Here is a 121,896-nt window from a genome sequence, read left to right as displayed (position 1 = left end):
TAATGGAGATCCTTTATCGTTATTATTCCTCTTCTCAGCACATGCGGATTAAGAATTGTGTTCAGTCATAATTGACTTCAAATCAATTCTTCTGACATCTCTCTTTCCTCTTCCATTGGAAATATATGCAAATTCGTTTTTATCTTATGGTCTAGGGTGAGGAAAATAATGAACACTGCTCCACTTACCTGTGCCTTTAGAGTAAAAAGAAAATGGCTGACGTGTGGCACTTTTGATGGTGCTGAGGATACAAGAGAGTGTCTCAGCAGAACTGCTTGCTGTGCAGCAAACAAGGACCGCTGTACAAAACATAGCAATGATGAAGTGAAGAGAAAAAAGGATTGGAACAAGGTAAGTGGCCACATGTAAGGTTAAAATGGTGATTTGCGCTCTCCACTGAAATATCTCACTTGGCGCCGAAATATCTCACTCCCTGCTGAAATGTCAAGGTGGACAGATGGACACACTTGCTTATAACAAACAGGGGTTAATACAAATAACAGGTTCACGCAATGATACGAGACAGACATGTTAAGCACCCAACGAGGACAAAGCACAAAAGGCAAACATTTATACATGCTGGAAGTGCTGCTCACGATCAGGGTAATTGGGAAAACAAGGAAACACGGAGCAGGAGTGCCCCCTCCGGAGTCAGTTCCTGACAATCTCACGCTCTGCTGAAATATCCCGCTCTCGCTGCACTGAATAGATAGATGTCAGGACTCATTCCCATCCTGAAGCCATGAAAATATATAAAAGAATAATAAACTTCAGTGATTATTATATGCAATACATGTGTATAAGTGATAAAAAGATTAAAAAAAAAAAAACACATTATTCCAAATAGTGCAACTACACCCTTCTTTGTGGTCAACAAAAAAAATGAAAAGGCAACATTTTCTACGGAGATTGTGGCAGAGGCTTTTTTATATTTAATATAAATCTTGAGTCTTCAGAGTTGCCACTCTTTGACTGTTCCGCAGAATATTGTCATACCAAAATAATGAAAAAAAAGTAGGCGTGTCACAAACCTTGCCTTAAATGCATCTTACCTGAAGTTGTATCTTAAATTATCCAGTTTACTAATCTTGAAGTATACATTGCATGACAGTGGTTGCAAAATCATTAACAGCGTATTTCGAAATGTGTTCATTTAATGGAACAAGGGCTGGCCTTGATATGCTGTTGAGCAGAAGGTGACAGTTTCCAAATATTCTGAGTCCGGCATCAATATAAAGCCCATAGGGTATTAATTATTCCTCCGTTGCACTTTGGTGGGGGGATGGAGTTTTGTGTGATGTCCTCAGCAAAGATCAGGCTCAGTGAGATGTGCTCACATTGCTGCTTGCGATTGTATTTTTAGAGTTGTCATTGCCAGAGGTGGCGAAGGACTTTGAATTTGGTTGCGCGTGCTCTCATTCCTTCCCTTTCTTCCTTTCTTTCTCAGCTATAACACACCCAACAGTTTCAATTAAGGAATAAGAAGTCGCATTAGGCAAGAAACACTGGGGATAATGGACTTTCTCTGTTGCTCGGAGAAATGGGCTTGTCCCCGGAGACCCGCACATTTCCATTATTAAACCGAAGGCTGAAGCAGCCAAGCTGTTTTCAGTCCTGCGGACTCGGACTGGAATTACCTGAGCTGGGGGAATTTCAGCATGTACGAGAAGTGAACACTCGAGTGAGCACTGCTCCCGTGGCCCTGTAATTGCTGTCAGCTATCTGGGCGCTTTAGTATGCTTTTGGAAATGCCTCATTTAAAAGTATTCCAAATGAGACATGCTTCGGCCGGGCCGAGCTGTGAATTGCTGCGGAGGTGGGAAGACAACAGTTGTCCGTTTAGATTAAATGCTTTTTAAAGTCAGAAGGTGCAGCAGATTGGTGTTCCCAGGCTACTAAGACATGGCAAGGGACATTTGATATGATTTTAATTTTCAGTTAGTTGCACCAGCTAAAAGAAAAGAGAGCCCTTAGTCTGAGGACAGAGAGGCAATGAGCTGCAGAAATCAATGGGGGACTGGAGCAGGCAAATGGAGCTTGGCTTTTAATATTCCACTGCACTAAAGATGAGGGAACAGGTTCCTTTGTGTTGACATGACCCCACGTTTAGACAGCTTGACATCTAGTTATGCAGACATCTGTATCGAAACAATGCTCTCTTAAGGTGATCCATGGCAACTGCATTTTGTATTCAGGCCACATCGTTGTACTGTAGCGACTCGTCTACAGAAACTCCATCGAGGCGGATGTGCTGGGTTGGACTCCATCTCAATCAGTGTCCAGCCAGGCCTGGGACCAATTGATCGAGAATGTGGGGGGGTTGGAGACACAATGGGATACACCGCCCCACAAAAACGGATCGCCAATACCCATCAGTTCACTCTCCCCCTCCGGGAGATTGAGCAACATGTTTTCTTTTCCCCAGTCGCCCTGTTCATTAGCCTTTGAGAGGGAAACAGAACGGAGGGAAAGAAGGAAGGAAGTAAGGGAGTAAGGAAGCGGGAAGTGGGTTCCGGGAAGGGGGGGGTGTAGGGGCAGGGTGGATACCATGCTGGTCTCACAACAGCACAGCATTCCACCTGCTAATGGCTGTTTTCTTGTTGATTCATTGGTTTAATGTCCAGTAGAGAGAACGCCTGGTTTGTTAAGGACCAGGGAAGGTGAGATGAGTGAGACTAACAAGAGACAAAAGCAGCAAGTTTTTTGTTAATCATTTTTGCAATTATGTTCCCACACGGATATGAAAGGCCAGGGTAATTATTTCACATGAAACTCATACAGTTGCACAGGACCCTGCATTTACAAATTAGCTGCTGGGAAGGTTTAATTAAGGGGGTAGGTACTATCAATGAATTGGGTAATATGCAATTTCTTACATAGAGCTGAGAAAAAATAATCATAGCTTCTCTCTCCGCAAATTGAAATGGATAAATCTTTGGAATAAAGTGATGTACGAGTGGACTTGTGTTCTCCTGTTTGTTTTGGGGCATTGGTTCCCTCCCACAAGCCAAAGACATAAAGTTGAGTTGAATCAGGAAACAGCGATGCCTGCAAATCTGTAAGAGTGTTCACCCTTTGATAAACTGCCGCCCTTGCTCCTGTCAAGGGCCTGACAAATACTGGGCAACCATCCAGCTGCCCTGTGACCCTGACCTGGAGGTTTAGGAGGAGGATGGATAAAAGACACTTTTTATTTAACTCATCTTTTGATGACAAGTTCAACAAAAATTCACACTGGCTATTTGGGTTAGAAATTGTGTACAATAATGTCCAAGGCAATATTGATCTTAATTATGTCCATTATTATTCAAGGTATTAGTGCCAGTCAGTATAACCATCTGATTATTCAGAACTGTCCAAATAAAAAAATATACAGTACAGGCCAAAAGTTTGGACACACCATCTCATTTAATGTGTTTTCTTTATTTTCATGACCATTTACATTGGTAGATTCTCACTGAAGGCATCAAAACTATGAATGAACACATGTGGAGTTACATACTTAACAAAAAGTGGAGACCTGACCTCCACAGTCACCGGACCTGAACCCAATCGAGATGGTTTGGGGTGAGCTGGACCGCAGAGTGAAGGCAAAGGGGCCAACAAGTGCTAAACACCTCTGGGAACTCCTTCAAGACTGTTGGAAAACCATTTCAGGTGACGACCTCTTGAAGCTCATCGAGAGAATGCCAAGAGTGTGCAAAGCAGTAATCAGAGTAAAAGGGCGGCTATTTTGAAGAAACTAGAATATAAAGCATCTTCAGTTATTTCACCTTTTTTTGTTAAGTACAAAACTCCACATATGATCATTCATAGTTTTGATGCATTCAGTGACAATCTCTCAATGTAAATGGTCATGAAAACACATTGAATATCTAACACCCCCCTAAGTCCCAAAAACCTTACTTAAGTTTTGGAGCATCACTTGGGTTAATGTGTTAATGTGTGACAAATGTATTCAGAGCGCACTAGCAGTATGCTTTTCTGTAGCATTGATTCTTAAAAAACATCTCAATGAGAAATGCACAGACTGACCTGACAGGCTAAATGCTTTAGGATTAACATATTCTTAGTTGGGGCTAGAGAATGAATCAAAATTGGAAACAGCAGAGTTATAACTTAAATGGGCTGAACATGGCTTGCATTTCAGGGGGCACAGATGAATAGGGTAATTGGTTTCAGACATCAGCAACAGATTTTCCTAATTAAAAGCTCCCTTTGAAGGAGGTAGAGGCAGACTCGCACAGAGAACACATTGGGGAATTCTGTTTCAAAGTGGAAGACTAATTTAGGAGCTGCACAAGCATGTTTTCATTAGGAGTAACTTTAATAATTGTGTCCTCGCAAAAAGATCCAACATTCAACGCTTGCCAATTAAGGCTCAAAGACAAAACTCCCATCTTTTGTCCCAAATTTCTTGATGACAATGAAAGACAGAAAGTGAGAAACTATTATTTCAGACCACTCCCAGCTGTTCTAAGTGCAAAATTAGGACTGTTTGGGCACTTTCTAAATTCTTAATTAATTCTGATCATTCTTAAGAATAAAGCTTGCTGTAAGGCATTTTTAAAACTATGTTGGGAAAGAGGCTCAGACAGGGAGTAACATGGAAAGGATTCTGGCAGTTGTTAAAAACGAATCAATCAGCAGACTCTGACAGTAAAACGAAAATACCATTTAGATGAAATTACTTTCATTTTCTCAGTTCAAGTCAAGCAACTTTTGTTTTAAAAATAAAGTGCTGAGTCGGATGATGGGCCTAAAAATGCTGTGTACAGCATGCCACGTGGTACTGAGTGTGTTTAAATATGTTCACTCTCCAGAAAAAAGACACGTCCAGACCAGAAGTGTGTTGCACCCTTGGCAACTGCGTGTCTCCATTTCAAAATAATGTGAATGCGCATGCAAAAGACGCATCATCAGAATCGGCCCAAAAACTCCTTCGCTGTCTGTCTCCATCTTTATGTAGGTATTGCTATGCTAGGATGAATTTTGCATTCGTTTCGTAGGTCAGATTTGTCACATATTTATTAATTAATCAAAGTGATGAATGCATTGATTTTGACAGCCCTATTCAAAATATTTTTTCTCACTCAGCACTACAATTGTGAAAGTGACATGATTGCCATTGTGAAACACTGCAGCACAGCACATGGTGACACGGTGAAATGTGTTGCGCTGCTTTTAACCATCACCCTTGCTGAGCAGTGGGCAGCCATGAAAGGCGCCCGGGAAGCAGCGTGTACTTTGCTCATTGGGTCTGTTTCCTTACCCGTTACCACCACTGCCCATGTGCTGAGAAATACAAAAGGAAGAATGACTTGGGCCACGATTCTCCGCCAGGACAAGGAGGAATATTGTACAAGAGTGGTCATTTACTGCTCAGATGTTCAAAATCTTATTTGCTCATTGAAGTCAGATTGGCCTATGGGGAGGAGAGGAAGGGACTGCACATGGTGGGTAATGGGGAAGGGGAGAGCTTCCCGCATGTGCCGCTTGCCCCTCCCCAAACTGCTCTGAATTTGAGATGCATGCACACGCAGCTGGTCTCGTCTCCCACAATCCCATGGCTGGGCCTGAAGGCACGTCTCTCTGCTGGAGGCACACCGTGGTTGTCTGGCAACCCTGGATCAAAAGGCACTTGTGTATGGTGAACACATTAATGCGCGACGCAGACAAGTGCCATGCAAAGAGTACAAGGCAACAAGTAAACAATGGCTTCTATCTAAATCTGAGGCTTGTTTGTGGCCTGGTTTTCCTCATTCTGTGTCATGACATGCTCACAACTCATCGGGGACTTCAGAGAGAAGGCTCACTTCACTTGGCTGAACTAACATTTAAACATTTCAGAATGTTAGACAGACGGATGTTTCATTAGCATTTTCCAGGACACATCTCCTGATGCGAAGTAAAATTGATTTGATGCAATTAAACATAATTTGCTATCTCAGACCCTGCTGTTTATGCACATGGTCGTCAATACCTCAGTTCAATGATTTTGTGCTAAATACTGCTGGAGACGTCATTTTCATTTTCTGTCCCAGCTTCAAGAAGCAACAGGCAGAGATTTAAATTCTCAATTCCAAATTAAGATATACTTTGATGAAGCTTTTAAAAGCCTATTTGCCATCCATTTAGAGTGACATTCTCGCATGTAGCAATAGTATACTTCAAAAATCAGGTTGCAAAGTAGCGCTTTTATTTAGGGAATCCCAGTCTTACTGGATGAGAAATGACTGACATCTTAAATGCACAGAATTAAACTGAAATTGTTTGATTTTTTAATGCTATAATTTGTAATCAGTGATTATTCCCTTTAGGGCCTAGTGAGATTTGATTTATTTTACAGTAATACACAGCACAATATACACTTTTCTTTCTTTCTTCTTTTCATCTTATTCTTTTATAAGAGCACAATAAAGAAAACAAAGTCTACATACAAACAAGCAGCATTTCCTTCATTTGTAGACAAACCCATCATACCCATCATAACATACATATGTTATATTTTCAATAATATTGTTTTACATAAATACAGCAAGTAGAAATCTGGGTACAGCTAGTTGTCATAACAGCAGAAAGGAGCTTCTTCCTCAGAACGCTGCATTGCACTCCATGTGGTACATTCCATGATGCAGGACAGAGTTATGGCCTGTTTATCAAAATACAGCACCTAAAAAAATATTTTAAGTTTTAAATCACATTTCTTCATAATTTTTTTCATAAATGAATCAAAACATATATAAATAAATAATGCTCATATGTATGTTACAAATTCATACAAAGTATCTTTTGTGCGCTGCAGCACTTTTTTTCTTCTTGTTGTGTGATATAAATCCTACAGCATCCTGTCCAGGGCAACTATGGTTTCAGCAAAACTCACTGGCCATCAGCGTTGAACCAGACGCCCATTGGCACATGAAGCATGCAAGAGTGAACGATCCACCAGGATCCTCCCTAACCTGATTCTCTGCATGTTTCTTGACTGACCGAAGAACTGTCACAAACCATGAGGCGCCCTGTTTTAACCAATCGGCTCAACACCAGAAGGCGCCAAGTCCAGTGTAATTGCGATGGGACGGACCGTCGCACGCCTGAACCTGATCACGCCTGTCAAGGTCAAAGGCTCAGAATTGCGTGTCGGGCAGCACATCACCCCTGACTGCATGCCCAGCTCTACCTCTGCTGGCATTCGTTCCTGCTGCAGGTGGCCTGCCTCTCGATGCGCCATGTTCCCTCCTCGTACGTGCAGTAGCAGATGGTGCACTCGTCAATCTTCACCTCGCGGCCGGCTGGAATCACGGCAGTGTCCGCATAGCAGTTTGGTCCTTAATGAAAAAAAATGAAAGAGGGAGAAAAGGGGAAAAAAAAATTAAAATGGGGTAAAATGGCCACATTCTACATCCTTGCTATTGAAATAAACATGCAGGGTCCTGGAAAACTAATGTCAGAAGGATTTCTTTGAAACCTGGCTGGCAAATTACGTAGAAAGTACACATTCTAAAGAAAATGGGAGTTCAGCCTCCATTCTGTGCCCGTTAGATTGGAAGTTGCGCAGAGACTGGCTGAATAGCCCCATTCAGCCCCAATCTCCTTTCATTCAATCTAAATAAATAAATAAGTAAAACGAGAGCGAAAGAGACAGCAGCAACGTGTGCTGACTGTTCTGTCTCCCCGGTCTATTTCCATCTTGAAAAACACAGCTACCGGCCTCGGATGAAACATTGCTCTAAAAAAGAATACAAGTATAATGTCTGTATGTTGAAGACAGGTGTATGTGACAGAGATAAAGATGGCGAAGGGGCTAAAGAAAGGGTGGGCTGTGCCTCCGCAACGAAGACATTTGTGTCTTCATCAAAGCACAGTCGGCCAGAGACTCTAGAATGCGCAAGAGCTGCAAATGCCTTTTAAGCATTCAACAACATAAACAGCGCTGTCTTCCTAAGGGCCATTTATCAAGGTTCCATTTCAGCAATATACAATACGCAAAAAGCACTCACATGTATTTTTAAAATCTTTTTGTGCAGGACCTTTGTGATATTCTTTAATCATTAATATCCTAAATGATTTACTGGAACCCCATTATAATAAGAGTTCATCAAAACTTCCTTTCCAGTCCAACAAATGGTTTTTAATCAAAGAACAAAGCCTGTGGGAAATGTCAGTAATTAAGATGAAATTTTAATAATGACAGTCTGTTAACATGACATCATTGGATGACCCCGAATGATTGCAACATTTAGACAAAAGACCTGACTCGTGGCAGCAACCGTGTTCTCTCAGTGCCAATATATTTACTATATTCTACTTCAGTCCCAAATTTGGGATTTGCAGAACTTAATCTGCTGTTTTTAGACAAGATTGCCCTGAAATCGTAAGGAACACCAGTTCTGGCACAGAATATTATCAACTAAGAATCTCCTTGGAAGAAAGGGTGACTTCTAATGGATTTTGACAGAATTTACTTAAATTGCATGAAGAGACGTTTCTGTGTGTGTGTGTGTCACACACACACACACACACACACACACACACACACACATATATAAAGCATCATGGAAGTACAGGACACAGTGCTTGCGTGCAGAGCTGAATTGGCCCAGCTGAACACACAGTAAATACACAGTGAATATATAGAGTATATACCATGGGCCAGCTCATGTACTGGTAGGTGAGCATTACATGAAATTATTTCAAGTAGTTCTACCATTCAGAATTATTTTTAGCCCTACTGCAGCAAAAAAGGTCTGTGTAAATACAGTTTACTCTACTTTTAGAAATCATTAATTCAATCAAAACAAAAGCAATGGTACAGTTTTATGCTACAATAAGAATACTTCAGCAAAAACATGTAATTTTTTTCCCCTAATATTTTAAAATTGGACCAGGCCATGATTATGGGATCAGCTGACCATTTTCATGTTGATTTCTTGTTGTCCCATTGTAAAATACAACAATAGCGATTTACAATCAGTAGTTACAAGGTTAAGTGTCTTGCTCAGGTACACAGTGTGTAGGCCTACACAACCTTTATATTTCTTAATGACCTCTATTATACATGCTATTCTTTTATATGCTGAAACCAACTTTAATTTTGTGCTTTATTACCGTATCATTACTACATTATTACGTTTTGGAAAAAAATATGTTTTACCTTAGAACACAGTTCCAGTTAAAGATTGTTACTAGTTAAAGCCATTTTGTGAACTCCTACATTTGAGGGTAACTAATGGAAAACACTTTTTTTCTGATATGCCACTCTTACCATCCTAATGTACATGGAGACAGAACTGCAGTTGTTTGCCATGTTCTGAAATGAGCACGTTCAGTAGCTATTTTTTAAAACCGTTCCTGACTTACAAAGGGCATAAATCATGCGGTTTGTCATTTTATCTTTTCCATGTTGATGGATGACTGAGGGACTTTGTCCTTTGTGTCATCCTATATTTGTACCCCAGTTATTCAGGACATAGATTACATCTTAAAACTCAGACATGTTCAGTGAAAAATAGGAAACCTGCTTCAGTTACATTGTGTTCATTCTGCATGAGTGCTAACCAGGGTGCCATGTTTATGAGGGCACTGTATATTCACCATACAGGGAGTGCAGAATTATTAGGCAAGTTGTATTTTTGAGGAATAATTTTATTATTGAACAACAACCATGTTCTCAATGAACCCAAAAAACTCATTAATATCAAAGCTGAATGTTTTTGGAAGTAGTTTTTAGTTTGTTTTTATTTTTAGCTATTTTAGGGGGATATCTGTGTGTGCAGGTGACTATTACTGTGCATAATTATTAGGCAACTTAACAAAAAACAAATATATACCCATTTCAATTATTTATTTTTACCAGTGAAACCAATATAACATCTCCACATTCACAAATATACATTTCTGACATTCAAAAACAAAACAAAAACTCGATAGTTCAAGAGAGACACTAAATGGAAATGATTGAACTTCTCCAAGGCATTCATCATTAGTGATACCAATGAAAACAATTGTCTATCTGCATGCTGAAATCACTCCCACAAGCCCCTGCCGCCTCCAAGGTAGCAAACCTTGGACTCTCATCTGCACTCTAGTAGATGTTTCACACTGATGGCACCGTAAATGACACAGGAATACATACAGGAATATGCCAATAGTGCTGTTTAAAGCCAACATCCTTACTAAAATCATGCTCAGTCTCCACAGAAATCAACATGTAGCGTAAGAGAGGAAATAAACATAGAGAAGGGTATTGCGGAAATTAACTTTTAGTTTAACAGGAATGATTCAAGGATTTTTATCCTAATTTAAATACCCTGCGGATTCACAACAGGGGAATTTATTTGTCAAACAAGATGGCAGGAGAATGAAAATGGCCACCATAACGCTAACCATAAACGTTGCTTCAAACACTGATATTTCATTCATTTGTTCATTTTGAGCTGCAAAACAGACATTATCTTTGAAAGGAAGCTGTACAGACAAGCACTCCAGCACATCAATCAACACAGGAAATTTGGCAGCAGCCGTCAAACCATCGGCACTGGCGCATTCATTACGTTCTGGGCGAGCACTTGAAGGCCCACATGAATATAAACTCCATTCATCAAGAACATCTCTATCCCAGATAATGCTGAAGTTTTCCTGTAAATATGACTGACGTGTCTGCGCTATGCAAATGTGCGCCTGTTTACTGCGTCGTCAAAGAACAGAGAAGATGGAGGCAGGAAAGGGGGCACGTTTAAGATGAATGGGGAAGGGGGCGAAAAGGAGAACTGAGCAGTAAGTGCATAGATCAGAGCATGAGCACATCACACTAGATGCACACAATGCAATGTAGACACCAACAAGCAAGCAGAAGTGGGAAGAAGTCAGATCTTCAAGATCCTTAACGCCTCCAAAATATCAAAGGTTACACAACAAGGGGATATCATAAAAACTCAAGGGTAGAGGTAATTTCGGTTCAGTTGTGATGGAGAATTACGAAACGGAAGGGTCTAAATTTAGGTAAGAGCACAAGCCGTTAGCTCTCATTAGAGCTGCCAGCGAGAGACCTGAGAGCAGAAGCAATGGGCGCAGCACAGCGACTCGCGCCCAGTTAATGCATCATAAATGCTGCAAAACGTTCAGAGCTTTAGTCAAAAACACCAAGTGAGATTGTTTAAATTGAAGATGTTTGAAACTGTGATTTCCAAAAGGCATGAATCTTTCATTTCCCCACGTTTCTGCGTGTGAGCCCAGATGGGTGGACTCATGAGGCAAAATTTGTAGGCTCTATCTTGCCAAATGCATATTTTCATACATTTACTTATGAATGAGATGTCTATCAAACAGATTGAGGTTTCCATTAGTGTGTCTCAAAAAGTCAAAAGCACCATTTAAGAAGCGTGTTTCACGTGACAAGAACCATGTGATGAAAAGAGCAGAAAATTAGAAACAACGACAACATGGATAAATCAATAATGACACAAACAAAGCCAATGTGTGATGAAGGCAGAGACATGGTTTCCTTCTCAAATACCTCATCAACAACGTATTCTCGGTATTTCCTACCCAGATGTAGGGTAATGGTGAAAATGGTGACAAGGCAGCAGGGACTGGGGCCGAATCTGCATGCATCTCTGCTCTCTGGCGCCCAGACGGGCAAATTCTCGTCCCCGCTGATACATATTTATGCTACTGAAGGTAAAGAGTTTAAGGTGCTCAGATGGTGATTTGTACAGCCTCTCCTAAGCTCCCATGAAACTGATTTGCACAAACCCCCGTCCCCCCCCAGCAATGTGGCCCCTGCAGCTGACCTGCCGCGGTTTGAAGGGCTGCTGGCGGTGGATCAGACTGTTTATCGCAACCTCGCCAGATTAGTCGCGACCTCAATGTCTGAGCCTTCAAGAGGTACGCTTGTTTTCTCTTTGCGTTGCTAAGGCGATGGCCAGCTCAAGAGGCGTAAGAAAATGAAACGCTCCAGCAGAGCGGGCGGGTTCGGTAACCTGGTCTCACGTTAGAATACACGCATTTTGTCCGTGTGACGCATAAGGCCCGTACAGGCGCCAAGCCTGAGTTTACGTCTAGAAAAGGTGACCGGGCGAGTCAGGTAGCTGATGCATAAATAAAAAAATGGGTTCCGAGATAACTGGGCCACACGACATGACCGGGGAAGTTGTCAGAATTCGGACATGAGAACTTGGCCCAGTCCGCAATCAACCTGTAACCATTCCGCGGAATAAGTGACACATTCCACGAGGGATTCATATTTATTGACAACTCGGGGGGACAGGCCTGCGGACAGGACCGGAGTTTTCGCTCCCACCGCCCCCGCCTTCTCCCTTCCAATCCGACAAAACGCCACACACAGATGTTCTTTGATATTCATGAACAACTGCCTGTGGTGGATGTTAGCCGTGGCATTCACTTTCATCCCCCCCCCCCCCCCCCTCCCCCGGCACTTCCTCAAGTGTCTCTTGGCACACGGCGCAAACCACGAGTCCCGGCCGCTGCGCTGCATCGCGTCTAATGCTCCACTTCAGGGCAGCAGAATGAAGATATCAGGGGTCTTTATTCTTCTCAACTGATCATGCTGGCCGCTGAATGTTTGTGGCGCAGTCTTATCACAGCGGAAACGTCCCTCAACGCCACATCAGCTTTGTGCAACGAGTCTCTTGCATTACTCGCCGAATGCTAACGATTTCAGAAAGAGCTGCTGGGCGGTTTGAGCTAAGAAGCAAACTTGCCTTTTGTTGATACGTATGTAAATTGTAGTCCTATGATATTTGCAAACCTGCCATTAATTGCTAATTTGCATAATGGTGATAATACAATCCTAAATGTTATTTTCAGTCTAATAACTTTATATGGCACAATGCTTAACTAGCGACAGAGTGAGAAAAAAAATAAACATTCTGAAAAATCACAGATAAAAAAACACTCATTACACTATAAAAATATTCAAATGTGGATACGTGAAAACAGGTTTTCATTAACATATTTGTAGATAATGGGTAGATAATAAAATAGGTAATATTCATGAAAAAATTATATATATATATACACACACACACACAAAGGTACAAAACCATCTCCATCAGTCAACACTGCTAAGTAATTCCACCAGCACTGAGCCGTGCATGAGAAGTCTGTAGCCGGTCTCCTTACTGGGGGAAAGCAGAGACTCCATGCCGATTTCAGCTGAATTAGACACTGCCAAGAGCAATATTGCAAGTCATTAGCCTGCTGTCAAATGACAAACAATAATTAACATAGGTTGCTTGTAGGAGAGTTGTGCAGCGGCGCTCTGTCAGTGGAGAGAAGTGCACCTTATCATTAAATGATACCACAACAGGGCTTTGTGCTGCTTGGCTGCTGCCGTTTATTTTATGTAGGCTTTGCTTGGGTTGCATTACTTAAAAGTATGTTACAGAGCAACCATGGCCAGTGTACTGAAAAAAAAAGAGGTCAATATGATTTGTGTGCTTTTTGACATTTTTGGAACATTATTGCTCTGGAAACCATCAGCTGTATCTGGCAACACTGCAGAGCATGAACAGCTTACCACGGCAAAGTGGTAAAATTGATTATTAAAACATTAATCCTGTTTGATATAAATTACTGAAACAATGTGAAATATAACCTACTGACACACATGGCTATTATTTAAAAATGTTACTGATTGTCAGTGCAGTAAATTACAGTATAGGCAAACTTTTGAAAGAAGACAAAGACAATATAAACCTGTAACTAATTTCCTTTTTAAGATGGAGAAAAGGTGCATTGCATTGACATATGTGCCACATACGACACATAAACCATGTCATAATGTTGCTAACTCTTCCCCTAAATCATTGGTTAACTGGTTCTTCGGAACGCTAACAAACAATTTATGTTTAAACCCTGCTATCTGTATTCTAGTCATTTTCGCGTTTAAATTGTATGGCTACGTCTCATGCAAAGCAACACTCAACACTAGGTTAGAATACAGAAATCAGAGGTTTCCCAGCGAGTTAGAAATGGAGGCAAAATGTAGCTGTTTCTAAATCGATGCAGCCTATTCAATCCTCGTTCCACCACCATTTCACCCACCTAAATGAAGCTGACAGCTCTAATTTCCTCTTTCAGTATCAGATATTATCATTTTCATTGACTCTGTGCCGTGGTTTTCAACCAGAAAGTAGTTAAAAGGTCCCACTTAGAAAAACATGAAGACAAGCTTGAGTCAATTTGATTCTAATGGAACCGTCATTAGCTCAATTAATCTATCACTCTAATGAAACCCTGCCAGGCTGAGGGGATCTCACGTCTACATTACAGGATGGGCACTGCTCTTTCCTATCAAATTTCTTAACTTTGCCTTATGCGTTTTTATTTTTTTTTAAGCCCAACGCAGATGACAATTATTCATCGCAATAAGTTCGAGTGACTTTTGACACTCACTCAAGTCCTGTCTTGGGAGGCAGTGTCGCCAGGAGCGCCTTTGAAGTCTTACTTCACAACCGTCAGATATGCAGAAATCTCAGGAGGTCACAGCATCTGTTGAAGTTTTGCGCGGCATATGCAGCATATCCTTTGTGCCTCAGCCGCTCCGAGCGGCGCGGCACTGAACTCCACCTCCTCTCACTCATTATTGACCGGTGTGAAGCTCGCGCGAAGTGCAAACCAGCAAGACTAATTGCCCTGCTGCTCTTTCTGAGGGAAAACGATCATGGATGGGGGTTCGAACTGTAAAACGGCAGTGAGAAAGTGAAGGAGTCATTTCCCAGGATTGCAGCATTCATTCAAGGATCTGAGCAGACAAGAGGCCACCTGGCAAGGGCTCTGCCTCTGTTCCCTTCGCTTCGCCGCGCCGCTACATTTGGTAAAGCTGAAGCTATGGTAATCGGTGACAGGGAGCCTAGCTTAAATCCTTGCAATCCATCTTAAAACCATAACCCTCTTATGCATGTGTGAACCCATGCATTTGTTGTGCTCTGGGAATATTCGGAAACTGTAATATCAAACTAGGATTTTAAATAATTTATTGCACATTTTGCAATAAGATTATCATGACTAATCTTAAGGCTGAAGCTTGGGAGAAGTTTGGGAGAGACAGGGAGTGACAGGGAGATAAAGTGACTGAAATGATTGTCATTGAGATACACTGCAGCAGAGCACACGGTGACACAACGAAATGTGTCGTCTGCTTTTAACCCTCACCCTTGGTGAGCAGTGGGCAGCCATGACAGGCGCCCGGGGAGCAGTGTGTGGGGTCAGTGGCACCTTGGCGGTTCAGGATTCGAACCGGCAACCTTCTGATTACGGGTCCGCTTCCTTCGCCGCTAGGTCACCACTGTCCACGCCGCAGACTGTGAAAATCCAGAAATGAGGACTGATTCACCTGAGGCTTTCACAACCGCTGTGAACTTTCACCGTCCATCGCCATCTATATGCAGGGATATGAAACACTGATATTTAAGTAAATCTTTTTTAAATGAATCACAGCAATTGGAATGTTCCCCTTGACAGCAACGCAGCTTTCATTTATCTTAATTATTAGATGTTCTTAATTGGCATTTATTATAATAGCCATATTCCCTTGTTTGCTGTCATCAGCGTGTCTCAAGTTAAACTGCCAAGTCTGAGATAAATATCCTCAGTCACCATTCCTTTTTGCTGAAGGAGGCAACGTGGCTGGCAGTGCCATGTTAAATTAGATTCATGCAAAGAAAACAAGGGGGCTGCAGCGTGGGGCGTGCTGTCTGAAGTCATCTGAAAGAGCTCCAGATAATCAGCCGTGATCCAAAGAGCTTCTCCAAAGACAGCGTAATGTGTTCCATCGCTGAGCCCCTCACACGCTAACTAGCGCTGCTGCCACAGCCCTCGGGTGGAATCGAGTGTGCACATGGCAACCGCTGAGAAAAAAAATGTTCCTCTGTGCGGCAAGTGCTACGTACAGAGACTATGGAGCAGAGAACCTTCAGCATTTAGTAAGCACACTGCACTATTTTTGTGAGTGAAATATGGAGTGATTGGATTCGGGGTGTTTGGGGAAGGAACGGAGAGTCTGTGAATTTGAAACCAGTCCACAGCAGGACTGCATAACCAGCATACATGATACACGATGATGCAAAAAAAGGACATTTTCTTTGCTCTATATGAGGTGTGGCGTGTCCCTGTAACTACTGATTGTAAGTCGCTCTGGACAAGGGTGTCTGATAAATGCTGTAATGTAAATGTAAGCAGACCTTTTTTGTTTTTAGCCATTTATTTCTGTAAATCCTGAAGATTTACAGAACTGACATTAGCAAACCCTGTACTACGTCAAAATAGCAAAATCTTGAAAATAATGCAAATAAGTCCAGTGAAACATGAGTGGTATAAGTACACATATACACATATAATAATTCCTTGTGCTAATGAGTAATATACTGTATATTTAATTGCACATATTTATAAAAGTGAATGTTTAAGTAAACATATCATTCGAATTAAATATTAATTTAAATTACACATTTAATCTATGTGTTACCGCTGTTGAAATGTAAATGGATTCATTTTCAGTTTATAAATGTGCAAGTTGTTTGAGCTGTAATTCTTGGCCCGAGCCGGGTCGGGTTTTTGTCATTTTAGTCAAGACTCGGCTCAGGGCGGGTCGAGCTTGCGCGGCAAATGATCAGTCAGCAACCAATAACTTACGGGCTATAGCGATTCAATTCTTTTAAATTTATTTTGGGGATTGGTAAAAGTCTGGACGAATCGCAGCTTGGTTGTGTGTCGTGCGTCGTGCATCGTATAGTGTGCATTATGTACGATCACCAATTCACCCTTCCTGTTTGAAATTTGTGGAATCTCGGCTCGTTCAGATGCGGCAGACACAAGCAAACCTTTTTAATGTGGTCTGGCCTACCTATCATGACTGGAGCCCACTCATGTAGCCATACATGCCGCTGCCTCTTTTTGGATTTTTCTTGGATTGGTCGTGTAACGTGAGCAGTCAGGTCGCCTCGGACTGTACAGTGTGTGCACATAAATCGTGAGCTTTTTCATCTTTTTTTGCATGCTATTTATTACCTCATGACAGGAAACGACCAGGAAAAATCGCAGCTCGTATGTCTAGGGCTCGTAGCTGGCTTTTAAAAAAGCTGTACTTTTCTTTTTGCTCGTGACCACCTAACAAATATCTTTTTCAGATTTCCACCACAAGCACATCTATTTCAGTTTTCGGAAAAAATGTCTATGTGCAAACATAAATGAGACCCCAGGCCTTTTACTGTCAGGAAAAGAGAATGACGTCTGGCCACTCACCACTCTTACAGACTGGGCAGCACTGGTCAGGTTCATATTCCGGGTCTACGCATTCGGTCTGTGGACAGGCGGATACAGAACACAGCACCTCACCACTGGGCTCACAGCGACACTTTTCACACGATGAGACCTACAGAAGCAAAATACACATTCACAGACACTTACACGCAATCTGTACGCATACACACAAGAATAAACAGGTGATAGGTACGGGAGCCAAATCGGCATTGAAACGCCCCTTTGTGTTGCTTCTGTTTCGTGGGGAATTCTCCGCTGTCATAGCTGGTAAAAATGGCAGGAGGCATTTCTGGGTCACTTTTAAGGTTCATGGCATCTGGAAATGTTACAGCCATGCAAGGAGAGGAGGAGGAGGAGGGCAGCTTCTGCTGCTCTGGTGAGTCTGAGCTCTCGCTGTCCCTCCGCAACACGCACATCGTCACACAGACTCACACACACACGCACACACAGACGCCGAACTGCTGATGCGCCCGCGTGGCACAGTGCCGCGACTTAACGCCCCAGAAAACAGATACTGTGGCTTGCTGCTTTGTTTTTACTCTCCAGGCAAGAGGGCACGCGGCCTCGCCGGCAATCCGCATTTGCAAAAGTGCCGCTCCCCTTACCTCCCCAGAGAGCCGAGCAGTCACGCCGAACGGATGCCAACGTGTCATCCTATTTTTTCAGCAACATCTCACACGTCATACGTAATCTCCTTTGGGGGGGGGGGGACCTTCATTTCAACGGTTGTCTGGCCGCTCGCACAACTAATGTCTGCGGCTGCGGATCGGCGTGGTGCGCGTCCCGCACCACGGATCCCCTTGAGAGCTAAGCCCCCAAGACCCAGGGAGATATGCTGAAGTAAGTTCCTTTGAGCGTGCCCTGTGAGATGCTTGGTAGGAACCGCGCCCGTGGCGCCTGCCCGCTGCAGGGAACCGCTGCTAACGTGGCGGCAGCGCAATACAGCAACAGGCCGAGCGAGGGGCTGCTTGAAATGCAGCGGCACAAACAGAGCCTGTGAGAAACCACTGCACCGAGCCTCCTGACAACGTCGTGGGGTGGCGGGCGCGGTGCCGAGAGCATCGTCGCCACACCTGCTGCTCCCAGACATCATTGTCCTCGTGGCAGTAATTGGCCACACCGTGGATCAAGGTGTTTGTGGTAATGATTGGTGCTTTTACAGCAGACGCTGTCCTGGGTCAGAGGGCTGTTGTGAATAATGACGTGTCGGGAATAAGGACGTTCAAAATGCATAGTTACTGTGGTAACCAAGCAAAAATGAAATTAAAAAGACTGTCTCACACAATCGCATGAACAGTATATGTAGTCCAGTTTTAACCAAATTTAAAACCAAATTCACCAAATTTAAAGGATCTGCGCATCAGTGGCGCATCCCCATGTCTCTTCCATGCTTCTCTTGCTGGTATGACTCTATAAAGCCAGTCCCTAATGACTAAAAAAAGTCTAATGTTGGCTCATTAAAGTCAATACCATCATAATCAAAAAATTAAATTTAACTGATGAACGACACTGTCCACCTTCTTCCATCTAGCATGTGAGAATTGTATAGTGAGAGGACATAATTTATATTTTTTGGAACACCTCCAAGCTTAAGTTAATGACAGTTCTAACCTTGAACTCCTCCAGCGATGTGTAGACCTTGCCCCGAAATTCGCAGTAGTTCTTCTTTTCCTTGCACCGTGGGCAGCACTGGCTGGTGTCCACACGCAGGCATCTTGGGTGAACTTTTGGACACTCCGGTTTGGCACACAAGGGTCCATCGTCTGTGCAAACACAGGGGCAGGTGGAGGGGCCAGGGGTGAACTTTTCACCAATGGCGAACACGAAACCAGTCTCATCCATGCAGCCCTTGCCCCGGTAGTCAGGGTATGCGTACTCGTCAATGGCGTCCAAGGAAAGGTCAGGTCCGCTTGTGGGTCCGTCATCTGTCTGCTTCACAGAGTCCTGTTCGCCCCAGGGTTCCTGGCCCTTTCCCTGAGGACTCCAGCTCAGCCGGGCCCTTCCAGCAGTGGTTCGGTTGGAGCCCCGACCTCCCTCCAGGCTGCCAACGTGACTGATCTCCTCCAGGCGCTGTTGAGCACTGGGGCTCAGTGCTCCATCCTTGGCCTGGGTCAGAGCCCTCTCCAGCCGCACCCTTCCGCCACCCTCGGGCAAGGGGACCACAGGATTACCCCAAGTGCCAACCAGCAGGAGCCACATTGCAAAAAGAAGTCCTGTTGTCATGGCAATAGAGTGCAGCATCTCTCTCTCTTTCCCCCGACCACCTGTAAAGGTGGGACGAGACCTGGTCTTACATCTCACATGTCCAACTGCAGCAGAGCCCAGGCTTTCTGCAAAACATGAAAATGCAATCAAGAACTCTTCACCGTGCGAGTGTCCATAATCAAAGCACAATGTCCCTGAAATGCTCGGGGGAAAAGGGCCTGGAGTGATCATCTGCGGTGATGGGGAAATGGTAGGCTGCATATAAACCATTTCAGAACATAATAACAACAACAACAACAACAGTATAATAAAAATCACTGGCAAAAATCTTTATTGAATTAGCTGTTCAAACAGCTATTTTATTTTATATTTCCTATAATATATCAAAGACTCTCACTGGCACCATAAAATGTACAGGACGGAACACATGCAAAAAAAAAAAAACAACGACAAGCCAATGACAGCGCAGTTTCATTATCACAGACTCCTTCACACAACGGCTAAAAACAGTGAAAACATGCATTGCATTCTGCTGCAAAATCAGGCTTTTTAGGCTGCAACAGTCTCCAAAAAAAACAACAGAATTCTGGTAGCGAGTTCTAATAATAATTAAATCAATAATAATCATTCATTTGGGCTATTTATACAAAATTATTAATTTAATTATTATTATTATAATCTAATTTCCCAGACATGTTCTGCACCATCCTTTTTTTTTTTTAAGATCAGAACAGTGGGGAGCCGTCGTTCTGGGACCCTCTTGGTCATATATATTAAAATTCTTTTATGGTACATTTTGGAAGGAAAAAGAAGACTTCATCCTAAATACGCCTTGGCCTCGTTCTATTTCACCCATCTGAAGAGAAGCAAGCTTCACACACTGGAAAGGTGTAAGGATGGGGGGGGGGGGGGGGTTCATGGTGTTATCACACGTCCGGAGAACAGTAGCAACACCAATCTTCCTCCGACACCCGGCCTGCATCACCTCCGCGCGTCAATTTCCACCCAAATCTCTTCACGGTTCCTCAAAGTCCTTCTTTCTTCTCCAGCAATCTGAGGCGCAATCAATACGCTCGATCTAATGGTGTGGACGCTGCGCCCAGGGGTTCATCAGGAGAAAGATGCGGCTGTTGTTCAACCCAGGGCGACAGACGAGCGTTACATAAAGTTTCGAGCTCTGATAATGCTCTATTAAGATTTTATAAAGATATGAATATATATATATATATACCCCCCCCCCATCAGATCCCTCGGGTCTGTAATAAATTGGTGTTGGGACCTCCTGGCATAACTGATGAACGCTGTTGCTGTGATAAACGACACGGGAGCACAACGTGTTACATCACCGACACTTGCACTCGCAGCCCAGCAGCCTAACTGTTGCTTCACCGTCACGCACAGAGACGCGAGATCGCCGGGAATTTCAGAGCTCTTCTTATTATTCCCCCAGTCTGCCGACGGAAAAAACACAAGACGCTCATAATTACAAAGATCACTGGGAATATTATATACATATCAACAAAACAGAGAGAGAGAGAGAGAGAGAGAGAGAGAGAGAGGGGGGTGTTAGTTGTCCGTGTAGTGGACGCATGTGTTATTACATTAGTATTCTAAGTGGGCGTGATTGGACTAAATAAATGTAATACAGCATGCCGAGGCAATGGAGGTTTTACAGAATAAATAGAGACCTGGGCATTGTTTTCCCGAACGTTTTGTACATAACGCGAGGATAAAACACCGATGCCCAGCGAGACGCGTGTTGAGGTGTTCTTACCGCCGCGGATCAGTAGTTGCTCAAGTCCGGGACGCGTGGCGCGTTTCTCTCCGCCGCGACCCAGATTCCTCCCGTTCCTTCTGGTGCGCCCCGACGCCCCGGCATCAGACCATCTCTTCCTCCTCCTCCTCCTCCTCCTCCGGTTTTACACGCAGCGCGGGAGCCGCGCGCCCGCTGCCCGCTCCCGGGGCGCGCGCACACCCCGCGCTGAGGCGACGGCGCGTGACGTCACGCCGGAGTTCGGAGGCCGTGAAGAAAACGGCAAGTCCGTCCACGAGGTGCCACGTTCACCAACAAACTTTTACACGCTCTGCTGTCCTGTTCACACAGTTAGCTGCTGCTGCTGTGTGTGTGTGTGTGTGTGTGTGTGAGAGAGAGAGAGAGAGAGAGAGAGAGAGAGAGAGAGAGAGCGTGTGTATGTGTGTGTGTGTGTGTGAGAGAGAGAGAGAGCGTGTGTGTGTGTGTGTGTGAGAGAGAGAGTGTGTGTGTGTGTGTGTGAGAGAGAGAGAGAGCGTGTGTGTGTGTGTGTGAGAGAGAGAGAGAGAGCGTGTGTGTGCGTGTGTGTGTGTGTGTGATATTCTGCATTGTTTATGGATCTGCTCAGTTGGCACATTGGCAAATGCTGCTTGCCATTTTCTGCCCTTAGCATTGGAAACGCGTGTGTGTGTGTGTGTGTGTGTGTGTGTGAGAGAGAGAGAGAGAGAGTGTGTGTGTGTGTGTGTGTGTGTGTGTGTGTGTGAGAGAGAGAGAGCGAGGGATCACAGTGAAATAGATGTAGAAGTGTGGGCCAACCTGTGTGTTTAGAGGGAGATGGAGGGACGGAAGGAGGGGGACAAAGGGACAGAGGGGAGGCACAGTGTGTATGTGTGTGTCAGAGAGAGAGACAGATTGAGAGATTGTGCGTGTCACAATGTCACACACACTTTCACAAAATATGAGTGCCCTGCCTGGGGCGAGGTGATTACACGCTTTTAAAGAAATGCTCTTCATTTCTGGCGCTCGGCTGCATTAATAAAATTGATTCTTCGGAGCCGGCTGCGGCCATTTCCATCATCTCCCTTTAATGGGGTGGGAGAGGAAATCATTAATTCAACATTAGCTGTAAAGTCAGAGATGCTTATCTCGGCGCTGCATTGTGGGAGCCTGGCCGTGTGGCCGTGAACCGAAAAACTCACCTGCCCACCGCAGTCTTTCACCCGGCACCTTGCACTTCCGCACCTATGAATTATTGATTAAAAAAAAAAAAACCCCGACAGGACCCTCGGCGTTCGGCCAGATACCAGCTCGCCAGCACACTCGTCCACCTGGAGCCTCCTCGTGCGACCTGTGGCCTTCTCTGCCCTTTCCGACGGTCAGCGTGGCGGGCGTGTGGCGTGCCTGGATGCTAATGGCCCCGCCAGCGGGTGAGCCCTGAATGGGCTTGGGGATAAAATCTGCCCGCGCGGCGTCTGTGAAAAGGTGTTTTGTTTTTAAGCAGGGGGCTCTGTGAATGGGGAGAGATTGCCTTGGGCAGGCGCTGCCTCACCTGCGCCTGAAAGTAGTTACGAGTGCAGAAAAGGCATTTCGAAAAAGCCAAAAGGGCCAGGCTTCCGCTCGCCTTTTATCCAGTGTCCTTTCTCGTGCATTTTGTCATTTTGTCAGTATGAACCACACCTACACTTATTATTTCTAGAGTTGTGCCTTGCTAGAATGCATATTAAGAATGAATAAAGTATGCATTGGATCTGAAGTAATTATTTCACATTAATACTCCAATCTCGTTCCGACGAAAGGCGGCTAGTCACGGTGAATTAGATGACCTTAATCCACCGTATTTGTACACCTTGCCAGAGCAAATGAAGCGAGAAATATGAATCGCTCAGTATCGTCATGCACCGACTTTCAAACGGGAGTGGGTACAAAAATAGGATCAGGATCACCGAGAAGTGTATTTACTTCGAATAAACACACAGGGACTTTTGCACCTCATGAAATATGTAAAGAAGAACATCTGATGTGCAAATGCATCTGCTTCCTCAAAAACCCTTCAAACTATATAGAAAGTGAAGATCTAGCATAACTAGATGGCCTGATGCCATTCAAACTGAATAAATTCCATTTCGACAACGTAAACACAACCAAGGAGTGGCGCTGTGCATAGCAACGTGGCCTCATGCCTCCAACGGCTGTGAGTTCGAATCCCGGCATGGATTTCCTTGGGTTTCACAAAAGAATTAAAAAACAAATGAATTTGTTTTATACATTTTATTGATCACAAGCTCACAACACCAACAGTAACAAAGATAAAAAAAAGAGAGAAAAAACCTGGGCTGTATATTATAAGTCTTTGTAAAATACTTGTTGACTTCGGAAATGTTTTGAAGGAACAGACATTTTTCTAGGCATTCAAGGATAGCCTCAAGTCCATAAGAATCCCATACGGTTTTTGGGATAATCCAGTCTGGAGATTAATGTGTAACTGCGTGTGCCGCACTATTAAAGCACACTCAGGCCTGCTACCACAGAGGACAGCCTAGGAAGGGGGGGGGGGAGACGAGAGAAGGGACAGAAGAGCAGAGCATGTCTCATTAAGGGATATTCTACAGTTCAAATCGGCACGGCCTGCAAACTCACAATTCCACAGGCCGCAGATTTGAGAGTTCAAAATAACACTGGTGCTACATGTTTTTATATTTATATTTATATATATATATACATAGTATACATGTACACGGGCAGATCACGACAACTAACGGTATTTATTTGGGTTGTGTATAGAACTGGACAGGGTGTACATATGGCAATGCAAAGTTCTATAATGACTGAGCTAACTGACATGCAGGAAAAGTACACCAAAACAAGAGCTATAACACTTACTATGAGAAACGTGGCAAAAAGCGAAGGATGGTTAAAAGAGAAATGCATCCCATCACTCAGATCGGCCCTGATCTTCTCATTCTACCTTATACTGCATATAGTAATAAAAACGTCAAGTACTTCGGATCCAGGCGCACGCCGTAGGGAGCTAGAGGCTGAGAACGGGCGAGACCATGTTAATAGGGAGCGAACTTCTGCCGCTCGGATTTTTTGATGCCAGCCGTGGTGGGGATCTTTGCGGTGTAAGGGGTGAGGCCTGTCGCCAGGCCAGAGGAGGCTGCGGCGTGCACGGCCAGCAGGGGCACTGTTTTCATGCCAAGCAGGCTCGAGACGGGCACGGCGTAGTGGGCGCTGGGAAGTGCGGAGAGGGTGGAAGGGGAGTGCACGTTAAGGGTGGCGTGGGGGGCAGCCCCGGCTGTGGCAGCCAAGACAGCCATGGAGGCGGGGGTGGAGGCGGGGGAGGCAGACTGGGAGAAGCCCATGTTGAGGTCAACGGGGGCGGAGGCGGCAGAGGAGGAAGCGGCCTGGATGCTGAGTTTAGCCATCTCTAAGCTGCAAACAGACATGGTGGGGGTGGGAACAAAAGAAGGATTTGAGAGATGGAGGGGACGTAAAGGGCAAAATTAAGGGGCAGAGTTAAGGGGGGGGGGTGGCACCCAATCACAAGGAAGGATGGAAAGAAGTGGGAGACATATGGGAGAAGGGTGAGAAAAATGAAAAAAAGTAAATCAACAAGGGAATGTTATGTGTTACAAGGACAAATAATAAAAGGGTTTCACATGCCATGATGAGTATTAATTGGCTGAGGAGTGCAGAAATGGCTGAGAACGATTGTCTAGTATCATTTTCTGCTAATATTGTCACATTGAAGCTTTAACACTGACACCAGAAATGTACTGCCTAATAGGGTCAGGCAGGTAATCGATAATTCATTTGATGAAATTGCTAACTGTGTGTTCACTGGTTCACACAACATTATCCGGTGGGGAAAAAATATATCATGTCATCAGTGATGTAACATCCCCACACTTTAAAAAATGAGCAGTTGTCTGTGGTGTGGTCAGACCAAGGCAGAGACCCCTAACGTTTAACAGTCAGACAATGATCGGAGACCATATTTTGGAAATTATAGTGTGTAATACAGCTTAAATTTCCAGAGGTCTGAGCATGGATCTGTTTTAACAAACTGAATGTTTTTCTAGGGCAAGGTTGGATTTTTCACTCCAGGGTGTTTTGAGATGTTCAGAATTCCTACCTGGCATTGATGAGGTACTGCGCCACGCTGATATTAGCCGGGGACCCAGTAATGGTTACATGGCGCACCGCTGAGCCGTCCGTGGCCCCGGCAATTTTAATCTGTGCACCTGACATCTGGCGAATTTCATTGATTTTGCTTCCTTGTCTGCCAATGATGCAGCCTATGAACTGAAAGCAGAGAAGACAAAGAGGATGGGACAGTAAGTCAGTTTCTGTCTGTGTGGTGTAAGTGAGGGATTTAGTTGTATGTAATGGATGCTGATGGTGATGTAGTCCTGACAAAAAAAACAGATGCTGTATTATGATGGCACAACAGCCGGCACAAAGAAATCACACAGGGGCACACCCACTAATGTCTTCAGCAGCACGCCATCTTCATTTCCACAGATGAAAGCAAGATCTGCTGAGTAGTTATTTCCTCTTCTCTAGTCTACAGCAAACGAGCGCTCAGCCTCTTCGTTTCTAATGTGCAAAAACCCGTTAGACATTAACGTTTGTGCAAAAGTGTAGAAGTGTCCTGTTTTCCCAAACCAGCTGATGCACCGGCTACTCAACTAGTTTGGGAAAAGTCCCGCGTTTTTAGCTGTGCCAACCTTTTAGCTTAAGTGACACGCTCTAAACCAATTGTTGTGAATAATGAAATGCATACATTTACATTTACATTTACATTTACAGCATTTATCAGACGCCCTTATCCAGAGCGACTTACAATCAGTATTTACAGGGACAGTCTCCCTGGAGCAATTTAGGGTTAAGTGTCTTGCTCAGGGACACAATGGTAGTAAGTGGGATTCGAACCCGGGTCTTCTGGTTCATAGGCGAGTGTGTTACCCACTAGGCTACTACCACCCTATTATATTAATTAATGACCATTCCCAGATCCATAGTCATTTACAACATCAACAATGTTGTTTTTGTTGCACAAAATAATGTCCATTTCTTAATTGCCCTAAACGTTTGAAAATTAGTGTACTGTACACTCTTGTGGCATTAGCAAACACAATCCCATTCTTGTATTCATGTATACTACAGCACAGTTAGTTTCAAAATGCAATGTATATAAAGCAATATCTGACTATAATCACATATAAACAGACTGGCACTTAGCATTGTAGCGCAACAGAAGTCCAAGACAGTTTCCTGTGTCTTTGGTGCTATGGTGTCACAGTTGCCATGGTGTCGCAAAATGTACACCTTTCATCAATAATCATACCAACAGCAACAGTCATGGGCTCTATATTTATACATCAACTGAAAGCATGACATTTATTCTGCTACATGATTATCCCAATGGTTGGCTTTTCATGCTTCATCTGACAGAATATTCTCAAAAATTGCTCACATCATTGGGAATTGTCAGCTCATGGGAACTTGTAGCAATGGTGGCTTCAAGACCTACAGAAAGAGACAGAGAGTAGTAATATTACAATAGTAGAGAAAACAGTTCTTTGTGGCATTGTGTATGTGCATACACATGCAACTTCATGAAATGAAAGAAGTCACATATGCATCTGGTCGTGTGACATTGTGCCATTGTCATAGTTCGTTTATAGGGATTCAGGATGGGGGCTGGAAGGTTGAGGGCTGGTGTGGAGGAGGTGACACAACAGGAAGCTGATATTTAACCTCATAAATCTATAGATTTTATTCTACTGACATAGAGTAAAGTTGGACTGGAACAGTCTTTGAAATAGGTAGAAAGTTACATCCTTTTTTTGTGATGAATGTTTTAGCACTCTAAGGATGAATGGATGACCTGGACACAGTAATAAAATATGCTGTCACATCGTTAATAACCAACCATGACACTTTCAGGGCAATACGTGTTCCTAAGTGGAGCTCAGAGGAATTGGTGAGTTGTTTGATGTACAAAGACAGAAAACAAAGAGAGGGCGACAGAGGAGAAAGAGGGACAGAGAAAGAGACGGACATTCCCAGGGAGATTTGGGTACGTACCAGGGAAGGTAGGGTTGTTCTGCCCAAGGGAAGTAAGGGGAATATGCTGCATAGCCAACTGGTGAAGCTTGGTCAACTGCAGGGCAGGAAGGGAGGTTAGAACTAACCAATCATATAGAATTATCCCAGAGGAAACAGACAGCTAGAGAAAAGGCTGATCTTCACCATCAAGTTAGTCCAATTTATGACTGCTCAACCCCTGACAGAAGCTGGCATAGAAACAAAGATCCACATCTGATTCTGTTAACATGGGGTAGGAGGGAGTGTTTAACGTAATGTGAATGCGTGTTAGTTCTTAATTAGATCATGCTTGGAACTGATGGTAGGGGGGCATGTCTTGGCCAACATAAATTGTCTACAAAAAAGCTGTTGTGTTAGATCTAATAAACATGGTTAAGGTCGGGAGACTGGAAATATTATTATGGGTGACAAATCCATGCAGAATGCGGTGGGGAAGTAGTGGTGGCTGTGGTGGATGGGAGTTGGCTGGGTTGGCATTGGGTTGGCAACACTTTTGGAGTGGGATGCCAAGTGCACTAAGAGTGCCACGAGAACTGCACTCACATCTTGGTGGGGAATGGCATACTGCCCAGGAATTGTGAAGGCCTGTGGGGAGAAAAATGGGGTATTTGTTCAGGAAGACTGAGGACTTCATCTGACTGTAATTAACTAAATGCAAATATAATGGTGTGTGCAGTATACACACACACACACACACACACACACACACACACACACACACACACACACACACACACACCTATATTTATGTATATAAAATGCATATACAGTACAGGCCAAAAGTTTAGATACACTTTCTCATTCAATGTGTTTTCTTTATTTTCATGACCATTTACATTGGTAGGTTCTCACTGAAGGTATCAAAACTATGAATGAACACATGTGGAGTTACATACTTAACAAAAAGTGGAGACCTGACCTCCACAGTCACCGGACCTGAACCCAGTCGAGATGGTTTGGGGTGAGCTGGACTGCAGAGTGAAGGCAAAGGGGCCAACAAGTGCTAAACACCTCTGGGAACTCCTTCAAGACTGCTGGAAAACCATTTTAGGTGACGACCTCTTGAAGCTCATCGAGAGAATGCCAAGAGTGTGCAAAGCAGTAATCAGAGCAAAGGGTGGCTTTTTTTGTAAAGTACATAACTCCACATGTGTGCATTCATAGTTTTGATGCCTTCAGTGAGAATCTACCAATGTAAATAGTCATGACAATAAAGAAAACACACTGAATTAGAAGGTGTGTCCAAACTTTTGACCTGTACTGTGTGTGTGTGTGTGTGTGTGTGTACACACACACACACACACACACACACACACACATATATATATATGCCTCTTCTTATCTCTTTGCATAAAAGAGTTAATGGCTCTTCTTCAAGGCTGTCTTTCCCCCTCTGCCTGTCCCACATTAACCTTTGATTCTCCTCAGCTAGTCTAAAGGTCAGAGCTGCCTACTCCTCAACAGCAATACACGGGAGATCCGTCAGACAAAAGAAAGGGCGATGTAAGTTAGGCTACAAAGATAAAGAGGGACTGGTGAGGAGAGGCTTCATGTGCTTCTATTTGCCAAGTCCAATAGCAACAGGGGTAACTCAGAGGCAATTTCACATAGAATCTATGAGTCCAGTAAAGTTACCATAATCTCGGGTACTGTTTTACAATATACCTGCTGTTTCAATACATCTCCATACATAAGACAAGCTGGTCTGACTACTGAAAGTATCTAGGTCTGAATGTGGACTGCGGTGACAAAGACTGCCCTCTTGTGGTGGAACAAACCCTGCCCTGTTGGACCTGCTTGCACGGCATTGGCTGATTTGTGTGTGCATGACCTAGATTCAAGTCATCATAAATAAAAACCTGTTTTAACTTTTTCTAGTCAAGTGAAATATTAAGATTACTGACAATGATGATGATGATGATGATGATGATGAGTATACTTACTGAGGATGCATGTGGCTGTGCTAACACTGTCCCTGCTGTAGAAGGCTTTGGGCGATAAGGGATCGTTGCTCCTTTGGGTGGGGACTAAACAACAACACCACCGATTGTAAATCCCCAAAACAAGCACAGAGTATAACACACATACACACAATGAAGCCATGTCAGGTAAGCTACAGATGCATATTCATAACCAGTGGGCCACCTCCCTCCAATGTATTAGCAACAGTGATGATAAGGTGGGCAGTTATTTCTGTTCGGTGTAAAGAATGTCTAATGCGAGCCTGTTTGCACAGTCGTCCCCCAGGAAAACTTCAAAGCAGCTTTCCTTTCCACTTACCTCCAGCATTACAGTGCAGATATGTCTCACACACTGGGTGATGGCTTGGGGTGTCCCAGATACTGTCACCGCTCTCTCTGTGGAATCTGGCAGCAGATCTCCTGCCACTTGGACCTGAGCGCCAGTCGTCTAAAAACAAAAGCAAGTAACCGTTGGTGCCATGGCTGGACAGGCGGGCACATTAAAGCCTTCGGTACAGTTCCTGGGGATCCCTCAGTGTGGTTTATTGTATTTGAAATATACGGTAAGACTTTAATCACAAAATATGCGACTATGTAGGCCAGCCAATTTAGCTGTATATATTTTGGCCAGTTCATTTTGCTATATATAATGAGGCTCTGGAGGGTCACAATGTCCTGGGCATTCTCTCCAGTCTGGCAACGGATCAAATATTTCTATGATATCCATAAATAAAGAGAACCCACATTATCTCTAAAACACAAGCGCTCAGAAAATCCTTTCAATCATCCACGCTGAATTATTGTTTGCCGTTTGTTTTTGACGTGGAGAGAGCAAATGCATTCACGCCCTGAATGAAATTGAAATTTCTGTTGCTGAGAGAACACGGCTGGCTGCACAGTTCAAGGACAGCGTAGCCATTCAAGGATCTCCCAAAAGGCGGTTATTGGTGAGCTGTGCTGCTCTGTTTTGGCATTAATGAATTGCGTGCTGTAAAAAAGTCTTAGGTCGTCCTCACCTCTCGGATCTCTTTGATCTTGGAGCCCCCCTTTCCAATCAGGGAGCCACACTGGCTGGCTGGGAACACCAAGCGCAGGGTCACTGGGGGTTTGCTGGTCACTGTGCTATTTATCATGCAGGCATTTATGTCCTGAAATAGCCATAATGAGCCTTTGAAAACTGAAGTCATCTTTATTTCATCACTCACTCACTCACTCACTCAATAAATAAATGAGTAAATAAATGCAATTATGGGCACGTTCTATTTAGGCAAATTCTACAGAGACACATCAGGCGTCTAAAAATAGGTGGATGTTTTGCCTGATAGTGTGACACAGAATATGACAAACCTCTTCAAACTTCTCAGCAATCATGGCAAAAGCTTTGAAGATAACCTCTGAGGCACCTGTGATGGTGACAATCCGCTCTGGACTGGAACCATCGGAAATGTTAATCCGAGCTCCACTCTGAGGACCCAGGACACACTTTTTAATCACAAAACTCATTCAGCTCAGTGCACATTTGCGGCAAATTACAGCATATATATTTATTACTAACTTCCATAAAAACATTACACTTCACTGAATGAATTTTATTTTATATAACACTCTTACCTCTTCTCTCATTTTTTTGACAGTTTCTCCTTTCTGAAATGAAAAATACATGATAGAAATGTACATGGCTATAGTTGAACTGTAGCAGAACTGCACCCATAGGCCACCAACTATTTGACACTTGATCCAGGGTTTCATTAAAACTGTAACAGTTATAAAAGGAAATGAAAGTTTCATTACATTCTGCCCACTCCCTATTCTAACAAGGACGTGCAATATTTCATAACTGAGCATATTCACAGAGTCCTCAAACTCTGCAATGTTGGTTAAACAGTGAAATTTTTGGATATTGCTGTGAAAATGTGTTATATGGTCTGTACAAATTTAATCATTCAACAGATCAGGTGATTCATTCTACGGTTTGATTAATACTAACAACAATGAAGCATAGTATTATATTATTTTTTTAGCAATTAAACCCAATACATTCTTTAGATGGCAACCTTTAAAGGTATGAAACCCAAATAAATACATACCTTTCCTATGATGCTGCCAACTTCCTGCAAGTAAACACAGGAAAGGCAGTTTAAGTACAAATATAGTGTTTAGTAAAGTCACTAGAAAAGTTGCTAGTAAACAGACCAATACACAGTATTCATGAAGTTTGCACACTTTGTAAAAAGTTTGCTGAAGACTTATTCATTATTACAACATTTACATAGAGCCCCACTAAACCACATCCATCAAGATGGAGAATGACAGTAAAACATAGATTCATGGTCAAATTCTATTTCTTGCTAATGCTTGGTCCAGCTTGTGCTCACAGAACATGCTCCAAGAGATCTTCCTTCTTGAAGAGCTAAGTTCAAATCCTAATCTAACACGTGATAAGATAATCAGGGTCTTCTCAGGGCATTCATTAGCTTGATCAGGGGGTTTGAGTTAGAGTAAGACTGACACGAGGAAGAGACACTAGGTAGTAACTACAGTAATATGTTAGTTTCACAATTGATTTGAATCAATTGATCGAAACAGTGATGAACACAGGTAACGTTGGCAAGTCCTCACTTACCTTTCCGTGCATTAGAAGCCGTATTGTCAGGGTCACGTTCAGGCCCCCGTCAGAGGTCAAAACCTCCCTTTCATTAATATTCATGATCTCCAGTGGTCAAGGTACTCCTCTCACGGTCTCACAAAGATGCAGACTGAGACACAAACAAAAGCAACACAAACAAAAGAACAGCAACAAACGCAATTATTCAGTTCGTTTGCAGTAGTGTCATTGCCTTTGTTTTTTCGTTATCTATTTTCTACAGTTCCATTGAAAGTATGTGCAAGCAAGCGTCTCTAATGTGACCCACGCTCGTGATCACCCCATTGGTTCTGCTTAAATAGGACTTGTGTGACAACATGTTTTGCGATAAAAACAAAAATAAGCTTTTTCTGTATTGCTTGCGTTTTGGATCAAGTGACACCAATGTGACCATATCTAATCAGAAGCTGTTAAAATAGCACCAAATGCACATCATGTGCTTCCTTTTGGCCAAAGAGGTCTTTGTTAAAGTGAGCTCTGCATTGCATATTCATTAATATTAATGTAAAACGCCACAAAGGCTTATCTTAAAAAAAGACTAATCTTAAACCAGCAGCAATGATATGATGAACAATTCAGTATATACTGATCATAAGATAACTTGTATATCCAGTTTTTGTCTGTGAAATACTTATGGTCATAGAACAATTGAAACAGAGAGGGTGCAAAAAATATAAATAAAACAAAAAAAAGGTATGTGTGTGTGTGTGTGTGTGTGTGTAAAATATAAAACAAAATATTGTGCTAAAATTACAACCCCAAAAATATAAATTGCAAATAACTGTACGTGACTGGGGTGCTCTCCTTAAATTAAGACAAGATGTTTAGTCATATTTGAAACGTTTTTTTTACTTGGATCCATTTAGATACCAGGGCCTCTAGGTTCATGTCCAGCTTACATTGTGCAAGATCAATGAAGGTGTTTTGTAATCAGAAAAAAAGATGAGGGTGCAAGTAGAGAGGGACCATCTCCACTGACAGGCCTTCTCTCTGCGGTGCTATCAGGTAAACGCACCAAACAAACAGCAACTCCATGCCCTAATCCTATAGGCCAGGATTTGTTTGACTAATGCTAAAACCCTTTTGACCCATTTCTGTCTCCCCCAGCATGTCAGCATCCAGTCAGGATTTTAAACAACAGAGCAGCATTATTTTGTTAAAATGAATTTTGATGGGCTGATAAAATAACTGTTTCATTATCATTACGCGGCTCGCTTCAATTAAAGAGCCCAAAATGTGGCAATTTAGGAGGGCAAGTAAAAAAAGAACATTTCTGTCATCAATAGTCATAACAAAGCAAATACTACACTGTGAGAACTGTTTGATGCACACATCCATTGTGCCTTGCTAACAAGGATTCATAATCTATAAATTAATGACTGATAACAATTGATCATGCTGAATGAATGTTATTGTTTGTAATGCATGTGATATTCTACCCTTCCCCCCACATTTAGAACACTTACAAAAAAAAAAAAATGCTTAGACCCTTCAATGAGCATGTAATTATGCTATAATGGACCGACTGACCAGTAAAAACCCGTTTAGTTCTCCCATGTCTACAGATGAGTTATCTCCGATCAATTCGTCTGGGTTCCTTGAGCTCCAGAATAACTCTCTGTTGGTCGACAACCCGATTAAGCCCTTTGGGGGCCTGTAAAGTGTACATGTCGAGAGCTGTTAGTAAAGCGTGGATTCAGTATAACTCACCTGCTGGGCTTGTTCATGTGCCTGCGACAGATTTCTTTTTCTTGTCCCCCTTACAGTGTATGTCCAGTGTCTGTCCGAACGTCCCAGGGAGTGAAGAGTTGTCCCCCTTTGTTGTCAGTTGTGTTCAGAGAATAGACAGATGGCCTTATGCCCGTAGCCCTGCCGGAGTGAGACTGGCTTTACTCTTTTTTTTTTTTTTTTTCTATTCCCTGGCTTAGCCTCTGATAAGCCACACCAGGGGAAGTAAGCTAGCGATCCCTCTGCTCACCTAACTCATACTGCAAAGGAAGAGGTTTCAGCGCTCATTAAGTTTCTTCTTGCAGGATAAGAGCATTTATTTTGCACAAATGACAAGGTCTTGTCATGCTGCTACATTAACCGCCAGCCGTTATCCTACTGTACCCATCTGAATTACATGCTAAAGCAAACCACAAATGTACTGATGTTCGTAGAAATACTCATATAATTCAGACAGCATTAACAAACTATCATGCTGTTGAAAGTAGACCAGTAGGACAAAATGCATTATTTGTCTCATGAGAGTTGAGTCCTCTGCATCTTAAGCTGTGGTGTATCATTATGGTGAAAAGACACAATGTTTCGGTGGACTGCCCCCCCCCCCCCCCCCCCCTCCACTAATGAGGCCACAGCCCCGTGAATCTGTGAATACAATGTAGTCCTTTAACCGAACAAGGGCATTCAGCACGGCACTGAAATTATGGACTAAATGAGTCAGTCGGGCAGAAGTGGCATATTCAATTACAACATGGTGCTGAGGACAGGGACGCACAATGGGCTGTCTGGACCATCCACCGCATAGTCCCAGCAACAAGTGTGGCAGTCATCTCCATGCAGACTGCATGCTTCAAATGTGCATGAATAATACACATTTCCAGAACAGAATCGGTATTCCAAAGGTTACCGTCCGTGCACAAATAAAGTTCTGGAACTGAGCATGAAGGTACTATATAGCCATGATACTACAACCACTCTGAATCAAAGTGTGGAAAATTTCACCAGCTGACATTTCTAGTGTGCATTATTCTGACAGGCCATGTGTCCACTGGCCATATGTCCACTCTGCCCCCCCCCAAAAAGCCATCATTAAGTGGAGGGTGGCTGCTGAGCATTATTTTTGATCAGGTGGTTGTTGAAGATGAATAGAACCCCCATGGAGGACATTTCCTCTGTAATTTCCGTCATAATGTATTTCAGCGCTGTAATATTTGCCATATTTATCATCACTTGGTGCCTAACATCATCAAAACCCATTTGTCATTTGTGCTCAGGTGCAAAAAAATTTATGTATGAAATATGTAGATTGTAGATTTGGCATGCATGCACAGAATGCAAACTTGAATATCTTTTGTTTTTTTTTGGAATTCTGATTTCCGCGTGGAAAATGTGGGGCAACAAAGATTGTATGTGTCACAGTCGCACAGGCAGCTCAATCAAATGTAGTCTAGAATGGTGGCCGTCTTTTCTCAGGGCGGATGAATGATTTAACCAAGAGATGTTGTGCCTTGGTGACAGCTGATTACACAAATAGGAAGTGATCGATGGCCATTCTGCCCCACTGACAAAGCTCCGGTGCTGTAATCATCAAAAGTTTACAAAAGCCACACCTTCACAGGCTTCTTAGGGTTTTAAGGAAGTCTGGATCAATAATTGGTTGATATTTTTACTACACAGTAACAAATGACAAACCAATTTAATGCTGGATGTGTTTTTATTATTTTAGTTATTCTTATTAATCCGCTGAAAACATCAATACCTGCTTTAATAGGTGGATCTTACAGCATGTGGTATAATCCAGTCATTTCACTGACTGATTCCCCATGAATATGGTAAAATAATCTAATCTTTTACAGAATTGGATCACCACTTGACCAACCGAAATCATGACCCGATCACATCTACAAACAGCATAAATGTTGTTCAGTGACTGGCATGTAATCCATCCATCATCACAAGTTCTGTGAGCAAAAGATAGTACATCATCCTGGTCATTCAAGGATCCAAAGGTGAGGTAATGAGGATTAAATCTTCATTTATACCTGCTGTGTATAATTGTTGTGTGCAAATAGTGGAAGACAAGCATTAGATAGTACACAAACGAGTTTTAGTCCTCCTTGAACCATCACCTTATGATCCTAGGAGCTGTGTGGTCTAGAGCCAGGCCTGGGGTTGGGGTGCGTGAGCGAGCGCCTGGTTGCCGGGATTTCGCCAATGGGGCCCGGCCGGGCCCAGTCCAAACCGTATACATCCAAATGGCTCATCCAACTGTGGACCCACCACAGTTGGATGAGGAGGAACATGAAGGGTACGGTGCAATGTGGTTCGGGTGGCAGACCGAGGTGGGAGCTTTGGCGGTCCGATCCCTGGACAAGGAAACTGGCTATTGGGACATGGAACATCACCTCTCTGGTGGGGAAGGAGCTGGAGCTCGTGGAAGAGGTTGAGCGGTACTGGCTAGATATAGTCGGACTCACCTTTGGTTTGGTGGCAGGAGAATCTTGTCTAGCTTCATCAGGCTCTGAGCTTCAGCTCTTGCTGGGTAGGTTTGCAGCCGAGTGTGAAGCGGCTGGGATGAGGATTAGCATCTCCAAATCTGAGATCATGGTTCTCGACCGTAAAAGGGTAGCTTGCCAACTCCGGGTCGGGAGAGAGTTCCTGCCTTAAGTGGAGGAGTGTAAGTATCTCGGGGTCTTGTTCACGAGTGAGGGAAGAAGGGAGCAGGAGATCGACAGGCCAATTGGGGCAGCGTCTGCAGTGATGCGGACAATGAACCAATCTGTCGTGGTGAAGAGGGATCTGAGCCAGAAAGCAAGGCTCTCGATTTACCGGTCGATCTACGTCCCAACCCTCACATATGGTCATGAACTTTGGGTAATGACCAAAAGAACGAGTTCGCGGATACAAGCAGCCTAAATGATTTTCCTCCGTAGGGTGTTTGGGCACAGCCTTAGAGATAGGGTGAGGAGCTCGGACATTCGGGAGGGACTGCTGCTCCTCCACATCGAGAGGAGCCAGTTGAGGTGGTTCAGGCATCTGGTCAGGATGGCTCCTGGATGCCTCCCTGGGGAGGTGGTTTGGGCATCTGGTCAGGATGGCTCCTGGATGCCTCCCTCGGGAGGTGTTTCGGACATGTCCTGCCATCAGGAGTCCCCCGGGTCGACCCAGGATGCGCTGGAGAAATTATATCTCAAATCTGGTCTGGAAACGCCTTGGGGTCCTGCCGGAGGAGCTGGTGGAGGTGGCTGGGGAGAGGGCTGTCTGGGATTCCCAACTTGGATGCTGCCCCCGCGACCCGGATAAGCGGAGGAAGACGACAACGACAAACAAGCAAAGTTTATATATGCAATGGGTCTTAGAAATGCATGTTTCAAATATGATACACACTTCATTTAAGAGTTAAGTAACACTGGTGTGAGCATGTCCAAAATAAGACTTAATTATTCAAATATTGAGGAAAATATTGAAATATTGCATTTTTCTAAATATGGAACACCTACATCACATAGCCAAACCAGTTTTTATGCTCTTGGCTGTTATCTATAAGTGCTGTCCCCTCTAAATAACTAAGCAAACCACCATTTATGTCTAAACCTTTTTGGGTGGCTACTGTTATTTTCCAGCACTGCATTAACTCTCTTGGGCATGGTGCTCAGTAGACTTCAGTGGTCTTCTCAGGCCCTTCCAGTCCTCCGCAACAGGCCGGTGGAGGTCAGAAACCTCGCAAATGCTACACGGATGCCCAATAGGGAGACATGCTTGGCCAGTCCAGCACCTTTACCCTCAGTACCCTGGTATGGGAAACTAAATTAATTATGCTTTTTAAATTATATCTGTGCAATGGTGCCATGTGCTTGTCAACATTATGCCATGCAAGATTTAAACGGAGATTAAACTGCGCCTCTACAGACCGAATAAGAAAAAAAAATTAAACGGAGTAACCTGTAACCTACCTCCTCCAATGTTTTTTAATTCAGCACAGGTACGCTGGCCTGATGCGGCCGCTTTTGTGTCGAGATTTCACGCATTTTTTTTCCCCACATTCGGACACCGACCTGTGGTGAAATTTGACCGAATGGTCCGAGCTGCATTCGTTGTGCAATAACAGGATATGACCGCATAGACAAAAAAAAAAGTTTAACTGGGACGAAAGTTTTCGGAGGACCATTTTGCTCCTCGTCTAACTATCAGTTTCACTTTGTTCGAGAAAATGTATTAGGTTTTCTGGACTTTGTGGCGTGTTTTTATTTTTACTTTTTATCGTCATGGCATCTCATTGTCCGGACTACAAGGAGATCTACAGATTTGATCATTTTACTGAGCTCTGGGAACATTATGGTTATGGTGGCGATATGCAAGAGCTTCGACTGCAGGAGTTTGGGCGCGTTAAAGGTACTGTTTTGCAGTACAACTCCCGTTTACATCGGGGCTCGGACTTCAGTAATTCAGTAATTTGATCTGTGTTTGAGTTTATGTTTCACATGCGCACAACGTCCTACAACGCATTAGAACAGAATTAGCGTACATATAGTACTCTTAATTTGAAATATTTAAGACGAAGTATTATATGAAGCATTTAACACGTGAGAGGGCATCTTGTTGCCAGATCACGGCTAAATCACGCACATTCCCGTTATGTATCAGCAGTACCCAATCTGACCTTAATTCCCATATTGTAAATGTAGTCAACATGTGTGTACGCAAACAGTTTATAATTTATATGCTACAGACTACCAAAAGGAAATTGTTGACACCTTTCCGATTCCCTTCGTTGTAGAAGTCCTTTATGTTGCTTAAGTCGTTCGTAATGCCACCCAAAATTTTGATACCAAATGTTATGTTGTCAAAATCAAGTCCAATAAAAAAAATGCTCCCCACTCGGTCTTATTTCTTTCCCCGATCATATATTTTCTTCTTTCCAAATTAGGCATTAAAAATGTAATCCTGGCAACCGAGATTCCGCCTTCTTTTGGTGTGCTTAGGAACACTATAGGCTGTAGCGCACCCTCTGCTGTCATTTCTTTTTCCAAAAAATACGTATTATCGTGTTTTCATTCAACACCTTTCACAGTTTTAAAGTATAAATTGGGCCCTGGGGTCTGTACAGTCTGTTGTCAATAGATTATTATTGTCAGAATCGCAATTCAGATCATTTACTCAGTTGTAATAAAGTAAAAGACATATGCCGCCCCTAGTGCCCATATGTTGCATCGTTCGCTGCATTTTATAAGTTTGTGTGTTTGGTATATTTTTAATGAACTTTGTTAAAATCTCTGCATCTCCTTGTACAGGCATCACCTACCTCGACCATGCCGGGACGACACTTTTTCCTGAGTCACAGATAAAAGGATTTTATCAGGATATTGCCAGGAATATCTATGGTAATGTCCTACTAAAATGTGAACGTAACTCTAGTTACTAATATATTACTAATACATTTATTTCTTTATCCAGCATTATGTTTTATTGATGTTTTCAGGCAATCCCCATAGCCTTAACCCCAGCAGTAAACTCACCCATGATACAGTGGAACGTGTAAGATACAGGTGACTCACTTTACCGACTGTTGATGAATGAAAATGTAATATTTTCATTTTTTTAACGAAACAATTAGAATTTCTTATAATCTTTTGGCCTCTAATTTTATACGTATTTCCAGTGGTTTATTAGTGCTTTAATGCCCATTGAGTTTGGTGCTTTCAGGATCTTGGAGCACTTTAACACCAGTCCTGAGGAGTACACAGTCATTTTCACTGCAGGCAGCACAGCAGCTCTCAGGCTGGTTGCTGACAGCTTCCCTTGGAGCCCTCCGGCCGCTGAGGAGCCTGGGAGTAGTTTCTGCTACCTGACCGACAATCACACGTCGGTGGTGGGCATCCGCGGGGCTGCAGCCAAGCTTGGGGCCACCACCCTGCCAGTTTTACCTCAACATGTGGAGACCCGAGCCAGAGATGCGCCATGGGCAACTGGTGGCGATGTCTGCCATCTCTTTTGCTATCCTGCACAAAGCAACTTTTCGGGGAGAAAATACCCTCTGAGTTATGTGAAGGGCATCCAGGGTGGGAGGCTTTACCCAGCGTGCGACCGGCAGGGCCAGTGGATGGTCCTGCTGGATGCTGCTTCCTTTGTAAGCTGCTCCAGCCTAGACCTGCAGGAGTGTCCCGCTGACTTCATCCCCATCTCTTTCTACAAGATATTTGGCTTCCCTACTGGCCTGGGCGCCTTGCTGGTGCGTAACAGGGCGGCTGTACTCTTGCGGAAGGGATATTTCGGTGGAGGCACAGCAGCTGCATATCTAGCAGAAGAGGACTATTTTGTTCCAGCATCAAATGTATCCAGCAGGTAAGAGCATTGGGTTTTATGTTATTTATTAGCCACCAATAAGAATAATTTATTTCAATTTCCTGTTTAAAAATAGAGCTTCTTTTTAAAACACAGAGTAGGTCTTCTTAAAGAAAGAGTATTGTTCAGAGGGGCAGCGGTGGCCTAGAGATTAAGGAAGCGGCCCCGTAATCAAAATGTTGCCGGTTCGAATCCCAAACCGAAAAGGTGCCACTGAGCAAAGCACCGTCCCCGCACACTGCTCCCGGGGCGCCTGTCACGGCTGCCTGCTGCTCACCAAGGGTTAAAAGCAGAGGACACGTTTCGTTCTGTCAGCATGTGCTGTGTTTCACAATGACAGTCACTTCACTTTCACTCATGTGATGTGTAGGTTTGAAGATGGCACCATCTCTTTTCTGGACATTATTTCCCTGCACCATGGTTTTGATTCCTTGTACAGGATAACAGGTACAATATATAACTTAGATATCTCATTATGTCACTTTAATACCCCTGGCAACTACACTGCTGTTAAAAAAGTTTAGGGTTATTTAGATTTGTTCTTGCTTTTCATTAAAGAGCAGTGCATTTGTAAAGCTGCTTTTTAACTATTTTCATCTGTTCTAAGCTAATCAATGAACATTTAATGAAGCTTTTAAAGTGATAGACTTGTATTAGTGAACACAACATTACATATGAACTAATTGTTGAATGGGCTTCTATACATTTATGCAGATTTTCTATTCATTAACAACAACAACAACAACATGAACACTGTCTGGACATGATTTTTTAAATCAAATTGTTCCTGCTGCCTACAGGAAGCATGTTTAAAATCCAGATGCACACATTTGGCCTGGCACGCTACACCTACATTCATCTGTCCAGCCTTCTGCACTGCAACAAGCAACCGGTGGCCCAGATTTACTGTGAAAATGACTTCCAGGACCCAAGTAGGCAAGGGGCCATCATCAACTTTAACCTGCTGAACTCCCACGGCAGCGTTGTTGGCTATTCTCTGGTACAAACAAAGATGTCACTACATAGATTTCATTAACTGTGCTTAACTGAGAGCTCTTGCCGTGTTGGCACGGGTTTCCTCCATGTTCTCCGGGTTCTCCCTCTAGATCAAGTGGTGGGTGACAAAGTAGTAGTAATATTAATATCTAAATAGTAAATTGACCAACACTGAATACTTCAGAAGAAATTTCAATGAAATCTCCATTGTGACTTTTTGTGAATGGTCCATAGATTTTTTTTCTCTAACTTATTTTGCAATTTAGGTGGACAGGCTTGCCAGTCTCTTTAATATTCATGTTCGCACTGGCTGTTTTTGTAATACGGGGGCTTGCCAGATCTTCCTTGGAATCAGCGATCAAAACATTAAGCACAACTTGGAGGTAAGCCTTCCAGTCACTTGTCTTCATTATCCGTTAATGCTAGCCCTGAATTCACATTGTAAGATTTTGTCTTTCATCTTGTTACAAGGCTGGTCACGTATGTGGAGATAACATCGATTTAGTGGATGGGCGACCGACAGGATCAGTGCGAGTCTCGTTTGGATACATGACGACCTTTGAGGACTGTCAGAACTTCCTGAGTTTCGTGGTGAACTGCTTTGTAGATAAGCCGCTCAGAATGCACGAAGAGAGACTGACGCATCTGAAAACAGCAGACTCTTCTCCTCGCTCTCCAACATCTGAGCGGCACAACGCGCCTGACCTTACTCCTTCATTCACCTCAAACCTGAATGGAGAAGAAGGAGTGATTAAAAATGGGCAAATCAAAGACAGTCAAACCCTCACCAACATATTCATCTACCCCATCAAATCCTGTGCAGCATTTGAGGTAGTCACTTATATCAGACCTTATGAATGGTAGACAAACATATATATATATATATATGTGTGTGTGTGTGTGTGTATTTATCAGGTGAGTGAATGGCCCCTTGGCAATCGGGGGCTCCAGTATGACCGTACGTGGATGGTGGTGAATGAGAATGGAGTATGTCTGAGCCAGAAGAGGGAGCCTAGATTGTGTCTCATTCAGCCAAGCATCTCTCTCGCCTCCAACATGCTACATATACAGGCACCAGGTATAACATTACTTTGTAATTCAAAAAGCAAAGTGGATTTTTTGTCCCATCTCAACTATAAACAGGTATACAAAGAGACTGAAAGAATCAGATTGAAAAAGTTTTAAAACATCATGCAAACATAGTCAACAGTGTAATATGCCATATAATCTGACTAGAATTATTCCAGACAACACAAAGACAAGACAAAATACAGGACAAATTAATAACAGGACAATAACAGGACAATAACAGGCAATGATTTGAAGTGAAATTTGTAATTGTGAATCACAGCAAGCACGGCATACGGTGCACACAATGAAAGGAGTCCTCTGCTTTTAAACGATCACCCTTGGTGAGCAGTGGGCAGCCATGACAGGCACCCAGGGAGTAGTGTGTGGGGACGGTACTTTGCTCAGTGGCACCTCAGAGCCACCTTGGCAGCTGGGGCCTCGAACACACATCCTTCCGATTACAGGTCCACGTCCTTACACCCTAGACAATAACCACATAATAAATGGTACAGGGTAGAATGTTGTATCTGCACAATTTTGTATTGAGTTAGTATATTGACTATGAAAAGGCAGACTGGGTGAATTTGTGTGTGTATTTAGAGCTATTCATATAAATAATTAACGTAACATTTGCAATGTGTTTTTCTTCCCCACTGATGCTTCTCTCAGGGATGATGAGCATTTCCATGCCTCTTGAAGACCCTCTGGAGATGAAGACCTCTCAGAGCAAAGTGTGCGGTGACAGGTACTTTTACCTCTCTGCCTCTAGTTCTTTTTTTTAACCCCTTCACGTGTAGGACAAACACCCATTCCATGTTGTCCATGTAAATGTCTGAAGGGTTAATGTGCATGTGATATAGTCATGTTTTCATTTGTCACCTTACAAGAGTACAGACTGTGGATTGTGGGGATGAAGTAGCTTCATGGTTCTCTGGGTTTTTGGGAAAACCTTGTCATTTGATCAGACAAAGCCCTGAGTCTACCCGGGATATGAAAAAAGGCCTGGGACAAGGTATGCTTTTTTTCTGTAAGTCAAAGTAAATTATAAATTAACATGACGGCGATTTTACTGGTCATTCTTATGTTCTTCAGCTGAGTTGGACTCCAGGACGAGCCTTTCACTAGTGAATGAGGCCCAGTACCTACTCATCAACAGGGCCAGTGTGGCTCTGCTACAGGAATGCATCAGTAGTAGGTATGAGATACAGACTTTGTACATCTGTGCATGCAAATGAAAACCGCCACTTGCCGAGAAAAATAAATTCTATTTTGTTGTCATCCTCTTGGTCAATGCAGCCCTGATAGTGGCTTGGGAACATTTGATGCTCTGCAACTTATTAAACGTTTCCGTGCCAATCTGGTCATCTCAGGGGCATGTCCATTTGAAGAAGATGACTGGTCCAATTTGAAAATTGGAGAAATGTTATTTCAGGTGAGTTTCTATACCAGTGGATAATGTAATGTGAATGTAAACCTGGACAGTTTGTATAACTGCAATGTATTTGGGTGGTGTAGCACTCTCTACCCAGGGCAATGGTGTAGGACTGATACTGTGCCAGCAATGGCATGGTCTCACACCTTGCCATTGACATTAACATTGTTATTATTAATGAATATGACTATATATTATTTGTGATTAACCATCCTATATGTAACCAGGTGACATATATTGTGCGTATACAGGCAGTCAAACTGCTTTCTAGTGCAGTGATTAAATAGGCGCCTGTGCCTTTAAGACGAACCAATAATGTCATTACCTACGGATGGGCGCGTTCTGTGAATGCGCGCGAAAAACAACATGGAAGACAGGATATTTTAGACTGATTTGAGAGCCTGTGCTGGTGAATGACTGAATTTGCGGATACAGCAGGTAATTCATGATACATGTAGTTAAATGTGTATTTGAAGTGTTGAAGTTTTAGTTTTATTTCCACGTAGGAACATCAAATTTAACATGAAATGTTTATGTCTGCAGCGAGTTGCACATTATTGTTACATTGCAGCCTAAAATCATGTTCCTCATTAATGTACACACAGCACCCCATATTGACAGAAACCCTTAATACTGAGCAGGCCCTTTGCTCAGTAGAAGTAAAAGCACCCTTTTGATCTAATATGGCCATGAGTCTTTTTGGAAAGTTTTTCACACCTGGATTTGGGGATCCTCTGCCATTCCTCCTTGCAGATCATCTCCAGTTCTGACAGGTTGGATTGTAAACATTGGTGGACAAAAATGTTTAGGTCTCTCCAGAGATGCTGAATTGGTCTTAAATCAGGACTCTGGCTGGGCCATTCAAGAACAGTCACAGACTTGTTGTGAAGCCACTCCTTTGTTATTTTAGCTGTGTGTTTAGGGTCATTCTCTTGTTGGAAGGTACTTTGGAGAAGTTTTTCATGCAGGATATCCCTGTACTTGGCCTCATTCATCTTTCCCTCGATTGCAAAATACCCCCACAGCATGATGCTGCCACCACCATGCTTCACTGTTGGGACTGTATTAGACAGGGAATGAGCAGTGCCTGTCACGTCCATGCGGGCATGACGAGGCAGGTGAACTGAGAGCAGGACGAAGAGTGACGAGAAATGAAGGATGCTTTCACCTGACATCACGAAACTGGGGTTTAATGGTGGAACACAAGACAGGGGAGACATCCGAGACGTTGACATGGGTGAACACGGAACATAACTTCAAAGACCTGACAGCGAACAGAAACGAACAGGGCAGCTTTATACAATTAACACAGGTGAAAACGATTAGGGAACATTTCTCATGACAACAATGAAACTCCGTTCCGGGAGTCCATTTCGGACCGGATCGTGACAGTGCCAGGTTTTCTCCACGTGTACTGCTTTTTCACGGTACACGATTTAAATGATTAGGACATGTATTGGATCGGATATGTTGCCGATCCATTCTCTCATTCTCTCAAAGTTGGCGAGCAGACTGAAGTCTCACGTCTCACATCTCAGTCGGATGTGACATGTTTGGTCACATGACTTTCGATTCGGAGACATATGGGTAGACGGCGCATGATGTGCTGCATCGTACGTCAACGTCGCCGCCATATTGCGAAAGGCTCTGCTGTGGCGTGAAGCATATACATGTATATGGAGAGAAGTGCATAAAAATGCCTCACTCTAGTGCTGCTTGGAGCTGTACAAACCGCTGTACGCTCCAAACCAGATCCCGGTTGATTACATTTCATATGTAAGGCTGGACAATTGTTTTGTATATATTTGGCCATTATAAAATCCCGTTTTATAAGTCTTAACCTTAGCTAAGCTAGGCTAAGCTAGCGAAGCTATGCATTCCTGTGTTCAAGTCAGCCTCCAAACAACGTTTTGGCTAAACGTAGGCATTAACTATTTAGACTGTTCTTAGCTGTTTAGTTAACTTTTTTCAAACTTTGAAGGTTTCCTAAAGAAATTCACCTCAGTTTACAAATCTATAATACGGGATTTTATAATGGCCAAATATAATCAAAACAGTTGTTTAGCCTTACAAGGGTTTGTCGTTCGACAGTAATATAAAGAGTTTTTTGTGATTATTTAATATTTTTGGTGATTATTGAGTCCTGCTGCCTGTCTCCGGATCAATGCAGATCACATTATAACATTATTGTAGAATAATGTTATTTTGAAAGCACTGGGCATTTCAGGTTGTTATATGTTTCACTTTGAAATTAAACATTTCACTATTAGTATGTAACTTTTCATTGATATAAAAGCAAGTGTCCTTTATCATATCGTAATCGCATATCGCAATATTGATCTCAATAATCACAATATGTCTTTTTCCCAAAATCGTGCAGCCCTAGTTTGAATCAGGGCTCTGGCTGGGCCATTCAAGAACAGTCATGGACTTGTTGTAAAGCCACTCCTTTATTATTTTAGCTGTATGCTAAGGGTCATTGTCTTGTTTAAAGGTAAACCTTTGGTCCATTCTGAGGTTCTGAGCACTCTGGAGAAAGTTTTCATCCAGGATATCCCTATACTTGGCCGCACTCATCTTTCCCTTGATTGCAACTGCTACCAGTCGTCCTGTCCCAGGCTTTCACGTGTCTTGCTCTGAGGATAGGCTTCTGTTGGGCCCTGACTGGTGGAGTGCCGCAGTGATGGTACAACTCTCTCCTATCTCCTAAATGCATCTCTGGAGTGATCTTTGGGTCCTTCTTTACCTCTATCACCAAGGCTCTTATCTCTCGATCGCTCAGTTTGAATCTGGATGGGAAGGTGGTCATCACAAACATCTTCCATATGGAGGCCACTGTGCTTTTAGGGACCTTAAGAGCAGCAGAATTTGTAACCTGTGCCTTGCCACAATTCTTTCTCTGAGCTCTTCAGGCAGTTCCTTTGACCTCATGATTCTCATTTGCTCTGACATGCATTGTGAGCTGTAATGTCTTATATAGGGGTGTGGCTTTCAAGTCCAATCAGTATAATCAAACACAACTGGACTCAAATGAAGGTGTAGAACCATCTCAAGGATGATCAGAAGAAATAGACAATAAATGGACATAAAAAATATGAGTGTCACAGCAAAGGTTCTGAATAACTATCACAAAGTGATATTTCAGTTTTTCTTTGTTAATAAATATGCAAAAATCGAGTACTGTATGTACATTTAATAAGGAAGAAAAGTGAACTTAAATGATTTTAGCAAATGGCTGCAATATAATAAACAGTGAAAATTTTAAGGTGGTCTGAATACTTTCAGCACCCACTGAATATTGGAATTAATAATGGATGGAATTAATAAAGATGGAAATAAATTAGTGGCCTTTTTTTGGTTAAGCATGATGTGTATAGCTGTAAAATGTATAACTGTATTTCCAGAAGGTGGAGGAACTGTTAAAATAAAAATAAGTTTAAAATGCATATTCACATCCAGATGCATACAAAAATTAAATCAAATGAAGCTGTAGGAAAATGAACTGGACAGGATACCACCTCCTGAAATTGCACTACAGTTATGCGCAGAGCCTAGACACAGTAGACTGTAAAAATGATATCTAAAATGAGTTTTAATTTTATCTAGTAATTTTACATACAGTGTACACAATGACCTCATTTGGACCAGAATGAGCCCTTATACAGATATCCTAATGTCATAAATACTAGACATTTGGAAGACGTAAAAACACGTTGTTTGGGGTCACAGTCTGCACCTTCAGAGGATCAACAGTGGAGGGACACTGCACATGCACATGCGCAATGCACATGCACAAATACAAAATGTATAAATACATTATAATTTTTCTTAGTCTAGCACCCAACAATCCCCGAGCATGCTCTTCAATGACAAGTCTAAGCCTTATCAGGGCTCTTAGTTTGTAAACTCGATATTCTATAGAAATCGAACGAGAATTGCTGGTGTCTTCCTATTGTAAGTCGCTTTGGATAAAAGCGTCTGCTAAATAAAGTAAAGTAAAGTAAAGTAAAGATGACCTGAAAAAAAAAAGTTCAATATTTTATACTGACGTTCATTTTTCATACTTGAAAAGGTTCTGATATGTTTTAGACAATATCTAGAAAGGCAAGGGGTGGTTATTTTGAAGAAATTCATACAAATACATTGTAATTTGTTACATCACAATTGAAAACCAGTTACATATTGTAGCGTTGGCAGTCAATAGGGCTGACCTAATTTACATAAGGGCCGCCTCTGGGGTTAGTGAGGCAATGGTTACCCACCGTTAGGGTGAGTGTTGGGGGATTTAGTGGGATGTTACCTGGTAGTTAGGAGCAATGGGAGCAGGCAGGGACATGTGATGATCTTGGGTGAAGGCCTCCCCTGTTGCCCTGCTGTTAACCTCTTGTTCTGGTACCTGATTTACAAAAGTGCTGGCTTCTCTGAGCTACTCCACTGTGTCGTCTTTCCCCATCATTGAGCCTGTTTGCTACAATATATTTTTAACCTTAATGCATCAAAAATAAATAAATAAAATCCAAGGTTGGTCCCTTTAGTGTACTTGTCAACCCATACAGTTCTGCCATGCTGATCATCTACTGAGTTCCATTGAGTTTAGAAAAACAGAAACTTCACCATTCAGCTTAGTACAGCATGTGAAAATATATTTAAGGGGTATCTGAAGGTATGTGTGATGTTTGTAATGTTGATGAAAACCCATGTCCTAAACAGGACTATATCAAAATATTACACCCCTTATAAAACGTCTTACTTCCTTTTGAAAGTGAAGTGATTGTCATTGTAAAACACAGCACAGCACACGTTGCACACAGCAATATGTGTCCTCTGCCTTTAACCCCTCACCCTTGGTGAGCAGTGGCAGCCATGAAAGGCGACCGGGGAGCCGCTAGGCCAACAATCCAATCTCCTTTGATGAAAAATTATGTCATTTTGCACATAAGAATAGTACAAATTTCCTTTGGGGAAGAAAGAGAAATGGATGCTTCTGAAAGATTAAAAAAGTGCAGAAATAAGCAAGGTCTCTTGGCTGGCTCCTATCAGTTATAATAATGATAAGCATAACCCTTGAGTGGTTTTCAGGGGCAGTGGTGGCCTAGCGGGTGAAGAACTAAACACTGAATCAGAAGGCCGAGGTGCCACTGCTCCCTGGCCACTGTCATGGCTGCCCACTGTTCACTAAGGGTGAAGGTTAAATGAAAATCACTTCACTTTCATATCTTTGTGGGCCCAGTGGCAGAGACTGTGTACAGTGTGTATATTTGCTTTTGGAAAGTAGCCTAGTGGGTAACACACTCGCCTATGAACCAGAAGACCCGGGTTCGAATCCCACTTACTACCATTGTGTCCCTGAGCAAGACACTTAACCCTAAATTGCTCCAGGGAGACTGTCCCTGTAATACTGATTGTAAGTCGCTCTGGATAAGGGCGTCTGATAAATGCTGTAAATATAATGTAAATGTAAAAAAAAAGACCCAAACACCACACAACGCATCAGCCTTTACTGGCGGTTTAGACCATATGTATAGATGACAGAGACTTGAAAATTGCTTTAAATTTGCTCGTTCTTTAAAGGGGCAAATTGTGTAAGGTTAGACTTTAGTAACTAATCTCACTGTTCACATTTTCGTCAGGTGGCATGTCGTTGTGCCCGTTGCCATATGATCTGCATTGATCCGGAGACAGGCAGCAGGACTCAAGAGCCTCTGAAATCACTGACTGACTTCAAGAAGGGCAAGGTTAGTGTCAATTTTTATGAATGCACAACATTAATTGAAATGACGTTTTTTGTGTGTTGCCTAAATGCACATATCTTTTTTCCTAAATTAAATGCAATATTTAGCATTATCCATGCAGGGCTATCAGTAATGGAGAATATTTACTTAATATTGGATTCCTCTCATTACTGTATTAAAACAGTCACTGAATTAAGAAGGACATCCACACAGTAACCACACCACACCAATCACACTATGACTGATTTACCCTTCGGTTTGATCATATTTCTTGCTGTTTTGGTTCTCAGGTGACCTTTGGTGTTTATTTACTCCAGCGGTCCATGGAGTGCTCCAGTGCCACCTTTATGTTATCTGTTGGGAACTCTGTACACCCAGACATGCCATCAATTTGATGCAAATTGCATCAAATTGTTTCTTAAAAAATGAACTAAATAAACATCCTTGAACCTGGCTTGTTGTTCAACCATGGCTGGCATATTCCTGTGTTTGACATTTCATTATTAAAGTTTTTGACCTAAAAAACTAATTAAATTAAAAAAAAAATTAATATATTGTAGGAGATGTTACATACAGATCTTTTTTTTAAAGATCTGACATTATTTGTATCATTTGTATGACTGACGTATCATTTGTATGACTGACGCTAAAGTTTTCTTTTGAAGGCTTTAGGGTCACATGGGCAGATTTAGTGCAGTCTCTGCCTGGAACAGCCGCTGCATCTGTGTAAGTGCTAAAGAAAAATGAATTCTGTAGTCACAGTGACACACTCAGGATTAAAACACACTGTGGCTTTTACTTACCCTGTAAATAGTCTACCATGAATGATGGCATTTTTTCTGTAAAAGGACAAGCATTGTGTAGATTCGAATACACAGATTCTTTGAACAAAAAGAAGTTATTGATCACATGAAATAAGGTTAATGGTGAAGATCCTAAACATTATTCACACCAGCCACATGAGTTTCTCAATCACACATATGACACAGGGACAGGATAAAACAGGAACTTTGCAAGAACAAAGTTTGCTGAAGTAATTTCCTTTTAAAGATTGAATGCCGTTTAGCTGAAACTGAACAGTCCTTGCAGCTTCATTAAATAGACAAATTAAACACACCTAACTTGATTATGTCATAACATTCTCTAACTATATCCAATAAAGGTTATATTTTGAGTAAACATCACATTTCATTAACACAGTAGGTCTAATGTCCTGGTGCCACATCCTGGTGGAGATGGGATACTGGATGTAGCATGTGCATGTTTAACCCTGTGTTTAATGTGGAGTAAAGTGAGTGTGAGAGGTTCTCCTCGAAAAGTTTGACACTACACAAGTTGTTCTTCCACACTCATATAGCATGTTTATTCATGTTATGCATTTTCATGCAATTAATTCTGAGGAATACATTTCTGCCACTGTAATGAGCACTTTAACAATTATCAGGCTGTTTCTCTTCAACAGCAACATTCCCAGTTATGTTGAATTCCAAACTTCTCCAGTTGATGATGTTTCCGGGGGTGAAATTTATGTTGCTCATGAACCGTTGGATCTCGCAGGTTGACAGGACGTAGTCCCACATGTGGACATCCGTAGTCAGACCAAAAAATGACTGGTTTATATCAAAATCACCACCATGAGAGTCTTGTTCCTGGCCCAGGACAATGATTGGTCGCCCACCGAGGTCTCCTTGGTAAATAAACTTCCTTGAACCCGGCTTGCCGTTGAACCATGGCTGACCTATTCCTGTGTTGGAGTCCCACGTTGCACAGATTGAATGCCAGGAGATGACCTCTTCTGGATGCCCCCAGAAAGCAATTCCCTTATCTCTAATCAAATAATCAAACTGACCAATATTTTTATTCTTAAATAGAAGAAACTCATTCTGATGGGAAGGTGTGGCCACAGAGAAGAGTGAATAGGATCTTTTGATGTCTGTAAAGTACCTGTTGATAAAGAAAAACATTCATAAAATAATTATCTACTACTAACCACAGTTCATCACTGTTCAGCCAGCATTTTGAATGCTTACAGTTTATTACATAAATGAACAATCTAATTTTGAATAATATAATAATAATAACAATCACATTTATATTTGGATTGTGGTCAATTCAGATCATAACATACAGATCTTTATGAAACATTATGAAAACTATTTTACAGTACCAACCATTAACAATAACATTTTCGTAGATTTTTTGGACACTGAAGGTAGGTCACATGCCAGACTGTAATTCTAACCTCAGGCAGACTGACACTGAGTTGAAGTTTTCTTTTGAAGGCTTTAGGGTCACATGGGCAGTTTTAGTCTCTGCTGGAAAGTTGAATACTTTTCCTGAAAGATCTGTGAAGAAGGAATATGGTTTTATTCATTTCTCCAATTTTGGTAACTTGCATATTGATTCCCACATTACTCACCTTGTGGAGCAGCAGAACAGGCCGCGAGTAAGAGCGCTGCATGGAACAGTCGCTGCATCTGTGTGAATATCACAGAAAAGGAATTCTGCCATCACAGTGACAATCAAGATTAAAACACACTGTGCCTTTTACTTACCCTGAAAATAGTCTAAGCAAACTTCTTCTTGCCCGGCAGAAAGTGTTTTTGTTCTGCTGTACTTCTCTTTTATATGGCTGATTTAAGGAACTTGTCACACCAAGGGGTTGAATGAAGTGCACAACATGTTTCCATTTATTCAGTATAAGCACAACGCAAAAGACATGAGGGCCAAAACACAAACAGAACAGAGCTAAAGCATGACCAGAGACAACGGAATGAGGATTGAGGGAAGGTAAGCCGTACATATAGAGAGTACACTGATTACACATGAAATAGAAAGTGCATGGGGGTCATCAGGGAAGACAAAGTCTTCTGGAAATAAGTGGAATAAGTAGAAAACTGAATGTTACAGAACTCTCAGAAGACCGAATTTCCCAGCAGAGGCCATCTCTGGGTGCATTGACGTTTTCAGAACATTTTAATTAAAATACACAACTTTTTCCATGTAACAGAAGGAATCATTTAAATTAAATATCTCTATGGCACACAATACAAAGTACTAATCTAAAAATGTTATATACAGTACAGGCTAAAAGTTTGGACACATTTTCTCAATCAATGTGTTTTCTTTATTTTCATGACCATTTACATTGGTAGATTCTCACTGAAGGCATCAAAACTATGAATGAACATGTGTGGAGTTATGTACTTAACAAAAAGTGGAGACCTGGCCTCCACAGTCACCGGACCTGAACCCAGTCGAGATGGTTTGGGGTGAGCTGGACCGCAGAGTGAAGGCAAAAGGACCAACAAGTGCTAAACACCTCTGGGAACTCCTTCAAGACTGTTGGAAAACCATTTCAGGTGACGACCTCTTGAAGCTCAACGAGAGAATGCCAAGAGTGTGCAAAGCAGTAATCAGAGCCTTCAGTGAGAATCTACCAATGTAAATGGTCATGAAAATAAAGAAAACACATTGAATCAGAAGGTGTGTCCAAACTTTTGGCCTGTACTGCTTGCTTTATGAATTTTGAAAAATTGGTTCCACAAACCTGATAACCACACAAGGGTTAACTAGACGATATTTGTGAATCATGGTCATGACAGGAAAAGAAGAAAACAGAGACGCTGCAAAAAAACTGATTGCTCAGCATGATGCTTATATTTTTTTCCTAAAGCGTACAATCTCTGCAACTTTGTTAAATAAGCAAGTTAAACATACATTTCATAAGACCTATGTTATATTTTTTTCAATAACTACGAAATGCTTTTTTGTACTACATCGCCATGTTTCTTTAGACAATATTTTCCTGTAATTACACAAGACTTATCGTATGGTGCATGTTTCATTTATCACCTGAGGAGTATTCTGAATGTAGAAAACAGAGTGAAAAAGCTGTTTACTGGGAGAAGTGTGTGTGTATATATATGTGTGTGTGTGTGTGTGTGTGTGTGTGTGTGTGTGTGAGAGATATTCTCCTTGAAAAGTTTGGCTCTACTCAGGTTTTTGTTTCATGGCATGTTTATTTATGTCAATCCATTTCATTTCATTCCATTTGAGGAATACATGTCATTCACTGCAATGTAAAGACTTTAACAATTATCAGGCTGCTTCTCCTCAACAAAAGCATTCCTAGTTCTGCTGAACTCCAAACTTAACGTTGCTCACAAACCGCTGGATCTCGCAGGTTTACAGAACGTAGTCCCACACGTGGACATCTGTAGTCCCTCCATGTGTGTCTTGCTCCTGGCCCAGAGTAATGATTGGTTGCCCGCCGATGTGAAAGTTAAAACTGAAAGTGTAGTGATTGTCATTGTGAAACACTGCAGGACAGAATGTGTCCTCTGCTTGTAACCATCACCCTTGGTGAGCAGTGGGCAGCCATGACAGACACCCGGGGAGCAGTGTGTGGGCACATCAGTGGCACCTTGGCGGGTATGCGGCCGCTTCCTTAACCGCTAGCCCACCACTGCCCCATGTGTGTTCGAGTCCCACGTTGCACAGATTGAATGCCGGGAAATCAGCTCTTCTGGAAGCCCAAAAAATGGAAGTTCTCTATTTCCAACGTCCACATCCAACAGACCACTGTGTTCATCTTTGTAAAGTAAAAGCTCATTCTGTTTGGAAGGCGTGGACATGGAGAAGAGGGAATAGGTTCTGTTGAGCTCAGTGAAGTACTGCAGGTAAAAAGGAACAGCCATGTGGGAGGGAAGAAGAATTTGAAAGTATTACTGTCATTACTGTCAAGCCTTCGGTGAGGACAACCAGTTGTATGTGCAAAAACATAATTTCACTGCTTATGGGCATTTACAAACATGGTGGCAAAAGCAGAGTGCTGACCTAATTCGACCTTTTATAAACTTGTGACAGCAGCCTGTATTGCGACTCCAGATGAAAAAGTGCAGAGTGAACGTGACATTAACCTCAGGCAGACCGTGAGTGGCCTGAAGTTCCCTTTGGGAGGTGTCAGCTTCACGTGGGCAATTCCAGGCCCCCGATGGGAAACTGAATACTTTGCCAGAAAGATCTGTTCAGACCAGAAGGATGTGCTCAAGGAAACATTTGCATTGTACACCGCCTGTGTCTATTGTGCCAGTTGTCACCCAGTGGAGCAGCAAAGCGTGCTGTGAGTAAAGAGAGCTACACGGAGTAGGCCCTGCATCTGTGTAAGCAGAAGAGTGGAGATGGACTCAGCGACTGCAAAGCCAGTTCTTATAGAAGGATACATACGATACGATACAATCGACTCCCCGTGGAAACAGTCTGAATTCATGCTCTGTTCCTTCTTTACAAAGAACATGTTGTGCAATTTGCTTCCGGCTTCATTTGTGTCACGAAATTCAGTGCCAGCAGTTTCCTGACACCGAGTGAATTTCTGAATGTGTCACAAATTAATCTCCACTGAAGAAAAATGGGTAGAGCGCAAAGAGTGTGTTTGTCATAAATTAACATTGATGTGAAATAATATTTGAAGATGCCAATTTTGACAGCTTCACATCAGGCGGGGAGGAGAATTGGAATAGAATCTTCTGAAGTCAATATGAGTTCAGCAGGAAACATTTGTCTGAGTGTCTGTTTTCTGTCTTTTTCTAATCAGTATGTGTGTGTTTTTTGTCTACATTGCTCAACACTGCCCCTGTGTGATGCAGCGAAAATAACTTACTAAATGGTTGTGACAGGACTTTCTAATTATTTGATGGGAGTGAAAATTCACCATTACTGTTTTTTTTAGAAACCAGTATATTTCTTCAGAGCCATCCTTCATTGAATAAGGCTTGCATGTAACTCCCCACAGGGTTGTTCCACAGACTAATAAGTGACAATGCAATTAATGAGATTTAAGTGCCACGTAGAAACAAACTAATGTGTGGTGGGGGGTGGCAGTAGCCTAGTGGGTCAGACATTCGCCTATGAATCAGAAGACCCACTTACTACCATTGTGGGCCTAAGCCAGAATGTCTCAAGGAGGACTGTCCCTGTCCCTAATGATTGTAAATTGCTCTGGATAACGCCGTCTGATAAATGCAGTAAATGTAATGTAATTGATATATGGTTCTCAACTGAAATACTTTTTGACAAAATAACTGGTATGATGAAATATATGAAGTGCATTTCTGTCTTGCCTCGTTCAAATTGGCTCATGTTTGTTCACAAAGCACATAAATGTAAAGCTCAAAAGCACATAAATATAAATTTAAATTGAACACAATTAAACTAGTCAAAGCATTGTCTTAGCTCCAGTTAAGATAGCAGTGTTTTGTTGATTACTATTGCAGGAGATAAAAATTATAAAAAGATTATTTTAATCTGCCTTTCTCACTGCCACTAGATGGCGCTCGTTCACTGTAGTTGTAGGTAATGTTTTTGTCTACAGGGTTTTGGACCTCATTGGGAAAGCCCAAATCCCTGTACTTCAGTGATGGTTACACTTTGGTGGACAAAGATGGCATTTTTTAAAAAAAACGTACAACACATGCATGCTATTAACCATTTCATGTGAAGTGTCTTTGCTTTTAACCCAACATACTCCAGTAAATCTCTCACCACATTCGTAAATCCATTTTTAATGGAAAATGTAAAACAATTTTTAGACTCAAATTTACAAAGCACAGAAACACATTTAAAACAAAACAAACCATGTTATAGAAAAATACATTATCCAATGTATGCATATATATCTGTATATTTACATAACTTATTTTTTTCCCCATCAAGTTTCCACCACATAGACAGTTTTTTTTAAACACACATTCAACCTCAACAAAGTACAATCTTTTTTTTTTAAGTCCTCTTGGATTGCACAGTGAATTCCCGCAAAACTGAATAATTTAACATAGCCTTTAAATAGAATGACTTTATGCCGAGACCTGTATAGCAATGGCTGTCATTACAACGCTGGACAAACAGTCTCAATAAACTATAGCAGAGCTTTAATCACACCTCCCTCAACCCCCCACCCCCAAAATAAATAGCTAGATAATATTCTCTCATAATGCTGTACATGTTTATGAACAGGGTGAAAGTTGGCCGAGGTCACATCCAGGTCCCACTGGTGCGGCGTCTGGATACCAGACTGCACTTCTGCGTCATTACTGGGACAAACAAATCCCGCCTCTTCTTGTGGACCGCTTGGCACGGGAGGTCTGTGCTTCAGCCTCGTGTGTTGACTGACAGCGAGATGAAGGTCTCACTCTTCAAACAGGAGAGGGAGAGCCGGGATGGAACGTCAGGAGTCTTCCTTCCCCTCTTCTTCCGCCTTTACCATGTCCTGTGTGTCTGAACACCTCTTCAGAATGGCGACAACGTCCTTCACAGAGTGGTAGAGGATGTTCTTTACCTGCCAATCAAACACAACCCAGAATCTGAGGGGGACATTCCTTCATGAAACCTCACCGCTATATGTCTGTAACTAAAAGCCAAACAATGCATTGGGAGCCGTGCACAGGCTCTTCATGTGTAAATGCTTTTCTCGTTCTGCCTTCATCACTTTTGTGTCAGTTCAGTAGGGCGCCGCTTAACAAATGTGTCACATTCAGTCATATGCCTCCTACATTCAGCCTACAGCAGCAGGTACCAGAGGAACAGAGACATTTTGACTGCAGGCACAAAGTTACTTTTACTCACCACTCATAAAAAGATGTTACTGTTAGTCACTATTTTATTTCTTTTTTACTTAACATTCACATTCTGCTACATATTTGTGTCACTACAGGATACCACTAGCCAGCACAAAGATTTGCTTGCATTTTAGCTTGCTTAATTTTTTACTGGCCTTGTTCCCTTTTAATACTATTTTATTTCCGGCCTTATTCATTTTATAGCTTGAATAACTTTAACTAAGCCCGGCCAAAACAGAGTCATTCAGGATGCATTTTACTGCATGTTGTACTGTTATAACTATGCATGTAATTATTAAATCTTGTATCTTGATAAGAGGTGGCAAATTAAATGTGCAGGAAAAAAAACATGAACTACTACAATAATTATTACAAATAACACACAATAATGATCTACAATCAATATTCTGGTTATTGCTTTAAAATAATTTTTATGGGTCAAATTACCCAGTTCTAGAGGAGCATGAAAACAGCTGAGGTAAACCCTGTTTGGAAGTGTTTGCCATCTGTCTTGCAGAAATTTTTATGGTGAAATGACATAAGGCTTGGGAGTGATACATCAAAACATACTGTATATAACCAGAACAAATCTATGATGATGAATTGAGATGATCATGTTCATTTCACTCCATTACGAGGCAAATTAAAATGTATAGAGTGTACAGCATTAATGTGTTTCAGTGTACCATCATGTTTATTTTGTGAACATGGTGTGTCTATGAAAGACAGTCCTGGGCAAGGCAGAACAGTCTGTCTGCTGTCGCCAATCATGACCTTCCTCCCCTTCCCCGCCTCCTTCAATCGCTCTCTTTCTCAGCCGGTGGTCTCGTCACTGTACACAAGTGAAAATGACCCTCGCCTTTGTGAAAGGACAGTAATTACCACTCTGCTGGCAACAGCTATTTTCAAAAGAAATAACACTGCAGTGTGGAGTACAAAGGCAACACACTCACACACTTTGCTTCTCCCTCTCTCTCTCTGTCTCTCTCTCTTTTTTTTTTTAAGAAAAGAGAAACAGAATGAATCATCTGTCGGACTGCTCCAGAATACAAAGCAGACATACACAGGTTCAGGGTCAGAACAATGTGTTCAGTGCAGTGCAGTAATAAATACTACACTGGCAATGGCACGATACAAACACATACAAGCACGTTTTATGTCTTTGTGAGGACCTAAGATAACAATGTTTATTTTTTCATTAAATTACGTTAATAAAAAAGTTAATTAACTGCTAATATATTTGTACAGTTTACAAGGTCACACACACATATACACACCTGTAGTTTGTCCTCATAGTTGACCAGGTCTTTAGAGCTGCGGAGCTCCTGGGTCAGGTAGTAGGAATTGTGTGCATGTTCAGGAGACACGAAATCTGTTATGACCTGAACACAGCTGTGCAGGTTCAGCACCTACAGCAAATGAAATCAATATTTCAAATGGTTGCAGCATTAACATTAACACACCAAACTCTATTCCATCCATGTGGATTTGAATAATTGTTACAACCCTAAAAGCAATAATAAAATAACCATCATTTCTGTCAGACAACTTAATTAATGGACATTACTAGTATTCATATTAAAGTGCATTAATAAAAAGTCATGCTTCAGTCATGACCTATTAAAAACACAGAATCAATTTTGAAAGTGCATTAGGTACCTGATGCAGGGCTCCTGCTGGCAGGATAACAGCGTCACCATGGAACTGAAGAAGGGTGTGAGAGTGGACACCATGTTCCTGTTGAAGTCTGAGTCTGAGTGCAGGGGTGAGGTAGCAGCTGCCCTCCCTCAAAAGATCTGCCTCTCCTTCAGCCTCACTGTCACCCCCTCCATCCCCATCCACAGCAGAGCTCCTGAGCTCTGTACGCTCCCGCCACACCTGCACAGACACACACACACACACACACACACACACACACACATAAGTATATACATAAATACACACAAAATTGCCTGCAGTCTTGAAGCTCATCATGGTCACCTAACCTCTGCGGCCAGACCAGCTCTAAAAGAATCAACACACTTCTCCACGGCCATCACACTCCAGGCTTCTCAACGCTACTCTAACAGAACAGATGGGGTCAGCTACCTTCTGCAGGAACTCCTGTATTGTTTGCGTGTCCTTGCTGGTGTAAATGTGCCACAGTGCTCCAGGGGTCTCTGCTGGGTCTTTGAGTCTCTTCTTCACACTTTCTTCCAGGTCCTCACACTCGAGGCACTGCAGCACATCTGACCACACACATACACATACAAAAACAACAAATATAACACACCAGTGCATAACACTGACAGCAGTGGTATCCTTTAATTAAATTAATTAAACAACATTAGCACGATTTGACTTGAAAGGTTTTACAACCAGTTCGGCCCAGTTCTGGTGCTTTACTGACCCAGTAAGGAGTATCAAACTTTGTACAGAGTTTCAAAAATAGACAAGGCACATGAGTCACATGACAAGAGCCATGTTTTCTCCTTTCACCTGATTTGGATGGGTTTCCATTCCCCTTGGCCACACCCACATAAGTGAGCACACTTATGATGTCTGACACTTCAATGTGGAGATTGCAGGTCCCAAAGTCCTGTTCTGGTGAGGAGAAAGCACCTACACACACAAAAAGCATGGCAGTGAGCGCTGCAAGAATCACAGCAAACAAGAAACAAGACTTCCTCACAAATTGGTCTACTTTTTGTAGTGCTTCCTGTGTGCTTGAAATTATTTTTAAGCAAACACCACAAAAACATGTCATGTACTACTGACCAGGAAAAATGAGTGCATGACTTTTTAAAAACCAACTGTACAATTAACTGTTTCTGAATCACTATTCTGAAACAGTCATACTGTAATAATCCAGTCACATTACAGAACAGTGCTGTACCATATCATACCATCCATGACAATTCCTGTGAAAATGTTTCCATGATCAATAATGGTCATATTGGGAGAGAAATTATATGTTTCCTAATGAGGTTCCCTAGCAAGCACAACATCAACAACACAACACAAGTCAGCAGCAGCATGTCAGCCTTCCCACAGGATGGGAATCCAGGATGGAAATTACCAAAAAAAAGGTCAGTGTTAAAATTATGAATATGAAATTCTCCTTCATTTCAAATCTATGCATGTACTTATACATAGAGACCACAGACAAAAGCTGAAAACCCCCAAAATGGTGTATAACAAGCACTGGAAGAACAACCTGACTAAATCTGGTTACAAGATTGTAAATTACTTTTGTTAAATTACTTTTGTTACTGTTAAGCAATTATGTTTATTTAAGGTTTCCATGGAATACACTGTCTACGCTACCTTCCTACTTACATTTGACTTATGGTATATCATTGTATATTATGCTGTCACTGCTATTGCAATGTAACGCTGCTGCTCCAGGCACCCCGTGGTAAGAGATAAACACGCTGAATTATGTAGTCTGTCATCAGTGTCAGACTGCCACCATTTTGTTTTTACTAATAAATACTGCTGCCTGCAAGCTGCAATGACAAATATAACACTCTTCAGTATTTTTGGCATTTTGTGAAATACTGTGATATATTTTTGAGTTGAGTATCCCTCTCCCCTATTAAACAGAAGACCATGTTGTGCTCGTCCCATTTAAAGGTGGGCTTTCACTGAAAAAGAACAATGCTTTATGTCTGCCTGAGGTGAAGCATATGATTGCTTTCTGATGAGAGATGGGATGGTACCGTAGGCACAGCAAAGCCGAGGTCCCAGGTCAGGGCGGATGAAGAAGGCAGGAAGGCGTGAGGCCAGGTTTAGACAGCCCTCTGGGTCACAGTACTGAGCAAGGGGCAGGTTCCTCATCACGTCATCATACCTTAGAGCACAGAAGGAGCCGACATGTTTGCTTTAATACCCTTGCACTCTAAGTGGATCACACAACCAACTGCTGAAGCCATATTTAATTTCATGTCTGGTTAATACATGAGTAGAGTGGTAGTAGCCTAGTGGGTAACACACTCGCCAATGAACCAGAAGACCCAGGTTAAAATCCCACTTACAACCATTGTGTCCCTGAGCAAGACACTTAAGTTGCTCCAGGGGGGACTATCCCTGTAACTACTGATTGTAAGTCGCTCTAGATAAGGGCGTCTGATAAATGCTGTAAATTTAAATGTTAAAATGTTATATTCTCCAATTTCTAGTCATTTGTACAACGATGCAACAATTCACAATTTTACAATATTATTTTGTCACGTTATGTTGGAGCGCTCTGAAATTAATTCTTCATCTGCAAGCAACTGCAGATGGCTTTGTGAGAATAACTTAAATCTAAAAACAATGCAAAGAGAATGGTGCCATGCAGTGGAGTTAAAACAAACCTGGAGGGCATGAGAGTCAAAAACTCATCCCCTGAAGGCCAGTCCTTCAAACGGTACACTGCAGGCTCCCCAGCTGCAGATTTAGGTCTTCCTATTACACACAAGCACACAGGCATGGTTCACACAATATTTAGAATTTGAATAATATGGGTAATGTAGGCCAATCATGACACAACGCTTACTAGATGGGTCCTCAAATCCTTCCCAGAATTCCTTGACGTGTTCATTGGAAGCAGTCCCATCCCTACAGTTTACCATGTCACCATGGTGACCAGAGAACTCCCTGCTGAAGGCTTCAGGTTTCCAAAGTTTCAGGGTCAACATCTTATGAAGACCTGATATCAGCACTGGCTATATGGAGAGATGGATAATATAGTTTTAGAAAAAAAAGAGCAATAAAAATGTCAGAAACATGACGAATAGTGTAAACACAGCAGAGTGTAAACAGAAAACACCATAAAGCAGGCAGATGGGACGAGAGGGAAGGAGATAACCCCACATGCACACTGAGACAGGGAGGGGGAGGGGGTCAGAGCTCACTTCAAACAGCCCATCTGTTGTGCACACATGTTGCCGTCTCGTCGCAGTGTGTGTACGTGTGTGTGCTCGCACATGGCACACGTGTTCGCCTCTGTGTACAATGTGTCAGCGCACCAAAGAGCACGAAACAAGATCCAGTGGGGAGTGTGTGTATATACTGTGTGAGTTAGGGGAGTTCGGCAGTAGTCGTTGTCTACGCCTAACTACCTGGGTGGTCCAGCCCCATGATGTCCTACAATCTGTCCGTTCTGTTCCTCCATAACAAACCGTGACATCAGGATGGTCACTGATAACAATGTGCATAGTGAGTGATATGCAGATGATAGATTTATACGCAGCCATTTTAGTTCTTACCCTGGGAGCCGTTTGTTGGTTCCGTAAAGAAAGATGTTAATGTGGATAATGTTTCAGTAGTGTTTAGAGTGTGTAGTTGCACACTGGTTTTTATCAGCCAAGGTTTTCATCAAGTTGTTTTCATTCTTATCATAATGGGGATTAAATATGTGTGTGTGTGTGTGTGTGTGTGTTTGAGCGATACTGACCTGTGCAGTTCTCCAGTATTCACTGAAAATTTTTTGATTGCCCTGGTGAAGGGGGTTCCTCAACCAAAGCACTGAGTGGTCTCCTCCTAGCCATTCGTGAGGTGCCTCTTTGTTAACAGCATCGAGTGGTTTCTCCTCTTTCTCGGATTTAATGGGCTCTGCCTCTGTTTTAAGCGCAGTTCCTCTCCCTACGTCCTGTTTAAGACCATGTTCTGCCATTTTTGATGCTGGAATCTTGTTCTCGACGACCGATGCAATGATGTCATCCAAGATGTTGGGCATACTGCGGACAGGTTTTGTCATCTGAGAAGCCAAAACCCATGTCATTCAACACAAGACTATACTGGTGGTTAAAAATTAAACAAACAAACAAACAAAAAAAAAAGTTTCATATTGAATGAAACAAGGTCCTTTCTGGTCCTTCCTAACCACACAAACTACAACATTAGCTGTTTTTCAGACTGTAACCACTTTGGGAAGAATCAGCAACTTTTATCAGACATAGCAGCATGCTAGAGGTGACCCTGCCTCAGTGTTGCTGCAACTTTACAGTTGCTAAAGGAAGATTGCCCATGCCTAACCCTTTCCAAGAAAGCGGACATGTTCCCAAAGGTGCCCTGACAGTGGTGGTTAACTGTAACACAGTTGTGATTCAACAGAATGTGATCCCAGCCGAATCCCTTATCTTTCGCCCCAACTGCATTTGAGCGTGTGTCTGACCTGCTCTGAGTTGTTGTACACTGGAGCGAAAGCAATGCCAGCATCCGTGGAGCCCAGGCACAGCTTGCTGGCTGTAGATGTCAGCAGGTGCCGCAGGGTTGAGCCCTGATCTGCACACTTCCCATTCACAGCTTCCACATGATCGCTCTGGTCCGGCTTCAGCGACTTCCCTGTAAAGCACACCCCACACCCATCAGAAAACAGGGGACAGGTAGTGCTGAAGTGCGCTCAGCCAGAAGCAATCAAAGTCTGACTGCGTTTGTGGATTTTGCCATTTAACGCCGAAGCAGCACCAGTACCCAAAGGAGTGGAGGATAAAAAAAACTCTGATCTTCACTTTCTTACCTCCCTTTCTCTCCTCACGGGACTTCTGCTCGGCCAGGTCAGCCAGAAAGTGGAGGGGTGACTGGGATTCGGGAGGCGTCTGCTTCGCTTCAAAGCATCCATCACTGTCTCCTCCGCAGGTTCCATTCCCAGAATGGCTCTGTTTGTTCTCCGGTTTCTCATGTTTGTATCCGGAATGTTTGCCACTATGTTTCAGGATGTTATCCAGCACCTAGAAGGGACACCAGAGTCATTTTTAACTCTACAACTGGTGAAGGAAATTTGAATCCAGGATGCAAAATGCATTTCATTGTTTCGTTATTAATATCACTGTAAACTATAGTCATAGTTGCTAGGAACACCCCAAAAGCAGCTTAGTCAGCTGGCAATTTTTAAGATTTAAGATTAAAAAGATAAAAATACTTTTTTTGTCATTGCACAATCCTAAATGGTACAATAGTACAACTTAAAATTGTCTTTAGTACATTTGTCACTAGTACATTTGTACATTTGTCATCCTAATCTTACATTAATTTCAGAATGGAAAAGGAGGGCACAACATGTAAAAAAGCACATTGTGGATCTGCCTTATCCAGCTTGTGGTGAGTAAGGTGATATGCAATCTATGCAAACACGGGGCTTTCTCTTGATGTTTTACCTGTGAGACCCCATTGCTTATTGACATTTTGGAGTTCCTATTGTTCTGTTTTCCTGTACAGCCGCAGTGAGAGAGGATGCTGAACTTCTCTCTCAGGGTGTGCATGGAATTTACCAGGTCGGCCAAAACTGGAAGAATGGACCACCAATTAAAAACAGAAAAACATTAGACAAGAAACATTGAAAGCATAGAAAGAAATGTAGACAACATTGTTTCTGCATAGTCTAAAAGCAATTATAGTTATTAGTTCTTACTTTCTCCTGGTACTATATGTGTCGGCATAAGGTTTTTCAAATCGTGGGGTTGGTTCTTTACACACCGGAACCACGCATACAGCTCTTTATCTGAAATCAACAGGAAAGGTCCGGTGAAAAATACACATATATGCTGACCCAGATGAACTAGGCAAGCTCTGGGCAACAGGACTGACCTCTGGCACTCTTCCTCTCCCTGGCCTTGTAGCAGTCCATGCATACAACAAATCCACATTTGTGGCAGGCCCAATGGATGTTAAACAGTGTGGCCTCACAGGCGTCACACATCTCCCTCACACCCCTGACAGCTCGCTTCCACACCATCTGAGCTGAAGTGAGAATAAGATAAGAACCAACAGGTTTCAAATCCATGTTTGTGTAATAATACTTGATTGAAAAATTCTAAATAAATATAAATTATCTAAATATTCATTATAGTTCTAGACATTTTATTGTCCTATAGACATTAGTGAATGATCTTTTTTTTTTTTTTAGTTCATTAAGAGGTTACAGCTGTAACAAATCAGTAAAATCAAAATATTCAAATTATATGCAGTCACAGCACAAAAATACATTACATTAAAACAGATGAAAACATGTTACCAGGTTTTTACTGTGAATCGGCCAGTCAGATTTTAGAACTGGGTGTTAGTACTTCTCAGATCATGTGTGACCAGGGTCTTACTGTCTTTCTTGATCCATGTTGCAGCAGCATTCTCAGTTCTGACGAGGTGACAGAACTTGTCTCCAATGTGTGCAAGGATGTACTGGGCCATCTCCAGGTCCAGCTGGTTTTTGTCTTCGTCCTCGTCATCAGTGGCAACAGTCCAGACCCTCACTGCCTCCTCATCAGAAAGCTCTGGGACTGAGAACCCGTCCACCCGGACCACTCCATTCTTACTGTATGACAGGCTAAAGGGGAACCCAAACAGAGCAACAGTTATTTTACATGCCCATCCACTTCAACCACAACCATAACACATGAGACTATGGCCTCTGGATAATGTGAAGGAAGACAACTATGAGTATAACAGAAAACCTTCATATATAAAATATGACTCAATCTACTTAGATTCCAAGGGCACTATTTTTGAACTGCTGCTAAGCAAGGTATTATGCAACAAGCGTGGGGCTTGTCTGCTGGTGTAATGTAAAAATCATCCTCAAGATTTCTGAATGAATGAATGAATGAATAAATAAATAAATAAATAAAAACCAAAAGGGCTTTGGGTAAAAGACATCATTACACACCAACAAAAAAGGGTAGCTAGTTTCTCTTCTTCCTGATAAAGAGCTATTTATTTAAATAAATCCTATGAATGCCCCTTGCTTAGAGGATGGCACGACACAAGAGTGAGTTTGAAAATAGTAACATGAAACGAGTTGTTAGAAAGCATTCAGTCCAGTACAGCATGTTCATTTGTACAAATTGCATGTTATTATTTACTCCCCCCCGGCATGAATGTAAAACCATGTTTTGTCAGAAAGAGCCTAATTGAGTTTTTTATTTTTTATAAAGACATATCAAATTCAGCCAATTGTACATGAGATTAGAGCAGTATAAAGTATAAAGTATGGTATAAAGGAGTAAGCAAACTAACTGAAATTTAATCAGACTTTGAATAAAAGGCTGCCAGTGACATGGAAGTCCCCTAATGATGATAATGATGAAGCAACGCCTGCTTTTGAATAGTGCTTTTTTGAAGAGCTCTTTTGCACTCTGGACTATTACAGTTCATTTTCATCATGGAGCTGATTTTCCTATCATAGATCACAAAGAGGAGGTCTGAGTTCCCAAAAAAACAAATGATGTTACAGAACAGCTGACTGTTCCTTTGTTGTTTCTGAGTCAATGATCTCTGCACTCACCTGAGTACAGAAAATGCTGCAATCTCACTGTTGTCAGGAAGGTCTTTTTTTATACTCTTATGTTCACCATAAATCTTACATTATCATACAGAGATATAAAACAGTCAAACAGGTGTGTTTCTCCTCAGCAGATGTCTTTATGGAGGAAGCTTGTACTCTGGCCTGCATTCTTTATTATTCGCTGATAGTGTTGTACTACACAAGCGAGGTGCGCTGCTGATTAATAAAGAATTAGGGGACTGGTAAGATCTTTTAGTGAATGAACATAACAGGATCTTTTGATATGTTTAAATATGCAAGAACGGAAGCCCAGTCACTGGGGGCGCATGTGACAGTGTATTTCTGTACTTTGTTCCAGTCCCAAACCCGGGTAGATGGGGAAGGTTGTGACAGGAAGGGCAAGAATGCAAAAAGTAACATGTTTTTAAATGTAGAATTGAGTAGATTTATGTCTGTGCAGGGTCAAGTAAAACTAATATGAACTCATCATCTGACCACATCTTCTGTGTGACTGTTGCTAACTGCTATATTAACTTATAACAACAACCATATGATGGGATGGTAGTTGCCTAGTGGGTAACACACCTACCTATGAACCAGAAGACCACAAAGTCACAGATTAAAACCCCACGTGTTCCTGAGAAAGTCTCCAGAGGGGCGGTCCATGTAACTCTTGGCTGCATATTGCTCTGGATTAGAGTGTCTGTAACTATGATTACTATTACTACTATATTTTGTTGCATGCACCGTGTTATGTGATGTGTATCACAACGACAAAAACAATGACTTTCACTACTATTATCATTGCACTACCCTAGCTAGTGGTGCTGAATAGAGGTAAACTGAGTCTAAAGATCTGGATCTGCGAGAACCTGAAACCTTCTGCCAGCCCAGACCAGCTCACCGGCGGAAGTAGTAGAAGCGGCAGAACACAGGAGAGGTCGCCGGCTCCTCCGCCTTCCGTGTGCGGTCCACACGGCACTCCCGACATTTCTGTATGTTGGGGCCGATCTCGGCGCAGGCGTCGTCCTGCAGGAAAGCCTCGCCACTCTGCTTCAGCTTCCTCACCTTGCGCCAGTCCTTCAGTACGGAGCGTGGAATCCCGTCTGATCAACACCAAACGCGGTTACAACATACAATAGGCACTAAGCAAATGATTCTATTCACTTCTATTCATATGTTTCATTGTACATTGCTTACAAAATGTTAATGTAAATCATGTTAAGTCAATGTTAATGCCTCAACACTTGAGATTAATCTGGAAAACTGTACAGTTTACTTCTGTTTTTCAATGTAAATTAATCATATGCTGATTCCAACATCAGCTCATAATTCATCTATTGATTATTGAAAACCAAGACAAAACAAATGGCTGAGGAGACATCCTCTGAGGGTAGATGGTTTTAGTCAGTTTTACAATCAAGGTGGAAAAAAAAGGATTTCCAAAATAATCTCAACCATTACAGAGATGAAAGTAATTGGAAGAAAATATTTTAGTGCTGTAATTTGACCAATTTTAACTTTTTAAATTCCCATTTTATGACGACCTTAAGAAGACACGTAAACACGGACACACACGCAGCTGGAATGCATTTGTCAATGACTCAGCTCTCTTGAAACAGAACAAATGCACTCTGCTCTTTAAAGGTCATCTGAGGTCATTGGTCCTTCAGTGACCAGACATCCTTGATAGCACAGCTATGGATAAAAACTATCATGACCCCTCCCTTCACACACAGAATGAAGACTAGGAAAGAAAAGAGACTCACTGCCATTAGACATTCTGAGCTTGGACTTCTCCTTGGCACTGCGGAAGGTCCCGTTGGGTTTCACTTCCTCCTCTTCCTTTTCATTCTCTCCTTTCGTCTTGTGCAGGTCAATTTGTTTCTTTTTAAAAGTTGGCTTAGACTGCCGTTTAGACCTCTGCTCCCCACCCCTGCTCTCGCTCTCGTTCCCAGAGTCTCCGCCACTATCACTCTCCGTGCTTGAATCGAACTTCCGTTTATTTCCTCTTTCCAGGCCCTTCCCATCCTCGGGACTGGATTTCTGCACATCTGGGCGGAACCTAATGTCTGCTGCACCTTTTCTGTCGTCCATAGTAAACTTCCTGTCATTAGAATCAGTCTTCCTCTCAGCATGGCTGGACATCCTGTCCTCATGACTTATTACTTCCCCTCCGCATTGCTGAGCAAGGCTGGCCGCTGCTGTCATTGCTGTGGAGGTGACGGCGGTCGTCCCGCTCCGATCCTCCTCCGAGTGGCGGGTCAGCCAGGCCTTCTTCAGTTTGTGGCAGTTGCTCTGTTGCGGCAGCGGGTTGCTCAGCTTGCCGGTCTGGGTTTGGGGGGGCGTCTGGCCGTTGGTGAGGCGGGGGGGGGCTTCTTGAGGGCCGCCAGCTTGGCGTGGCCGCTTGACCGGGCTGACTTTGACTTCAGGTGTGTGTGTAGACAGTGTGCTGCTGGACTGTGAGGCAGGTGCTGTGTGCGTTGGCGTGTTGTTTCTGGACAGCGTGGCTGCTAGTGCAGCTCTGTGCTTTTTCAGATGGAGGAAGTCTCCAGCTGAGTGGCATGTTGTCGGGCAGGAAGTGGTGGAGGGGGAAGAGGAAATTGGGTTTTGGTTAATCTTGGCAATCCCACTACCTTCCACTTTCTTTTGATGTTGACCACTGATAAAACCCGGTCTCCATGGCACAGGCATTGGGTCGTTCTTAAAGGATCCAGAAGAAACGACTGTTGGCATGGTGTGCGCCTTGAATCCAGTCGCCATGTTAACACTTGTATTCATGTGGTCTGTTTTTCCTGTAGTTGTCAGGGGGCAGTGGACACTGTCCAACGGAGTCCATAGAATCCCCCTCTTGTACTGTACACTGCCTTCTTTTGAGTTAGTGCCTGACCTGAGATCTCCAGCCATTCTGCCTCTTTCAGAGGGCTTCAGGTTGGAGGCTGAATGTTCCCCAGCAATTAGATCCTTTGAAGATGCTGGACGCACAATTACAGACGCCATCGCAGACTGCTGCTTTGTTGCTCCAAGCCCGTTTGAAGGTCTCAGCAGGTTTTGATCTGTCCTCCAGGCATCTGGGACCTTGTGATGATGCATAGACTTGACCGGTGTCACCACAGTGCCCTGTCTACCAGCTGCTGATGCTGTATGTCGCCTGAGCTCAGGCTGCAAGGTGGGAGGCCTCTTCTGGTCTAGAGTCTTTCCCGCTAGGTTGACAGGCTGCTCCCTGGTCAGAGTGGGAGGGCTCAGCCTGCTGTGTCCCAGCTCCTTCTGAGCAGGTATGGGAGGAGCTGGGGGGTGGAAGATGGGAGCCCTGTAGAGCGATGGCATTGGCTGGACATGGGATGAAGAGGAAGAAGGTGGTAAACTAATGCCTCTCTCTAATGACTTACGGCATTTAGCAGATTCCAAGGACGAAGCTTGTAAGGTCAGCCGCTCAGTGATCAGACCAGCCTCATTCTCAGGATGCCGTTTAACCAGCGGTGGGGGTTGTGTTTGGACCTTGGGTGTGGCCTGGGAGCTGGAAATGCCAAAGGAAGGGCTAATGCTGACAGTGCCACCACTGTTGGGTCTGTCATATGCAGAGGACAGCTCAGCAGCAGGGGGCTGTCGCCTCGGGGGTTCATTAGCCACAGAACTGGAGAGGGAGGTGTAGTAGTTGCTCTGTGTAGAGTGTTGGGCCCGAGGCACTCTAACCATCTGCAGGTCCATCTCTCTTTCTCTGTCCTGAGAGTGCATTCTGGCATACAGAGGGTCTCTGTCCTGGCTGTGGGATGGGTGCAGTTTTGCGGTAAAAGGCGCCACCTCGATGCTCTCCTGCAGAATGCGTCGGCTCTCTTCCTGATATCGGCTGGAACGATCCACGTGGGGCTCAAAAACCCCTCCTCGTGATGGTTTGGGCCGGCAGGGCAGAGGATCTGGTAGGAAAGTGCAGTGCGTGTGCTCCTGGATGCCTTTCCCTGCCACACTTCTGCTCCTGTCGGCTTTGAGTTGCACAGGCACAATGCCACAGAGAGGATCAGCAGCCAGAGATTTCCTCTCCAGTTCCCTACAAACAAATAAGAACGGTTAACTCTTAACAGTAAGGATGGAATGATTCTCCAAATCCACAGTTCTATTCAAAACTTTGATTGTGGGACATGCTGGGGGCTTGTTTTGTGTTCTATGAAGGAAGTGGAACAGCACAGCACACGGTGACACAACAAAATGTGTCCTCTGCTTTTAACCCTTAGTGAGCAGCCATGTGCCCGGGGAGTAGTGTGTGGGGACAGTACTTTGCTCAGTATCACCTCAGTGGCACCTTGGCAGACTGGGAATAAAACTAGCAACCTTCTGATTTTCTTGACAAGTAAGGCCTTATCAGGACTCTTAGTTTTGTAATTCACAATTTATGGTAACCGAATGGGAATTGCTGGTGTCTCCTCCTTGTAAGTCACTTTTGAATGCTTGAATAAATGCTTGGTTTGGTAGCTGATGATGTCTGCTGATGTTGCCATGAACACATGCTATTATAAGCAAAGAAATGTGAGGTGGAAGAGCAGTGACAGATTAGGTGGTTTTCGGATATTTCAGGGAAATTCGTTTTTTTGGAAATATTGAGGATATTGAGAAACCCAATTTTTCTTTAATCTGTTAAGCATGTTAAGCAGTCAGGTACCTATCAGATTGTTTAAACAGTTTTGTGGTTGAGTGCATTTCCTGGATGCCTATGGGATGAAACCCTCAGGAAATTGGGCAGAATGAGGGAGTAGGGTTCTCCAGTTTTAAACTTTCCAGTTTATAAAAAGAACATAATTTTTTTTGCCATTTTGCAGAAATCCTTATCGGGAGTGGAGACACTCAAGATAAAGTATCTTGCTAAGGGTCACAATGGTAATAAGTGGGGATTGAACCTGTTACTTTTTCATCTACTAGTTCATAGGTGAGTTTGTTACCCACTAGGCTCATTCTGAGTGTCAAATAATTACACTGCTCTCTAAGAAAGTCCTTTCTTGCTTTACATACTGAAGGTACACTTGATGTGACACCAAGAAACTCTAAAATTAGGGACCATTGTTAGTGGTGAAATGAAAAATCTTGCATTGGTAATGTAATGTTAGCAGGCTGCACCGAGGTATCCTGTTCATTGCTCTTGTCAGTGTAAGTTCGGTTTGAAGCACAGGCACTTCGCTTTTTTTATGACTAAATGGAAATACAGGTTCGCCTGCCACGAGATTACAGTCATGATACTGCTTCATTCACAGCTTTATGGCTCCAAAGTGGGACATAATTATAGTGCATGAGACACTGTGTCTAGTTGCAGGTGAGTTCTAGTTCTAGTTGAGCGTGGTGGAATGCAGCGATGCAGGAATGCACTGTTGGAACGCTCTTAAGTCATGAAGTCTACAGGAGCAGACTCTTTCTAAAAACAGACTTGCAGCATGTGCTGGAACTGTTTGGACAGCACTGCAGCCTTTTAAACTGTAATGCTGATTATGTGTTTCAGTGCAGCTTAGCTTAACAAGAGTGTCACAATGGCAGTATCACAATTCCTGCTGGGTAAATGTATGCTAAAAATGTATGCACTTGAAACTGTAAGGTGATAAAAATGTGTTTGAATGGTTCCTTTACTTCACGCAAGTCCCAGACTGTTTTTCTCTCTTTTTGTCAGGATCAGGTACACCTGGAGACGCACCTGGGACCAATCTGGAGGACTGCTTTTATAAGGCGCTGTGGTTCCGCCCATCGGGGGCTGTGACATTTTTGTGGACCATGCAACTTATGTGTATAGTTTTCAGTTCTGGCAATCGGCACACGCCTGCGGGTTAGTTTGTGTTTATCCCCTTTTGTTTACCCTGTTCTTGGCCCTCACACCATTTTGGTTTCTGTTTAATAAATCACTGTATGTCCCACCTCTGCACTTCCTTCCCCCATCAGCTCACAGACGGGATTCTCTGGGCACAGGATTGTAAATGAGCTCTTTCTGCTCATTTAGCATGAAATTGTGAAATTGTCAACATATTATATTTACAACATTTAAGAGCTGTTAAAATGTTAACATTGTTGGATCCCCTTGAGATCAGATGATGCTTCCTGGAGTTCTCATTGCAGACATGGCCCCCTTGATTGACATCCTCCCTATTTCATTGTGCCTGCATCAGTGCTCTGCATGATGGTATTGAACCCTGGACCATTTGAGTTAGTACTCAGCCGCTCTTATTAAGATTTTGGTTTGTTTTGAAAGCTCTTGGTCGGAGGTGGTGTGCTTCTGAGGTCTTGTATTGATTGTGTTAATGTATTAGTTTTCTTAGGTTTCAAGTGTTGGGTGTAAACAGTCATTTTGTTCTGGATCACATTTCTCCCCTAAACTGGTTTGCTGGACTAGTTTATAGTAGTGGGGTTGTTGGTGATCCAGGCACGGCGAGGACGCATGGAAAGATGGAGGAGGATAGCCTAGCAGTTAAGGAAGCAGCCCCGTAATCAGAAGGTTGCCGGTTCGAATCCCGAGCTGCCAAGGTGCCACTGAGCAAAGTACGTCCCCACACACTGCTCCCCGGGCGCCTGTCATGGCTGCCCACTGCTCACCAAGGGTGGGTTAAAAGCAGAGGACACGTTTAGTTTGTTTTGCACTGTGTGCTGTTACATTGTTGTGTCATTATTACATACATACCAAACCCCAAATCCATTACTGATGAATGAATGGACCATAAGAACTTTGCTCCCATGATCATATTCTGTGGACTTACTCTGTGCTTTTAGAGATTGGACTGGAGCGTGGGGCAGACTTGGCAGAACGCTGAGGGTCAGCACTGGCTGGCCTCACGGGAACAGGGGTCCTCAGTCCCTGACCTTCCACTACAGACGTCTGCGGGAGCCATGGGCTAGGTGTGTTCTGCAACATAAAATATAGCTAATTTCCATAGGAATGTGTCAACATATTGTCTAATTCTTTGATCCCATGTAGTAACTTCTCACCCGCTAACATTATTAAGTTGATAATAACTCTCACCCTTTTGAGGGCCCCCTCCGCAATGCACATGCTCTCTGGGTGTGTCCATTTGGCTGCCTGTAGACCCAGTGGACCGTAGGGGTGTGCACCATTGGGGTAGGGGGGCCAGAGGAGGGGGTAGAGCCCTAGAGGGGCCTGTCCCAGCAGAGAAGGGTTTGGAGATAGTGGGAGAGGGTGTGGAGAAAGACCCATCGCCCCGAGGGAACCATGTCCAGCCAGGAGAGCTGCAGAAGGTGGCAGGCCAGGCAGGAGGGTGGGTAGTAGGTGGGGATGGGAAAGTGAGGAGGGATGCGGGGGTCGCGAGGGGAGAACGTGCCCACCCAGGGAGGTGAGTGTAGTCTGGGGTGAGGGTGATGGGGTCCTCATCACATGTGGTGTGTGTGTGTTGGGTGGACTGAGGCTGGATGTGTGCGTAGATCGAGGGGCAGGCAAAGTGGCATGAGCTGTGTGTGGAGGCTGTGGGGGTGTACGAGTGAGGGGCCTTGGGGCAGGAAGTGGCGTGTGCACAGTGTGTGTGGAGGGGTGGATGTAGGCCACATTGCTGTGGTGCTGTGGTGTGTCTGGGTCCTCTCGTAGCAGCGCTGGGTCTCTGTACACGGTGAATGGCTCGTTGCGGTCTATAATAAAGGGGCTTTTGGTTGATGTGAAGGCTGGGGTCTGATTCACAGCAGCAGTGGGTGTTTTTGTAGGGGTTGGGTTGAGGATTTGGCTTCGACTCATTATTGGAGCAGGTGTTTTGGTTGGGGTTGTAGAAGACATACTTCGATTCAGAGCTGGGGTGCTGCTTTTTGTGGGGACGGGGTGTGAAACTTGTGTCTTTGGAGGAGCAGCAGTTGGTGTGTGGATGAATGATTTGATGGGTGATGGAGTAGGGTTGGGTGTATGGTTGGGAGTTGCAGTTTGCTTTGACTTTGGGCTGGGTGTAGGCTGGGTTTTCGTCTCCACCCTGCTTGGAGAAGAACTCTCCTTGATCCTGTCTCTGTGCTCAGAGGACAGGTTCTGACCAGGTCGGCCAGTTCCCTTGGCAGCAGGAGGTTTGGACCTGAGGTCCGTGGGAGGGCTGGGACAGGGGGTGGTTTTGCAGTGATTGGTTGTTTCTGATAGTTTGGAATCTTCGAGTGGTCTGGGCTTCTCCGGAATACCAGTGCACGCAGGGAAAATGCTAGGCATGCTGGGAGTTCGTTCCACAGCGCTCCCCTCCTGTTGCTCTTCAACCTTGACTGCTGATTCGCTCACCTCGGGAGCTGTGAACTCTGAACTTTTGGCTTCTGTGTCAGAGGGCAGGTCGCTGCCCGCCAGCTCGCACTCTCCCGGCAATGTGCCAAAAACCACACATTCTGACGTCTCCATGGAAACCAGGCGCTCACTTTCCTGATAAGCCAACAGGGCAGAGACAGCCTCAGAGTCCTCAGAGTGAGACAATCCCTCACTCCTATCATTCACCTCCTCCATCTCTCCATGCGTCCTCGCCGTGCCTGGATCACCGTTACAGCAGGGACTGGGATTGGACAACCTCGCCATTTCCTGACACTTGTCGTTAGCTGATTGGCTAGTTGTCTCCTCATCCACTTTGCAATCAGAGGGCTGGTTTTTAACAGTCCAGCTCTCCTGGACAACAGGACTTTCCGATGTGTCCTTTTTGGATAAAGCCTTGTTGTGGTGGCCTTTCTGCCCAAGGTTTGGGGAGGAGGTCTGAACGCTCCTGCTGCATTCAGAGAGGTTGGAGCCCTTCAGTCTCTTAGCTCCTTCCAGCGTCTCCTCCTCTCCTTCCTCCTTCCCACCTTTCCTTCTCTTGCTCATGGCCTGCTTGTTCTTACTTTTGGAAGATTCTAGGAACCCCAAGAAAGAAGAAATAATCAGACAAACCAGACAAGGCAGCAAACCTGTCCCCAAGTAATAAATCAGTAACATAAACCACTGAGCTGTACTATCGCTGCACAAAGCTGCATGCAGATGCTAACGTCCAGATATCACAGAGAGCCCTTTTACACTCTCACTGCTCAGACTGGGTGCAATGAGTGTGTCAGAGGGAGAGAGCAGAAGATACATTGGTGTACTGCTGCATGTTTTAATGCCTTGGTTAAAGTTCAGCAGGAACCTGCATTCGCTTGTTGCTGTGGTTACCATGGCACTGTGATGTCTAATGAGCCACTACAGTACAGACTCTGCACAAAATGACACCTGCTGAACACACACACACACACACACACACACACACACATACACCCACAAACACAGACACACCCTGAAGCCATACACATGCTATAGCTGGCCACACAGCCACTGCTGCTAAACACTTTCCTCACATACAGTTTAACACATACAAAAACCCACCTCTCCTCTCTCTGCTTGGGGATAACCTTACTTCCTCTTTAGTCCTGTCTTCACCCTCTTTATCAGCCCCTTCATCATCTTCATTGTCCCCAGGCATGCTGCAGTCAGAGCTCTGACTAATAGGAGGGGTGCATGAGCTGTTAGACTGCTTCTTCATTATTGGCCCGGGGCTGTTGGATTGACCTCGCGGGTGAACCTGGGCAGAGGAGGAGATGAGAATCAGCTGATGTTTGGGGTTTTTTATGTTTATTTGTTTGTGAAGTTCTTACAGATGACGCTTTGTTCTGCTTGTTGGTGCGGGGTCTGCGTCGGGCTGTGATGCTTTCTCCAGATAGTAGAGAGTTCACCACGTCATCTATAAACATCATCTGTACCAAGGAGGGGTCAACGTTCTGAGGCTCCAGTACCTGCAGTGGGGGAGAAAAAGAGGAAGAGAGAAAGAAAGTGAGACAGAAACAGAAGTGTGCGAGACAGCCAAGATCACAAGACTACTCGAGACCAAACATGGTAAAGCAAAGAGATCTGTGCTGCATTAAAAAGGTGCTGAGGATGAGCTGCCTGGGGTTCCTGTTATGTGTCTGCTGCACTTGAGTGTGCATTACAGCCTATAGCACAGTGTGTGTGTGTGTGTGTGTGTGTGTGTGTGTGTGTGTGTGTGTGTGGTGTGTGTGTGTGTGTGTGTGTGTGTGTGTGTGTGTGTGTGTGTGTGTGTGTGTGTGTGTACCTGGTCATTCATGACGATCATAGTTCTGCTCTGTTGGTCATGCTGGGTGATGATGCCAGTGAACCACTGAGTGGCTGAGTCCTGTCTGTACACCTTCACTCGAAGTCCATTTAGAGAGTACTTCCCTGCATAAAACATACAAACACACACAGTGTCATTGCAGTCTAAACAAAAAATTAAAGACCTGGAAGCAAAAATTAACAACAAATCTTGGATTATGTGGGTCAGACACTGAAACATTCTTCCTCTTTTGAAATTGACCCATTTCTCCCTTCTTTGCTCTGTAGATTTCAATTTTACATTTGTTTTAGTCACACAATGACTCAGTCACAGAGGGTAAAGGGAACCGGGTGCTTACTTTTAGTCACTGATACAAGTCTCTAAAAGGCATACTGTGAAAGCATGTATTACGTATACACAGACATATGCATCCATACAAATACACTTGTGCTTTGAGGGTTTCCAAAAATTGCTGAAAAAGGATGCAGTTAATCTGTGCTGCTGTGAACCACCTATTCTGATGAAATCTGTACATAAACTTTCACATCAATTAAATTACATGTACTGTCTATGTTGTTTTGCCATTGTGAGCATTACATAGCACATTTAACCCATCACCCTTACTGAACAGTGGGCAGCCATGAAAGGCGCCCGGGGAGCAGTGTGTGAGGACCATGACAGTTCGGGATTTAAACCTGCAAACTTCCGGTCACGAGTCCGCTTCCTTACCCACTGGGCCACCACTGCCCTGTTACAGTACATTACACTTGAACAACCACCTACACAGTACTCAGTAGTGTTTTCTAATAGCTGTGTTTCATTTATTTTCACTGCTGTATTTCCAGCCTGTAGTGTACCTATGCAAATATATGTGCATATAAACATATGTATCTTTATTTATTGGTGCTACAAAGTTGTACCTCTACTCTGTATTGTAATTTACACTGTTCCAATCGGACACCGTTCTGTCATGAGAGACCTTTTACTTAGAAGCACGGAGAACACACTTGTGATAAAGAGATCAGACTGTGCTTTTTGGCTGGCAGTGTGTGACACTGGTAAATGTTACGCCCTCATAGTTTTTCCCCCCTCTGTGGTGAGACAAGTGGAGCCTTGAGCCCAGTAGTAAGCAGTGTGAGCGCGTGTCATACGGTTCCCACGTTACCTTGGGTGAAAATCTCCTGAACCTTCTGTTGCTTGAGCCAGGCTTTAACCTCCTCCTGTAGGGAGGGATTGTCTCTGAGTAGAGGATTCAGAATCCCTGCTTCATCCTTTCATCACAAACAAAGAGAGAGAGACAGAGAGCGACGTCAACATTTTTCACTGAAACATCAAAAAATTCTATTATATCAATCGCGCACACACACACACAGAGGTACAGCTTTTATACACTTCCTCAAAAAGAGCAAACACAAACATTCCGTCACCTCTCATACACACACACACACACACACACACACACAACAGCAGTAATAAATGTCCTCACAGATGCATACACAGACAAACACGTTCTCAACCTTCCTCATTCTCCTTCTGTCTCATAACACATAAACACACAATACACACACAGACAGACAGTCACTGAGTAAATACGGATTATATGAGTGTAAGCAGAGGGATTTAGCCGAACTCTCTCTGAACTCCTAAGGCTTCGGCTTATTACTCCATCAGCCAACTGTTGAACACACCCACAAACACACACGTATGCATGCACATAAACAGAAAACAGCAAATTGAATGACTTTGAATTTTTGAATGACTTTATAAGGAAACACACCACATTCCACACATTCTCCCATCTACATTCTTTAGAAACACACACACACACACACACACACACACACACACACACACACACACACACACACACACACAGTAAACAGCTGAAGTTCATAATAATATTTAAACACACGTGTCAAAGCTCTGCTTTCTGTCTGCTTGTGTGTTTAAGGCATCCTGCTGTGTGTGTGTATGTGTATAACTCATCTGTTTTTCTGTTCTCAGAACGAAGGCAAGACATGATTTATTCATTCACCCGCATGCTGGGTTTGATCACTCCCCTCTCTCTCTCTCCCTCTCTCCTTCTCTCTCTCTCTCATCCTCACCCCTCCTTTTCCAAATCCCCTGGCCTCACATACTCTCACGTGCACATTCCCCCCCACACCAAAACACATCCACACACACCGACCACAAATCCTCAGTTGCGCAGCTGTGGAACAGATATGTCTGCTGTCATTTTCACTTAGTGTAGCAGACACCCTTACACACAAAAGCCCTCTAAATAATTACAAGGACCATGACTGTTGCAAGTATGTAACGTGTAGAGGACAATTGTGTAAATCTCACTATTAAACATGAATTATTATTAATGTGAAACATGAATTAATTAAAGATGAATTACAAGTGTGTAATGTGCTCCACTCTAAGTGTAACATGTATATTACAAATATATGTATATTATCTAATATATTACAGCCACGTCTGTTCTCTGTATTATGAGTGTTACTCTCAGAAGTGGGACAAAGTCATTGCTTTTCAAGTCACAAGTAAGTCTCAAGTCTTTGCCCTCAAGTCCCAAGTCAAGTGCCAAGTCAAGACAGGCAAGTGTCGAGTCAAGTCCAAAAGCAAGACTGATAAGTCTCAAGTCAAGTCCTAAGTCCTGCAGTTTGAGTTTCGAGTCCTTTCAAGTCTTTTCAAATGCAGAATAATAATATATTTTCACCGATCGTGTAAAATCTATTGTTTTATTAAAACAAGTGCAATTGAAACTGCAGAAATAAATAGTGCTGACATTGCACTAGTAACTTCATTTTTAACATTTAACTCATATTTTTTTAATATTCTTCATTTTTAACCACTGCTTTACAGAATAAGCGCATCTGAAAAAACAAGTGCAACTGTAATTATTTGAACAAAAAGTGCTAACATTGTATTTCCATGACATATTGCATGTCAATTACTTCCACAGCAGTTTGTCCTGTCCTGTAACAAATACATTAACATAACAGACTTAACCGCGGGAAGTGGAAAATAAGATGTACTTGTGTTTACCAACTGTTTATTCAGTTAAATAGCTGCCGTATGATGTGGTAATTTTACAGTTCGAAGACTCGTTCTCGCCCCCTACAGTGCAATTCGGCTAGGTATACATCCGCACTAAAATATCAAGGTGAAAGTCATCATAGTGTAGCGGTTCTTCTTCTGCGTTGTGTAACTTTTTGATTTCGTTTCTTGAAACACAAATGATGAGCTGACACCCAAGAGATTTTCTTTGCAAAGTGTATTCTGTGCAAAAAGCAAGGTTGCTTCAGAACATCTCTCTACAGTATACAGTATTAAAAGAACATAAAAAAAATATTCACAAAATAACACACATGCAAAAAATTAAAATGAAAGAAATAACATTTTGCACACAAACCCGACGCACCTCACAACTCACGCCATGTGTCCAAGAGAACCAAACCGGGTCTCAAAAACAAAATAAAAGTCTTTAGAAAATAAGAACATAAAAGACACAAGAAAGAAGAAATATACTTATAAATCTAACCATTTAACTCCAGAACAATAGCTTGCGTAGTATAGACCCAGCTCCCAACCCAACTTTGTGAATAGATTAACGGCGATATTTTTTTTATCGCCGATAAGAGTCTCACACAGCACGTTAATGCCGATAACGCCCACCACTAATATGTATGTATTGTACGTCTTTGTTGGTGGCTAAAATACACGTTGCTGCTGACCGCCGTCTACTGTGTGCGATACTGTACATTGACTAATGTTATGTATAAGTATCTCATCCTACCAGGTTTTAAAAAAAATCACTTTAATAAGTGTACGAATTAAGGGAGTGAACTCGCAGTGGACAGATTACCAGTTTGCGACGTTAACAGCGAGTTTACAGCCTCACTGATTTAACTACACAGCAAAGAAAAGTTAGCAAATAAGCGTTAGCATTCACTCAGAACTTACCGTTCTTTGTGCAACTTCAAATGTCGAACGAAGTTGGAAGTTGTTGTATCTCCGTCTGTAATCTTCGACACGCATGTTTTGCATACTGCTATTCGTTTTTTGTTGACCACCTCGTAGTTTTTATATCCGAACGAAACTATCTTTGGTATCATTTTGTCTAACTGGCGCGTAATTTGAGAGTTCCACTGCATTGGTTGTCCTGTAATTTGATTGGATGGATGCTGTTGGCTCAAAACAACGTGGATCTAATTTGATTTGATGTCTTGCCGACAGCAAATACGCGCACAGACGCACATATACACAGACATTGAAAGATACAGAGCGTTCGGTAATAACATACGTTTTAATATTTGGGTTTTCTGGGAAACAGCAAGTCTTGTCAAGTCAAAAGGCTCAAGTCCAAGTGAAGTCACGAGTCAATGATGTTAAAGTCCAAGTCGAGTTGCAAGTCTCTTTACATTTTGTCAAGTCGAGTCTAAAGTCATCAAATTAATGACTCGAGTCTGACTCGAGTCCAAGTCATGTAACTCGAGTCCACACCTCTGGTTACTCTCTCCTCTCTCTATGAATTGTAAGTGCATTGTTAAATCTTTTTGTAAATATGTTTTTTGCACAATTGGTATAAGAAACACTTCCCACTTCCACTAGAATATCATGCCTACAAGAACCCAGACAGACTCACATTTTAAAAAGACAAGCAACCAAATACACAAAGCAGAGTTTACAATCAAACAGAACAAATATCAATCAGGTAAATGACACTCCTAGCATTATGGTTTGGAAGTGTGTGTGTGTTTGCGTGTGTGTGTGTTCAGTAACTACAGGCTCATTATAAGGAGAGCTGGATGAGAGAATATTACTGACACAGCAGTGCTGCACTGGGTCAACACCATTAGCGTTCCACGATACCCTGAGGCAAGCACACACACACACACACACACACAGACACACACTTTCCCTCCCTCATCTCTCTCTCTGGAGTGATGCTCCACACATCCTAATGAGGCCTTAACAACAACTGTCAAGGAGAGAGTGAAAAAGAGAAGAAAGACTACAGAAGACAGAGAGAGCAAGAGCGACAGAATGAGAAGAGAGAATGAGAGAGCGAGGGAGAGAGAGAACCTCAGACTGCCATAAAGGCTGCCAAAGCGTCTCCACGGCAACAACATTGCAGGAGAGACAGAGAGCTGATCCAACTCTTACATCAGAGAGGGAGGACAAAGAAAGGCAGACAGTGAACAGCCTGATGGTGAGATTATTAGATTAATAGAGGGCAGAACGGTGAAAATTGTGTGCAGGGAGAAGGAGAGGTGGAAAGGTGTGGAAATATAGGAGAAAAAAGGGAAGTGAAGAGGCTGCGGAGGACCGAGTGGAAATGCAGAATCATCAGAGAACATAGATCTAACGCTGCACTTGCTACTGAGAAGAGAGAAAGTGAGGGAGAGAGAGGGAGAGGCAGGAAGATAAAGGACCTGATGTGAGTAAAATTGCTGAATGCATGAGAAATGCAATTTCCCACTTGTGGGACTAATAAAGGTTGATCTTATCTTATCTTAAAGCCATGGATAGACACACATACACACACACACCTCAATGTTTATATCTCTGTATGCAACATGTGAAAATCAAGAAACTTCCTGAAATGTCCTGTCTATAAAGGAAGACAAAATCACACTCTCACACTGAGATGCCATCCTCTCTCTCTGTGAGGACAACTGAGCTAAGACAGCAGCAGACAAGGACACACACACACTCACAGCACTTACACATCACACTAACACAGAGCACTCGTGTGCTTAACACACACACACACACACACACACATACACACACACACACACACTGCATTACACACTTCGAAAGATATGAACCATCAACCTCAGGAAGACTATCAGGTTTCATGCTGAGAGAGAGAGGGAGAGGGAGAGAGAGAGGATTGTGTGCTATGGAATGTGTGTGTCTAGCTGTGTGAGTGTGTTTATGTGAAAGTAAAGTGAGAGATTAAATGAAAAGAGCCTGATAATAAAGACATGAGAGAAACACTTTGAGCGTCAGAGCAATAATGACTGCTTTCAAGTATGTGTCATGTCGAGTTTGTGTATCTTGTGTGAGTGTGTGTGTGTGTTTTATTCACTGACTCATATCTAGATCTGGTTTAACCTCTGCTTCATAAAAGCACGAGTCAGTCTTGAAGTTTGTGCTGTAGAACACACACACACACACACACACACAGTTCAACTATAAACGTCCACAGACACATTCAGTTTGGCATGCAGACAGAACACTAACACCACATACACACCCAGTACAACACAGGTCTTGCTCACTTGTGTGAAGACACACACACTCACACACACACTAAGTAAACATGTGCCAAGTAAAATCACAGCCTTCCGTTGCCAGGAGACAACAATATAAACAAAGTGACACAATCTTTCTTTTTTGGATCTCCTGTTTTTCCTGGGGAAAGAAGACTCTCTCTCTCTCTCTCTCTCTCTCTCACACACACACACACACACACACACACACAGAAAAAAGGTCAGTGATGTGCAGGGACTAAACCAGCCTTTTTTGTGTGGGTATGAGTGTGTGCATGACGGAAAGAGACATGTGCGCGCGCACACACACACACACACCAGATCTAGTATAATATGAATTATAAATGTTTAACTACTGAATAAGACTTTTTTTTTGCTTCAACCCTACATGACCTATAACCTTTACCTCAGCAATTCGACTGTGTCTCTTTATTACACATTTTATCAAGAATTTTTTCATTCCAAATTTTAAAAAATTCCAGTCTTCTCATGTGCATGATGATTTTGTCCATACTACGATTTAAAACACATTCACACACACACACACAGCTTGGCTGAGCTGCTAGTCTCATATATCACTTCCAGTTCAGACACACTATCTCTCTCTTTCAAACTCTGTCTCTTCTTTTCACACACACACACACACACACACACACACACACACACACACACACACATGAAAGAGTAGAGCTTCCTCTGTTATCATCCAAGGACAGCCATCAGAAGGAGAGGTTGTGTCAGAGAGTCAGGGAAAGTGGAGAAGTGACAGAGAAAGAAACTTAGAACCTAAATGAAGCTGTGATACAATTGCTTGTGTGTGTGTGTATGTGTGTTTGAGTGTAAAATACTTCCCTGTGGATTCCAATCAAAATATCAATTCTCATGGTCAGTTCTTTATATGTATGTGTGCTGCTGCCTGGTCCATATGCGAGAGTGAATGAGCGCTGTGTTGTTACTGTGTCTATAGTAAGTGGTTGCCTTGCTTACCTGATAGGTCTGGTGTTTGGCGTCTGCGGAATGGAACTCCAGCTGTCTGTCTGAGAGGAACTCCACCAATGAAACGGAACCCAGCGTAGCCTGACCTAAAAGTGGCCGGAAGCTCTGGAAAAAAAAAACCAAAGTCATAAATAATATTCTAGGCCTGGGTATTGACAGACATCTCACAACGTCATCATACAATATCAATTATATAATGAACACATAATGAAATATTAAAAATAGTAGAATAGCATGAAATTAATGAAAGGTCCCCTGACAAGAAAATTTGGCTGTAATTCTGCACCAAGGCTGAATTTCACAAAATTAAAACATGTCCATGTCAGGGGACCTTTAAGGTTATTACATCTGCTTGTGCCTTGACTGAGCAGAGCTACGTGCTCTAGTGTTGGATTTCTACTATGCCATGCACATCACAATAGAGAAAACGATATGGTACACACAGTTCAATAACGATATTGATGAATTGAGCACAGCCATAACCGATACCAGCACAGAGGCTGTGCAAGTGCAGATCAAACCAAATACATGCATCAAATCAGACAAATGGAAGGGTGCAGAGCCTGTGGTTGTGTGGGAAAGCTGCCACAGAACCAAGCGCTGACAACAGAGTTTGACAGCTTATCTCTGATCTCTGACTCGCTTGCTCTCTCTCACACGCACCGCGGTGTTTTTCTTTTTACTTCCGACTCAATTATCGCACATGCACTGTCTCAGTCATGCCGCACTCTTCTTCGGAAGAGTGTGTTTAAGATGCTGTCAGTGAGTCTGGCTGTGCTGCAGGTGATACTGTGTGATGTAGGGAGTTGCTGTGCAGCTGGAGGATCTGGGTCAGTTGCAGAGGAGTCACTCTTCTCCTGTAGTTTTTGCTGCACCCTGTCACGTACTGTGGAGTTCTGTGCCATACGGAGCTGTGTTTAACTGTGCTGAAATGGACTTTGTTTTATCCTGACTGCACTGTGTTTAATTACACTGAACCCAAAAAAGGGCAGTGGTGGCAGGTTCGGTTTTCCCTTGAGAACACTACTACTACCCAGGTACCTTTCGTGGCTGCAGACTGAGCACTAAGCTTGATGAGTTAAATGTAGGGTGCACAGGGGTGCACAATTTGTTGTGCGCACATTGACAAAACAATCACTTAAAATGTTCTGTTCTGAACTGAGAGTAATCTGATTTGAGTTATGTTTAACCTAACTGTGCTTAACCATGTTGAGGCTGTGTTTAATTGCATTAACTGAGCTCAGTGGGACTTCTAAAGTGTGCTGTTTAGCATAACTGGTTGTTTCTGATGTGTGGACTCTATTTAATGGTTATGTGTTAAACCTGAATGGGTTGTATTTAACTGTGAAACGTTTGACTACGTTGTGCTTAACTGTGCTGTGCAGAGTAGGTGTATTTGTGATGTGTCTAGCCACACCGTGTTGTGTTTAACTGTGCCGGATTGTGTTTAGCATGCCTGGTTTGTTTAACTGTGCAGTGTTTATACTGACTGTGTAAGTTTTAACTGTTAAACCCGAGTAAGTGTACAGTTTCTGAGCTGAACAGTTCTGTGCCGTCTCATGGGAGGAGGGAAGCTGCCTCCCTGGCATGGTTTCTTTTTATATATAAATACTAGGCCAACAAGCTTAAACTACCGCGTCCGTGTGCAAGCATGTGTGTCCGTGTGTGTACGGAATTCTGCTAATGTGTGGGACTGTGTGTGTGTGTTATATAACGCTGCAGTTTTCATCTCACCGAGAAATACAGAGGTGAAACACGAGCTCGATGAGAGCACTGTGTGAGTGTGTGTGTGTGTGTGTAAAAGACTGAGAGAGAGTAAGCTGTCATGAAGCATGCCTCAGTCAGCAGACACTGTATATAACCCAGCCCCTCCCCCAACCCAGCCCTGTAACCATGGGCTGTGAGACGCAGGGGACAAACAGAACGTCTGTGAACTATTTTTAGTTCCTGTTTGTGCACCCCCCCGACACAGACACACACACACACACACACACACACACCTTAGGCAGCTGTTTTTCTAACTCTGTGCTGCCACTGAAACAGTGTACTTTTAACTATAAAGAAACTCTAAAGCTGAGTGACCAGTGGCTTTGAATTTAGTTTGGTTCAAAACGCTCGTGCTTTCACGGACAAACCAGCTGACCTTGCAATTCCCACAAAGGATGGTCGACCTTAGGACACATGCCACGGTCACCACATATGTAATGAAATAACCACTAAAACACTGCTGCCTACACAAAGGCTTTCAGACACACACACCAAACACAAGTCACACACCACACACTCACTGCTGGCAGGATGTGGTTGGGTTGCAACATCCTTAACTTCTATTTCAGTCTTTTCTCCTTCTGTCACTGACAGACTGTGCACCAGGAATGACAGCTACTCACATCAACTGTCTGTCTGTCCCACTGTCTGACCATTTCTCTGTCTGTCAGTGCCTGTCTTGCTATACAGGCAGGGAACAAATTAAAGGTTCAGCTTCATCATGTGACAGAACTCTGGAAAGGGTGACAATAGCCCATGAAATGAGACGTTCGTTTAAAACATTTAAAATGAAAGTTCACAACTGAGACCTCCCGTGTCTGCAGTCCAGGTTCATAATCACACAAACAGTCCTCAGCTTAGACACAACTAGGTCACACACCTGCTGAAGCGTGGAATCTTGGCAGACATGGTGTTACCATGGTTTCAGGTTGTACGAATGTGTGCGTGTGTGTGTGTGTGTGTGTGTGTGTGTGGCCCCAAGCAGGGGGTCATTAAAACTGCAAGCATCTCTCTGTGTCTTTACACTCACATAAAGCGCATGTGAGAGCGCACGCACACACACACACACACACACACACACACACACACACACACAAACAAACACATACAGATCTGCCAGTGAGCTCGGTCTGCTGGGTAAATATTTTATAAGTCTGAGAGCTGTGGAACACGCCGGAACTCCTGCCCAATTCATGCATATCAGAGTAATCCAGAGGTTTAGGGAGGATCTCCATCCCAGCCCACCCCGCACCTCCCGCCTCCATTCTCATATCTGCCTGTTTCCCTCTCCACTCTCCTGAAATGATTGATGCACTACGGGGAGAGGGAGAGAAGTGGAGGCGGGTCACCGTGGCGCACAGCTTCCATAAATTACCACACACTCAGTCTCTCGGCCGCTCGTATACACATGTGCACAGATCCAAACACTCTCCCTGACACACACATACACACACTCCCACTCGCTGTATCTCACTCACACAGAAATAAACAGATGCGCACACTGACAAACACAAACGTTTCAGCACTAAGAGGCAAATATAACACAATCAGTAGAGAATCAGGGTCAGGCTCTGAGTGTCTGTATTCTTACAAAAATGGCACTGATCAAAATTTCCTTTGGGTCACAGCAGTATCCCATTTAACATTAAGATTTATAATTTTACAGCGTATTTGCATTTCAACAGCTATATACTCCCTCCAGGGTTGTACATACACGACTGTTGGGAGACATTTGGTCTATTTGCAACATTCATTTGGGAAGAAATGAGGAAATGAAACTTTTAAAATAGATCTGTATCTACTGCTTTGCAACTGAACATATATGTCTACATTTACATCTGTGGCATTTATCAGACTTGGTGGCCAAGTGGTTAAGGAAGCGGCCCCGTAATCAGAAGGTTGCCGCTTGGCGAATCCCGATCCGCCAAGGTGCCACTGAGGTGCCACTGAGCAAAGCACCGTCCCCACACACTGCTCCCCGGGCGCCTGTCCTGGCTGCCCACTGCTCACTCAGGGTGATGGTTAAATGCAGAGGACAAATTTCACTGTGTGCACCGTGTGCTGTGATGCTGTGTATCACATGTGACAATCACTTCACTTTAACTTTAACTTTATCCAGAGCATCTTTCAACCAGTAGAGACAGGGACAGTGTCTTAATTGTCTTGCTCAGGGACACAAACCAGCAACTTTGTGGTCTTCTGGTTCATAGTGTGTTACCCACTAGGCTCCTACCACCTCATAATATCCACAAAAAGCACCTAAACACACTATTTCAAGTGTATACACACTAGGAACAGATTCAATTAACCTTATTAGTTTTTTTATCTTTCTAATATGTTTCTGAAATGTTTTCTGGTTCAAAGTGACTTGTAAGGCTTTCAGGATTGTGTATTTCCATGAGTGATTGTGTGTTAAGTAAAGGTCCGAGCTGGAGAACTTCAGCAAATATCTAACAAACAACTCATGTTGTCTTAGTCACTATGCTGCATCATCGTTTATGCTGCAGCGTCATTTACACCTTTTAAGTGATTTATCTCCAACCACTTGCAAGAGCTTAAATCCCCATTAGAGAAAATAATTCTGGTATTAAACCAGATTGCACTGAATTCCTGCAAAACACCATAAATGTAAATGTAGGCTCAAAATAATGTTGCTTTAAATGGTTTATTCTTAATTCTTGTATTGATTAATATTGCAATAAATATTATTAACATTGAACTAACGTTCATCAAAATTCAACATACAGGCAAGTCTTGAGTAGCAAAATGAGCACAATGTAAAGACACACCGAGACACACCGAGACACACATGCACTCCACACTCACACAGGATGATTAGTAGCCAGGATTTTATCGAGCTTTCAGTGTTACGTCTGTACTAGTTGTGGTCAGTGTTAACAAAATTAGAATCATCCGTCTCTACCACATGTGGGTGGAGTTAAATGCATGTGCTAGAAAGCAACCAAAAACCCCAAACACACACACACACACACGCACACACACACACTCGCACAAAAAGAGAAGGGGAATTTAGAGGGAATGTACAAGAAAACAGCCACCTTCACCCAACCCATCACTCACAACTGACAAATTATGACTCACAATAGTAACGAAAACACACACACTCAGGCACGCATACACACCCACAATTAACAGTGGAAAATTCAGTGTAGGAGAGAGTGAGAGAGCGCAGATACACACACAGAGGAGAATAAAACATAGTTCACTTCCTAAAATCAGGTGACCTGGCACACCAAGACCTTTAGTGTGTGTATGTGTGTGTGTCGGGAGTTGACACCCGCCTCAGTAACTCAATCCAAGACAAAATGAACGTCCTCTCTGCACTGCAGCACACAGCTGACAACTGTTCTAATGACACTAACAGACACCTAAACCAGCAGGGAGCATGTCTCACTACACACAAACACACACACACAGTAGATTTCCTGTGTAGAAGGGATGAGTAAAAAAGAAATGTTTACCTCTCGGAAGCCTCACTGGTTATGAGGGGAACCCAAACGGAAGTTACTCTCACCCTGCTCTCTCTCTCTCTCTCTCTCTCTCTCTCGCTCCACCCTTCCCTTAATCACTCACTGCAGCTCGCCTATTCTGTGTGTGTCTCTGTGTGTGTGAGACCCTCCTTTGTTTGACATGAGGCCAGGCTGAAGAGACAGCAGGCTAAATGTGTGTGTGTGTGTGTGTGTGTGTGCGGGTGTGTGTTGGTAGTACATTTAAGATCAGCTGACTAATACCACACCTGCTTTTCCTTTTTTCTTAGAAAACAACTCAATCAACCGTGAGGCACAACTAAACACACACTACATTTTCCAGGATCCTGGTAATAATCTATTTTATAATCAATATAAACAGAAATTCAGTTGTTTCTTTTTTTTTTTATTAAAATGTAAGACTTCCTGTAAGGAGACCAGGAATGTTTCATGTTTTCTATCTTATTCACTGTAGAGGAACAAGTGTAGACAGATACACACACACACAACTATAAACACAGACAGAGAAGTCACACACACACACACACACACACACACATGCAGCTTTAACAAGCAAATTCAGGCTCAGAGCAGGTTCTGGCCCTGTTTCAGACACTTTCACAAGCAAACAAAAGAGGCCCTGACACACACACACACACACACACACACACACACATACACACAGGCACACACACAGCCCTGCTGTACCTCTCTCATACACAAACATCACTCACAGCCACACACATAAACTCTAATTCAGTTCTCCCTCCTCCCTCCAGTAAACACAGTGACCACAGATGGGCTCTGCTTGCCAACACACACTGACACACACACACACCACAGGCTCACAGCCTGGCACTTGTTGTAGATCTGGGTCACTCTTTTCTCCCAGGACTCCACTTACACAATTGTTCACTTTCTCTATCACTGTGTCTGTCTCTCTCTCTTTCACACACACACACACACACACACACACACACACACACACACACACACCTACACACGCACACACGTACACAGAGGAAACCAGTCACAATCCCTGATGTCACAGCAGCCCAATTTATCTGCTTCCATCTGACCTCTCCTGTTACACAATGTGTGATTGGACACTGAGTTGTGTGGGTCTCTTACCTCGCCTCTAGATTCCCGGCGGGTGTCAGCGGCTGCTCAGCTGACTGGGATTTGTTTTATTTCAGTAGTAAACAGAGCGCAGAGTGAGAAGCAGACAGTGCACGTCTGTTCAGTAGCTACACTAAAAAGAACACACACACACACACACACACTCACACACTCCCCTTCATTACCACCAGGAAGGGGGTGGGACCTCTAATGTTACACACAGACACACACACACACACACACACACACACAAGCCACAGCCTCCTCAGACAAACACACACACACACTCTCACTCACACACACAAACATACACAGTGTAATGGAGTCACTTCCTGAGTGAATCACAGAGCTGATTAGTCATTTGCAGGAGTGAACAGGGAGGTGTGTGTGTGTGTGTGTGTGTGTGTGTGTGTGTGTGTGTGTGTGTGTGTGTGTGTGTGTGTGTTTGTGAAAGAGCGAGAGAGAGAGACAGAGACAGGACAGATGACGGTGAAGGGTGTGTGTTTCTGATAAACACAAGACAGGGTGAAGAGAAGGACAGTAAGAAAGATGTGTGTGTGTGAGTGTGTGTATGACTATGACATGGAAAGCGCCATAAAACAAGCTGCGACAGAGGAATATTCTGACTCACGCACACACACAGCAGAGACAGTAGTAAATTCCATCATCACACTGGCTGGGAGTGTTTACAATTTAGCAGCAACAATATATGTGTGGAACAGTAAAATATGACAGTTCGGTATGGAGAACATGCAGTGAATGCGCCATGGTTTATTAAGGAAATGCAGGACAAAATTCACATGCGCAAGCATGAAGCTTTTTCATGTCTACTTTGCCGCTCTACATTGTCCATTCACCTGCAATTAAATGAAGTTACTATACCTGTAACAATCGTATGTGGTCCCATCAGCCTAAAATGAGTTTTGCCCTTCGCAGCGCTACTGTCTGAATATATTGCCTTGCATAGAATTCGAATAAAACAGGCTACATTTTTTCAAAATGTAATAATGTAAAAATGTTTAGACTGTGAATGTAAGAGGACACCACTTTTTAGGCACATGAGAAAAAACAACTGTAAATATTAAAATGGCAGACAATGTTGCAATAATAAACCCAAGCTGTATGCAACCACACGAACCAGTTTTCTTGGTAACCTCGATGTGAAGTCACGTGTTTGTGTCATGTTACTGTAGGCAGCCAATCACCAGTGACTTTACATTTCTGAGCGGTGAGCACAGTGCATTCTCACAGATGCTGATATTTACTGTTTGGTATGTGTTTTATATGTGCTTAGTACCGATCTTAGTACTGATCTATGCTACCAGCAATACATTTTTTTATAGCCCAAAATCACAAACAGTGCGTCTCAATGGGCCCTACAACTACTACAGATGACACCCCTCATACTTAAGACTTTATAGGGACACGAAGAACAACTCACATGGAGAAAAGAAATGTCCATGCCTATAAGCCCATTTGGGACTTAGGTTTATGGTGGGGCCAGCAGTCCATGTCCACACCTGCACCTCTCTGGTGGTCTCATCATTGGAGTCCTCCCCTCATGTAATACTGATTAAGATCACAGGAGGGGTTGTGCATGAAATCAACAGATTCAATCAGATTCTAGAGCCCTCGCAGAACGATGACCATTCGCAAACCCTACCTGTGTGTGATCCATGGAAACACTTTTAATCTGCTGATCAAGGACTCTGTAGTTCCCCTCTACATGATACTATTTCAGATCTATTATCACTCAGACTGCGGGTTAGCCTCAAACGTCCTGAGAATCTGACCCTGCTTTGTCCCCAATTCCCCCTTTTCTCAATATAAACACAGATGGGATTTACCATTCCTGTCCGACACGGAAACTAGATTATTTCTGATGGCTGCGGATTACAGCATCACAGCATTAAAAAAGAGAGGAAATTGTTTGCTTGTGTAATTTCACTTGAGTTCCTGTCCTTCCAAGCAGATCCTCATGTGTCTGTAATGCGAGGTTCTCTCAAAGAAATATAAATATTAAGTGAATGCTTTTGTGTGTGTATGTGTGTCAAATGTTCTGCTGTTTCAATGTCCCTGACATCTGAACAGAGATAAGAATCTTCACACAATAACACACACACACACACACACACACACACACACACACAAAGATACCATCTTGCACTCACACTTGCCTACTACAGTACGGTGTGGGTGGGGTTATTGTCCTTGTGTGTGGGTAATAAAAACATAGATCTGTGCAGTATCTCTCTCTCTCTCACACACACACACACACACACACACACAAAATAAAGCCTCCAGACACACTCTGGCACAGGTGCTGTGTGTGGAATTACAGACATTTCCTGGATTCTAATTACAGACAAACAGAAACGAGCAATCGGGCAAGTTTGGTGTGTTCGGTACACTCTGTGTACTGTCTGTGAATGTTTATGTGTGAGTAATATTTGTGTGTGCTCACATTGGTTTGTGTATTCATTCCGTGTGTGTGTGTGTATCTGCATGTGTGTGTGTATTTAAGGTGTGTGCTGACATGTGGTTAGACCGTTACGGGCACAGTTCCATCTAGGGAGGAGCTCCTATAAATAGGGCACACACACTTTTACACATGCATTATCTCACTCTTTTACCCAACATACACACACACACCTCACATAACAAGATCTAAAATGATAGGTAAATATTACACGTAAGTAAAAGTGAAGCATGTTCAAGTTCCCCACTTTGAAGAATGCTTGATAACTGGTAGAACTACATGTGTGTGTGTGTGTGTGTGTGTGTGTCTGTGTGAATAGAGAGAGTGTGACAGTGGGAAAGAGAGAGCGAGAGAGAGCAAAAGAAAAAGGATGTGTACTGTGGGTGTCTGTCTCTACGATGAGTGGAGAGTGGGGTCTGAGCCAATAGGAACTCTGCATCACACAGAGACACATTCACACATCACCAAACAGTGTGAGAGCCCACACACACAGCACTGACCCCAGTAATGTAAACTCAGCACCTCCACGGTTGAAGAACAAAGTCCAAGGTAAAGCAAACACACACACACATACACACACAGGAAGATTCAAGTGGGAGTATATCATGGAAGGGAGATAAAGAATGAGTGTGTGTGCATGTGTGTCTGTGTGTGTGTGTGTGTGTGTCAGAAATGCCCCTGGCCAAGCTATGTGACCACCCACATCACTGCAGTACTTAACACACACCGTGCTCAGCTCCCTTAAAACGCTGTAACATCCACTCCACTTGGTTACACACCTGCATTTTTAGCGTGCCGAACACAAGCTCAACGCGCTGTCAGTGCTGTCCATACATCAGGCCACACTGCATACTAGTCATGCCAAAAAAGGGCACGGCAGTTACGGTGAACACACAAAATTTTAAATAAACCGAACATAGGCTACAGGGGAAACTGCATACTTCGCCTTTAATATTTAACACCGATTTGAAAACAAATCATTACTCCATAATGAAAAGTCATTTTCCCCTCGGTTGCAGTGAAGAACAGCCACATAATGCTTGATTTATCCACTCCGTCTCGGCTTTACCATCAGCTGTCTGAGGACAAATTCTGCATGGGAAACAAGGGCACAAAATTCCACACGCTCACCCACACCAGCCTGACATGTTACACAATTATAGTCATTACTGTCACACACTCACACGCTGTCGTTCTCGCATGCGTATAGAGGGATGCGTTTGGATGAGAGCATGTGCATGTGTGTGCGTGTGTGTGTGAATATCAGAATAACATAAAACGGAGATTAAAATGTGGCCGGAGCGAGAGAGGAAGTGATGAATCTTTTCAGGTCCCAGTGACAACCCCGACACCCCAACCTCGTTTATTCCGGAGGGACAAGATTTAACTAAAAACAGCAGATATCATTTCTTATCTCATCTAATCCAGTCACACCTACACAAACCATCCAAATATATATATATATATATATATATATATATACACACACACACACACACACACACACACACACACACACACACACACACACACAGACCATCCTTAGACTGAAAACATGCACACACAGACAAAACCAGATGGTAAAATGAGCACAGCCTGAAGTAATCACTCAGCACTTTCTGAAATGAAATTTGAGACACACACACACACACACACACACACACACACACACACAGACACACAGGCCCACACACACTTGGCTAACGTCCAGTGTAGTGCATATCGAGGGTTTGGAGCACAAGGGGCATAAATTACATTTTCAGAATTTTACAGGAGACCCAAAACAAACTTTTCATTGAGTGTAATTATGTGATTAAAAACAACATATGCAATCTATGCTTTTATGGAGATTAGGTTAGAATTCATATTTTGAAGAATCATTTTAAACTACAAAAATACAACTTTTTAAGCCAAATGTCACTTATGCCTTTTGTGTGTCAATAATTTATTATCTATTGTTTGTTGTTATGGCCATAAGTGACATTCAAAAATATGTCATAGTGGAATAGAGACAGAGTAACAAGCCAAAATAAAGCTTACTGTAACATAACATATTTGTAACATTCGTACTCATATTCTACACTACCAGGGAGGCCAAAAATAGTTTCTACTAGTTTATAAATAGTTAATACTCTAAATATCTATGAGGAGGGAAACCTTCTTATTACGGGACCGCTTCCTTAACCGCTAGGCCAGCCCTGCCCCAGTAAGCCCTGCCCCAGCCCTGCCCCATTACGGTGTTCTGACTGTGGGAACCCTGCTCTGGACCTCTTTTCTTTGCTTGTGTTCTCCAACGTTTGTGTTGTGTTTACATCTGCATGCCATGCGATCCTTGAGTTCTACTGCCCCGGCACTGACTTCCTGTTTCCATCTATGTAGCTCAGCGTTTCTTGAGTGCTTGCGTTGGTTCCTTTGTCAACTGTTGCTGCTCAACACCATCCCCAGATTCTAGCTCCCCTCTAGCCTCACTGGACACTGGCACTTCACCTGCACTTACACTTTTTTTGCTCCAAACTCAATAGAAGGTTTTCACTTATGCCTTTTTATTTTCAGCCTCAATTTTAAAAAGTAACTATTATTGGGACCATATTTTTTTACCATTTGGTAAAATGATGACAAGCTCATCAAGACCTTTAAAATGATGTATAAAACTTGTTTTAACCCAGGATGTCACTTATGCCCCTTGTGCTCCAAACCCTCGATATGAGCACAAAGAACTGAAGAGCAAAGGCCAGAGTAGAGAACTGCAACATCAGACTTATCCCCCAACACACACAAACAAAACCACAAGCCCACCCCCGCAAAGCACAAAAACACCCCCCACCCCCAAACCCCAACACACAACCACACACCACTATAATGAGCTAATCGGCCATCAGTGACAGTCACTAACATGAATGACCTTCCACTGGCCTGCATCTGTCGATATTCGCCTTCAGGCTTTAGTCCAAGCTGCAGACAGCCAATCAGAACTGTCTGTCTCTCTGCCTGTCTGTCTCTCCACTCTCAATACCCCTTTCATTCTCTCTCCCCCATTTCACCCTCTTCCACAGACAGGACAGTTGTTTCAAAAAGGCCATCTGTGTGTATGTGTGTGTGTGGCCAGGTGCAGGGCCAAAGGACAGTGCAGTAAATGTACTGCTGACTAAGGGCAGATCCTCAAGCACTGAATGTCAAACAGTGAAGTGTGTGTGTGTGTGTGGGGGGGGTGTTTGTGTGTGTGTATACAAAGCAGTGAAAATCATAAAAAAATACACTGTGGGTGTGTCAAAGTCAAAGTGTAGTGATTGTCACATGTGCATTTAACCCATCACCCTGAGTGAGCAGTGGGCAGCCATGACAGGTGCCCGGGGAGCAGTGTGTGGGGACGGTGCTTTTGCTCAGTGGCACCTCAGTGGCACCTTGGCAGACCGGGATTCGAACCGACAACCTTCTGGTTACGGGGCCGCTTCCTTAACCGCTAGGCCACCACTGCCCCAAAAATTGAACCAGTGTGAGATTGTGGGACAGTCATATACAAACACACACACACACACACACACACACACACAGAAAGTGGAATCTCAGTCCCCCGTCTCTGCAATCCACTGGCCAAACAGAGCACTGTTTCCACGGATACCCCCGTTTACCTGCAGTTAACAGTCGTTACCACTGGATACCCGTGGCTACACACGGCTGATCTCGGTTACGTAATCACAGCTCAGAAAGGAGCTCCTGCCGCACAGCAAACAGTCCCACCACAGAGCCGTGACAGAGGCCGCGCCCAGCCACTCACCAGCGCTGGCCACAGGACGGGCTTCCCGTTGGAGGCATGAGGAGGAGGAGGAGTACCCGCGTTCCGCCTGGCCCACACCAGCCGCTGCTCCAGCAGAAAGATCTGGAAATCCTGATGGAGCCGCAGCCACTGCCTCTTCTGCCACTCCTCATGATCAAACTCCACACAAACCTACAAAGAGAGGCACAAAAATATAAAACGGCGTCTTAAGAGTGAGGCAATAAGTTACAGTGCAAGTAACAATTGCATGATTTGTTTGCTTTTTTGAATGTCCAGTTTCCTCTAGAAAAGCTGATGGAAATTAATACAACGATTTCAGAAATGCTTGATGTCAGAGAGTCTGGTAGGATGTTTGAACTGTGGTTCCACACAGTGGATGTGTAGGGTGACAGTTCCATAGTCACCAATACCAGAGATACAAAATGTCTACATTTGTTGCTCGAAAAAGCCTTGTGTGCCTATACGCTGTGTTGGCGGCTTCATCACCGTACAGAGGTAACAGTTTCTTTTGACATTCTAATTCTTTATTGGAACATGAAGGATTAAAATGTGTAGAAATCTCCTGGCATTAGGATACAGATGTCACAATTTACAGAAATCATACGCATCTTGGGATGGTTCAATATCATGTGAAGAGTTGATGCACACAAAGCTGTGATCACACACACAGGTATTATGGGAAATTATATAATTACAATGTGTATGTGTTAATCAGAAAAATGATGAGCAAACCACCCTCTCCTCCCCTTCTCCTGCACACCCACACACAAGGCCCACGCTATAAATTCTCTTGAATATTCCTTCACAGAGAAACGCCTCCGTTCCTGCGGAGCTGGCAAACGCTGCTGTCAGCTGTAGCAGGACAGGACGCAAGATATACTGCCGAACACCCACCTCACACCCCCCAAATCCCAGATACGACCAACGCGCTCACGCCATTCTCCCTCGCCGGCTGAGCTCATTTCATCAGTTTAATTCGACTCAGCCGTGCTCAGGTCCATCATCATTATCCTGGAAGACAGCCCTCAGGATCAGGATAAACACGATCCCTCACATCCGGTGGCGTGGTGCTCCCCCAAAACCACTTTCTACACGCTGCGTGAAAATGCGCGTATCTGTGTCTCCTCTCACTTTACTATTGCTCTTTTGTAAATACATTTTCCCTTGTTTTATCAGTGCTGGACGATTTCTGTCACTCAGTCTCGTAATCCACATTTTCATGTCCCAAGTGCTGATTGCTTTTTTTGCTCTTCTTTGGTATAAAATAAAAAAAGGAAGTGAGAATCTAACTGGAGGAAGAAAAAATAATACTCCCAACAGGAAAAAGGGAGGCTTTCTCTCGGGCCCTAAACACATCATTTCACATGTAGTGGTGCCTTTTCACACTCCATAAAGACCCTGAAGAGAAGAATACGAGGAGGAAAAGAGGGTTGCAGTGGTGTTGGGGGGGGGCTACACAGTGCTTTTCAGCTATTGAGAAAAGACATCTGAAGCAGTGAGAGCAGGAGAGAGGGAATGTGGGAGTTGCTATGCTACCAATATCTCTCTCTCTCTCTCTCTCTCTCTCCTCTGTCTCCTTTTATTTCTCCCTCCTGCACCTCGCCCCCCTCCCCCCCTGCTCCTTCTCACCAGGCGAGGATGCGTGTCGGACACAGAGGTGATTTATGTATCCTGCTGCCATTAATGCTGTCTTTGAGGTGTGTGTACTTCTGTGTGTCTCTGTGTGTGTGTGTGTGTGTGTGTGTGTGTGCCTGTCTGCTAAGGGAAAACAGCCATGATTCATTTAGACGGTTCATAAAACAAGTCTGACCACCTTCAATTATACACACACACACACACACACACACACACACACACACACATACCCTAGTGAAAGTAAAAATATTAAGCTGCTCCTAGTCCATGTCTACTCTACACTCACATTCACATTTAAACCCTCATTACACACAGACACACACACACACGCAGAAAATATTCAAATAAATATATGGATTATGTGTGTATGCAGACTTGCATTTTAATAGTGTATGTGTGTGTTTGCATTCCCACCCTTGTCTGTAGGAGACAAACTGTCTCTCTGTCTCACACACAAAGACACACCTGCAGGAGGTTCAGGTCCTGGGAGCTTTGAGTGTGAAACTCAGCCAAGTGTGAGGCAGATACATTCTGTGTGGTTATGGGCATCGTAAAACTGCAATTTAACACACACACACACACATACACACACACACACACACACACAAACACACACACACTGCAAAGGGGATTCCGGAGTGCAGGCAGATTTTCCACTTCCCTTCCTAAGAACCACAAATAAAATCAATAGAATTAGAATTGTATTGATCTCATCTGACCCACCCCTTTAGATTTGAACACACCCCACACCAGCATGTCAACATCATGTGACTCCTGCTTGTGTGTATTTATGCCTACTGGCTGCAAGTATTCAACACGACAACAGATGCCTGCTCACGTAAACACACACACACACACACACACACACACACGCATAGATCCATGGAGACGCCGTTCACTGATCAATAATTCACTGGGCAGAGAAACTGGAGCTCAGAGAGGATTATCGCGCCTCGCTTCACCTCGGCCCTCCTCATCACTGGTGCTCACTGCGGCCAGCTTCACTGCTCCTGGCTGACCGGAATCATGGGTAATAACTTGAATGGCTCAGCAATGAAACAGACACACACACAAACACACAAACTCAGCACAGACTGTGGTTCTCACACCCACATTAGAGAATATTTCTAAAATGTCTAAATGAATAATGCATCTGCACTGAGGTCTGACCATCATAATGTGTGTGTGTGTTTTTTCTCTCCTCAGTCTTTCTTTTCACCAAAACAAACCAGTGTGTGTGTGTGTGTGTGTGTCTCTGAGCCACTAAGCAAACAGCAGAAATGGGTGTGAATGTGTAGAAACCTAAAATCCCACAAATGCCGTTCACACTTCTTCTTAATTCCACCACGCATACACTGGTGCATTTTTTAAAATGCAACTAAAAATTACATGAGAAAGACTCACAACAGGCATTTGTGAAAAACACATTCACACACCCACACACGCACACATAGATTCGCTTACAATCTCTCTCCTCTACACTGCACACACTAGCAGACTTTATACAATCCAGTCAACCAGACACTTTAATATGTCTCACGCATGTGAAGCTCTCTGTCGCTCACACACACACACAAACACACACACTCTGCCTGCTCTGTGAAATCACACTGCGTTCTTGGCTGAGCTTCAAACCATCTGCCAAAGGTCAAGTGTCAAAAGAATGGAAGCCTTAGATGGAGCACGGAGAAACACACAACAGGACACACACATACACACTGCACAGGAAGAAACACAGACACCCAGAAACACCCACGTCACTGGAACAAACACACACACACACACACACACACACAGCTTGCAAAATATTCAGACAGAAAAAAAACAAAGATCCAGCCTATAAAAAGAGCACACACTGCACTTCAGCCACATTGCAGCTGCACATACATCAACACCAACACACACACACACACACACACACAGGCACTCAATAAAGCCGCGTCAGTGGCTGCTCACACCAGTGAATGAACTTTGTGTTCTAGAAAGTGACAGACAGCCAGAGCTGAGTGTGAGTGAGATATGTGAATCTGATGTGCTCTGTGTTTGTCTTGTCACCACTTAACCTAATGTGTGTGTGTGGTGTGTGTGTGTGTGTGTGGGGTGTGTGTGTGTGAGCATATGTGAGCCTCTGGACTCAGATCAGGCTAAGCTGGATGAGGAAAGGCTTGGACTGTGTTATCGTGAGGACGCTTCTCTCTAAACGATTCTGCAGTCTCTCTCACTCACACACACACACACACACACAGGAGGAACATGATGTGTCTAAGAGAGTGAGAAAAGGAGACTGTCTCAGAGAGGTTACAGCATGAGAAAGAGAGGGAGACTGAGAGAGAGGAAGACAGCATGAGGGAGGTAGAGAAAGTGATAAATGGAAGATTGCATGAGAGGGTGGGCTGGTGAGAGAGGGAGAGAGGGAGGCAGAGCAGACAGACATCTGGCTTTACTTACAGTCGTGTAGAGCAAAATCAGAACTAGATGATAAAACAGACAGTGTGTGTGTGTGTGTGTGTGTGTGTGTGTGTGTGTGTGATAGCAGCATTGTATGTCTCTAAAGCACACAGGTGTTTTTTTTATAAACCCACTCGCGTTCAGCAGCAGAGACACTTGGACAACAAAGTCAGTATGATGTCAGGATGGTGATAAACTGTCACACACACACAGCAGGATGTCATAGCCAGGGAGACCTACCATTCATGCAGTCTGTGTTGCTACGGGTACAATATTTTGCCAAAGGCTGAAGCCCCCGACATCTTTAGTAGCGACACAAAGAAGAGACGTTTACAGACATTTCAATCTATGCAATGTAGAACGTACACACACACACACACACACACACACACACACACACACACACAATATCAGTTTTTTACATCCAGACGAACAGCACAACACATCACTTGCAGCAAGGTAAGACTGGACAATGAATCATAAACCTCACGTCACATGACATGAATGTTCATGCCGTCCTTTCAAAGTGTGAGAGTGTGAGTCCTGTGTTGTCCCAACACACCTAACAAACAAATAACTGCAACCTCATACAATCCATCAGATAACAGAACATTGCATCAAATCAGGAGCTCCACAAAAAGAACTCCAAAAACGTCCTCTTCATCGTGATCATCCTCATGCTGGATTCTTTATCTCAGCGAATTAAGCAAATCGTATAGTGTTATATATCTTATAGTGTACTGATTGCAATATGATCTGAATTGTGAAGTGACATGACTTCTTCTGAAATGTGATGTAATATGAACTGTGTGAGAGCTACAACGTGACTGTTAATTAACAAAGAAAGGCTCGTGTCTGAGCTATATCACAAATCCCAAATCGGTGATGACATATATATGAGCAATTATGTCATGACGATACGCTCGCTCTCTAATGAGGCGTTCTGATTACCCTAATGGCTCGAGATAAGAAAGAGGAGCATAAGAGAAGAGGAGGGATGGTGGAGCAAGGGCAATGACAGGGGGAAATGGAACAGTGGGAGAGATGATGAAACTGCAGAAAGGGGAGGGGTGAAGGGAGAGGGAGGTGGAGTGCAGCAAGGAGGAGACACACACACACACACACACACACACACACAGCTCCATGCCTTTAATCAGCTGACTTTCTAAGCGCGCACGCACACACCGGAGTGGTACAGTAACACCGCCGTTGCGCGTACACGCTCGCAGACGGCCGAATTCCCCCCTGCAAAACCCACAGAAAGGTGTGGAATTCTGAAGGTCCCGGCTAAAGCGTGTACACGAAGTCTGATGAGGACAGAGCACCTTTTTAAAGTGCATTACGAATAACAGGGCTTCAGAACAAGTGGAATTCAAAGAGCCCATTGGAGTAATTACAGGGCACAGCTACACACACGCAAACAGTCTCTCTCTCTCTCTCTCTCGCTCAACTTGTGCTGTAAAGTGCTTAAAGCACACGAGAGCCCTAATGGATGGACACACAGACACACACACACACAATAATCAGTAACCTGAGCCAGAGTAGCACTTCAATTTCATTAGAGGCCAACTGAGTGAACTCAGTGAGAGAGAGAGAGTGTGTACAAGACAAAGGTGTACAAGACATTCAACACTCTTAACACTAGCTACGCAAACACACACACACACACACACACACACACACAAGCAACAACTACAGCGTTTCATCAAACTCAACCCAACGTCTTGCGAGTGTAAAGTAAAGTGTAAAGTGTAGTGATTGTCACACGTGATAAACAGCAGCATGTCATTTATCCAAGCAAACCGCCAAGTGTCTCACACACACATGGCTCGTCAGCCCATGAAGCCATGTCACCACCTCAGAACGTCACGGAGGGCCGAGTCATAAATTACAAAGTCCACGGCGTGACCGAAAAACCTCTGTGCACAGTAATCCCACGGTGACGGCATGGCCCCGGCTGTAATTCAGGAACAAGGCAGGACATGCGTTCTCGGTGTCATACGTAGTGTCTAATCTGACCTAATGTAATCTGCTGTAATCTAATCTGGTTTTGCTTGTGTGTGCGTTGATTGAATGATGAGTCACAGAAAGTCAACACCCGAACGCTATCAGATTATTCCCACTGATTATCAAACCATGGCAACCGTTTGCAGAGAGGTCTCATATGGGGGTCTCAATTCAATCTGGACAATTTACAAACTGTACTACATGCTGTAATCTCGGCATTGTGATATCGAAATCATGAATACAATATTACTGTAATCATCTTATAATTTATAATCGACTAACTGTAACAGAACTGTAATTTGCCCGAAACTGTACTGATTGCTTTGGTGGCAAAACTTGTCATCAATACACGCCCTACACAATATAAATCTTAATGTAGAAATGATAATGAGAGACCACAGTAAATAATGCTGTCAACTGGCATATCTTATTGCTGTTATTGATAAGATTGTTGTAATTATTATGATTCCTGTATAAACACACTTGCACCTCTCCTCGTTTAAAAGGTTTAGAGAATCTGATTGAACGTGACACCCGGGGACAGGCGGGGACAGACCCCCGCCGCAGTGTGGACAGCGCCACACATTTCCCCACCAGGCAGCCACGGAGAGGCGAATACGTTCTAACGCAAATCCAAACTCTCTTCGAAACTTTGAAAACACTGTGGCGGCGGGCTGCTACGCTGTCACTGTCACCCCGGGGTCACCACCACAACTCGCCGAAACGTAAAGCCGCAGTCGGCCAGGCTCACCGACAGCTCGGCGCAGTGGACGTCGCGGTGTGAGGCGGCGCGGATGACCCCGGCTCGCCAGCTCCAGCCCGAAGCCTCCCCGAGCCGCGGCGGCTCCTGGCCGCTCACGCACACGAAGCGCCTCCCGACCAGCTCCGGCGCCATGTCCCCGGGAGTGTCCACGAGAGAATTCTCCGCGGGCCGCGTCTACAGCCCGGACATGTCACACGGGCCGCCGTCGGGAGTTCGCGGGGCGGAGGTCCTCGCGTGTGGGCGGCTTAAAGGTCCCGTTCGAGGGTGCTGGTGGCGCGGGGGAGCAGGCTGATCTCTGGCCGTGCCGTGCGACTGATTTACACTGAGCGTAGTAACACTCATTACGGCTTAGACTTCTCTCTCTCTCCCCCTCCCTCCCACTGTTCCACCCTCCCACACACACACACACACACACACACACACGCGCCCTTCCTCTCTCCTTCCCTTCTCGCACTCTCTGTCTCAGTCACACACACACACACGCGGGCGCGCGCGCAGTGTATTCCTCCGCCCACGACCGCCGGACCGCGTCGGTCACACTTGTCCGTCCGCCAGACGGACTTTCCTCCCGCTTCTCCCTGACTGCCGACGCGTCAAATAGTCCCCCCGCGTGCCGTTCGCGAACTTCAGCACAGCCGAGCGAGGGCCGCCAGGCCTCATCAACACCACGAAACACCGATGGGCCATTTAGTAAAATTCAACTATCTGATCGAACGCCTCTGCCTCCCAAGTTGCCCTGATTATGCATTGTCATTTGGTTCAAGATAGACATGCAAAATCCGTCACACCATCCGGTGTTGAACTATAAGCAGCTTTCATTCAGTGGCTTATCTTTTGTCTTCTTTATAAACCGCTCGTGTTGTTACATGTATTGCTGTACATGCAAATATGGTGGCAGTGGTGGCCTAGCAGGTAAGGAAGCGGACCCGTAACCAGAATCCCCGATCCGCCAAGGTGTCAGTGAGAAAAGCACCGTCCCCACACACTGCTCCCAGGGGCGCCTGTCATGGCTGCCCACTGATCACCAATGGCGGTGGGTTAAATGCAGAGGACACATTTCATCACGTGCACCGTGTGCTGTGCTTCACGATGACAATCACTTCACTTCCACTTTCAACCTGGAAGACGTATTTGTATGTTTTATGTAAATATTTAAAATGACAGTGAATTTCACCACCTAATACAGCGCCGACGTGCAACAGGTCTCTCGGGGGTCTTGAAACATTAAGCATTTCCATATTTGCGTATCCTTATCACTGCAGACAAACAGTGGCAGTGATCTCAGATGTCCTACAACCCCCCTCCTTATTTGGTCCATCAGGGCGCGCTTCCAGTGATGGATTTGACGTGGAGGTAAACAACACGACGTCCAATCAGCAGCGGCGGGGGGCGTGGCTATTCAAATGAGCACGGCGCCCCGCGCACTGACGTCAGCGAGGAACTTCGGAGCTCAGCGGGCCAGAGAGACCATGTTACGAAGTTATAACACTCGGCGGAGGATGATAAGAGTTATAACCAGTTATAACCAGTAGCCACGCTCTCGGCGTACCTTTTCGGCCATACTACATGGTATCAGACGTACTTCTTTAGCTGCCTGTGGCGTCGGAAAGCGTAGTTTTCTTTTGACTCGCTCCATCGGTTGCCCGACTAGCTTTCTGGCTAAAGCCCGCGTTGGCTTCAGGAGGTGTTGAACTAAGATCCCAGCGATGGTGTCATGGATCATCTCTCGGGCAGTCGTGTAAGTCGTAACCAATGCATGCTTTTCACCGTTCGGTTTATAGTTCGTGTTGCACTTTTGTCATCGGCTAGGAGCGCGTTAGCGAGCGGAACTGGCACAGACGCGACTTTGTTTACTCCGCAGCATGTGCTCTTCATGTGGAACTAACGTTTCGACATTTCACTCAAGTCAACAAATACCTGCACATTTCTGTAAGAGCAGAAACGCAGAGGGTTAAAAAAAACTACACGTCTGCAAATTCAGGTTCTGGAAAAAAGTATGCATAATATTAATGTTTCGTGGATCATAATTTATTTATCACTGTGCCGCGTGCTGGCTCGATTGAGAGATATTTGCGCGGCTAAATTTCAGATTAAATCTTCTGTATGAGGTTCTGCTCCTTGTTTCCTTACACTCAAAGGCAGCAAGTAACGTTTTGTTCATTTTGATCCAGTGTGGATGTTTTTTGGGTGATGTTTTTATGTCCCCCGTTTTCCTGCACTTTCAGCTGACGTGCAGCCCTGGCTTTTCCTGGCCAGCACATTTTCTTGGTTCCTGAGGGGAATTGGCTCTTTCCTGTGGTCGGATCCTCTTAGGTGTGTCCATGTTGCTGAAAGGATGAAGGCCATTGCCTTACGTCATGCGTTGTCTCTGGCATGAAAAAAAACACTCACACTAAAGTGTAACGTCTTGTTGACTTCTTGTTGTGGTATTTTAATTTGAATTAAAGTTGTATGCAAAGACTTTTCTCCATCGGCCCACCACGCGGGCCTGAATTGTTGAGTGAAAAGTTTTCTTTAACTTGACCCACAATAAATAATGTGAGATCTCCAAACTGGGATAGGTTGTTGGCTTAGAAATGGCCAGAGGACAAGTCGTCATTGGTTTGTGGAGAAAGCAGTGAGGCTAATTTCCCAGACCTGTGTGTGTGTGTGTGTGTGTGTGTGTGTGTGTTTTCATCACTGCCATTACATTCAAGGTTCAAAATGTTCTCAGGGTGGAGATCAGATGTTATGCAATCCATGGAGCCCTTCCAGCTCTCTCTCCCATCCCTGCCCCCCACCTTACTGTGGCCGGTATCAGGCAGTGCTGTCGTTACCATGGTGATGTAAAAAATACAGACGTGGAATAAAGTGGGACAAAAGCCACATTATATATAAATGACTCTATAACTCTCTCTCTCGCTCTCTCTCTCTCTCTCTCTCTCTCTCTCTCTCTCTCTCTCTCTCTATATATATATATATATATATATATATATATATATATATATATAAAAACCATATATATATGTATATATAGAGAGAGAGATGCATTATGCTGTGATTGTTTACTGTGATTGTGTATTTAGATGTGATTGTGTATTTACTGGGCGTTTAGCTGAAAGCGTGCCACACAGCATGTTTATATACCAAACATTTTGACCGTTTTTCTTTTTTTTTTTCAAGTTTGCCTGTGTTTTTTGTCGCTCAGTTTGAGGTTGGCATGTTTCTGTCCACCAGCACCTCTTCTGGGTTTATTTGCACAGTTTATGATCACTCTGGGACCTGATGTTATTGTCGTAATTCCTCTTGCAGGCTTGTGTTTGGGACTCTTTACCCAGCATATTATTCCTACAAAGCTGTCAAGACAAAGAATGTGAAAGAATATGTAAGTTTTCATTAAAACTGCTAATTTCTGATTATTTTTATTATTTTTATCGTTATCCATTTATGCTTTGCGCTTGCATTCATGATATTGTTTCTGACATGCATGTTTCACTGTGGTCTGGCTTGGATAAAAAGGGGAAGCTGTTTGCAAAAGTGATGCAAAGGTGATGCAACACCAGTACTGCTGAATGTGTATTCTATAGTGAAATATTCTCCTTTATTGGCTAGGTTTTTATTGGTAGCAAGTACTGCCACCGTTGCGATGGTAATCCACAGATGTAGCAGGCTATGGATTTACACATACAGTATTCCACATACAGTATTTTAATTGGATTAACTCTAGGACATTATGCCTAATATTATTAAATTAATATTGCTTATAGTTCCATTTTACAAACATTGCCCAGCTTAAACACAGCATGAATGAAAATAACAGTGTGAATGAAACAATGGCAAACTTAATTTGAATATTTATCATAAACACCCCTGGGGTTCTTTGGTATGTGAAATGTGGTGTTGTCATGTTTTATTCAGTTTTGTTTTGGTAAAGACTTTAATAAATTGGTCAATAGACTGGAAATTAGAGGTGTGAACCTTCACTGGTCTCACGATTCGATTTGATTATGATTATCAATGCCTCGATATTGATGCATCACGATGCATGCCATAAATTTTCTAGACGGTGATTCCGTTACAATGAGCAGAAGAATGTTTGTATTGTTCTCTTCCAAGATGGTGGCCTGTAACCACTAGCAACATTTCAAAACAAAATGTCTAATTTCACTGCAGTGACAGAAGGTGAAGAATTGAACTGTAATTATTGTTCTACTGTAATACAAATCAACAGTGAATAAGTAAGTGCCAGATTTTCAGTGTTTTATCAACTGTACACTGTGTCCTCCATTGTTCAGTTTGCACTCCCCTGACAGCACAAACAGCATAAAAAACGTCAGGTTAGGGCGGACTGAACATGAGGCGGAACTCCTACCCGGAGTGGCGCTGTACTCAGATCAGGCCGCCACAGTCACTACCAGCACTACTACGTCATTATGATGATCAATTATGCTTTGCATCGCGATGCATCGATTCCCCTAGTGGAAGTACACACAAAGATGATGAAGGTGATTTGCTTGTAAGAGTAACAGAAAAAAGAATTGAGACGTAATGAGATGAATGATTCCACACTGGAAAAATAAATTAAGTTTAAAAGAACAAACTAATATTTTTAACTTCTGTAATGAGAAAAAACACATTAAACAAACAACAGCTATACTTTTTTCTATGCATAGGTTCTAAATGAATCTAAATACACTTTAAAATATGCGTTTAAAACCACAATAGAATTTTTTCTGCTCAATATTATTATACATTAATCAAAGTGCAGGCAATGTAGTAAAGTAGTAAAGTTAATAACAAATGGCATAAATAAAAATGTGTTGAGTATGACACCATTTAATCATGGTGAGCTCAGTACAGTTTTATAACAGCAGTAAGGCACTCAATATGGGGGTTACAGGGATCTCCATCACCGATAAGGGGTATTATGGGACACAGCCGTTCCCTCTCGTGGCTTATTGCTGTGTAATAGTGCAGGCTGTGTGCATTTCATATTCTGCTGGAGAATGATCTGTATGCCACGGTGGCATAGAGAGATCTGTGTTAAGAATAAACACAGAAGCACAGACACGGCAGGTCGGCCTTCACCAAATCGCCTTTGAAGTCTGAAATGTCTTATAGTGCGAAGCATGGCTACACCTTCACGGCTCGCTGGGCTATGTGCATCAGGATCTGTCTGTCAGTAAAATAAAAGCCAATCTCCCTGATGTGCTCTTTCTGAGCCAACACATACACACACAAACACACACACCAGCAAATTCCTCAGTTCTCAGATGTTACAAACCCAGTCTGTATAGGGAGCAGCCTGAGTGTGTTTGCATTAGGATTCTGAAAAATACCAGACCGTGTACCTTAGGCGGTCAGGTTTTACTTTTAACTGAACTTGTTGCATAAGGATGTGCAGTAGAATCTGTAACCACAACCACAACTGACAGAGATCCGTTCCAATGGGACATTTTTTCCATGTGGACATTGTCCAGCTCCAGGGTTTTCCTCCCTTTTCAAGGTAGTGTCATTACATGGAGCCACATAAGTCTCTTCTTTCCAGCTACGAAATGCACAAGTCGACAAATAAAATAATTTCTCTTCTTACCCTCAGAGAGGCACAATTTGTACAGGTTTATGTTTAACATTCCTTTACTTTATTACTTTCAGGCAGAAGTCATTTTTTTTAGTAAAAAAAATGCAGTAAATCATGATATATGCAGCTCACTTAGTCATTTGACCAAACACTTCAAACAGTTCAAACACTTACTAGTTTAGCTAACAAAGGCATGGGCAGTGGAAACCTTACCCTAGGGAACACCCAATCGGCAGCCAATAGGATGAGCTGGTATAATAGAATATGAATATTTCAAGTGCACCTCGTTTATGGTTTAAAAATTGTGATTATTTTTGTCAGTGACATAATTTCTGCTAATATGATTGTCACACATGACATTCAGAGTACTGTGGGCTATCAACAGAACCACTATATGACTCAAAATGCTATTAAATCTTAAGATATTGATAATTCATTGATATACTGTTTAGAAAAAGGCATTTTCTTATGTTCTAGGTTTTAGTGTTGTGCTAACTCTGTATTGATCTTAGCCATGAAGATTTACTCACAAACTGACCAATAATGCAGATGGGCTCTGTGCATCAATATAAATCAATACTCCTGCGAAATGAAGTTTAGGATTACTGGCTGCTCATAAATTCCAGGTTTGTTTTTCACTGCTGTCGTCTGTACAGAGGGAACTCATTTGCCCAGCACTGTAGTGAGTGACTGATGTGTAAATTTCCACTCACCGGATCACCCGAGGTGCTGATGTGTTGACTGTGATTGACAGGTACGCTGGATGATGTACTGGATTGTCTATGCTCTCTACACTGTGGTAGAAACCATAACGGACCTTTCCCTATCTTGGTAAGATTGTATGTGAATGTAATTTAAACATTTTCCCCCCAAATGCGTAGGCATGTGTAAAAAAAAGCAGCAATAACTTGTTAGTATGTTGTTGTTGTTTTCTTGTCTAGAGTTTCTAATCCCACAGTTTGACTGCTCTATTTCAAACTATTCATCTGTTTCTAATAAAGTGAGCAGTAGATCAGGATAAATGGATTCGCATATGCAATATTTACATATTTAATGCCCTCTTTGTAATGGCATCAGTATTGAGAAAACAAAAAAGTCACTGTATTCCATCTAGACCATACATAGAATACTACATTGACCATTATATAATATATAAGATTCATAAAATTATCTGCATTGTGTGCTGAAATGTGGATGCCATTCATAAAAAAAAAATCATGTTTTATTTTAGCATGTTGATGATGATGTGACTGTTGTCAACTTATATTCCAGATACCATCTGTAGTGTATTAGCCAGGAGGTCCCATATTTTGGGCAATATTGGTTAGCCCCACAGGGGATTGACCCATGAGCCCTTTTGCTGACTTTTTATGTGACGCTACTATCACATTTAATTAGTCATAAAAGCCATGTGTGTGGTGTGATGTGACTACTTAGAAAGGTGTGTTTCTGCTTTGCACACTCAAATGTGAATGTGGATAAGAAATATCCAAGAAAAAATAATAATGTTGAAATTGTATTCCTATTGAAGTATTGAAGCTGAAATGTTAAAGGTTATTGACAAACCACACAGATGTATTGCAAATGAATAAAATGTATTGTAAATGTATAAAACCGTTCTGAATGTATGTATGTAAATGTAACGGAATATATTACTGAATACCTGTATTCAGCACTCAGCCATCACTACTTTTTAAAGTGTTTTTCAGAACTGTCTTTACTGCTGTGTCATAGGTTTCCCCTCTATTATGAGCTGAAGGTGGCCTTCGTCATCTGGCTACTGTCTCCCTACACTAGAGGTGCCAGCCTCATCTACAGGAAGTTCCTGCATCCTCTACTGGCCTCTAAGGAGCGGGTAGGACCACAGCGTCTTTAGTTCCCTACAGGATGTAATAATGTCCAGTTCGGTTTTGATGAATACATATCATTTTTATACACACTATAATCTCAACAAAGTTTAGTTGGGAAGAATGACGTTTGATTAATCATCAGATGTCGATAAACCAGGGCCATAATTAAAACCTTGTCTTGTTGCTTGGTATGAGTCAGTTTGACAGCTGAATTAAAATCAATGGAGACCAGGGGCATCAGGATCTTTAAGGAATAAAAACCATAAAAAATAGACCTACAGACGGCACCTGAGCAGAATACAACTTGGGTGTCAAGGATGTGAACTTTAATGTGCAACCTGTTAAAATGTGGCTTTGTTAATGTTTCCCTGTTTAAACAGGAGATTGATGATTACATCATTCAGGCCAAAGAGCGCAGCTACGAGACCATGGTGAAATTTGGCCGACAGGGCCTTAGCATCGCCGCCACAGCAGCTGTGTCTGCTGCCGTGAAGGTAACACAAACACCTTCATGATCTTTTCACACCAAAAGGAAAGAAATGTAGATGCAGATGATGTCATCAGACATGAAGCAATTCAAATAAACACAAAAACCACTAGTATAATCACACACCGATCTGTGATGCCATCGTAAATTTGCGCTTGATGTCATTACAAACGCATTATTAACATTTAGCAAAAACCAGAAGAGAGAAAAAAAAAATTCACCCCTGAAAACAAATTGGATGATGTCTCACTCATTATTTCCCTGATTGCCTGCGCTGCTAATTATCTTCTGAATCTGACAGAGGCCTGATGGCGAGGCAAATGCATCCCCACGCTGAGGTGGGATGTGAGCGCCTGATTGCCTGACGTCCACACTGCTCTCCGGCTAATCAGCATCTCACCACTCTAAAACACCGGCCTGCCCCCAATTACCCCCTTAGCTCAGTTCACTGGGAGACTCTGAGAGTGGCTGCATTAATGTGAGAAGGCTGCTCTGGCAGATATGTACCGTGTTTCTGACTGAAAAAGCGTGGTCGCATTACCAACATTTACGTTTTGAATACCAATCCCAAGTCAATATTTAACACACAATTTGCAGTCATGGCACATGGCACAACAAGTAATAGTTTTTAGTCACAAGACTGAAATGTGATCTGTACTCTTTTTCACCATGTTGAAATAAAGCGGATTACAGATTGACTATTATTCAAAGAGAAATTTGGAATACAAGTTGGAATAATTGTTTGTACTGCACACATCAATAGTATGAGCAGTACAGTGCTGCTTTATAGTGTCTCAACTGCAGGCCACAGTGCTGGATAGTCATTTACATTTACAGCATTTATCAGACGCCCTTATCCAGAGCGACTTACAATCAGTAGTTACAGGGACAGTCTCCCTGGAGCAACTCAGGGTTAAGTGTCTTGCTCAGGGACACAACGGTAGTAAGTGGGATTCGAACCCGGGTCTTCTGGTTCATAGGCGAGTGTGTTACCCACTAGGCTACTACCATAGTCCACTCAGCTTGGCGATAGATGACTGTGTTCTGCTGTACATTTTTCTTTTTCTTTTGTTGACTCTGTCTCGCTCCGTCTTGCACCTTTCCAGTGTCTGTGCCTTTTCTTATCCTTCCCCCTCATGCACTCCTGTCCCTCCCTCATTCTTTCATGTTCTTCTGTCGAGGAGTTCAATCTCCACATCTTCCATCTCTCACCTCCCTTTCTGTTGTTCTGTCTCTGCCGATGATTTAGTGACTCTGCTTCTCTCAAATCTTACCTGCTGTCACAGCTGAGGTAAAAAGTCAGGGCTCACTGTGCAACAGACTCTCTCCAGACTCTTTTTCTTTTTTTTTTAATCTGCTGATCTGTTTTCACTTTTGACAGACTCCCTGTTGCTGCACAAAGACATGTGTCACTCAACCCCTTATTAATCAAGCAATTCTGATCAGTCTTTAATATGAAATGTATACCTTACATTCACAAAAGCACACTTTTACGTCCTGCTACTGAAAACAGGTTAAATGTCAGTAGTCATTAGTTTCTGTCATCAGTCAGTCTCTAATTAACAAAAGCAGGGCAGATTATGTACCTCTGCTCATCTTCAGTTGTCTGCTGTGTGATTTTAGCATATTTAAGGAGAAATTATTTGCAAGTATTTCAGATGAATCATATATAAATGTGTTTTGCCTCTAGTGCTAGGCAACATATAAAAAGCTAGTTCGTTAGAGGGTAATGATTTCTGTGTGCTGTGTGAAATCATTTATGATTCAGCGCATATTTGTGCTTTTGTATGTAATACAATACAATATATAATCCAAATCCTTGATGGAATACTTGATGGATTTTGATTGTTGTGTTTAGATCATATGCTAAATAGACAAAATATTCTATATAATCTATATAATGTTTGCAAGTAAGAATTGGAATAGCAGTTACATTGAGTGCTGCTTTGCATGGCACAGTGGGCTTTTAGGAGAGTTTGTTTTGAGGTTTTTGATCATATGATTTTTTTTGTTGTTGCCATAGGGACAAGGAGCAATCAGTGAACGTCTGAGGAGCTTCAGTGTGCATGACCTATCTCAAATTCCTGCTGATGACCCAGCAAATCAGTACACTGCATTTTCCAACCCAAGTCGGCGAGCTGTTCAGAAAGCAATCCCTGGCAACGAAATCTCTGGTGAGTTACTGGTGTTCCTGGATGACATTTATAAAATCTAGAAAGAATTCAAGTGCATGTTGAAGTTGCACTTGTTAAGATTTAAAATTGTTTTGTGATCTTTGGGGAACCAGCTCAATTGTTAATATTTCACTACAGTTTTTCATCACTGAAAGGATCCAAGATGTGTGAAATATGATAGTACTCACTGAAGCTTGAAAAAAATGTGATGTTATTCTGCCCTCTAGTGGAGAAGTATGAACGTACACACATTCGTTTTTAGTCCGCCACAATGCTGTTGACCTAATTATGCACAGATTACTGATGTGTTGCTTGAAAAGTTTTTTTAAAGTGCAAAGACCCTCATTGTGAAAAAGACACAACGAAATACATATGATGTGACTTTGAAGTTAAAAGTTATCAGTCTGGCTGTCGAAGAAGGAAATAGAATTCAGACGTTGGAGACGGCAGCATGAAGAACTGACTCACTGCAAAAAGATGAAAAGAGCTTTCAGAGGCAAGAAAAGCAGAACTTGAAAACGTTCTTGAAGACTGGGTGAACACACAGAGAATTCCTTGTATTTTCCACGAGAATGTGTGAGACAAAGTAATGGCATACCTTCAGGCTGTTCAGTTCTGATACTGAAGAAGAAAACTTTAGTACAGTTAAAAGTCCTGAAAGAACTTAGTACACTGTCCTGAAAGAAAGCATTTGTGGTATGTATGTAGTTAAGGATATTACCAACACTTTTTAAATTAAAAGTAAAAAAAAAAATTCCGTCTTGCTCTGTTAAAATGTAATGTTTCATTGGGGACACCTGTGTAAACAAGTGTGGCTTATTTATGTACAATTTCATTTTTCTTTTAAATATTAGTAGTTGCGGCTTATATATATGTATATGTTATATATATGGTATGATGACCACCAGCACAATGGGCTTATCATTACTGAACCACAAGAGTAAAGGAAGAACGGAAGAACATTTTGCTAAAATGAATTCTGGCCATGATGCAAAATTATCTCAGTTTTTCCTTTATGGCAGTGCCCTTCCCTGTTGACAGCAAACTAACAGCGGGTTAATGTGCCCTGTGATGCTACAAATCTGGTTCTGGTTTGGTTTGAGGTACAGTGGGTGTAGAACCATCTCAAGGATGATCAGACGAAATGGACAGCACCTGAGTTAAATATATGTGTATAACAGCAAAGTGTAATTTCTGTCAATATGGGGTGCTGTGTGTACAGGGAAAAAAATATATTGATGAAAAAAATTAGGGATGCACCGATACTGGTATCTGGTATTGGCCTCGATACCCCATTTTTTAAAGTACTCGTACTCGCTAAAAGTCCCCCCGATATTGGGGACCCATACCACGGTCTGAGAAATGTCTGTGTTTGAGTGGCGAGTAAGGGGTTAACCCGCCCCCAGGCCCCGTCCCCAGCTCAGACCGGGGAGAAGGTCGAGGTGAGACATGTCAGCCGTGTGGAACTATTTCAAAGTGAATGAAGATGACAAAACAAAGACGGACTGCAAAAAATAACATAGGCAATTATCGAGTACATTGCATTGAGTGACCAGACACCCTCGGAGGTAGAAAATGTGGGATTCCTGCATCTCCTCCATGTTCTGGAGCCCAGATATGATGTCCCAAGCCGCCGCTACATGACTGACACGGAGCTGCCCAAACTACAGGACTCCGTGGAAAAACATATCCACAGCAAGCCTGCTCTGCGTTTAGTTTTACCACAGATATTCGGACCAGCAGCGTTAGCACCGTGTCGCTGATTAGCCTGACCTCCCAGTGGATAGACGAGAGTTTCATGCCGAAACAATTCCGCGGCTCGCACACCAGCCAGGCTATAGCACATGTGTTTGAGCAAATGCTGCAGACACGGGGTATACAACATGCTTTTCATTTTAAATGAATGTTCTTAATTCCAAACTAGTCTTTTTTTGTTCAATTATGTGACTAAAGCTGTTACCTGTAAATTATTTATTAAGTACTCTGTATTGGCGAGTACTGAAATTCAAGTACTCGTTCTCCAAAAAGTGGTATTGGTGTATCCCTAAAAAAAACGATTTTAGCAAATGACTGCACATTTAAGGGGGTCTGAATACTTTCTATACCCACTGTACATGACAAAGAGTTTGAGATGTTTTGCAGACCTCTAAGGATAAGAATAGTAATTTTCTTATAAACATTAGTTTCTCCATCTGAGTGGGATCCACCTATGTGAATGTAAACTGTGAAATGTGAGCCAGCTCTAAATCGAAAGATCTATTTAAGAGGAAGAGTAATACATCTAATCTCGACAGTCTCTAAACAGTTTGCATCTGTTGATGCTGGTTTTCAGTGAGGTAATGTTTGGGCCTACCTGTTGCTTATCAGTACTAATAGTCCACCAATATGAGTGGAGCCCAGCTCTGGCCAAATTCTCGGACCACAGTGTTCTTGTGTTCTCATTCAGACATGTGAGATATACACTGCTCCAAAAAATTAAGGGGACACTTAAACAACACAATGTAACTCCAAGTCAATCAAACTGTCACTCAGAAGCAACACTGATTGACAATCAATTTCACACGCTGTTGTGCAAATGGAATAGACAACAGGTGGAAATTCTAGGCAATAAACAAGAAGTCCCCAATAAAGTTGTGGTTCCACTTCTCTCTTCCTATGTTTTGTGGCTGAAGTTTTGTTCACTTTGGAATGCTGCCGGTGCTTTCACTCAAGTGGTAGCATGAGACGGAGTCAACAACCCGCACAATGCAACACAGACTGTCCAGGATTGGCGGATGCTTTAGTCCAGGTCCGGGAGGAGATCCCTCAGGAGACCATCCGCCACCTCATCAGGAGCATGACCAGGCATTGTAGGGAGGACATACAGCCATGTGGAGGCCACACACACTACTGAGCCTCGTTTTGACTTGTTTTAAGGACATTACATCAAAGTTGGATCAGACTGTAATGCGTTTTTCCACTTTAATTTTGAGTGTGACTCCAAATCCAGACCTCCATGGGTTGATAAATTAGATTTTTTTTGTGTCAGCACTATGTAAAGAACAAAGTATTTAATAAGAATATTTCATTCATTCAGATCTTGCCACATCTAGGATGTCTTTTTTTGTTACCTTTATTTTGTGTGTGTGTGTGTGTGTGTGTGTATATATATATATTTGTTGTGTGTCTCATTTACAGAGAACTACCAGTACAGACAGGAGGAGGAGCAGGAAGACAAAACAGATGGACTTTTCTCTGAGGATGAAGGGTTAGCCCAGTGCAGCTTGAGAAGGTCTCAGAGTGTGAAGATGACCCGCTCCAAGGCAGCACGCAAAGAGGTGAGTATCTGAGAGAGAGAGACATTATCTAATTTTTTATCCATATGTTTGAAGTAAAAGATTCCTGTTGCTATATCCTTGTATAGTCTAGTGTTTTAAATCATGGCTTAATTTACCTATTTATTTATTTTAAATTGCCTAGCCACGGTATGGTTCTCTGAAGATCAAAGCAAAGAGGAGACCAGCCATCAATGCTGCTACCTACGAGATGCCCTGATCTCTCACAAGGACTCACTTCCTTGTGGTATTCAGGTGTTTCCAGGAACTGTTTTTATTTGCACGCTGACTTTTGACACCACTTTGTGGTGCAACCTACCTGATAATACACTCAATGGCTGTCAGCAGGGCGTGGCATCCTATGCCCTGCACACCCCAGGGATCCAGCAGTTCAGATTTGCCCTCTGCCTGTACATTCCCCGAGGGCCTCCAGTACACAAGCCTGAACTACAACCAGTACCTTTCATTCCTGTAATTATTTGTAACGACCTGTCAGGGCTCCACTGCATTTTAAACACATTGCTACACTAATGAGGGGCGTGTGCATGTGTGTGTGTGTGTATGCATTCCTTTTATTCTTCTCACAGTGTTTACAGTTTCTGTAATCTTTTAACAAATTGATGGCTGACAAAAACACTGCTGCCTTAATGTCTTAAAATGGCATTTTTCAAAATATATTGTAATTTAAAACTTTTTTGTGAATAAATGTTTAAGGTGCTTTTATTTTTTTTTATTATTTTTATGCACCAATTTAAAGGCATAAAACACTCCTTAAATGAACTGACCCAAAGTGTCCCTTAGCTACACTGCATGAAACGTGTCAGTAGGGCATGCATGGGTTGACTGGCTCACCAGTGAAACTGGGATGGGATGGATGTGTGCATGTTTGTAGAATTTGACTTCACTATACGTTTTTTTTTTACTTTTGTGTACTGCACCTCTGAAGTTTTGAGAAGCAAGAAAGACAGGGGCAGAGGGAATTTCATTCTTACCAAAGCATTTCCTACCTTAAAAGACAAGAGGAACCAAAAATAGTCTCTCCATGGATTCCCATGTAATGAATATTTCCCTTGTGTTACTGAACTGGAAGAAAAATACTGTAAGGCTGCAGCATGTAACATTCGTCAGTATGGCCTTGCACTACACACCAATGACAACCTTTTTTTGGGTTAATCTACGATTTCGAAAATACATATATATGCACTTATGGCAGAACATGGAATTTCAAAAATGGTCCAACTTTAGCAATCTTCACCATGTATTAATAAATGCATATGCTCTGTATCATGTTAGCATGAGATACTGAAATTTTGGATCCTGTTCAAATAAAGTTTTTAACCTTATGAATGTAGTCTTCTGGTTTTGTACCTTTGGGTGAATCTAATGAAACTTGCTTTTAGTGTCACAAAAACCTGTACAATTTGCCCATTTTAGTCATTCATTTCACTTCATGTTTTGATATGGGCTGAATTTGCAGATTATACAGATTAAATAAAGTAAAGTAAAGTTATCCATAACATGAAATTGAAATGATTGTCATTGTGAAACACTGCGGTGCAGCACATGGTGACGCAACGAAATGTGTCCTATGCTTTTAAGCATCACCCTTGGTGGGCAGTGGGCAGCCATATTTTTAAAATATTTTCGACTTTTCTTACATCTGTGAAACAGCATATTCATTGTTCAGTTATGTTGAAAGTGAAGTGCCAGTGAACTTGATGCTGCTTTAGTCCACAAGGGGGAGGAAAAGTTCTCATTCATGAGAAGCACCTCATTTATGTTTGCATATGATCGCATCTGAACCATCACAACTCCTTTGTGTTATTTTATTCAAATCCATATTATTACTCATTTATCACATGAAAGCCTGATTCCAGCACTATTTATCCTAGAACATGCAATTATGCAAAACGCTGATGACAGTCAAATTGGTCCATTTGAGTAAATTAGTCCACTAGAGTAAAGTTTTTGAAGGTTTGCACTATGAATGTTTAGACCAGGACCGATGGCTTTGTAAAGTAAAAAGTTTCTGAGAAACCGGTTGCTTTTTGACACTTTACTGTGATGCTTGTGTAATTATATTTAACTGAAGGGAGTTTCTGGCACTGGTCTCCTTATCAAAATAGCTTTCAATCAAACATTTCTATCTAGTTTTATAATCTCGGGTTTAATAAGGCCTGTGAAGGATGACATCATCACCAGTTGCTGCTACTGCCTGTGACCTTTTCCACAACCTGCAGATTTAAATATTCACACCTTTAGGCAACGGAGAACAAAAGAGGCACATGCTGGAACAGCACTTTTATTGAGTAAAACACACAGGCTCCTGCGTACACACTTCCATAATCCACCATCATGTGTGTTTTGGAAGCAACCCCAGCTCACTTGGTGAAATTCTGACCCTTTGAAGGCCACTACGCCAACAACATTTTTAGGGTGCTGTCCAGGAAAATAATCTTTTACCCAGTTGACCCCCTAATACCTATTATAGATCTTCTTCTACTGCTGTGTAGTCATCTACTACTGTCCTCACTACCTCAATAAGCCTGTGTTTGCCTGTAGGGTGTGGCTGTCGCATGGTTGTCGCATGGCTGTTGCCGTGCCTGACCTCGCGTTGGGATAGGATGAGAGAAGTTTTAGGTGGTCTGTTTATAACACAAGCATCAGCCACCTACCCAACTGCAGATTAGCAATCGACTGGATCTCATTTGTTTAATGATGGGACTTTAATCTAGTTATTCCAGACTAGTCTATTGTCACAACAGCCGTTCACAGCTATTTTTATTATGGCATGATCAGTCATTGTACTTTTAAAACCTGTGTATTATTACTTAAATATTACAGAATAATTAATTTAGGAATTGATTTTAATTAGTACATGAATTATGTGAGATATCTGACCAAACGGATTGTGCATTTTAACTTGTAGCATGTGTGTGTGTGTGTGTGTGTGTGTGTGTGTGTGCATGTGTGTGGTCCATCTGAAGCCTATTCAGTGCTGGTGGTGGCAGAAAGGACCAGTCTGTCTTTAAGAGTGTGTGATTGAAGGGGGGAAGAGATGAAAAGAGAGGGAAGGAGGAAGCAATACAAGTGGAAAGGATAGAGGGATCAGTGAGAAAGGCCTCTTCCTCTCAAATACACAGCGGTGTTAATGAACAGGAAGCAAACCTGGAGACGATGCCATTCAAAACATGAACTGAGTTCATTTGTGTGTGTTTGGATGCTTGCATCACATACTTGTGGTTGAGATCTGGTGTGTAATTTCTTACACAATATTTTTAAGGTGAGACACTTTGATGTATGATACATAAACAAGATGTTGTCATTGTTGAACTATGTGACACAATCCAGCCTATTAATAGTGAAAATTATGATTTGTGAGAATTATTCATCTGTGAGAGTATTGAGTTTAAATGAACTTTTTGTCTCTCTGCCTGTGCTGCTCACTATAAAGAACCACACTTCCAAGGAGGGAAGAAAATTATTTCTTTTCTTCCTTTCTCTCTTTCTATTGCAGACCTCTCCTGCTGGTTTCTACGTGTTTGTAGTGGACTGTGTGTGTGTGTGTGTGTGTGTGCGTGAGTGTGTGTGAGTGTGTGTGCATAGTGGGGGTCTGCACTCTGCCCCCATCTTTCCTCAGTTTTGGCCCCTTAATCCCTGGCTTAATACCCAAAGCTCGGGACCTCCGCACCAAGGGCACTATCAGGTTGCCCCCAGTCTCCTCTTGGGTCCCCCTCCCTCCTTCTGAGTCTGAACACCCCACCCATCCAAACCTCTTGGCCCTCAAACACTCAACACTCAGAGCCCAACGCACTCACAAAAACTAAAAAAAAAATTCCATCAAATTTAAGGTCCCTGAGACGGTTTTCTGCACTGACCTGACTTCAGCTCGGCCTACCCAATGCACGAGTGTTTGTGTAGTCGAGTTTTTGGCCAATTCCTCTTTAGCTCTCCTTACAGATACCAGCACTAAAGCTTGTGCAGAGAATGGCGCTTATGTAGTTCACCCGGGGTTGTAATTAGACGGGCATTATACAAAGGCTATTCAGATAATGAGGAGGTTGTGGCGGGCAACATCGGGGTCACTGCACACCCTTTTGTGTGAAAGTAATGAGATTTTTAATAAAACAAAACACATTTCCTTATTATGATGACCTAATGAGCTCCCGGTATTTGTGGGAAAGTCTGCGGTCCCCGCCCCCCCTCCGCTGCACCTGCAGTAGCGTTAGCGCTAGTCACTTGGGCCCAATCGTGTCACCAGCTAGCCGGCAGCTGCATTCGGCATGAGGGGGTCGGAGAGAATGAAAGGAAGAAGGCGGGAGGAGGGGGGGTGGTAATGAAGGAAAACAGGCAGAGGGAGAAAAACATGGAGCTTAATTACCAATTTCTGCCCGTTGAGACAATGATTGGCGCTCCTTCAGTAAGCCACGCAGCCTCACTGGTCAATTGGGTCATTGAACTCGGATTGTTTGACAAGAGTGCGGAGGGGTGCATAAAGTTCAGAAATCCCGGGTAAAATTGAGAAGTTTGTCGCAGAATCTGTTAGGAAGGGCCTGTCAGGGGCAATTAGGGGCCATGAAAGCGGCGTGGCCATCAAACGGCCCAGCCCCACACAGCACATTTCAACCCAATTTGCATGGCTTTGTTCCTGACCCTTCATCAAGCATGATCTGATTACAAGGGTGAGCAGCTACCACACACACTCTACACTGGGCTGTTTGCGCAAAGCGCTGGAAGTCCTGTCAATATTCTGGTTATTATTATTCTACAGGTGTGGTACGAGGCGATAGCGATCACCGCCGTGGGGGAATTATAAATGCTGCTAAAACGCCGTCACTCTCTTCTAATCTTCAAAACAAACAGAGAGGTACAGCTCTGAACCGGCCTCTTCACGTCCTCTCCACGTTCACTAATTGCGAGCTGCTGTTTCCTTTGACCTTTCTGATGTAAGGTGACAGGCAGGACTGAGAATGGCGATTGGCTGGCAAGTTCATTGCTACATGTGTGGGTATTCAGACCTGTGTTTGTGCTTTAAATTGATGTTTTCACTGTAAATGTAAAAATATACCCCTCACCTTGGATTTAGGGTTACATTTAAATGTTAATGATATGATGATATAAATGTTAAATGACAGAAAATGTGAAATCACACAAGGCCAGAATTGAATCCACACACTGAACACAGACACGCAATTGCTCATGCTGTTTTTATACAGATTGGGCTGCTTGTCATGTGCTCAGCTTTTTCCCTGAATCTCGATGTTAGATGTGCTGTTTCATAAAGCATCTGTGAGCAATTTCTTTAAAATTGGTTTTAAAAATTGGTCCTGCATGTTTTTTGTAAGTCATTTTGAATGAAATATCTTAAATGAATTGTAGAAGTATATGCTTTCAAAATGATTTTAATTCAAATTGATTTAGATTTTTTTGATATGGGAAGTGAGGGGCCTTCGTTTATGAACAGAGCAGACAAAAACTCAAATTTAATGACCCTTCCCTCTTCATTAATGTCTATTTAACCAATCGTAACACATCAGAAGCGACTCCAACCATTCATACACAGGACAATTGACCTTGTGTGCCCTTCCT

General features: G+C 43.0%; 6 protein-coding genes and 1 pseudogene across 11 annotated transcripts; 2 read left to right on the top strand and 5 right to left on the bottom strand.

The window, feature by feature from the left end:
- Window positions 1-6,324: 6,324 nt before the first annotated feature.
- vwc2 (von Willebrand factor C domain containing 2) lies at window positions 6,325-21,593 on the bottom strand. Its single transcript, XM_028988690.1, has 5 exons — window positions 21,263-21,593; window positions 18,895-19,613; window positions 17,266-17,395; window positions 7,181-7,328; window positions 6,325-6,673 (listed from the first exon to the last, which is right to left on the bottom strand). Exons 2-5 carry the CDS (start codon window positions 19,522-19,524, stop codon window positions 6,646-6,648), a joined length of 936 nt encoding a protein of 311 aa, XP_028844523.1. The 5' UTR covers window positions 19,525-19,613; window positions 21,263-21,593; the 3' UTR covers window positions 6,325-6,645.
- Window positions 21,594-23,491: 1,898 nt separating this feature from the next.
- On the bottom strand, window positions 23,492-33,881 carry LOC114795432 (poly(rC)-binding protein 3). 4 transcript variants are annotated; one of them, XR_003750507.1, is made up of 14 exons: window positions 33,668-33,879; window positions 31,937-32,069; window positions 31,401-31,424; window positions 30,925-30,957; window positions 30,661-30,777; window positions 30,330-30,461; window positions 29,633-29,761; window positions 29,296-29,379; window positions 27,896-27,937; window positions 27,332-27,407; window positions 26,718-26,770; window positions 25,374-25,543; window positions 24,119-24,670; window positions 23,492-23,774 (listed from the first exon to the last, which is right to left on the bottom strand). XR_003750507.1 is itself a non-coding variant. In XM_028988688.1 (13 exons), exons 2-13 carry the CDS (start codon window positions 32,018-32,020, stop codon window positions 23,738-23,740), a joined length of 981 nt encoding a protein of 326 aa, XP_028844521.1. In that variant the 5' UTR covers window positions 32,021-32,069; window positions 33,668-33,881; the 3' UTR covers window positions 23,492-23,737. The 4 variants fall into 4 exon arrangements, 3 of the variants coding, with proteins under 3 accessions (XP_028844521.1, XP_028844520.1, XP_028844522.1); XM_028988688.1 differs by lacking the exon at window positions 24,119-24,670 and having other exon boundaries at window positions 33,668-33,881; XM_028988687.1 differs by having other exon boundaries at window positions 23,492-24,670.
- A 3,697-nt stretch (window positions 33,882-37,578) lies between these two features.
- mocos (molybdenum cofactor sulfurase) lies at window positions 37,579-50,380 on the top strand. Of its 2 annotated transcripts, none has more exons than XM_028989793.1 (15): window positions 37,579-38,074; window positions 38,974-39,063; window positions 39,162-39,228; window positions 39,386-40,024; window positions 40,395-40,471; window positions 40,825-41,024; window positions 41,287-41,403; window positions 41,492-41,851; window positions 41,936-42,098; window positions 42,761-42,836; window positions 42,979-43,103; window positions 43,184-43,286; window positions 43,388-43,523; window positions 49,154-49,258; window positions 49,546-50,373. In XM_028989793.1, exons 1-15 carry the CDS (start codon window positions 37,948-37,950, stop codon window positions 49,648-49,650), a joined length of 2,490 nt encoding a protein of 829 aa, XP_028845626.1. In that variant the 5' UTR covers window positions 37,579-37,947; the 3' UTR covers window positions 49,651-50,373. The 2 variants fall into 2 exon arrangements, with proteins under 2 accessions (XP_028845626.1, XP_028845627.1); XM_028989794.1 differs by having other exon boundaries at window positions 38,058-38,074; window positions 39,137-39,228; window positions 49,546-50,380.
- A 210-nt stretch (window positions 50,381-50,590) lies between these two features.
- LOC114796014 (mucosal pentraxin-like) lies at window positions 50,591-51,932 on the bottom strand. The gene is made up of 4 exons (XM_028989795.1): window positions 51,811-51,932; window positions 51,675-51,732; window positions 51,498-51,600; window positions 50,591-51,199 (listed from the first exon to the last, which is right to left on the bottom strand). The coding sequence occupies exons 2-4, from the start codon at window positions 51,730-51,732 to the stop codon at window positions 50,686-50,688; spliced, it is 675 nt and encodes a 224-aa protein (XP_028845628.1). The 5' UTR covers window positions 51,811-51,932; the 3' UTR covers window positions 50,591-50,685.
- Window positions 51,933-53,386: 1,454 nt separating this feature from the next.
- Window positions 53,387-54,554, bottom strand: LOC114795659 (serum amyloid P-component-like; annotated as a pseudogene).
- A 1,248-nt stretch (window positions 54,555-55,802) lies between these two features.
- LOC114795400 (probable JmjC domain-containing histone demethylation protein 2C) lies at window positions 55,803-103,308 on the bottom strand. Of its 2 annotated transcripts, XM_028988613.1 has the most exons (26): window positions 102,911-103,308; window positions 96,070-96,240; window positions 83,433-83,546; window positions 77,324-77,429; window positions 76,159-76,283; window positions 75,704-75,841; window positions 75,435-75,630; window positions 73,101-74,929; window positions 72,838-72,983; window positions 67,885-70,160; window positions 67,020-67,221; window positions 64,932-65,158; window positions 64,423-64,575; window positions 64,247-64,336; window positions 63,993-64,120; window positions 63,356-63,566; window positions 63,011-63,180; window positions 62,291-62,593; window positions 61,391-61,559; window positions 61,209-61,299; window positions 60,573-60,703; window positions 59,350-59,472; window positions 58,960-59,099; window positions 58,531-58,749; window positions 58,149-58,280; window positions 55,803-56,591 (listed from the first exon to the last, which is right to left on the bottom strand). In XM_028988613.1, the coding sequence occupies exons 1-26, from the start codon at window positions 103,052-103,054 to the stop codon at window positions 56,481-56,483; spliced, it is 7,845 nt and encodes a 2,614-aa protein (XP_028844446.1). In that variant the 5' UTR covers window positions 103,055-103,308; the 3' UTR covers window positions 55,803-56,480. The 2 variants fall into 2 exon arrangements, with proteins under 2 accessions (XP_028844446.1, XP_028844447.1); XM_028988614.1 differs by lacking the exons at window positions 96,070-96,240; window positions 102,911-103,308 and adding an exon at window positions 88,691-88,802.
- Window positions 103,309-104,347: 1,039 nt separating this feature from the next.
- Window positions 104,348-117,650, top strand: reep3a (receptor accessory protein 3a). Its single transcript, XM_028990028.1, has 8 exons — window positions 104,348-104,660; window positions 106,214-106,286; window positions 109,237-109,313; window positions 110,217-110,337; window positions 110,713-110,826; window positions 112,843-112,993; window positions 116,171-116,310; window positions 116,453-117,650. Exons 1-8 carry the CDS (start codon window positions 104,629-104,631, stop codon window positions 116,525-116,527), a joined length of 783 nt encoding a protein of 260 aa, XP_028845861.1. The 5' UTR covers window positions 104,348-104,628; the 3' UTR covers window positions 116,528-117,650.
- The last annotated feature ends 4,246 nt before the right edge of the window (window positions 117,651-121,896 follow it).

This window comes from Denticeps clupeoides, chromosome 8 (assembly GCF_900700375.1).
Source record: "Denticeps clupeoides chromosome 8, fDenClu1.1, whole genome shotgun sequence".
In the NCBI taxonomy this organism is placed as follows: domain Eukaryota; kingdom Metazoa; phylum Chordata; class Actinopteri; order Clupeiformes; family Denticipitidae; genus Denticeps; species Denticeps clupeoides.
The sequence above is the reverse complement of the archived record's forward strand: the minus strand, read 5'-3'. Positions and strand labels throughout refer to the sequence as shown.

Coding starts and splice junctions, on each gene's coding strand:
- vwc2 (XM_028988690.1), bottom strand. CDS start 19,524: ATGCTGCACTCTATTGCCATGACAACAGGACTTCTTTTTGCAATGTGG. Junction 7,329..17,265: donor CTGCCCAGTCTGTAAGAGTG/GTGAGTGGCCAG, acceptor TTTTTCATTAAG/GACCAAACTGCTATGCGGAC. Junction 6,674..7,180: donor AGGAACGAATGCCAGCAGAG/GTAGAGCTGGGC, acceptor ATATTTTTTTAG/GTGCTGTATTTTGATAAACA.
- LOC114795432 (XM_028988687.1), bottom strand. CDS start 32,020: ATGAATATTAATGAAAGGGAGGTTTTGACCTCTGACGGGGGCCTGAAC. Junction 30,462..30,660: donor TTGCTGAGAAGTTTGAAGAG/GTTTGTCATATT, acceptor TGGCTATTTCAG/GACATAAATGCCTGCATGAT. Junction 29,762..30,329: donor AGATCAAAGAGATCCGAGAG/GTGAGGACGACC, acceptor TTTTGTTTTTAG/ACGACTGGCGCTCAGGTCCA.
- mocos (XM_028989793.1), top strand. CDS start 37,948: ATGGCATCTCATTGTCCGGACTACAAGGAGATCTACAGATTTGATCAT. Junction 39,064..39,161: donor TATTGCCAGGAATATCTATG/GTAATGTCCTAC, acceptor TGATGTTTTCAG/GCAATCCCCATAGCCTTAAC. Junction 40,472..40,824: donor TTCCTTGTACAGGATAACAG/GTACAATATATA, acceptor TGCTGCCTACAG/GAAGCATGTTTAAAATCCAG.
- LOC114796014 (XM_028989795.1), bottom strand. CDS start 51,732: ATGCAGCGACTGTTCCATGCAGCGCTCTTACTCGCGGCCTGTTCTGCT. Junction 51,601..51,674: donor CTGTTCTGCTGCTCCACAAG/GTGAGTAATGTG, acceptor CCTTCTTCACAG/ATCTTTCAGGAAAAGTATTC. Junction 51,200..51,497: donor TCAGTGTCAGTCTGCCTGAG/GTTAGAATTACA, acceptor CTTTATCAACAG/GTACTTTACAGACATCAAAA.
- LOC114795400 (XM_028988613.1), bottom strand. CDS start 103,054: ATGGCGCCGGAGCTGGTCGGGAGGCGCTTCGTGTGCGTGAGCGGCCAG. Junction 75,631..75,703: donor AGCAGAACAAAGCGTCATCT/GTAAGAACTTCA, acceptor TCCTCTGCCCAG/GTTCACCCGCGAGGTCAATC. Junction 65,159..67,019: donor CGCTTCTACTACTTCCGCCG/GTGAGCTGGTCT, acceptor GTTCCCCTTTAG/CCTGTCATACAGTAAGAATG.
- reep3a (XM_028990028.1), top strand. CDS start 104,629: ATGGTGTCATGGATCATCTCTCGGGCAGTCGT. Junction 110,338..110,712: donor TACTGGCCTCTAAGGAGCGG/GTAGGACCACAG, acceptor CTGTTTAAACAG/GAGATTGATGATTACATCAT. Junction 116,311..116,452: donor CCAAGGCAGCACGCAAAGAG/GTGAGTATCTGA, acceptor TAAATTGCCTAG/CCACGGTATGGTTCTCTGAA.